At 49.4% G+C, this 131563-nt stretch overlaps 2 protein-coding genes across 4 annotated transcripts; both read left to right on the top strand.

Annotated features, from left to right (window-relative positions):
* The first annotated feature begins 394 nt into the window (after positions 1–394).
* GNG2 (G protein subunit gamma 2) lies at positions 395–109860 on the top strand. Of its 3 annotated transcripts, XM_075926192.2 has the most exons (5): positions 395–551; positions 70026–70089; positions 92137–92202; positions 95964–96079; positions 106197–109860. In XM_075926192.2, the coding sequence occupies exons 4-5, from the start codon at positions 95993–95995 to the stop codon at positions 106323–106325; spliced, it is 216 nt and encodes a 71-aa protein (XP_075782307.1). In that variant the 5' UTR covers positions 395–551; positions 70026–70089; positions 92137–92202; positions 95964–95992; the 3' UTR covers positions 106326–109860. The 3 variants fall into 3 exon arrangements, with proteins under 3 accessions (XP_075782307.1, XP_075782309.1, XP_075782310.1); XM_075926194.2 differs by lacking the exon at positions 70026–70089 and having other exon boundaries at positions 401–551; XM_075926195.2 differs by lacking the exons at positions 395–551; positions 70026–70089 and adding an exon at positions 87999–88068.
* Positions 98091–101977, top strand: LOC149524285 (uncharacterized). The gene is made up of 2 exons (XM_089778278.1): positions 98091–99229; positions 101484–101977. Exons 1-2 carry the CDS (start codon positions 98252–98254, stop codon positions 101514–101516), a joined length of 1011 nt encoding a protein of 336 aa, XP_089634404.1. The 5' UTR covers positions 98091–98251; the 3' UTR covers positions 101517–101977.
* Positions 109861–131563: the final 21703 nt, after the last annotated feature.

A 131563-nucleotide genomic window follows, 5' to 3' on the forward strand; every position in this document is an offset into this window, starting at 1 on the left:
GTTGTGGGGGGGGCCCGGGGGCGGGGGGGCTGTCGGGGCGGGGGGGTTGTGGGGGGGGCCCGGGGGCGGGCGGGGCGGGCGCTGTGGGGGGGGGCCCGGGGGCGGGGCGGGGGGGCTGTCGGGGCCCGGGGGCGGGGCGGGGGGGGCTGTGGGGGGGGCCCGGGGGCGGGCCGGTGGGGGCTGTGGGGGGGGGGCCCGGGGGCGGGGCGGGGGGAGCTGACGGGGCCCGGGGGCTGTCGGGGCCCGGGGGCGGGCGGGGCGGGGGGCTGTGGGGGGGGCCCGGGGGCGGGGCGGGGGGCGCTGTGGGGGGGCCCGGGGGCGGGGCGGGGGGGGCTGTGGGGGGCGGGGGCAGGGGGGGCTGTCGGGGCCCGGGGGCGGGGCGGGGGGGCTGTGGGGGGGGCCCGGGGGCGGGCCGGCGAGCGGCGCGGAGCCGGGGCGGAGGAAGTCGGAGCCGCGCCGCTTCCTGTGCCCGGAGGATGAGCGCAGACAAAGCGGGGTGGGGACGCCGCTCCCAGGGCTGCCGCTGAGCCCGCCGCGCCCCGAGCGAGCAGGTAACAGCCCCGGCCGGAGCCCCGGGCGCGCCCAGGCGGGCTGCTCCGTGCAAGCGCCGCTCACCAGCGCGGTTCACCAGCGGGTTCACAAGCGCGGCTCACCAGCGTGCCCGGGGGCCAGCGCTGCGCGTGAGAGCCGGGCTGCACGGGGCTGGGGTCGGGGCCGCCGGGGAAGGAGTCGCTGGCCGTGCCCGCCCGGCTGCGATGGCCACGGAGCCGGCAGACTGGCCGGGGGTTGCCGGTGGTTTGCGAGCCAAGGCGGAGCACGGATTCGGTGGAAGCGGGGCGCGCGTGGCTCTCCGTGCAAATGCTCCGCTGGTGCACGGATTTCCGTGTTGTGCCTCCTCGCCCTCGAGGCGACCCGGGTGGCACCCAGCCTGGCGGAGGAAAGGTGGGGCAGCCCGAGGAGAAGTGCCCGTGGGCTCTGAGCAGAAAGGCGGCCAGGATGCAAAAGGCGTCTCCCTAATTCCTTTCCTAGAGCACTTGCAGGGGAGCGGGTCCGTTTTAATGTGTCTTTTGCTCCCCTTCCCAGTGCCATTCACAACCCGGAATACAGGGAAGGGATTGTCTTGAGAATTCAGATTGTGAAAACAAATAGATGGGGGTGGGGGGTTAAAGATTGTCAGTAAAATGGGATCTTTCCAAAGAGGGCCCTCTCCTCCACAAAGGTTTGATTTAGAATTGCTGATCCTCCCTGAATCAACTCATTTGCCATGGTAGGAAAAGCTTTTTCTTGCATGAATGAGGTCTAGTGTTCCTTTTATTTATTTATTTTGGAAATGGATGGAATTTTCATTTAACTGAAATTAATCCCCCCCCCCCCCAGTCATGATTGTATAGACCTTTATCATATCGCCCCTTAGTCCTCTTTTTTTCAAGTTGAAAAGTCCCAGTCTTATTAATTCATCTCATATGGCAGCTGCTCCATATCCCTAATCATTACATTTATCAAGGTAATGTTGGTAAATGTAAAGTAATTGCATATTGGAAAACATAATCCCAACTATACATATACATATTGCATTTGCTTAGCCATTCCATACTCCCTAATCATTGCATTTATCATCCATCAATGGCTATTAGCCAGGATGGGTAGGAACGGTGTCCCTAGCCGCTGTTTGTCAGAAGCTGGGAATGGGTGATGGGACAGATCTCTTGATGATTCCCTGTTCTGTTCATTCCCTTTAGAGTACCTGGCATTTGCCACTGTTGGGAAACAGGATAACTCAGTAGATGGACCTTTGGTCTGACTCAGTATGGCCAGTCTTACGTTCTCTCCAAAATAGCATAAAATCAAACTCAAGAATTTCAGTCGTACGTAAATGTCTAATTCCCAAGCTCTTTGGTTTAGTATCTTTTGACCCCTTAGTTAAAGTTACCATTGTATACCAAAGATGGACTACCAAAGTATTATCCACACCCTTTCTCCACCTCCTCATGTAGTAGCAGTTGGACAAAGCAAAAAAGAGCATCTGTATAAAAGCTGTGAGTTCAGACTGTTATTTTTCAAAACACATTTTTTTAAACGGGATTTTACAGGAAGTACTGGTGATCTGTAACCATTTAATGAGGGCTAACATGGCAAAGGAGTATTTTTTTGTACATTGCTGTTAGAAGTAAATGCAAAATTATAAATGATATGCAGGTGGAAAAAATGAACTTGGGGAAACTTAATTTTCTGTATTTGTTTTTCAAAGAGTCAAATTGATGAAGCAAAATCCCTTGAAACATGAGCCTTTTTAGCTACATTGATTGAAAATGGATTTATAGGTAAACAAAAATCCCCATCTCTTCCTCCTTTTACTCCCAAGGTATGATTAAAGTTAGAGAATGATAAACTAAAAGGTAATGATCCTTAACATGCATGACAAAAGTAATTGTCATACTGTGATACCTATTGTCTGTAGTTGTTTAAAATTCAGTTTATTGTTCCCATATTTTATTGAAGGATCCAGAGACCGGCATAAAGCTGTATTTTGTTTTGTTTTTTTCCTGGCCAACTCCCAGTCAGGACCCTCCCACTGCTATCCCGAAGACAACACAGAACCACAGCTTGTAGTTCTGCTCAGTAAACAAACCTCTTAGTTGTCAGATAGCTTGGGCCAAAAGATGAACCTGTATTTTGGTGCAGTATAAGGAAAAAGGTTGCTATGTGTACTGGCAGCATCATGTGTGCAGTGCAATAATGGGGCTTCTGTTTATAGTTTGACTGTATTTAACTGGATTTCACTGACTACATTTTGAGACTGAAATTTTAATCCTCTTTTCTGCCATATGGCCAGTGGATGAAATGAAATATAACTCAATTAATTATCCCATAGAAAGCACTCGGGTGAAGTGTGTGTGTGTGTGTGTGTGTGTGTGTGAATTGCCTTCCACTCATGGAATATGTGGCGTGTTAGAAGCATTTGGAGCAAAAGCCTGTCTCTAATAGTGTCAAAGAGCCACGCGGATAGTCGTGATCAGTTTAATTTTAAGGCAGTGCTCTGAATGCAGGCCCATGTGCTGTTGAAGCACATTCACAAGGATTATAATAGGCCTTTTCTAATACACCGCCAATCTTTTGCTGAACTGAGTAATGCTATCATCACAGCGTTGCAGTGGGTACCGTCCGTTCCTTACCCCATTGTTCCCCATGAATATCGACATACATCAGTACCACCAGCCTGCTGAACAGTTCTGTAAATGCCCCCGTCGTGGTACTGTTTGGACGAGATCCCTCCCCACCCCCCTGTAACTGAGAAGGGATAAAATGTTAGTTATTTTATTTTCTTTTGTTACGTTTCCAACTTCAACTCCCCCTTTTTCAAAAGATGGACTTAAAGAGTTCTGTGTCGGCTCGAAAGCTTCTCTCTTTCAGCAACAAAAGTTGGTCCAATAAGAGAGATTCTCTCACCTTGTTGTGCTAATCTCCTGGGACAGATATGGCCACACAACACTGCAGACTACATAAGGCGTCCTGTCTACATACTAAATATACTTTTTCCGCTCATTGCAGTATTTAGTTACTGTACCATGAGCCTATCAGAAACAAGTGTGGAACCAATGAGTATTTCTGGAATGGGGGATCAGGTCACATAACATCCTCCCCCCGTGTCCTGTTGGTTCTTTAATATATCTTTTACCCTTGCACAAATGCATTTTTCTGCTGTGTCGCAGGACGGAAGAAAGAGCAGGCCTGATTTAGAGAGGGCATTCTGGGTATCAGGGCCATTGGGGAATATAGTGCAGGATTGGAAGAAGGACACAAATGCAATGCCTGGGTGCAGGATAGTGCAAAACAAGGCTGGAGAGCTAGGGAGAAGCTAGGCTGTGCAGAGCCTTGGTGAGGAATTTGAATTTGATGCGGAATGATCTCTTTTCTCAACTGGGGCTGCTAAATGCTTTTAAATGCTGCATTAGGAAGGTTTCTAAGCAGCATCCAGCAAGGACTTGGCTGGCCCTGTGAGTTTCTTGCTGGGCTGTTTCTCTCCAAAGCACGCTTCGTGCCGCGGTGCTTTTCCATCCCAGTTATTCCCGTGGCTGAACGTTTAGGCTGCTTTACCTGTGGGAATTGCAGTGTGTAGCTTCTGCTGATGTTGGCCAATGGGGCGCTTCATTTCCACTCTCCTGCAACCTTGCCCCTGTCCGTGATGGGGAGGTGTCGTCGGGCAGTGCACAGGAGGGGGAGAAATATTTTTGGCCATGTCTCTTTCAGTTTGAGAAGAGTTCCCCTACCTCCTTTGGGGCAGTAGGTGTGCTGTAGCACCCTCAGTTGTACATGACAATCATACAGAAGGTGGTATGGTATAAGTCAGTGTTTCTCAACTTTTTTTTTATAATAAAGTACCCCTTTTTCAAAACAAAAAAGTACCCCCAGTACCTACAGTTTTCAGACACAATTTTTTTTCTACAATTGCAACACGTTTGTTGGAACAACTTAATTGTAGCTGGGTGGGCGATGAAATTTTTGGGTGTAAAAAGTACAAAAATAATAAAACTTAAAACAAAAATTCAGTTTTCTCCAAATTTCAGTTGTTGACATACCCCCCCCCCCCAGACTTCTCTCAAGTACCCCTGAGGGTACTCGTCCCACTGGTTGAGAAACACTGGCATAAGAAGGTCTCTTGAGAAGAAGTGATGAACAGAGCTACTATCACCAGAAAACATGGAACTGTAAGCTGTACAGAATCGGGCAAAAAAAGGGTCTTGGATTTTGCTGCCCACAACTTGGGAACTCCTCTTGGAATGCGGGCGAGCTGGTGTAGGCGTGTGTGTCTGGACTGGTCCCTCTAGGGAATCTCAGCAGCACTGTGCTTACCCTCTGCTCCCCCCGGGGCTGGCAATTTATTCAGAGCATATTGAGACTGGCTCTCCAGACGCAGAATCAACTCACCTGAGATCTTGGCGTGAGCAAACGTTGCCCTAGTGGGCTCCCGTTCAGCGAGTCGGGGCGCCTCTTCCCCGTGCCAGCTGGAAGCTCTGGGGAGGGCAGGGCTTGTTAATGAAAACCTAGACAGTGCCTGTAAAATACAGGTCGGATCAGACGGGGTCGCACGTAAAGTGCTGCTCTGTCTGAGGCTGTCTGCAGAGACGTACGTTGACGGGAACCTTGGGAGCTCCTTTGGCTGCCCATTCCAGCTGTGCGGCTCGCCGCAGCTGGGCTCAGCCTGCCCCCGCGCATCCGTCTGGGTGCCTTCACCGACAGGTTTGCCAGACGTTTCTTGGACCGCACGAGGAGGCGTTGGCTCGAAATTGGATTCCGCTTTCAGGGAAAGTTCTAACCCTAGTTTCCTCCCTGCTGTTCAGTGTGTCTGCACTTCCTGGTGGCACAGCGCTGCGTCGGAGGGGGGGAGTGACGATGCAAGGCGCCCGTACAATCTCGCCGTTTTGTGGAGGACGAGTCAGGTTCTGCGCTCGTTTACACGTCCATGCTACCTGATTGAAGTGACCCCGAGCCATGCTCTGTGCGTGGCTTCATCGCCGCACAGTGGCCAAAACCTGGCAAATCTCTCCCCTAGAGGGGAATCCTGGGGTCTAGAATGACTGTAGCTACTTTTATGCTGATGACTGTGCACACCCAGCGGCCAGCCTCGGATGTGTCCCAAAATAAAGGGGGAACGGACAGGCCTCCCCTTCCCTCCAGTGATCGCCAGTTGTCGTAATGGCTCCTTGGGTCCTGCCCACTGGGACGGGTTAGAGTAGCCTAACCCGTAGTAAGAGAGACTGACCTCGTGAAGAGCAGCCCATGTTTCCGCAAGTCCCCTTTGCAGGCTTCGGACAAGCCCAGGCAAGATGGGACATGGGGGGCCAGATCCTACCCGCCTAACGCTTTGATCCAGCCTGCACACGGCATCTGGCTGTTTTCTCATTATATCCTGCAGCTGGTGTCACCGAATTTCCAGGAGGAGGCTCAGAGCAGGATCCTATATAAATGGCTCACAGGCGTGGTGCTACCCTGGCAGGAGACAGAGCTGCGAGCCCTTTAAATAGCCGTAGTAACCCTGGGTGGCTTCCAGGCAATGAGATAGTCCTGGGCCTGGGGCAGGGAGCCCTTTGTTGTGTTATTAATTCAAAGCCTCCAGCCCCAGACAAGTCTGGGGGAAGATTAGTCCCTTGGCCCCGCCCCTTCCATCCCAGGCCCCGCCCATTCTGGAATGTGGCGGGTAGAGCCAGTCCATGACCAGGTACCAAAATTCATTGTGGCCCTTCTGCAAAAATTATTGCCCACCCCTAGCTTAGGGTCTAGCTCGGTGCCTTTATCTGCTTGGTCTTTGGTCATTAAGATGGTTTACCAGGATGTGTAAGCAGAATTCATAGACTCACAGAATACTAGGACTGGAAGGGACCTCGAGAGGTCATCGAGTCCAGTCCCCTGCCCTCATGGCAGGACCAAATACTGTCTAGACCATCCCTGCTAGACATTTATCTAACCTACTCTTAAATATCTCCAGAGATGGAGATTCCACAATCTCCCTGGGCAATTTATTCCAGTGTTTGACTAAATGCACCTGGGCTTTTGTTTGCGAATGGTTTGTCTAGAACGAGCCACCTAGTTTGCTGCCAAAACAAGACTGATGTCAAAGATGTGGAAGATGTAATGCAGAGGGTGGATAGCAAGAAGCATTCGCCATTTCAGCTGGATTTAGGCTAGGGTGACGTTCTGGTCCTGTTTTGGAAGGTGATGGGGCTAGGCCATGGGCGATGAAAGGTCTGTCTGTTTTTCTGGTGAGCTCTACATCATACGTGGATGTGAAGTCACTTAAGACCAGCGTGCCTTTCCATAGCGTGTATCTAGGTGAATGAGTCATGATTTTTACTCCGTATTTCCTTATTTGCCAAGAAAATCTGCTTTCTGTAGATGACAGCTGCTGACTGGCCTTGAGTCTTGTTAGCTAGGACAATAATTGGCAGGTGCATAGGAGAACAGCTGACTCCAGCCTTGGGGAAGATAGACTCAGAAGCGAGTGAAATAGACTAAGTGCTGGGTGCACAGAGCTGTGAGCTTCCACCAAGCAGTGCTGCAGAGAGGCTGGTGAGAGCCAGAGTGGGCATAAGGAGAGCCAAGAGGCCTGGAGGATGCTCCTTTGCTTGCTGTGAGGGGTTGTTAGGGCTACTGAGGCCATAAGCAGTAGAAAGTGGCCTTTAAGCAACCAGAGATGGCCCATGGAAGATTTGCTCTGCATAGGGGATCTCTGCTTGCCAAGAGCTGGAGTCAGTGCGGCTGGGTTTGAGGGGGGGGGGGAGATGTTTGCATCCCCTTCATTCCTCATGCTTGGGGGAACAAGGGGATTGTTTTGGGAGTAGGGAGGAAAACTCTTCTACGCCTGGTCCTCCACTGGCGTAAGTTAGAGCTGCTGCCTTGCAATTTTCATTAGTGCCTAGGCCAGGATTAGAGAACTGTAATTGGTTCCTTCTGGGTTCCTCCTCTCCATAGCTGAGTTTGGGCAGAGCGATGAATCTTCCCCCTCCCGTTAGGATCCCCTGCATTGTATTCTCTAATCTAGTAGCAAGCATAATGCTCGTGCTTCTCTTCATTGTTTAGGCCTTTCTTTTAAAATATGACCATGAAATCACAAATGCTTCCCAACCGAAGCAAATATGTTCCCTCTCTCCAATTGAGGAAGCCGCAGGAATCGGATTATAGAGCTGGGATTTGCCTCGATTTATCCCAGATGGCTGAAGTGTCCGAGGATGGCTAAAGCATCCAAGGGGCTGTGTTCGCTCTGCTCACACCCAGAGGGAGGCAGGCCCGGATGCTGTCTCCAGAGAGCACACCAGCAGCGTTTGATGCGTGTGAGGATGATAATTGAGGGAGCAGTCGTCTTGCCAGGCGTGTGTGTGTGTGTTTGTGTGTGTGTGGTTTTCAACACGGCGGCCAAAAAACCGGCAGGGCGAGGGACCCACTTCTTCTTTTGAAAAATCTGTGAGTCATTTTAAGAGAGAACCAACCTCCAGTACATGTGGTTACCATAGTAATGAGGCCTGGCAAGATGGCTGCTGGTGCCGTGTTGCATCCCTGTTGAAATCTCTCGCTGGGAGACGTGTTGTGTGGACTCTAGGAGGGGGCCCTCGAGGGTTGGGGCCCGATCCTGTATGCCGCACCCAGATTAAAGTCCCCAAGGGAGGCAGTGGGAATTTTGCCTTTGTGAAGAGCATGAAATGACCTGAATGGGTTGTACATTTTGCCCTCAGCTGTTGCAAAAGCCACCCTTGCCTGAGATCTACTAGCACACAGGGCCGGGCTGGTGGCCGGGGGACCGTTCATCCCCTGCTTCTCAAGAGAGGGTCAGTTACTGACGGAGTTGAAGTGCTGAAGCAAGGAGATGGGCTGAGGGAGCAGGACGAGGGGCAGTCCTGCGTGCTGTACAGAGGCTCTTCCCTCCTCCGTTCAGAACAGCATATTGGCCAGCGCCCAGCCTAACCTGCCCCTCTGTTTCCAAGCCCCGGAGCTGGGAAATCTGGCGGTCCAAAGAGCCTGCTTGATGCCCGTGGGACAGGATCGCGGAACGTCCAGGGCCGGAAAGGGATGTGGTTCCCCCGTCTTCGTCCCCCTCCACTCCCGAGCAACAGCTCCATGGCTCGTGCAGGCCATTTCCCCTCAGAAACGGCTGCTGTCTCCCACCCTCACTCGGAGCGTTTTTCCAGGACTGTTCCCTGAGAGACCGAACGGCGCGGGGGCCCCGACTGCTGTTCTCTGACCGTGGCTAAGGCTTCGTTCCGACTTCTCCTTCCCTCCCTTCATCCGCACGGGGTCTCTTTTGCTTTTTGCTGATTGGGGCATCAGTTTGGCAAATCTGGTGCCGGTGTGTTTCCTCTCGCCGCCCTTCCTAAAATCTCATCAGCTGGTTTCTCAGGTCTCACTTCTGCATCAGTGTGTTGCTTTGCTAAACTGCTGGATGGGGGGAGGGTTACACTGCTCTCCTAAGGTAGGAAAGATCGTGCATGGTAGTGATGGAAGGACACCGGCTTAATGCTTTAAATGTGAATGTAGGCAAATGCATCTTTCATTTACTTTCCCCCGCCCCCGCCCCCCCCCCCCCCCACACACACACATGAAAAGAGAAGATTGAGGGGGGGACATGATAGCCGTTTTCAGCTATCTAAAAGGGTGTCACAAGGAGGAGAGAGAGAACTTGTTCTTCCTGGCCTCTGGGGATAGAACAAGAAGCAATGGGCTTAAACTGCAGCAAGGGAGGTTTAGGTTGGACATTAGGAAAAAGTTCCTAACTGTCAGGATGGTCAAACACTGGAATAAATTGCCCAGGGAGGTTGTGGGATCCCCATCTCTGGAGATGTTTAAGAGCAGGTTAGATAAATGTCTGTCAGGGACGGTCTAGACAGTATTTGGTCCTGCCATGAGGGCAGGGGACTGGACTCAATGACCTCTCGAGATCCATTCCGGTCCTAGTATTCTATGTTTAATCGTCAGCATTGTGACGAAAGTTCCTGTTTGAATGTCACCAGAAGGGACGTCAGCATGTGGACAACTATACAATTCACAATGAGACTTGGCTTATCGGTTAATTTTGTTGACTACATGCACTCCCCATCCCCCTCAGCCCCCTTACTGCCTTACGGTCTCTGTAACAGGGGGTGGGCAGGCGGGAGCTATTAAGCCAGCTCCCCATGAGCACCGGATCCCGTGGGCTGCCTGTCTGTCCCCACCCTCGCGCTGCTGCCTCTGAGAGGCAGGAGCTGATATGCATGGGGAGCTGTCTCCGCAGAACTCCCCCCGTCCCGCTGTCTCCTACAGAGGCAGTTGGTGGTGCGGGGGGAAGGCTGCCACAGATTAGCCTCTGTCCATGGCAGGCTCAGGCTCGCTGTGGACAGAGGCTGCTCCGGGAATTACTGAATAGTCGTGTAACCTTTAAAATGTGATGAGGTTACACGATTGTTCAATGACACGCTATCTACCAGCTCCAATCACTAGGACTGTGCTCTCTGCCAGATTTGGACGATAGCCTGAAACAGTAGCTTTGGGAGGTGTGAGCGCTTTACTCCCACTAATCCCATGAATTCGAAAAACTAATTCCAAGTGATGAAGACTAAAATTTCAGTTGCCGTAGGAAGGCCAGGATCCCTGGGCAAGCCTCTCATTGGCATCCGTGGGAGACCTGCAGGTGATTTAGGGTGTAGTAGTCCTAAGTCGATACCCCCTGCTCACGGGCCACAGTTAACATGGAATTTGGCTCTTGCCTCTGAATAAATTTTATGCCATTCCTGTAAATGTCACTGTTTCAGACTGTTACGGACACAGGCGCCAACTCGTGTACTGCCATGGGGGCGTGTGACTGTGGAGGGGGGAACAGTTCCACGTCATTTGCATCTGGTACTCTGCCTCCAGCCAGAGTTTTGCAATCGCCTAAGCAAACATTCCAGCACTTACAAAAAGCTGGCCAGCTTTCAGCTCCTCACCTAACTTATAGCAGGAAGTCAGGTAAAAGCTTATGCTCCCATGAGCTTGCACCGAGCAGGAGTGGCAAACAGGCAAACAGGTGCTTGGGAATTATTTATATTGTTCAGACCTTTCCTCTTTTCTAGCTGCTGCTGTTGCACTGCTTCTTTTTTTTTTTTTTGGTTTCTTATTCAAGTCAGTTTCTTCTTATCGCAGTTTACAGTCATGACGGCTGGGAAGTCCTAACGAAATGAGGCAATGCCTCTGTAGAATGCTGAGGCCGGATTGGATAAGCCTGCAACACTTTGCTAAGGAAAGGGGTGTCTCATGAGAATCTGGCTGTTTAAAATAAAGCCCTGTTGCCTTTGTGGAGAGTAGAGATGTAAAATTTCGATTAATTGGCTAATCGAATAGTCGATGCAGTTTGCATCGATTAGTCAATAAGGGCACCTCCACCTTTGGAGTGTAGCAGCAGCCCCAGAACTGTTGCTACACTTCAAAGGCGGAAGCGCTGTGGGGCGCACGGGCCCAGTGGGGGAGTCAAGCAGTCCCCGCTGGCCCTGTGCTCCCCACGGCGTTTCAAAGGAGCAGCGCTGCATGGATCCTGGGGTCAGCTGGGGACTCCCAGCTGACCCCAGGCTGCATGTGGCATTTCAAAGCGGCAGTGCCGCTCCACACGCTGCTGCTTTGAAATACCCCTTCCTTTCTTTTTGATAGAGGCAGCAAGAGAGGGAGTGACTAGTTGACTAGTGTGTCAATTGCATTTGCTGATCGGATAGTCAACTAGTCATCCACATCCCTAGTGGAGAGCCAGGCCTGACCACTCAAATGCATGATTGCATTCTCCCAGAGTGTAATGCATGGGGCAGGGGTGCCCCTTCATGTAGGCATCTTGCAGCAGCACCTCTACGTACAAATCTAATCAGCAGAAGTCAGAGGTAGAACTGCTGCTTCTCAAGCAAGTGCTCTGTGGCTGTGCTAAAGTACCGGCTGTTGGGGTTTGAGTTGGTCAAGACAACTCCAGCCAGAATTCATGCTCTGCCAGTGAAAATGTGCTTTTATTTAAGACCGAGAAACAGAATACCCATCATGGGCAGGAGCGGGAGGGGGGGTTACATTAGTGCAACTTTGTGGTGAGCAAAGCATCAGTAAATACAGCATAACGGAGCCCACACCAGGCATAACCTGGGTCTTTTGTTGTTTCTTACTCTGTAAACTTGCCTGGCTCTAAATAAAATATGAATATTAATGCAAATACTATGTATACCCCAGGGAGGCGGGTGATGGTTGCTGTGGGAACCAAGACCTTGAATTTCCTGACCGATGTGTAGAAAACCTCACTCATCACTTTGTATTAGCAGGTTTTGGTGCTTTCCTTTTCTGACGGCCAATCAGCGACGAGAGAGGAGACCTTCCAAGGCTCGCATCAAACACCTATTGCAACTCTGATTGCAGCTAGGGTCTCACCCATTAAAGTCCTTGGGAGTATTTCCTGGACTTGGGATCAAGCTCATAATTAGTAGATTACGGTTGTTTGGAAGTGGAGCTCGCTCCAAAGCTTTGCGGGTTTGGAGAGTGCAGGAGCCAGAGGCAAACCATTCCCAGCGTTGGGTTTCGAGGCCAGAGCCCAATTGACGAAGTCTGAAAAACCCCAAACCACTTTGGTTTTGCTCACTGTTCCATCTAGAGCTTCCCAGCGTGTTGTGCTGTTAAACAGCTAGTGTCCCACAGGGCACAGCGTCGTCTGAATTTTGGACAGCCCCATCGCTTGTGTTTTCTTTCCGGGCACATCCAGGTCGTGTGTCCTCATGGAGGGCCTAGGTCACGGCGCATTTAAAAATACATACTTGGAGATGTCTCCGCTCAAAGGCAGTCTCTTTAGATTGAGATTAGCCATGGAAAACACATTCTGCCTGCCTGCTCACTTCCCACAGTGAATGAGCAAATGGAGTTGTACCAGGCTTTACAAACAGATATCATCTGCCTGCTGAACGCTTCCCGCTGACGGAGCAATGGGCGTACTGTGGCTGCTGCTGCTTATGCCCAGTCAAATTAGTTTTCCCCCTTATCTTGTCCTCCCCCCCTTCCTGGTTCCCCTCACCCATTCACGTTCTTCCATTGTTATCGCGCCTCCTCATTGTCGCTCAGTCTAGTTAGTTTGTTGGAGAAAGGATCAGAAGCTGAGGTTGTCTCTGGCCTGGGTGATGCAGATTAGACGCGATGATCGTAACGATTCCGTCTTTTCCTCAGCATCCCGGAGTCCTGTGTTAAGGTGGTTTGCTCTTTGTGGGAGAGTTCATCTGTTACCCATGCACAATGGGACTCTCATTCCTGCTTGAGGCCCGGAGGCGCTGCAGCAATATAAATCCATACTCATTATAATTAATAATCAACTAGACAAGTACAAGCCCAAGAGATTTTTTTTTACGAGCACTTGGAAATGGGGTTCTTAAATTGAAGTGTCCTCTCAGTCGTAATTAGCATTCAGACTTGCCAAACTATAATAGTATCTATGTTTTGAATGTGGGTCTATTAACATGGATGACAGCATCTTCCTGGTGCCAGGAGCAAGCCACTGACTATCCAACGATTTTTAAAACGACTCGTCCTTGGCACCTTAGAAACTAACAATATGATCCTATGGAGTGGAGAGCCTCTAAGGTGCCACAGGACTACCCATTGTTTTTAAAGTTACAGACTAATACGGCGACCCCTCCAACCCTGATTAGAATACTCCGAGAGGTTGAAAGTGAAAGTCGTCCTGGAGCAAGTCATGATGAAAGTGACACCCTGCACCCTCTTGCAGGAAGTTACAGCAAACTAACTACTCTGATCACCTTAATTGATTTAAGAGTCTAGCTTTAAACGAATTATTGTGATCCACTTAGTCCCTGTGAGAGTAACATTGGCTTGGAAGCAGACAGATGAGAGAGATGCTGTGTTAACTGTTTATACTTCGTACATAAGCTCTTTGGGCTGATGGGTGTGTGTGTGTCAGTCAGTCAAACTACTCTGTAGTCCTATCACCACAGGTTTAGGCAGTAGTTTTTCTTTACAGAAAAACTGCTGGTCCCAGCTAGGCTCTGCTAGAGTAGTTTATGAACTACTAGAAGGATGCAAATCAACCCTCCCATTAAAATTGCATGTCTGAATAGTTATTAAGGGAGTGTTATTTTTAGGGCTGTCAATTAACATGCGTTAACGCCTGCAGTTAACGAAGGGCAGAATTAACGCATTAAAAAAATTAGCGCGCGTTAAACTAAGGTTACCATACGCCCGGTTTTTCCCAGACGTCGCCTCGTTTTTACTTGTTAAATCTCCAGCTGGCTTTTTTTAAATGGCAAAAAAATATCCGGGATTTGGCCCTGCCAAGAGGAGAGGGGGGCAGTGGCGGCACGTGCCTGTCAAATGGAATATTCGGAGCCACGTGCCTGGACTGTTCACGGTCGCTCTGTGCACCCACCCCAGTGCCTAGAGGGAAAAGCGCGTGGCCGTGGCGGCTCCGATGACACCCAGGGCAAGTCTGATGTGGGGGGGAGGAAGGGTTGGCTCCTCCCATGGAGTCACCGCGTTACCCTCCGTCCTGCTACGTTTTGTTCCTGGTTCTGAGGGGGTGGCGTTGGGTTGGAGCGGTGGGGTGGGATTGAGGGGGTGGCTGGTTCTGGGGGAAGGTAGGGGCACTGGGTTAGAGGAGTGGAGTAGGGGGGGAACGTAGATGTAGAAAACATCCAAAAATATTTAAATAGTGTTCTTATTGTTTAACAGCGCAATTAATCGCGATTAATTTTTTTCATTGCTTGACAGCCCTAGTTATTTTACCTCCATTGCTGGTTGGTCTTGTCCTCGTGGAGCGAAACATTTGATTTCCTGCCGAGTCCTGTGGTTCCTTAAAGACTAACGGATTGATTTGGGCACAAGCTTTTGTGGGCTCGCGCCCACTTGACTTCATGCATCTGCCGAAGTGGGCTTTTTACCTGCGAGAGCTGATGCCCAAATAAATCCGTTTATCTTTAAGGGGCCGCAGGACTCCTTGCTGTTTTTGCTGAAACAGACTAACACGGTGACCCTTCTGAAACTAAGTAGTAATGCACACTTAGGGTGTGTCTAGACGACACCTCTCTGTCGACAGAGATATGTAGATTAGGCACATCGAAATTGCTAATGAAGCCAGGATTTAAATATATAAATATTAGCATAAACATGGCCGCCGCTTTTTTCAAAATGGCGTTTTTTCAGGGGAAAAACCCGGCAGTCTAGACACGGATCTGTTGAAAATACAGCCTTTTTCGACAGATCCGCGTCTATCCTACCGTTTTTTTTTTAAAAAAACTGTTTTGAAAAAGTGGCAGCCATGTTTATGCTAATGAGATACGGGATATTTAAATCCCGGCTTCATTAGCAATTTCAATGTGCTTGATTTGCATCCCTCTGTCAACAGAGGGATACAATCTAGACGTAGCCTTTGGCAGGGCTGGTGCGAGGCATGTGAGGTTCCCCCACACATAACACCACAATTTATTATTGGCCTCCACATCAGGCTCTGTTCTCGTGTACTGGAGATCTAGACAACTAATTTTATTACATATTAAAACAATAATGATTAAGAGTTCAATTGATATTAAAAATACTTATGTCCAGACATTTCTTTTGTAGAAGTAAAATATTCCTGATGACATATGCAGATAAGGTTTAGATGATGGCATAGAGAGTACAGATAAGTTTGCAGGTGATACCAAGCTGGGAGCCATTGAAAGTGCTTTGGAGGATAGGGTCATAATTCAAAGTGATCTGGACAAACTGGAGAAATGGTCTGAGGTAAATAGGATGAAGTTCAGTAAGGACAAATTCAAAGTACTCCACTTAGGAAGGAACAATCAGTTTCACACATATAGAATGGAAAGCCACTGCCTAGGAAGGAGTATGGCAGAAAGGAATCTAGGGGTCATAGTGGAGCACAAGTTAAATATGAGTCAACAGTATGATGCTGTTGTAAAAAAAGCAAACCTGATTCTTCAATGCATTAGCAGGAGTGTTGTGAGCAAGACACGAGAAGTCATTCTTCCGCTCTCCTCTGCACTGATTAGGCCTCAATTGGAGTACTGTGTCCAGTTCCTGAAACCACATTTCAAGAAAGATGTAGAGAAACTGGAGAGGGTCCAGAGAAGAGCAACAAAAATGATGAAAGGTCTAGAAAATGTGAGATATGAGGCAAGGCTGAAGGAATTGGGCTTGTTTAGTTTGGAAAAGAGAGAGACTGAGAGAGGACATGATAGCGGTTTTCAGGTATCTAAAAGGGTGTCATGGAAAGGAAGGGGGAAAATTGTTCTGCTTGGCCTCTGATGATACAACAAGAAGCAATGGGCTTAAACTGCAGCAAGGGAGGTTTAGGTTTGAACATTAGGAAAAACTTCCTAACTGTCAGGGTGATTAAACACTGGAATAAATTGCTTAGGGAGGTTGTGGAATCTCCATCTCTGGGGATATTTAAGAGCTAGTTAGACAGACACCTGTCAGGGTTGATCTAGACGGTGCTTGGTCCTGCCATGAGGGCAGGGACTGGACTTGATGACCTCTCGAGGTCCCTTCCAGTTCTAGTGGTCTATGATTCTATGAAGGCCATAATACAGATGTCCATTTTAAACCAACCACCATAACGAAAAGAGAGAGACATGCTCATGCCATTTTGAGAGTGAACGTGGTGGAAAGTGGTGGTTGTTAAAAGTTATATAGCAAATTTGGATAATAGGCCCTGCTCCATATATTTGAAGTAGGCCCCGCAAATAGTCACACCGGCCCGGCACTTAGGCCTCAATCCTTCAATGCGATGGGTGTGGATTAGGGATGTGAGGGCACATCTACGCAGCGGGGTTAAAGCCGAAATAAGCTACGCAACTTCAGCAACATTAATTGCGTAGCTTAAGTCAAAATAGCTTATTTCAACTTTTGGCACTGTCTATGCCGCAGGAGGTCCGAGTTGGAGCACTCTGCCCCCAATTTCCCTTATTCCTCGTAAAACGAGGGTCACAGGAGTCAGAGTAAGAAGTCCTCCAGCTCGACATTATTTCGACATTATATCGAAATAACTGCTTGTAGTGTAGAGGCAGAATATATTTTTGGAATAACATAAGTTATTCCGAAATAACACTGCTGTTATAAGCCTAAGAGTTTAACCGATAAACATTAGCTTATCGATTAATCTTGCCAGTTAAACTCCTGGTAGCCTGCGGAGCCTTTAACTGTGTAACTGATTGAATTTCAGTTGGTTACACGGTTAAGTGTTTTTTAAAAACGTTTTACGTCCCTTGGGTGGTTGTCTCTGTGTGCCCATGCTGAGTCCTATAGGAGTCTGTGCTCACCCAAGGTGCCTGAACGAGGTCGTGCAAGGCCAGACACGAGATTTTGGTGGGAGATTTTCATGTGGTGTTGAAGCGGAGCAGAGACTGGGCTAGCAGAGCATTGTTGTGCATTAGCCGTTGTGATAAAACACCCAGTGCGCGAAGTCTAGTGGATCAGTGAACGCACAGAGGAATATGCTGATGTGACATCGACTTTGTGGGTAAGATTTTCACAGCTGTCTGTGGGATGTGGAGGACGTCAGTTCCCATACGGACTTCCCACACTAGGTTAAACTGAATGGAAATGCATGTCCAGGCCTCCTAGTGCGACGCTGAAGTCAAAGAAGCTGAGGGTTTTTTTTTCCGACGGTACTTTGGAGCAAAGTCTACATGACCGACAAAGGAGGAGTGAATCTCCCAGGTTCTCCCTGTGTAGAGCGTTTGGACAGGGACGCTCATTGCTGTCCCGTTGGAATGACAGGGTGCTTTCCGGACTCTCTGGAAACTGCTGTGCTGTTGGGGTCACGTCAGGCATGGAAAGTGTGCTTCAGCCTCTCTCAAAGGCCAAGATTATTCAGCAGCACCTAAGGAATGTGAGTTTTAATCACTGCGGTAGGCCTGTCAGCTGCAGGGTGTTGGGAGGGGCCAAGAAATGGGACTCACAGTAGCTTTCGGGGTCATGGTGAAATGGGGAGCTGACCCTTTAAGGGGACCTGGGGCCCCACCTGTGACTAGCTGTGCTCACCTCCTCAGGCCAGGTCTGGAGAAAACAGGGAGGCAGGGACAGACTCCTGTGCTGGTCCTTGGGGCCGGGGGTTTAACTCCCCTGCCTGCCTGTGCCGAACCAGGGAGCAGCTGCTGGAGAAGCTGGGAGTTTCAGAGCTCCTGCAGGAACCCAGGAGGGGGGGGGGGAAACCCAGGACGAAGAGCAGGGAGGCCTGGCTTGCCGACCGTGGGGAGCCAGGCAGCTGGGAAAGGTAGGTGGAGGCTGAAGAAGAATGCCAGCTAGATCGTGCTGGGTGTCACTTATTTTGAGCCTGGACTTTGCAGGCTGTGTTACACTGTTCTGTTGTTCAACCCAGCCCCGCCTCAGGACGGGTGTCATTGGACAGGAAAGCCCTTGAGGATTATTCCTGGGAACTGAACAGAAGGCAACCAAAGCAGAGCTACCCCGGCCATAAGAGCAGGTCTCAGGAGGCAGCTGTCTCTGGGTTTTTTTTTTTTCTTCCCAAACTGACTACATTTCCAGCTGATGACTGTAACAAACAAACCCCACCCCATAGTAAGTAGTGGTTTCAGACGGTGCTGCCTGCCCCAGGTTTGTGGCTGACCATCACTTTTTCCGATCTTAAAATGCTTCTGTTTAGTCAGTTGCTTTGTGAAAGATCTGCAGAGACCCCAGGTTGCACGGAGAGTGCTGTCAACGGCACAGAATGAGCATGCTGGTCGGGAGGGCGAATTTGTTGTTTTCTCGTTTCTTTTCGGTACAGTCATTCTGGGTGTTAAAAACGCCTGGAGCGAAGGAGGAGTTCATAGCTCCTCCGTGCCCCTTACGTTTCAGATGCAGGGCAACCAACAGACTTGCCAGGCCGCTGGGCGGGATTGGGGGCCCTTCTCTGTGCCCCCGGAAAGGGCGGGGCCTCAGGAAGAAGGGGCGGGACTAGCCTTCCCCCACCAGGCCTTCGCACTGCCCAGAGCACGCCGCTTGGAGCTTCGGCAGCAATTTAAAGGGCCGGGGACTCCAACCATCAACCTTGCTGCTCCTGTAGCAGTGCAGCCATGAGCCGTGGGCTATTTTAAAATCATTGGAACCGGGGGGGGCAGCTGCCCCTCTTCCCCCTCCATCGGCAGGCCTGTTCGGGTGGCCGGTGTGGCGTGTCTGTCTGTCTTTTTGAACACATGTTTTTTATTTGAGGTCTTTTTCCAATCACTGTTTGGGAATTTTGGAATAAAGGAAAAATCCCCGGTATGTGGAGCTGCTGCATAGACTCCGTGTTAGGGGAGATTGGAAAATGAGCCACTGACCCTGTCCTCCTCCCATTCGATAGCCGACACACAACTCTTCCTGACTTGAGTGGCGACCGGGTGAGTCCATCGTTAAGGGTATAAAGCAGGGGTGGGCGACCTTTATTGGGCCGGGAGCCACTGACCCACAGGAAAATCAGTCGGGGGCTGCACACAAGGGAGAAGCAAAAAGCCTCTCATTGTGGCTCCCAGCTATGAAGGAGAAAGACACTCCCCACATTTCCCTCCCACACCAGAGCTTTACCGTGAGGCAAACTGAGGCGGCCGCCTCAGGTGCCAGACTGTGGGGAGGGCGCCACTGGGACCCAGAGTGTAGAAGTTTGGGCCCAAGCGAGAGGGGCATCATTTGAGCTCCCTGCCTCAGGTGCCAAAATGTTGTGGGCCGGCTCTGGGGGCCAGCCTAGCAGACTTTCATAGAATCATAGAATCATAGGACTGGAAGGGACCTCGAGAGGTCATCGAGTCCAGCCCCCCGCCCTCAAGGCAGGATCAAGCTCCGTCTACACCATCCCTGACAGATGTCTATCTAACCTGTTCTTAAATATCTCCAGAGAGGGAGATTCCACCACCTCCCTTGGCAATTTATTCCAATATTTGACCACCCTGACAGTTAGGAATTTTTTCCTAATGTCCAATCTAAACCTCCCCTGCTGCACTTTAAGCCCATTACTCCTTGTCCTGTCCTCAGAAACCAAGAGGAACAAATTTTCTCCTTCCTCCTTGTGACACCCTTTTAGATATTTGAAAGCCGCTATCATGTCCCCCCTTAATCTTCTTTTTTCCAAACTAAACAAGCCCAGTTCATGAAGCCTGGCTTCATAGGTCATGTTCTCTAAACCTTTAATCATTCTTGTCGCTCTTCTCTGTACCCTTTCCAATTTCTCCACATCTTTCTTGAAATGTGGCGCCCAGAACTGGACACAGTACTCCAGCTGAGGCCTAACTAGTGCAGAGTAGAGCGGCAGAATGACTTCACGAGTTTTGCTTACAACACACCTGTTGATACAACCTAGAATCATATTTGCTTTTTTTGCAACAGCATCACACTGTTGACTCATATTCAACTTGTGGTCCACTATGACCCCTAGATCCCTTTCCGCCATGCTCCTTCCTAGACAGTCGCTTCCCATCTTGTATGTATGGAACTGATTGTTCCTTCCTAAGTGGAGCACTTTGCATTTCTCTTTATTAAACCTCATCCTGTTTACCTCCGACCATTTCTCTAACTTGCTAAGGTCATTCTGAATTATGTCCCTATCCTCCAAAGAAGTCGCAACCCCACCCAGTTTGGTATCATCTGCAAACTTAATAAGCGTACTGTCTATCCCAATATCTACATCATTGATGAAGATATTGAACAGTATGGGTCCCAAAACAGACCCTTGAGGAACTCCACTTGTTATCCCTTTCCAGCAGGATTTAGAACCGTTAACAACCACTCTCTGACTACGGTTATCCAGCCAATTATGCACCCACCTTATCGTGGCCCTATCTAAGTTATATTTGCCTAGTTTATCAATAAGAATATCATGCGAGACCGTATCAAATGCCTTACTAAAGTCTAGGTATATGACATCCACCGCTTCTCCCTTATCCACAAGGCTTGTTATCTTATCAAAGAAAGCTATCAGATTAGTTTGGCATGACTTGTGTGCTTCAGCCCCACAGTGGGTCAATGGGGGGAGCTGGAGCAACAGCGTGGGCTCCCCACTGCTGGGGGAGGGACTGTCTCGGGGGCCGGATCCAGGCAAGCTGAGGGCCACATCCGGCCCCAGGCCTGACGTTCCCCCACCCTTGGTATAAAGGCTCTGGTTCAAGAGCTAAGCAGGAAAGCGCCGTAGCATGTGCTTCAGTCCCAGAGGAGTCGATGGGACTTGGACCTAAGCTTAAGCACGGGCTTAAAGTGCTTTTCTGAATCGGCCAAACCGTGTGCTTTAAAGGGGTTTTCTCGAGGTCCTACATGCTGTTCTTGATGAAACCTGCCATGGGGTGTGAGAGGAATGAAAGATGCTGTCAGTGGCGGCCCATCAATACAGGCGATCTAGGCGGTCGCGTAGGACGTCAGGAAAAACGGTCGTTGAGGGCTTTGGAGACAGGGCGCCGATCGCGCATTTCGCCTAGGGTGCCAGTTGCCGGCAGCTCGTCTAGGGCCGCTCCTGGACGCTGTGATACCCAGTGGTGACCTCTGAGTGATTTAGCAAGGAAGAGCGGATGTCCCCTTCCAAGTCAAGGGGACAGTCAGCATGGACTTCAGCGGGAACAGCTTCTCACCCTGTGTCTGTGCTGCTGTGTTCCTCCCTCCCACCTCTGCAGGAGCTGTTAGCAATTAACCCCATCCTCAGCCCCGCGCTTCTCGCATCAAAGAGGATCGTGCTGTGCGAGGAAATAAACCAACGTTGACTGGTGAGAGGCACAGGAAAAAACAAACTCGGCACTAACCAGGAAACTGTTCTCATTGCTTCACTGCGTGTCTTGTTCCACCTTTAGCTCCTGTGGTTACACTACCGGTCTCTGATCATTCCTGGGGCCTACGGAGACTGACGAATACAAGCTGGGTAAAGTGTTGGGGACGCTTGTTTCTCTTTGAAGCGGCTCATCTGACACTCCAGGAGAATCTTCCTTCTGGCTGTTAAAGGCTGTGGGGGGAGAGAGAGCTCAGTGGTTTGAGCATTGGCTTGCTAAACCCAAGGTTGCGAGTCAATCCTTGAGGGGGCCATTTAGGGACCTGGGGCAAATCTGTCAGGGGTGGTACTTGGTCTAGCCATGAGGGCAGGGGACTGGACTCAACTCAATGACCTGTCAAGGTCCCTTCCAGTTTGGAGATGGTCTATCTCCATCTATTTATTAAGGCTCTAGATGTTGCAAGCAGTAGACAAGCTGAAATCCTTTCCTCCATGGAAAAACTCCCATGGGCCTAACATTTCACCCACTGCACTCACGAGTGAACAGAACTAAAATCCTTCTCCTTAAGCCCTGTTAATGTAGGTGCCTGCCTGCTGAGCTAAGGGGGGTATTTCTGCAGCTACTCGCAGTAAATAATACCACCTCGCTTTTACATAACCGCTCTTCGTCCGATCTCAAAGTGCTTGGCAAAGGAGGTCAGTGTCTCCATTTTACACATGGGGAAACTGAAGCTCTGGGCCGTGGCCTGACTTTCCCAGCGTCACCCAGCAGGTTGGTGGAGGAGCGAGGAATAGAAGCAAGGTCTCCTAGGTGCCAGGCCGGTGCTCTGTCCGCTAGACAGCTCTGCCTCCTGGTAATCGTAAGGCCCTCGTCCTCTCAGTGGTCCAGCCACTAGATAGCAATGTCACTCACTAGGAATGTAAGGGAGTAGTCGACTATGCTTTACAGGAGGGGGGGAGCAGGAGCCGGTGCTGTGGGGCAGGGGGAGCTGGTTTAAAAGCCGGTTCCCCCCCAGCACCATTTCTTTGGGGGGTAGGGGAGACAGAGCCGCGATGGTCCCGGAGCCCGCGTGAGCTGAGACTGTTCAGTCCCAGCTCGTGCTGTCCATGGGAGCTAACTCCGCTGCGGCTCTGCAGTTTAAATGTGCTAAGAGCCCGCTGGCGTGTCACAATGCACCAGTACTGAAAAACGACTGACTTTCTCCTTGTTACCACGTAACTATAAAATAACTCAATTGGGTTAGAAATCTTGTCCATCCATTGCAGTGTTGCTAGAGCAGTATAAGCAAGGCATTGGCATGTGATATTTTAGTTTGTACTGACTTTGCTCGTGCTTGTTATATAGCCAGTTGCAAAACTAGGCCGATCTCTAGAAGCGTTAATGTGACCTTTGTACCGCCAAGCTGAGCACTTGGGCAGCCACCCAGGAGAGAGACCAATGCGGCCCAGCTGATTGGCAGTGTGCCTGCAGCCGGCAGCAGCACGTGTGTCTGCTGGTGGTGCACATCTGCACATGCCTCGGTGCACATAACAAAATTTATTCTACACATGGATGGAAAAACATTAGAGGGAACAGTGCCCCAGGTGTACATGTACCCTTGGTTGAGAACCACTGGTGCAGATTTTCCAGATCAGGCTAGAGCTTGGGGTCTAGGATGCTATGAGGAAGGAGAGTCCCAGAGTTTGTGCCGGAGCCCATGCCTGAATGTCTACACTGCAGTAAGATGGTCTCAGGCTAAGGGTCTAAGTTAGCTGGCATAGGCCAGCCAGTGTAGCCATACTCCAAGTGGACTGAGTGCAGGTTAGAGAAATCAACAGTTCACTGTAAATTGCAATTTATTACCCACAGAGATCATCCCCACGTGCCGGCAGCGGTTAGTGCTCACTGCAGGAGCAGCTGTTAGGACACAGCACCTCTGCAAATAGGCACAGATGTTTAATTATGGAACCTCTGGTGTTTACAACGCTGCTGGAGCTCAGGAAGAGACAAGAGCTGCTCTTCTTACCCTCCCAGCGCAGATGGGGATGGGCAACACGGAGCGCTGTTCTGATAACTGTCTCCCCCAGAAAAATCGTGGCGTGATTAAGAGTAATGTTTGCGCTAATTATAGCACGGCCCTTTCAGCTCTGTCATACATTTCTATGTAACCATTTGCTTCTTGCAAAATAGACACTCCTCCAGCAGTAGCAGAGCCCTGTTCTTCGGAATCTAGCGCTTTATCGTGTTTTTAAACAAAACAGACGCTCGTATAAGGAGGACAGTGATAAAGGAGAAATATAATAATTGAGAATTAGGAGAGTATTGTGTCCTCGTTCCCTATTGCAGATTGCTTGTGTGTATGACTCCCATTCTCTACCCTTCTGCAGAAAGTCTGCAAAATCGGATGCACCTTAAGGCTTAAATGATGCCGACTCTTGCAATTTTTATCACACGTCTTGTGATACTTGGTGGCTCTCTTTAAGCCCTAACTCCTGGAGGCCTGTAATTAGGAAAGAGTTTACAGTTCTGCGGGTTTAAAGTAAGAATTGGCCACCTGGTTTGGGGTGAAAAGCTTGACAATGTGACCCCGCTGCACCCCAAATGCTCCAAAACAAGGGGCAAATGAAATAGCCCCCCAATCGCTCAGATTTTAAGCCAGTCTCCTGGTTTTTGGCGAGCCTGACGCATGATTTTTGAACATGTGGGTGGCCATGCTAAGTCCCTTGGTCATAGACCCTTATACTGACAATGCTGAGGCCCTGCCCTGGTTGAGGTCGGTAGATGCAATATCCTAGAAATCGCAGAAACAGAAGAATGGAGGGGACCTCGAGGTCTTCTAGTCCAGTCTTCTGCACCAGGGCAGGGCTAAGTGTTCTCTCTAGACCGTGCCTGAGAAGGTGTCATTAACCTGTTCTTGAAAACCTTCATCGATGGTATTCTACAACCTGCCTTGGCAATTTGGTCCCATGTTTAACCATCCTGATAGTCAGAAAGTCTTTCTCAACGTCCTAACCTCTCTCGCTGCAATTTAAGCCCATTGTTTCTTAGAACAATTCCCCCCGCTACTCTCTGTGACACCCTTTTAGACACCTGAAAACAGCTATCCTGTCCCTTCTCAGTCTTCTCCTTTCCAAACTAAAGAAGCCCAATTCTTTCAGCCGTGCCTCATAGCTCATGTTCTCTAGACCTTTAATCATTTGTGTTGCTCTTCTCTGGACCCTCTCCAATTTCTCCATATCTTTCTTGAAATGTGGTGCCCAGAATTGGACACAATACTCCAGTTGAGGCCTAATCCACACAAAGTAGAGCAGAAGAATGACTTCTCGTGTCTTGCTCACAACATTCCTGTTCATGCTTCCCAGGATCATGTTTGCTTTTTTGCAACAGTGTCACACTGTTGACTCGTATTTAGTTTGTGGTCCTCTATGACCCCCTAGATTCCTTTCTGCAGTACTCCTTCCTAGACAATCACTTCCCATTCTGTATGTATGGAACAGATTGTTCCTTCCTAAGTGGAGCACTTTACATTTGTACTAATTAAACTACATCCTGTTTGCCTCAGACCATTTCTCCAATTTGTCCAGATCATTTTGAATTTTGACTCTATCCTCCAAAGCAGTTGCAACCCCTCCCAACTTGGTATCATCTGCAAACTTAATAAGCATACTCTCTACGCCAATATCTAAATCGTTGATGAAGGTATTGAACAGAGCTGGTCCCAAAACAGACCCCTCAAAACTCTACTTGTTATGCCTTTCCAGCAGGATTGTGAACCATTAAGAACTACTCTCTGAGAATGGTTATCCAGCCAGTTAGGCACCCACTTTATAGTAGCCCCATCTAAGTTGAATTACTTGTCTTTCTTACAACACTCCTGCTAATACAACTCAAAATGATGTTTGCTTTTTTTTCACCGTGTGACATTGTTGACTCATTTTTAGTTTGATCCACTATAAACCCCAGATATTGTTCTGTGGTTCTCTTTCCTCATCAGTCGTTTTCTGTTTTGTGTTTGTGCGGTTGATGATTCCATCGTAAGTACTGAATAATACTTTGCCATTTGTCCGCGTTGTATTTCATCCTCTTCACTTCAGACTTTCTTCAGTTTGTCATGATCAGTTTGAAGTTTTAATCTTGCTAAGTGCTTGCTACCCCTCTCAGTTTGGTATTCTCTGCATAAGCAAACTCTGTAGTTATCCAAAGCATGTTATGGAGAAATTGAATAGAATTGGACCTAGCATGGATCCATGAGAGACTCAACTTTGTCCTCTTCCATCTCAACTGTGAATCATTGAAAACTATAACCCCAGAAGCATGTTTTTAAGTGGTATTTAGTGAGGCATAGGCCTTATGCATCGGGATTAGTACGAACTATGCTTATACGTAGAAAGGAAGCGGAACAGAACAATTAGGCTGCGCTGGGTGTAGGGGGGAATCACTAAAAATAGTGATTTTTCCCCCCCCTTCCACCACCTACTCCAAAGTTCTCCTACCCCAATTTCAAAATTTTAAAATTTTCTTCACATTTTTACTTTCTCTCTATTGTGTCTGTTATAATCTAGCTTTTTTTTTTTAAAGTGCAGGTGCACATTTATCTATCCCTTAAGAATGCCCTCACTGGGGATAGATTTGTTGCCAGATCCCAAGGTCAAAAAAAGAATTGGAATTTTTTTTTGTAAGTGCCTGCTGTCCTCTATGAAAGTTGGACCGTAGCACTTTAAAATGTGGCACTGTCTGTCCCCTCCATGGCACTTAGCCCAGCTACGGATTGTTGAGCCTGCTACAGCCTTGACCAAGAGGCCCCTCCCTGGCTTTTAGCTCATATAGCAGAGGCTCATACATGAAGCTTCAGAGGTTGTAGGTTCAATCCTGCCTGCTGACCATTGGGCTTGTGTGGACAAGGCAAAATGCCCAAGGCACCTGAAAACCAGCATTTATAGGGCAGCAAATAGCAACTGATCCTGGATGAGAGTCATGGTCAAACTAAACGACTGGAGGAAGATGATTTTGCACTTTTAACCCAAGTAGTAGTGAGGCATTCAGTTCTCTTGCGCCCTGGTGGAAATAAGTTGTCAACCGAGAGAGGTCCATGGTCTGTTTCACCAGGTTGAGCTATTGATGCTCGGAAACAAATGGAGGTGGCATCAGAGCCTAGTGCCGTAGGTACCCGTTCCCTGGGTGCTCCAGGAACAGAAAAGGGGTGTTTTGCACCCACCAGCAGTGTTCCCTCTAAGCTGGGTGCTTGGGCGGCCACCCAGGTGAGATTCAAAGGCGGCCACATTGATTAGCAGAGCGCCCACAGCCAGCAGCCTGTTTCTATGGGTGGTGCACATCTGCTCATGCCTTGGTGCACAGAACGTTTATTCTGAACACAGATGGAAAACATTAAAGGGAATGTTGCCCCCCAGCCACAATTGTTGGGCAGCTCGGGAAGAGGCTTAGGGAGGGGGAAGAGTAGGGGTGGGAAGAAGCAAAGCAAGGGTGGAGCACTAGGGGAGGGGGCAGAAGAGGCAGAGCGAGGACAGGGCCTTGGGGAAAGGGGCGGAGTGGGTCCTCCCCGCTCCGCCCTGGGAAAACGAAAAGTTGTCATCTATGCTTGGTGCCATTGCAGCAACGTAATTTGAGGTCGTAGCTGGGATAGTTTGGCCATGTTGTTTGGCTCTTGCATGAAGCGTGCCGGGAAGTTGCGGAGGTGTTGCTAGTTCAGCTGGCGCATCTCCTCCCGTCGCTCCAGTTTTGTCACTGCCATGTGCGAATTGCGTCCTGGATGCTAAATCCATGTGTGGTGCCATCTCGTGCGTGCGTCCTGGCTCCCTAGCCAGGACTGAATAACAATGCGCCGCTGCTCACATGTGCAGAGCAGCTGCTGTTCCAGTTTTGGGCCAGCGCTGTTAACGGTTTGGTGGGAGGTGGGATTAAGTGCCTGGCTCAGACAAGTCAACCGTGGATTGTACTAGGAAAAGAGCGGCAGGGGAGCGGTGAGAGAGCCAAGATGTGGGAAAGGGCAATATCCCCTGCACTTACTGCAACAGCTTGGGAGAAAACGGGTGAATAATGCAGCCAGATTTGCCACTTTCTTCTCTAAAAGCAGGGGTAGCTATTGAAAACTGTAAGGCGGGGGTGATAAATTTCCGGGGTACCGACTGCATGCAGTTTGTCAGGGTTAGCCACTGGTGGGTCGCCAGACGCTTTGCTTACCTGAGCGTCCTCAGGCACAGAGCCCCGCAGCTCCCATTGGCTGCGGTTTGCGGCTCCCGACCAATGGGAGCTGCGGACGCTCACCTAAACAAAGCATCTGGTGGCCTACTAGCAGCTAACCCTGACAAAACGCATGCAGCCGTGCGCCAGAGGCTCCCCATGCCTGCCGGAAGGACAGACTCAGCCAGGTTCTCGTGCATCTCAGGGGCTAGATTGCTTGGTGATGGAGGGGATAAGGGGGACTAGTAATGAAATAGAAACCTTTTGTCTCCAGGTAATTGACTTATTCTGGCCCAGGTCTCTTGTCACGAGGCTTCGTCATGTCACTTGATTATTCATAACCCTGGAAGCTGCTCCGATAACATGGTGGTGATGTGCAAAATAGAAGAGCCTGAATAGAACAGCCACCGCTGCTGTGGGGCTGGCATTAAAATGAGCGTCACTGGTTCTTCTTGGAAAGTGGAGGGGGGTGAGGGCGGAGGAGGTCTTCTCCCACATGAGAACCTTGCTGGGAATCTCAGAGAAGGTAAGAATAAGATGGGAGGTTTAGGTTGGACATTTGGGGGGAAAACTTCCTACCTGTCCGGGTGGTTAAACACTGGAATAAATTGCCCAGGGAGGTTGTGGAATCTCCATCACTGGAGATATTTAAGAGCCAGTTGGACAGACATCTATCAGGGATGATCTAGACGGTGCTTGGTCCTTCCGTGAGGAGGGTAGGGGACTGGACTTGATGACCTCTCGAGGTCCCTTTCAGTTCTAGTGTTCTATGGGCACGGAAGCTAGCTCACACTATCGCTTCTACCACTGCTCCCTTAACACTGGCACTGTGGGCCTTGTTTGAAAGGATGGCCCCCCACAGTAGGAGCTTCTGGAGCAATCATAATTTCACAAGTTTCACATGTGCCGATGCCAGGGTGCGATTTGGTGCCACACATTAAATTTCATGAGTTGCTGTTCCTGTAAAAATACACTTTGTCTGTACAGTCTTCCTCTGTGTCTTTGAAATCGATGTGGTCGCCATACAGAGTCCAGCTAGACAACTGTGGCTGGAAATGAGGCAAGTTTTAACAGTGAGGATAATTAACCATTGGAACAACTTGCCTAGGGATGGAGTAGATTCTATGTTCCAGGAAGTCTTTAAATAAAGACTGGGTGTATTTCTAAGGACAAGCTCTAGCTTCGACAGGAGTTATGGACTTGGCGCTAGGGATGTAAGTGACTAGTCGAGTAGTGACTTGACTAGTTGCTCCCCCCAATGTGGGGCAAGCTGGAGCCGGTGTGGGGGGAACCAGCTTAAAAGCTGGTTTCCCCCCAGCACTGTCTCCGTGGCGGGCAGGGGAGGCAGAGACATATAGCCGGGGAACCGGGCACGGGCTGCGAATCAGCTATCCCGGCTCGCGCCTGGTTCCGTCCCCACACACACACTGCACTTCTGCCTTTAAATGATTGAGCCTGGCGGCTCTTAATATGTTTAAAAGGCAGAGCCTCAGTGGGGTTAGCTCCTGGGGCCAATAGCTAACCCTGCTGTGGCTCTACAGTTTCCCCCCTTAGCTACTAATCGACTAGTCGATGGAAATCCCATCGACTAGCTGATTAAACGCAATTAACATCCCTGCTTGGCACATGAACTACATGGTGAAAATTTGTGACCTATGCAGAGCAGATGATCCAAGCGTCCCTTCTGGCCTTAAAAATCTATGCATCTCCGAGTTAGTTTTTCCAGGCTGTCAGGCTGATGCATTTTGCCAGCACAAAGGGGTTTGGGTTCGGTTGCTTGCTTTGCTCTTGTTAAGTGTGTCAGCCGTAGCCCAGTGTAAGATGTTCAGTATCAAATTTAATTCCTTTCTGGTCCAGATTCTTTGACTTTACCTTGTATTAGACTAGGGAAGAGGATTGTGGTAACCAAGCGTGTGAGACTTTTTTTTTTTCTGGCACAGAACAGATTGTACATGTGTCAGAGGCCAAAAGAAATATGTTTTCTGATTCATACTGTCAGCAGGCTGCTCTGCAGCCTTTACACAAAGTGCACTGTATGTAATGTAGAGCTGCAGTGCTGTTTTAGGTTGCATCAGGGTTGGACTGGGCCCCGCTGGTGATCCAGTCCTTTTCCCTGGTAAAAGTGCTCTTGAAGTAAGTGTGTGTGTGTGTGTGTGTGTGTGTGTGTGTGTGTGTGTGTGTGCGAAATGTCTAGCCCTTAGATTATTTCAGCAAATATGTGTTATATAATCCCAGGCAGCAATGTTTTCCTGAGCCGTCCAAAAAACTTGCTTCAAAAGACATGACTGCTTCATTGAGCTCAACGGGCGTTGACTCTGAAGCCTAATGATCGCAGTGCAAATCTCAACATTGTCTCTTTCGTTGCTAACCAAGGTACACAAGCAAAAAAGGGATGCTCTTAGTGTGAAGATTTGCATGGCCTAGTATAAGAGGCAACGCCTTATGGCATCATTTAGTGGTGCTTTGGTGTTGGACAGAGTCTGGGAGAATAACACTGATTTCCCTCCTCCTCCCTCAAGTCCGATGCCTGACTGAAGTGGAACCAATTCCTGCCTGAAGTCGAGAACTCAGTCCCTGCTTGTGGATGTAGCTAATCTCTCCTCGACCTGATTGTCTGCCTCTGACAACCCCAGATGAAGAGTGTGATCCTGGTGTGGGGAGTTTTCCCCAAGCAAGGCCTCACTCTGGCGGGGCCCCAGTGGCATTTTCCTTTTTAAGAACAGCACTGAAGACTGAACAGTCAGGAATTCACTGGCATTTTGAAAGAACAGGAAGGCCGGGCAGGGGGAGGATCCAGCTGACTGCTGCACCAGGACCGGCCGTGAATACTGGCCTCTCCGTTGAAAACCTGAGCACCGCGGGGAGCGGCTTTGCTGCGATTGAAGCCTGGCCCTGCACCAGTTTGGAAAATGAAATGGTGCATCTCGGAGAGGAAGGGGGAAAAACTGCTGGAGAAAGCTAGGGGAAGGGAAGCAGCCAATGGCGTGCAGGGCGGATCCATTTTCAGGGCAGCCTTTGAATGCAAGCATGGGGGAGGGAAACGCTTCTTGAATTTTTACATAGAGCCACCTCCTGGGGTGTAACTTTCCACCTTAGGGATGTAAATATCTGCTAAAATAGTTAACCAGTTAAACTATTACAATTCTATTGTTTAACTGGTTAACTGTTTGCAGGCCAGCAGACGACACCTGGGGCCGGGATCTTGTCTGCTGGCCCAGGATGCTTCAACATGGTCGGGGATGGATTTCCGCCCGCCCGGGCCACTCTGCTGTGGCTAGGGATGGGGTCCCGATGCAGACACAATCCTGCCTGCCAGTGTGACATTGCCGGGGTCCAGCCACGACTGCTCCGGCCTGGCACCGTTGGCCATCCAACCATTTATCCAGTAAATATTCCAGTGAGCATCAGGCTTATCAGAATATTTAACCTATTGCATCCTGAACTCTGTTACAGCTATTGAGAGCTGGAGCAAATACCAGTTTCAAAGTCAAAGGGGTTCCTGTCTTATGTAGTTGCCTCTTCTTCCCAATGTTACGGACTGATTTCTTCCACTGTGCTCTGGTTGAGTTTTGGACACTCCCTCCCTAAGGGGCTCATGGGAAATTGCCTCACTGTGGTATTTTCATGGCAATGTGAATTCAGATTTCCATTTCAAACCTGCAAATGAGAAGACCAGTGTTTGAGAAGAGGCAATTCACACAAAACATGCGATGGTCACGATGAGTCCAACCCGTGTTACAAAAACTTTCCGGCTGGAGCAGGAGAAACATTGCGAGAACTCCGGGTCCTTTGTAGCAGCTCAGGTTCTCAGCACGGCCTCGGCGTCCTCTTGTCTCTTTCCCAGGATTGAGCTTTCCGTTTGTATCCCAGAATCCCACAGTCAGGTGCAAAGTGGTTCCTTAATCCGAGCCCCTACAGTGAGGTGCATCCCGTAGGGAGGAAGGAAGTGCCTACTGAAGGAGAATGGGTGAATATGCTCAGACTGGCAGTGTGTATGAGTGTGCAGAGCAACACTGGTTTAGCAGGAGGGCTGGTAGAATTCGGTTTTAATGTTGTTATCGTTTCAATGTTTATAGTTTTTCCCCTATTTTTCTCTCTTTCAACTTTCGCAGTTGCAGGAGATTCTGGGTGGAGAGCAACATGACAGCTGATGTTCAAGTTAGGAAACCACAAATTGTCAACCTCAATATTTACAGAGTAAAAACCCTTAAATCAAACTCCAGTCGACTCTTAAGCAGCATTTTTCTTACTTCCATCCTCTGTACATTTTTATCATCTTCTCATAGGGAGAGCTTCTTGTATGGTGTTGATGTATCATTGTGGGCTTGGGATTGTGTGTAATTTGGGGGCGTCTCCATCGTCCCTGCAGGGATGAAGAACAGTGGGGTGTAATTAGGCAAATTCAGTCAGGCTGTTACCCCCCCAGGGGGTACTGACCCCAGAGAAACTTGCATAGAGTGGTACAAAGAATGTAATAATGGCCCTATTGGGTCAGACCAACGGTCCATCTAGCCCACTATCCTGTCTGCCAACAGTGGCCAACGCCTGGTGCCCCAGAGGGAGTGAACACAACAGTAATCCTCACGCGATCCCTCTCCTGTCACCCATTTCCAGACAAACAGAGGCTAAGGACACTGTTCCTACTCATCCTGGCTAATGGCCATGGATGGACCTCTCCTCCATAAATACATCTAGCTATTATTTTAGCTCTGTTAGGATACGTTATTTGGGAAGAACTGACGTGATTCCAAAATAACAAAGAGCACGTCTACACTGCGAGCCGTTATTTCGACATAACGGCAAGCTGGAGGACTTCTTACTCCGACTCCTGTAACCCTCGTTTCACAAGCAATAAGGGAAGTCGGAGGAGGAGTGCTCTTCCTTCGACTTCCTGCAGTGTAGACAGCACCAAAAGCCAAATTAAGCTATTTTGTCTTCAGCTGCACAATTCACGTAGCTGAAGTTGCGTTGCTTAATTCAATTTTAGCCCTTCTGTGTAGACGTACCCTTAAAGTCCTGGCCTTCGCTACATCTTTTGGCACAAACTGGATACTCCAGAGACAAAGACAAAGAAAGGATAGGGTCATAATTCAAAATGACCTTGGCAAATTGGAGAAATGGTCTGAGGTAAATAGGATGAAGTTTAATAAAGACAAATGCAAAGTGCTCCACTTAGGAAGGAACAATCAGTTTCACGCATACAGAATGGGAAGCGACGGTCTGGGAAGGAGTACTGCAGAAAGGGATCTAGGGGTTATAGTGGACCACAAGTTAAATATGAGTCAGCAGTGTGATGTTGATGCAAAGAAAGCAAACCTGATTCTGGGATGTATTAACAGGTGTGTTGTGAGCATGACACGAGAAGTCATTCTTCCGCTCTATTCTGCCCTGGTTAGGCCTCAATTGGAGTATTGTGTTCAGTTCTGGGCACCACATTTCAAGAAAGATGTGGAGAAATTGGAGAGGGTTGAAGAGCAACGAGAATGATGAAAGGTCTAGAGAACATGACCTATGAGAGAAGGCTGAAGGAATTGGCTTTGTTTAGTTTAGAAAAGAGAAGACTGAGAGGGGACATGATAGCAGTTTTCAGGTATCTAAAAGCGTGTCACAAGGAGGAGGGAGAAAACTTGTTCATCTTGGCCTCTGGGGATAGAACAAGAAGCAATGGGCTTAAACTGCAGCAAGGGAGGTTTAGGTTGGACATTAGGAAAAAGATCCTAACTGTCAGGGTACTTAAACACTGGAATAAATTGCCCAGGGAGGTTGTGGAATCCCCATCTCTGGAGATGTTTAAGAGCAGGTTAGATAAATGTCTGTCAGGGATGGTCTAGACAGTATTTGGTCCTGCCATGAGGGCAGGGGACTGGACTCGATGACCTCTCGAGGTCCCTTCCAGTCCTAGTATTCTATGATTCTGAGAAGGACTTCTGGCTAAATAGGCTTATGTTTCAAGTGACTTAGGGCCTGCTGTCTGATCCAGTAAATGGGCAGGACCCTTGGTCCATTGGGGGGGGAGGGGAGGTACCAATCTTTGGGGGAAGTCTGGAAGGAGTCGAGCCCTTTTGAGAGATTGGGGAGGTATGTGTGTGTGGGGGGGCGGGGGTGATCTCTGGTAAGCTCAGTAGCATGTGTGTAGGTTCTTTTAGTGTGTGTAATGTTTTCCTGTAGTGATTTTTTTACTTGTAAGGCCGAGTGCGCTTGCTTAGAAAGAGCTATGTGATAACTAGAAACCCTGGGCCATGGCAGCTGTGTCTCGTCTCTGAAGAGAAAGCAAAGCGCAGAGGCAGGCCCGTTCAGGCGGTCTGGCCTGCTTGGAATATCACCATGTAGGCAGGGATCTGTGCAGCCTGGGAAAAACCCCGTCAGGAGGGGGAGAGACACAAGTCTCTACCCAAGCGCGGTGACCGTTGAGGAAGCAGAAGCTCAGAGTGGGTCCCCTTGCTGGACTGCGGAGGAGGAGATACAGATAGTCCCTGACTTATGAACGAGTTACGTACCAAACACTTGGTCATAACTCGATCTGTTCATAAGTCGGACTCCATTCAATTCAATGTGACCGCGCTGTTCGTAAGCGCGGCTCGCGCGTTTGTAACTCAGGGACCGGCTGCAAATGTGCTTAATGGGAGGTTGGTCGTAAGTACGAATGGTCATAAGTCGATGTGTTCGTAACTCGCGGACCACCTGTACCTGTGTAGATGGCCTCGAATTGCTGTGTCCACACTGGTGTCACCCTCGTGTGTCTGTGTGTGTGTGTGGTGCTAAGTCTTATGGGAGTGCCGCTCACGGTTCTTAGCACGGCGGTGTGCAGAGCCCCTCTAGGAATTCTTTCCCATGGAATAAGGAGAGACTTGTCTGTCCTTCTAGGGCACATGGGAAGGCATTGGAGGACTCGCAGCAGGAGAGTGGTGCTCGCTTGTGTCCGCGCTACAGGGCGGTTGTGTTAGCCCCTGACAAGTTGTGCTAACTCAAGGTTTAGTCTGCAGCTTCCCTTGGGTCCACAATGAGAGTTAAAAGCACCACCGCACATAGGGCCTTTGTGCATGGACAGGACTTGGGGTCAGTGACATCCAAATGAACTCGGCAGTGAAGACAAGCCCATGAGTGGCAAACTCAAGTACAGCCCAAAGCCAAGCAAGTCCATGTTGAGGACTATAACTGAGTTTAAAGAGAAGCTAGATAATTTCATGGAGGTTAGGTCCATAAAAGGCTATTAGCCAGGGGATAGAATTGGTGTCCCTGGCCTCTGTTTGTCAGAGGCTGGAGAGGGATGGCAGGAGACAAATCCACCCTCTCTGGGGCACCTGGTGCTGGCCACTGTCGGCAGACAGGATACTGGGCTAGATGGACCTTTGGTCTGACCCAGTACGGCCGTTCTTATGTTCTTATGTAGGTAGGGAGTAGGATTGTGAATGGGTCATTGGTTAACTGGTAAGTATCCGGAGAGCAGCCCTCTGCCCGCGGGCTGCTGGCCCTGGTGGGTGGGGGGCTGCTCCTGCCCAGCAGGCTGGAATGCCCCTCCTCCCGTTTAATCATTAATTAAACAGGATTTTACTTACCTAGTAGGGAGTCATCCCAGACTAAACTGAAGCCATGGACTTCTCCAAGCACCAAGCTTTGGGGTCCGCGTTCTTGGACAGAGTTACTGATCGGCTTGTCAAGGACATGGCGCAGGTGACAGCTACAGTAGGACAAGAAGAGAGCCCTTTCACCCCGGGAAAAAGGGGTTTGATTCTTTCTCCTACCCACAGGCAGGCTGGACTTGGGGGATCCCATTGGCTTACTGAGCCTGTAAGCTCTTCGGGGCAGGGACTGTTTCTTTACTCTATACTTGTACAGCATGTGGCACGGCAGACGCAGCCTCGGGGAGTTACTGTGTGGCAGATAATCACCTTGGCTGTGTCTACACTGGGCCACTTATTCCGGAAAATCAGCCGGCCCTTGAATTTCCGGAAAAGCAACAATGCTCTACTGTACAAAATCAGCTGCTATTCCGGAAAAGCTACGCTGCTCCCGCTCGGGCATAAGTCCTTATTCCGGAACACTGTTCCCGAAAAGGGCCAGTGTAGACAGCCCAGTATTCTTTTCCGGAAAAGTGCATCTACGTTGGCCACAGATGCTTTTCCGGAAAAAGGGCTTTTCCGGAAAAGCAGCCTGCCAATGTAGACGCTCTTTTTCCGGAAATACTTATAACGAAAACTATTCTGTTTTAAGCATTTCCGGAAATTCATGCCAGTGTAGACACAGCCCTTGTTTGCTCGTAGGTGGGATACACTGGCCAGAGGAGTGACTGAGGCCCTGTTCCTAGGTGGGTGTCCCTTCCGATGTCCCCCTCCAAAGTGAATCTTGCCTGTTACGAAGGTGGCACCAGACACTCATCCTCTTCACGCTCGCTCATTGCTGCATCCTTAGCTAGCGCTCTAGTGTCCCTTTGTCTTGGTGCCCTGGGAGGCGTGTGTCATAGCTCGGCAAGATGTCACGATGCCAATTAAACGTCCTCAGAGTTGCTATTTCCCTGAGCAGGCTCCGTCTATTCCCAGAATAAACCCTCATGCTACCAAGGTAGAGCTAACTGCAAGTTTCAGGCCGATGTGTATCCCTTTGAACCAGACAGGCGCGGTAGGGCCATCGGCCACTTTCAGTGGCAGGGCAGCCCCTGTATCGATCTGGAGTCCTTTCCTTTCCAGAGCTTCCCATGTGACCCTTAATCTGGCGTGGTTTTAAAAAAAGTGATGCAACCGCCCCCACTCCTGAAGTTTCTCAGCGACAATTGAGTTCTATATTTAGTGCCAAGCGACACGTCTGTGAAACAAACTCACGTTCAACAGAACATGAGCCTTCCATTGTGAATTGCTCCTCCCAACTGTGTGAGGGGGGGAAGAGGGGGGAAATAGCAGACTCCTAATTGTCAAACAGGCCAGGAACGAGAACGGATGGAAGGAAAAGGCTGCTCTTCGCTTGGCTCCGGTGCTAACGAGTTTCAGGAAGACAGCTTCCACAGTCTGATTAGCAGTTGCGGGGCGTTTCACACATGCATCCGCAATGGGGTAGCATTTGTGAATGCAGCTGACGAGCTGAAAAAGCTGCGATACCTTCTGAATCTCACATTCTTGGTTGCCCTTTCGAGAGGTGGCAGAAAGCAAACCCAGGAATGCTAGATTCCGAAGAAGGCTGTGTGACAGATGGGAGACTTTGGGAGCCAGGAAACATCAAAGACTGTTATGTGCCAGACGCTGTGTGTGCATGGAACTTTTGGAGTCACTTGTACCGAGGAGCCGTGCATGTATCTGCCTGTTCCTGGCTGAATGGGTTTCCTGTGAATCCGGACTCGCTGGAGGGTGATCAGTGCAGCATCCTGACCCCAGTTTAGCCAGTACCTCTCCCTTCAAAACTTTTCCCCTGGGGGGAGGTGACCGTTACTGGTGTTACTTGTTCAGGAGTTCTGGGATATCAAGGCCCCAAACCCATCTGACTCCGGGCTCTCCCGAGTCTGTGAACTAATAGCAAAACTCCACTGGAAGGGTTTGAAGCTATCCAGGGTGGAAGACCGGGATTATCGGGCACGAGGGACATGCAGAAAAGCACCTGATTGTTTTCACGAGATGTTTTCTCGGTGATGCTTTTCTTATGAGTTAATACGGAGCTTTATGAGCACTGACTGGCGCCTCTCTCCTTGCTCCGCAGAGACAGTGGGAAGGCTGGGGTCTCACAGGTACCTGTGGGAGGTTGGAGCCTAGCTCCCTAGTCCGGAGGTAGAGGAGTGTGTGAGGTCCCTTCCTCCCCGAGCAAGGTGACAGCCTGAACCTAGGCAAGGGAAGGAGAGCAGAAATGCAGTTAACGCCATTAGCATGGGACTTGAAAGTCTTGAGTTCGAGTCCCTGTTTTGCCTGTGTAACCGGGATGGGGAAGGGACATCAAATTGCTTATTCTCCAGGATTATGTTCCCCCAGCTGTAAATGGCACCTCCAGAGGAATTGTGGGAGTAAACCCCTCAAAGACTGTCAGGCACTCGGGCGCAGTGTCAGATACTCAGCACGTATAACCATTGGCAGTTACTTTTTGGGTGCCTGACTTCCACATGAGCCGGACCCCAAGTCAGATCCAGCAAAGAAGGATGAGGGGAAAAGCCAAATCCCCCTCAGGTGTCGCATTGTGGCCCATTATGTGGAATTGCACCCCCTGAGCAATTTATCTTGAAACGAGCTGTCGTCTTGGCTCAGTCTTGTGATTAAACAAGTTTATTTGGGTTTTGAAGGCGCCGGCAGTTGTCAAGGTTACAGGAAGGGAGGTGCACACCGTCACAGTGGCTGTTCATTGTGGTTGTGTGGGCAGTGTCGTTCGCTAACCTGTCAGGTAGTCTGGTGTTATTCTAATATAAAGGAAACTGAGGCTGGCTAGTGGCTCAGGAGACAGACATTGCGACTTGGTAGACAGGCATTCAGTGTACAGTAGTGTCTGGTGGTAGGTAACAGGCCAGACATGTTTTGGTCCATCATTCAGGCCAATTTGTGTCCACAGAAGTAATTCAGAAGAGGATTATTGATTCTACACCTCCGACGATGAATAATTATTCAAATTGCCGTGCATATAATCCAACCACTGGGTGTGATTTAACGATGCATTCAGTGTATCAAAAACTATGGGCATTGGGGTGAATTTCACTGGTGTAAACTATTGGCAAACAAATCAAATTTAGCTTGTGGGTACATGAGATGGAACAATGATAGTTCTGGAAAAACAGCATCTTGGACTGTAGTTCAAACAGGAGTTCTAAGCTTGATACATAAGAACGGCCACTCTGGGTCATCGAGTCCAGTGTCCTGTCTTCCGACAGTGGCCAGTGCCAGGTGTCCCAGGGAGATTGAACAGAACAGGGAATCTGGCGATCCACCCCGTGTCGCCCATTTCCAGCTTCTGGCAAACAGCTACATAAATTGCTAGGAGAGGTTCGGACCCTGCATGAAGCTGGAGACCCAGCTAAAGAATTATAATCTGGGCATAGTAAATCTGGCCACGGGTTTCCCGCCGGCCCACGCTGCACTGCTCCGTTCTCGTCCGTGGCGTTCCGTCTGGGATGCATTTCCATCAAGCTTACCTCAACAACGCTGAGCAATGGGGAAACCTGGAAGCTCTGGGACGTGGTTCTGTTAATTTGTCCCAGGGACTTCCCCGAGGGGTTCCAGCTGCTTCTGCCAGTCTGCTGTGCAGGGGCAAACTCAGAAGGTGGAAGAGGCGGTGAGAAAGGTAGGGCAGCGGGTTGGGGTAGTTTCTACCCCATTTAGGACCTCACTTTAGCAGCCAGAGGGGTGCAGAAGGGCCAAGTCTTGTCCTAGCTAAGAATCAGGCCCAATTTACCTTCTAGTACTTAAAAACTGAGAACCCAAAAAAGGGAAATTGTTGAAACTCATCCCCCAGGGAAAGCCCTGTAGGACTTAGGCAAGAGGGTCGCTTCTTCCACAGGAGCCGACTTCCTCTCTAGCTGGGGGTGCTTGACCCCCCCCCCAATAAAAACTCTGCCCCAGGGTCTGCCCCCACTCCACCTCTTCCCCGAAGCCCCCGCTTTGCTCTGTCCCCGCTCCACCCCCGTTCCGTCCCTTCCCCCAGCCTCCCACCTCTTTCCTGCCTCTGTCTCCCGCCCCCCGGGTGCACCCCATTCCCCGCTTCTCCCCCTTCCTTCTGGAGCTTGAATCAGCTGTTCCCAGCACTCCGGAAGCACTGGGATGGCAGGGGAGGAATTGGTAAGCGGGGTCTCCTGCAGGCAAGAGGTGCTGGGGGGAGAAAGCTCGATTGCAGGCGGGGGTTCAGCACCCGCTGATTTTTTTTTTCACCCTAGAGCACCCATGGGGTCAGCCAGCCCCTCTGGTCACTTCACTGCAAGACAGCTGATTTGGGTGCTTGACCCTCTGGCTGGCCTTGCGTACCTGGGACACGCTCCTGCTGTGGCGCTTGCGGGCAGAAGGCACAAACCGAGGGTGCAGCTGCACTTGAGGCGTGACCCACGTAGTGCTAATTGGAGAAGTGTGACCGCCGAGACATTAACAGCTGCTTGGCAGCGGTCGGTTTATTTCCCCAACTAGAACGCACGTGCAGGTTTTGAACTGTAGTAGTGTCATTCCTACAGCGTGCCAGGCACCAGCCTAACAGGCCACAGGCGAGATCCGTCACTCGGAAAGGTGGCTGTGTGCAGAGCCCCATCCTGGAAATCCTTAGGTGTGTAAAGTTCTTGGCGCGCGTGTTCCCCACGATTACTAGTACAGGCAGTCCCCGGGTTACGTACAAGATAGGGACTGTAGGTTTGTTCTTAAGTTGAATTTGTATGTAAGTCGGAACTGGTCCATATTGTAGGGGAAACTCTAGCCAAACATTTCTCCAGAGCTCAGTTTTATTCTCCCACACCTCACTTCCCTCAGTCCTTTATTCTCAAGCTGAGGTGTCTGCTGAGAAAAGCTGCTCCGAGTCTCCCTGGTCTGCTGGGGGGGGGGGGCACTAGCTTCGTGTCTCCCTGGTCTGGGGGGGGGGGGCACTAGCTTCGCGTCTCCCTGGTCTGCTGGGGGGAAGCAGCTAGTGCGGGGTTGCCTCACCCCGTTCGTAAGTAGGGATCCGATGTAAGTCGGATCCTTGTAACCCGGGGACTGCCTGTACAGGTTGGACCCCTCTCGTCCGGCATCGTCAAGACCTGAGCTGTCCCAAGCTAGAGAATTTGCCGGACCTGGGGAAAGGCTCCTGCCACTGGCCCCAGGCCCGTCACCTGCTGCTGGCAGGCTGCCCCAGCAGGCAACCCTGGGGGTTGCCGCGGGGACTCGAGCCCGCATTGCCACGGGGCTCTGACCTCAGCCCCATGCTCCTGGGGGCTGCTGCAGGACTCCGACCCCAGTCTTGCGCTGCCCCAGCCGGGCTGTGAACTTAGATGCCCTGCCTGGCCTTAGGCTCCCAGACTCTCTGGTCCAGGAGCATCCGTGGTCCTGCCAGACCACGGATGTTGCTGGACCAGAGTGTGCTGCAATTTAGAGGTACCACCTGTAGTTCCATGCCACTAGCACTTAAAGCCCCAACCAGGTCTGAGGCCCTGTTGTACAAGGTGCTATGCAGAACACTGTCCCTGCTCCAAAGAGCATAGCATCTAAAGGTGTGTCCGCCCTGCAGTCTGAGGCGTGACTGTGGCATGAGTGAAAGTAGCAGTGTAAACACAGTAGCTATGTCTACAGTACAGGGTGTTTGCGCAATAACAGTCATTTTTGTGCAAAAACCCACGGAGCGTCTACACCTCAAGTGTGTGTTTGCACAAGAAAATCGACAGTCAGTCGACAGAACAGGGTTTTTTTCAGTGTAGCTATACCTCCTCCTATGAGGCATAATGAGAGCTCTTGCGCAAAAAGGCGTGTGTGGACGCTCAACAGGGGTTTCATGTGCAAAAAGCACAGGTGCTCTGCTGGCCATTCTGTGATAGCCATTAGAACTTTCTTGCACAAGAGCGTCCATGCAGTGTGGACACTCTTGCGCAAAAGCACATTGCTTTTGCGATGCACTTTAAGGTGTGGACACGCTTTTGCGCAAGAAGTTTTTGCGGAAGATCTCTTCCTCCAAAATCTTCTCGCGCTAAAACCCTGCCGTGTAGACACAGCCAATGAGACCAGCTGCTATTTGTAGCTGAGTTAGTGCCGGTAAATCTAACTCAGGAGTGTCTTCCTGCGCTACCGTCACACCTTGGCTTTGACGACAGCTGAAAGACAAGACCATGAACCAGAAAGCAGCTTGCACAAAGCACTTGCCTAATCGTCTCACGCTTTGGGGGAGGTGCCTCGAGTAGACCATTTATTGGTGGTGAATGAACGATGGGAGGTAAGCGGAATAATATGCTTGGCAAATTAAATGTATCCTACACCTCGTTAATTCCAGAGCTGTTAGATGTAGGGGAAAGGAATCTGAGTCTTTGAAGGGAGAGCTGAGATTTTGGGGCATCTGAGAGGAAGTGTGTTTTGAAGAAGAACGTGGAAGAGAAGACCACGGAGACTGGTGAGCCTGTCTGGGAAGTAGACTTCAGGATGTTAGGGGAGGGCTGTGAAAGGCAAACACAATGGCAAAATCCATGGTACCATAAAGGTGAAGCTGGGTAAAGGGAGACACACAAAGGTACTGGGGTAGTGCAGAAAGCCTGCTGTAGTGTGTAGCTTCTGCACTGGTGTTTGCCCGGTGGGGTCCGCAAAATTCCCATCCGCTCAAGCTCAGCAGTTTGAAATAAAACCTTGCAGAACTAAGGAGTACATAAGAACGGCCGTACTAGGTCGGACCAAAGGTCCATCTAGCCCAGTAGCCTGTCTGCCAACAGTGGCCAGCACCAGGTGCCCCAGAGAGGGTGGACCAAAGACAATGATCAAGCGATTTGTCTCCTGCCATCCCTCTCCAGCCTCTGACAAACAGAGGCCAAGGACACCATTTCTATCCCCTGCCTAATAGCCTTTTATGGACCTAACCTCCATGAAATTATCTAGCTTCTCTTTAAACTCTGTTATAGTCCTAGCCTTCACAGCCTCCTCTGGCAAGGAGTTCCACAGGTTGACTACACGCTGTGTGAAGAAGAACTTTCTTTTATTCGTTTTAAACCTGCTACCCATTAAGCTGCGTGTTTCCGAAACGATGCCCTTTGCAAGCCTGCAGAACCTAAGTGTCTGGATCGGATGCGCGTCTGCCTTGTGTCCTTTGTGCTCATTTGTACAAACGACTCCCCTCTGTCGGGTGTGCGGGGTTCAGCGCCGGCTGCCTGTGTGGGAGCAGATTGAGCATTAGGGTTTTGTTACAATTCACAAAACCTTTACACAGGCTGAGTCCTGAGAATCCAGCCGCGGTTCTAATATCCTGCGTCCCTCCCGCCATGAGAGGTGGTCATGCCGACTCATGGGGCGGAAGACCAGGCACAGCTCTCCTCTGTCTCGGCAGCCAGGGTCTGTGCAGTCCCTTCCACCAGGAGCTGGGAACTTCCACAGGTTTCAGACCTGCCATTGGACCCGTTTGATTTCAGCTGGCCACCATGCTGGGGCCGGGGTCTACCTAGTGGGATCCAGTAGAAGAAGAGCAAAGATCCGCCTTTTTGCCAGGCTTTCATATCCGATATCTGAATGCTTTTTATTTTGTGGGGTTTCAGCCATTGGTTAGTCTTGTAGAGACACAGCCGGGCAGGTGATGGTGAGATGCTCGGCCCATGAAAAATGAAATGCAATATATAATTGTCTCATGTTTTATTCTCAAGTGTGCCAGTTTATAATTGACGTCAAGTATTTCCCTCCTTCGCTGGCTAATGCTTAAAGATAAAGGCCTATCAGGAGAATCATTCCTTCCTCCTTGGATCCTTTCCTCTGTAGGTATGCTGACTGTTGCTGTGAATGCATCCCAGCGCGGTGAAAAGACTAATCTCTCTCAAGATAGTGGTAGAGAGAAAGAATTTCTCTTAAAGCAGGACTAGAGAGAGGGAAAATAGCAACACGGATGTTTTGTCTTTTTGGGGGTGGGGGAAGGATCCAGGAGGATTTGTTTTCTAAAAACGCCACTAGACTGTGGTATTTAAACCCTCCCCTTGCACCCAAAAGTACAGCTGACTTGAGTGATTTTCTTAGCTGTTGTTCAGAAGAGTGCAGTTAGCAAACAGCATCAATATGCTTTTGGCTTTAATCATGTGTAGTAGTGATTAACTGTCTAGGTAAAGAAATGTCTGCAACAGCTGTTTACGATGTTCCGTTTCAGTACAATTAGAAGGGAAAAATTGTGATGTAAAAAGACTGAAGATAGGGGGAGAACAGAGTCAGCAACGTGGGGTGGAGGGGTGGGCAGGCCACAGACAGTTCTCATGGGGAGCTGATCTTTTAAGCCGGCTCCCTGCGAGCATCAGCTCTCTCCTGTGTGTAAATGTGTAACCGCTGAAATTGACACACATACGCATTTTAACGTCCCTACGCCGTTCGTTTCAACCTTGGCTGGTGGAAAGCACTCCTGCGTTGCCCCAAGAGCATCAGAGCTGTGTATTAATGGGTCACTGAGCCCCGGCCTGCAATCCCTTGATGCTGTGTGAAAGCCATGATCCTAGAATGAACTCACTGTGCATGTTCAGAATGTTAGAAAATAGCAAGTGATATATTGCTTATTAACAAGATACGAAACTTTTTATCTTGATTTGTGTCAAGCTGCAGTAATATGGTAGATGGAATTAAAATACACACAACTGCATATAGTCTTTGTTAAGCAAACCTGTACCATGGTGCAGCCCCTAAGTTTCCCAGGATCGAGCTCTTAATGCAGCATCTGACCTTTTTTTTTTAACCATATTTATAAAGCTTGACCCCAAAACTTGATGTTTTCCCCCGATTCTTTCTTTATATAGAAAAGCAACAATTATTTTTTATTTTTTCATTATTTTTAAAAAGAGAAAGTTGTTACAATTTAGATAGTAAAAAAAAATCCAATTTAAATAAGCATCCAATTTTAATATTTTTCCAAAAAGTAATTGACTTTTTAAACCCCCCCTTGGAACTACCATAGGCTTTTATGTACTTCCACTGGGTTATTTTAAATTACTGTGTGTGGGCTTGGAAGAAATTGTTGTTGTTAAATGTGTGGGGGAAAAAAATACTTTGCGCTTAGTTACCTAAGGTATGGTTGGTTGGTTTTTATCATTAGATAAAGAAAGTATCTTTGAATGCACAAGATACATGTAACGAAATGGTTAACATACTCATGTTTAGATTATTGTATAGATTTTAGTTTTCTATTTAAATTCTTGTTTAAGATCTCATCAGTCTGTAACGAGGACTGTGACAGCATGTAGACCTACCTACATTTTGTATGAAATGGAGCTGGGCATTTGACTGGTTCAAAAATAATTAGCCAGCTGATGGGTCAAATATTGGACAAATAATGTTGATGGTGGTTAAATATTTGTAAAGCATTATTGATTAAATCAGTAACAACCGTAATAAAAAAGACCTGACGTCTTCAACAGGCTTAGCCTAAGGATAAATACTTGCACTTAATTACAAAAAAAACAAGTAACTGATTTATTTTAACACAGCAAATTTCAAAACACAATGAAAATGAAAGCACTAAAAATGACAGGATGACGATTATTGCCTTTTTCCTCAATGTTAGGTTAGCAATTAAACGTAAGCGTTATAGTCCAGATGAAAAATGAAATGAAATAGGAATAAAACACATTGCAATTCTAGAAGAAAAAAGTCATTTCTAAATGAACGGATGCCAGGGAGAGTGCTTGCACAAGCAGCTAAATGGCTGTGCGTCTAGTCTTTTTGTGTCTGAGGTGTACTGACTGTGAACCCTTTTCTCCTTCGCTTACTCTCTTCTGCATTTAATTTCTGTGTGTTTGGCCAGTCCGTTTAGGTTCTATACTCTACAGAACAGTGCCTTTCAGCTTGTTTTAGCCTTGGAAACCACCGTGTGTGTTGCTGGCCCTGGTGTCTAAATACTGATGTATAGACAACATGGGTTCTGGAAGGTGTCAGCCAATCGTTTTGCTCAACTTTCAGTTAGCTCACCTTTCCCCCACTTTCCATGAAGTGAAGTGATTGATGGAGATAGTTCAGTAGACTTGCTGACAGCACCATGATGCAGTCAAAAAAGCGAGGCCAACACCTACACTGAGGCATTCTTCCTGGAGTATCTGGGAATATTGACCATGGACAACGAATAGGCAGACAATTGACCGGTCAGTGAAGAGACTTGATAAGATGGTGCAGCAGGGCTGAAATCTCTCTGGGGACCTGGGTTGGTGTCGGAAGCAAAAGAACTTGCCCTTCAGGGGCATTTCACCCCATTCTCAACCAGCAGCACCGGTCAGCACAGGCGAGGTTGTGCCTGAGGAAAGGGTCCAGGAGAGGCTTAGCCAGGGTTGCAGTTTACCATTCAGGGTGCTGATGGAGCTGTCTAAGGGTGTCTGGACAATCGAACAGTGCTGCCAAACTCACTTCTTAGGAATTATGAGAGTCACACAATCTTGTATGGGGGGGGGGGGGATCTTGGCTGAATGAAAACTCAAAATAACTGATTTGAAAGCGCAAATGTTGAGCGAAGACTTGTTAGTGGATTGGAAAGCCTTGAAACCTTCTCTGCTTCCTTTCCCCCCACCCCCCAGTCCCCACATGGGTTTCATGCTCCTGTTTGATGAACAGTCAGTGGAACGGAAATGTGTCAGAGGAGCTCATGGTATGGTCCTGAATGTGGCCCGATGGTATGTCGTCCGACCTCTGTTGCCTGCAGGGGCGAATGAATGGCTATTCCATGAATAGGCTTTGAGTACGAGAGTAGAGTTTTGGGTGCTATTCCATGGCCGACCTAAGACTGGGTTGGAAGGGCACCTTTCCCTACAAAGGAAACCGAAGAATGGTCATCAAAACCTGGGTCCGCACAACCCCCGCGCTACACTAGCTTAGGTGTCCAAGAGCAGGCAGGGCCTGATGTGCATAAGGTACCTACTCTACACAAGGATGCCCAGGGACCATGTTAAGGGATACTGTTCTTACAGGCTTGCACCATAATCCCTGAGGGTTTCTACACAGCAACGTAATTTTGGAGTAATGGCCGTTATTCCAACATAACTACGCGAGCGTCTACACAGCAATTGCGTTATTTTGACATTTCGGCTTATTCCGACTTCCGTAAACCTTATTCTACGAAGAATAATGCCTATTCCAAAATAGCTATTTCGAAATAAGGCGCGTGTAGACGCTCCACTGCTGCTATTTCGAAACAGCCCCTCACCAGGGCCATTCTAAGTTATTCCTCTGGGAGCTCTAAATCAAGATAGCACGTCTACATTAGGGAAGCCTGCCTTGGACTAATTTTGAGGTTTTCCTGCAGTGTAGACATGCAATTTCGAAATAAGCTATTTCAGAATCGCTATTCCGGATTGGCTTATTCCAAAATAACTGTGCAGTGTCGACATAGCCCTGTGGGCATAGGATGGGGCAAGAGGCTGGCCAGCAGGGTAGATGGTCCCTCTGGCACCGTTCCAGTGATGAGTCGTGGGAGAAAGAAATGGGGTGTCATCCGGCCAGCTGGCAAGAATATTCTCTTGTGACCAAGCCTGTTTCTGTTGAGAGAGCAGAATTCCATGATGGTCTGGTGCCAGTCTGGGTGTCAGAGCCGGGGCAGATTCAGTGTTGCCCGAGAGGCTGTGCTGCTCAGTTAACTCAACGGCCTGGCAGCTTGGCCAGCATGGGTTTGTGAAGAACAAGTCATGCCAAACTAATCTGATAGCTTTCTTTGATAGGATAACGAGCCTTGTGGATAAGGGAGAAGCGGTGGATGTCATATACCTAGACTTTAGTAAGGCATCTGATACGGTCTCGCATGATATTCTTATTGATAAACTAGGCAAATATAACTTAGATAGGGCCACAATAAGGTGGGTGCATAATTGGCTGGATAACCGTAGTCAGAGAGTTGTTGTTAACGGTTCTAAATCCTGCTGGAAAGGGATAACAAGTGGAGTTCCTCAAGGGTCTGTTTTGGGACCCGTACTGTTCAATATCTTCATCAATGATGTAGATATTGGGATAGAGAGTACGCTTATTAAGTTTGCAGATGATACCAAACTGGGTGGGGTTGCAACTTCTTTGGAGGACAGGGACATAATTCAAAATGACCTTAGCAAGTTAGAGAAATGGTCAGAGGTAAACAGGATGAAGTTTAATAAAGAGAAATGCAAAGTGCTCCACTTAGGAAGGAACAATCAGTTCCATACATACAAGATGGGAAGCGACTGTCTAGGAAGGAGCATGGCAGAAAGGGATCTAGGGATCATAGGGGACTACAAGTTGAATATGAGTCAACAGTGTGATGCTGTTGCAAAAAAAAGCAAATATGATTCTAGGTTGTATCAACAGGTGTGTTGTAAGCAAAACTCGTGAAGTCATTCTGCCGCTCTACTCTGCACTAGTTAGGCCTCAGCTGGAGTACTGTGTCCAGTTCTGGGCGCCACATTTCAAGAAAGATGTGGAGAAATTGGAAAGGGTACAGAGAAGAGCGACAAGAATGATTAAAGGTTTAGAGAACATGACCTATGAAGCCAGGCTTCATGAACTGGGCTTGTTTAGTTTGGAAAAAAGAAGATTAAGGGGGGACATGAAAGCGGTTTTCAAATATCTAAAAGGGTGTCACAAGGAGGAAGGCGAAAATTTGTTCCTCTTGGTTTCTGAGGACAGGACAAGGAGTAATGGGCTTAAAGTGCAGCAGGGGAGGTTTAGATTGGACATTAGGAAAAAATTCCTAACTGTCAGGGTGGTAAATATTGGAATAAATTGCCAAGGGAGGTGGTGGAATCCCCTCTCTGGAGATATTTAAGAACAGGTTAGATAGACATCTGTCAGGGATGGTGTAGATGGAGCTTGGTCCTGCCTTGAGGGCGGGGGGCTGGACTCGATGGTCCCTTCCAGTCCTATTATTCTATGATTCTATGATTCTGTGACTGCCCCTCCATTGCATGAGCTCCAAATTGTACGGGAGGGTCAGTGATTCCTTGGGCCCGGCAGCTCGTCACCCCGGCACTGCTATGGTTACAAACGAAACTCTGCGTTGTGTTGGGCGAGGAGTCGCCGAGAGTCTCGCTGTCCGTGAGTCACAGGAAGCTGCAAACCATGGGCCCCACTATCTGTGTGTCGCCTGCCTCTTCAATCGCTCCACTCCCGATAAATCGAGCCTGAGAGGTGGCCCCCGGGGCGGTTGTAAAACTCGTCCGTCTCCCGAGGATGCAGGCGCCGCGTTATGAGCGTGGCATGGAAAAGGGCTGCGTCGCGGCAGGGCGGGGAAAGACTGGGTGACCAGGGAAGGAGGCTGCACCTGTCTGCGACACGAGAGGCCACGCTGAGAGAGGGCTCTGTGGCGTTGCCGTGGCAGCATCACGCAGGCCCCTGGAATCTCGTCCAGAGCGCTGCACCTACCCTTCGGAAAGCGGCTCTGCCGTTTTCTGAGCCGCCCCAGGTGCGTACCTAGCTCGGCAGCTGAGGCCCGGTGTCTAGGGGCAGCAGGGTTAGGAAGGGGGGTGGGGAGTCAGGGTAGCTCAGTCCATCATTGCCCGTCCACCCCAAAGTCGTGACCCACCTAAATTGCCACTCCTAGCTACTCCGCTGGTGGGGAATCCTGGGAGAGGGTCATGAGCACAGCCTGGGCCGGCCGGGATGGGCAAAGAGTCCATAAGGGAGTGCACATGGCTGACTGGGCAGTCCAGTCTGGATCTGTGCTTCAGCCTGCGATGGCCAGCGGCTGCACCGTCGCGAGCCCCGGGCCGAGGCAAAGAGCGCGGTCGTATTGCACCGCCTGAGCGGAGGCCTGTTTGACACTCGCATTAGTGTCCCCGCCCCCATGCACATCCTGGTTTTCTGTGCCTGTGCTTGGACTTAGCACCGGGGCAACGACGCTGGTTGCTGCCCACTGGCGGCTGAATTGGGGCCAATGCTAACTACAGGCGCTTCGCGTGGCTGAAAGTGACGCGGCCTCATTTGTGGCCCAGGCCTGAGAGATTTGCCGCACCAGGCAGTGCCCCGTCCTTCTAATTGCATTAGGAAAGGCCCAGGGTGCACCGCCTGCCGCCTTAACCTGTTTCTGCTGTCAACGAGGAAGAACACCGCCGGGGGGCCCAGAAGTGAATTTAATTGACATAATATGGGTCACCCCACCTACCGAGAATTCACAGGGAGGCATGTGTGAGCAACCTACTTCTCTTCTCCGAGCCCTCCCCAGATCAGCTTGCTGCACCAGGACTTTACAAAGGGAGGTAACTACTTTAAGAAATAGAGAAGGTAGATCTGGGAGTAGCGTGAGACAAACGAGCCCTGTTCTGGGCCTTCTAACTCTTCTGGCATCTGAAGCCCCAGGGTGTAAGGAAAATCCAGAAGTCAGCGCCCCTTTTAACCGTGTTTTAGGAAAGCCTAAGTGTGAACTTCACGTGGCATTAATAGTGCCTCTTGGGTCTCCTAGAACACCGCAGCAGACGTGACCTTAGGGGATGTCTACGTTGCAGAGAGAGTCCGGCCTCAAGGCTAATTCCCTTTGGTTCTGCACTGCAGCTGTGCTCACCCAGGTCTCAGGATCCTGCTGAGCTAGAATCAAGCCAGGACCCGGAGTCTGAGCCCTATTGCTGCTTGGTGTGTGCGCAGCCTAAGTCCAGTCCTGGGAGACATCTGGGGGTTCTGTGGGACACTTCCTTAGTCTCCATCGGCAATCCACTCTATTGAAAACCGTAGCCGCCCTGTGCCCCCTTGGCAAACAGCAGAAGGTCAGGTCAGTGCTCACCCCGCAGTCTCCTCTGGTCTCTGATGAGCAAGCAGGCGCTCTGGGTTTGCAATGGACGGAACTGGTCAAGCCTTTTGCAAAGCCTGGGAAGGGGCCGGGAGTAGGGATGTCACGTGTATTCGACTACACGAATAACCAATTGGCCTAAGGTGATCGGATAATTTTATCAACCACGCGCACTCTTCCACCACCCCTTGTTGCCTCTGTATCAGAGGCAGCAAGAGGGGGGAGGTGGGAGCTGGTGTCCGTGAGGAGCCAGATTTTAAGCCGGTTCCCCATGAGCACCGGATCCCACGGAGCTAGCTGCCTGCCCCCTGCTTCTGATGGCGGCCACATTCTGGCAGGGGGAGGCTCTGTGCGTTCAGCTTTGAGCCTGGATTAGAAAGTTCTTACCCATTGGTTACAATACAGTGTGGACGCTTGAGCCTAGGTTCCCTAACAGGGATGAGCTGCCTCAAGTCTCCCTAGCCCTGGACTTATAAATTAAATTAACAGAGATTGCCTATCTCCTAGAACTAGAAGGGACCTTGAAAGGTCATTAAGTCCAGTCCCCTACCTTCACAGCAGGACCAAGTACCATCCCTGACAAATTTTTGCCCCCAATCCCTAAATGGCCTCCACAAGGATTGAAACTCACAACCCTGGGTTTAGCAGGCCAATGCTCAAACCACTGAGCTATCCCTCCCCCCCGAAGGATGTTAAGGACTAGTCGACTATCCAATAAGCAAATGCTTATCGGTCTGTTGACTAGTCGGCTCCCCCCTGGGGGGAAGGGGCGCTTCAAAGTGGCAGCGCCGCACAGCTGAACCAAGGATCAGCCGTGCGGAGCTGCCCTTTTAAAACACCACCTCAGCATTTCAAATGCACAAGAGCCCCAGCAGAAAATCCGTTGACTACTTGACTAGTCAATTAACCGCAATTCAACATCCTTAAGTCACTCCTTTCCCCCCTGCTAGCTTCTCTCTCGTCTCTTCCTCTCTGAGTCCCCCGCTGCATTCACCTCCCCAGACCTTCCCTCCCCCCCGGGCTGGCTGCCCTCCAGCAGTGAGGGTTCCTGGTGAATACAACAGGAAGTGAGTTCACTTGGCTCCCACACTTCAGTTCACTTCTGCATTGGGTTCAATAGCTCTTTCCTTCCTGGCTCTGACGGCTGGCTGGACAACTGCCCTGGCAAAGAGGATGATGTGCGGTGTCTTTTGAAATCTGTGCAGGATCTTCTTGTGCATCACCTGGGTTGCGGACTGCTTTCTTTGCTTTGTCTGGGCAGCACCTACCACAATGGGCCCCTGATTTTAGGTTGGGTTTAGGCACTTCTGTAATATCAGCAAGTAGTAATAAAGGCAGGTCAGGGTAGTATGAGATCTAGCTGCTCTATAGCCTTGACTGACTATCCTGATTGGAATTTTTATTTGCATCCCCCCTCACAAATTTCCATCCATCATAGAAGCAGAGAAATTTAGGACTAGAAGAACCTCAGTGGGTCATCAAGTCCAGTCTCCTGCCCTCACGGCAGTACCAAGCACCGTCTAGATCCTCTCTGACAGGTGTCTGTCTAATCCGCTCTTAAATATCCCCAGTGGTGGAGATTCCACACCTCCCTGGGCAATTTTTTCCAGTGCTTAACCACCTGTCAGGAAGTTTTTCCTAACACCTAACCTAAATGCTTGTTGCAATTTAAGCCCATTGCTTCTAGTCCTGTCCTCAGTGGATACAACTCATTTATCGTTCTCCTCTTTATAACAATCCTTTATGTACTTGAAAACTGTCCTGTTCCCTCTCAGTCTTCTATGCTCCAGATTAAACAAACCCAATATTTTCAGTCTTTCTTTGTAGGTCATATTTTCTAGGCTTCATCATTTTTGTTGTTCGCCTCTGGATTTACTTCTGTTTGTCCTTGCGTTGCCTGAAATGTGGCACCCAGAACTGGACACAGCATTTTCGCTGGGGTTTTATCAGCGCTGAGTGGGAAAAGAATGACTGTAAAGCCTGAATCCTTTACTGCAGTACTCCTTCCTAAAGAGAAAAGGTGGGAGTGTCAATATCTTTTACTGCACCAACTTCTGTTAGCGAGAGACACATGCTTTCAAGCCATACAGAAGATATTTTCTCATCCAACGTGTTTTTCTAATCATGGGATTCATATGGCCACAACTACACAGTGTACTCCTTCCTAGGCAGCAATTTCCTGTTTGAAAAGTCTCATGGGGGTTGCCTGTAACTTTAAAAACTCACTTCATCAAATGAGCTGGAGTGGAAATTACAGAATCCAGGGTAAAAATAACAGCAAAAGCAGTTTCCTGTCAATTGTAGGACCAGTGTTAATGAGGCTAATTCAAGCAGGCAGGATGTGTCCCATTCATAGCATTTGGTGTGGAAATGAATATCAAAGGCGGGAGAGATTGCCTTTGTAGTGTGTTAACCAGTTAATAGCTTTATTCAAGCCCAAACGGATTCTGTAATTTCCACTCCAAATCATTTGATGAAGTGGGGTTTACCCGTGAAAGGTCATGACCTAATGTGTCTGTTAGTCTGCAACATGCCACAGAACTGCTTGGTATAATATAGTTCATTTTGTGTCAATAGTGGCAGTGACCTTGAAGTGCTAATAACTGGCTGTAAAATTAGTCCCTGGAATATATAGAACGCTTTGGTTATTGACACCTTGCCCTACCAGTCAAATGCAGGATGATTCATAGAATACTAGGACCGGAAGGGACCTCAAGAGGTCATCGAGTCCAGTCCCCTACCCCCATGGCAGGACCAAATACTGTCTAGACCGTCCCTGACAGACATTTATCTAACCTACTCTTAAATATCTCCAGAGATGGAGATTCCACGACCTCCCTGGACAATTTATTCCAGTGTTTGACCACCCTGACAGTTAGGAACTTTTTCCTAATGTCCAACCTAAACCTCCCTTTCTGCAGTTTAAGCCCATTGCTTCTTGTTCTGTCCTCAGAGGCCAAGAAGCAAGCATGAGAAGGATCCTGTCTGAAAATTGTTAGCTAGAAAATGGGGGGAAAGAACAGCATGCATCTGCTGTTTGCATGGCAAACAGACCGAGGTTTGACTGGGAGTGCGGGTTTTGGTTCGCTCTAGAACTGTGGCGAAAGTTGGAAGACACTTTTTGTCTGAAATCTTTTAATCAAAAAATGCAGATTTGAGTCAATGGGAATATTTCATGAACTTCCGTTGAATTCACCCAATTGTTTCTGTTGGAGGCCAGGACAAAAAAAACCCAAACAAACAAAAAAACAACGCCACTTTAAAATCAGCAAAATTAAAACAGTTGGCGGGGTGCGGGTGTGTGTGTGTGTGGGTGTGTGTGTGTGTTAAATTCTAAATGTTTTGAAATGTATGTAATTTTTTTTTAATGTTAGAAAACTAAATACCTGTAGTTGGATTCAAAATGATTTTTTTTCTTTTTTTGTTCATTGAAATTTATTTAAAAAAAAACCTCTTCACAACCTGAAATGAATTGTATTTATTGTATGACCGATGACATGGTGTCAGGGCTGTTCACCACTCTGGCACTCCGAGTGCAGAAGATGGGGAGGGAAGCCACAGGAGACCTTAAATACTTTGCCTGTACAGTAATTACTCATTTAGCACGTGCCCGCTTAACACGTTTTCGCAACAGCACGATTTTTTTAGGGAACATTTTTCGAATAACATGACCGTCCCTGAAATAACACAAAAATAATCAAGTGGCGGACTACTTGGCGTGGTGGTATAAGTTGGTGAAAACAGTGGTAATACACATGAGCGGATGAATACACATGGCCACAGCGCTCCTCTGCTCACTCACATGTTTATCTTTGTATTTTAACAAACCACAGTGACTTGTGCTGCAAGATATCTTGTGTTGATGTTGATGACCCAGCTCCAACAAAAGATTGACTTTGCCACCACCACCTGAAATGTAACCCCCACCTTTTACATTATTTTTAATGGGAAAATTGACCCCGCCTAGCACGTTTTCGCTAACACGAACATTTTCAGAAACGCATCTATAGTGTTAAATGAGGAATTACTGTATAGGCCCTGCTTACAAAAACTCCCCCGAATCACAGATTCACTGATTTTCGGTAGGGGGTAGAGGTAGCTGCCATCCCCAAGTGAAACAAAAAGAAAGCCCCTTTTTTCTTGATCCCAGGAAGAAAGCACTTGGACCTCTTCCAGAGGGGTACCCCAAGCTCCTAGCCATCAAACCTGGAATATCGTTTATCTGTGCAGCTCTGATGGTAACATTACCGGCCTCTTGCAGAAGATGCAGTCTTGCTGCTGTTGGCATGGCTGTGTGGTTCAGAGGTGTTTACTGAGATGGTACTGTTCAGTAGAGATCTTCCTCTAGATCCCAGTGATAATACCATCAGGTCGAAGCCATTTAATTCTCCGAGGCATTAACAGATGCCGCCTCGTGCGTTTGGTTGTTTCTTTACCACCAGACTGAGGAGGAAACTGGATTATTTTTCAGCGTCAAATTTTATTAAATTTTTTGTTAGCAGGGGGCTGCCTGTATTTGTGCTTTCCACAGGCAGCGACTCTGTGGATGTTCCGGGGCTGAAACACCAGCTGGCGGAAGGGGGAAATTATGTTTAACACCCACCAGCCTTCCCATTTCGCAGAGGGCTACAGTAGAAGCTCCCATTGTGGCCCATAAGGATCGCTCTCCAGTCAGGCGCTGGGAGTCTGTGTGAGGCTTAGCAGAATTTGCTGCCGGGAAGAGAGGTTAAACAGATGGGGAATTGCCCCTTCTGCCTTTGGTGGAGCCCTTTCCTTGTCTGTTCTCACCATACAGCTCTGCTTTCGGAATCCAAGGCCAACGCCAGATCAGGGAAAAGTTGCTTTCCCTCTCCCCGCATTCGTTCTTCACAGCCATCCCGCCGAATGGGAGGCAGCGAATGTGTGTAGCTCCCAGGTCTTGGACTCTGCGCAAGAGGGCCGGGAGCTTGGGCAGTGTGGATGGAGATGGCTTGGTAAGAGTGGCAGATTGTCACAGCGACTGACTCGTTTGAGGAAGGGCCTTTGGACGCTGGTCTGCCGACGGATGTGCCCCTCGATGGTTGGAAAAAACCTTGGTGCCGCTCTGTGCTCTGTTCCACTTGTCTCTGCTTTTTCCCTCTCTGGAGACGGTGTTACGCTCCACAGTGCTCTGACAGGACACTCTGATAGGGGAGTGAGTGAAAATTAAAGCACAGGACACTTGGTCTCCTGCTTGCATCCGGCATTTTAACCTCAAGGTACTGATGAAATGATGTGGTAATTCTAGGAAGCGTGCTCTTCTAACGTACGTGGCCAGAAGTCCCGTGGCTTCATAAACTCACGGATTTTATGGCCACCTCCAGGACCACGATGATCCTCCGACACAGGATCAGAAAACGAACGTGCTGCACATGACCAGTGTTAGTCACGTCCGTGCACTTCTGGAAGGTGCGTGGATGCTCTTGTGATGGGGGCCTGTGGAGAATGAAATAGAAGAGCTGTGTTTGCAGCCCTCCTAAGGCAAGAAGGGGCCCTTAATTCGTGGCCCTTCCTGTATTCCCCAGGCAGTTACGTTGGCCCAGCTACTGCAGATTGAACGTAGTGTTTGATTAAAGCATGTTTTCCAGCCAGGCCTGATATGAAGACATCGAGAGATGGAGAATCCACCACTTCCCTTGCTCGTTTGTTCTCAGGGTTAATCGCCTGCCCCATTCAATATATGGGCCTTATTTCTGATTGGACTTTGGCTTCCACTTCTTGCCTAGTGTTCTTTGTCTGCCCTTCCCTGCTAACCCATATTTTCTCCCCAGGAAGGTGTGTGTGCATTGGAAACCAGTTATAGGAGTTTGTCTTTCGAGCTGTTGATTGTCGGATGCAGCTCTGAGGGTCAGGAAGTTTAGCCACCCTGGTAGGGAATATTTCAGCATTGCTCTCACCAAGGCTGTATCAATGGTAACGTGACCTCTCTGCTCTTACTTCTCCCGTTTGTACTAGGGATGTGAATGAGACGTCGACTAGACGATAAGACTAGGCTTATCAGTTAATCTAGTCGATTACTCGTGTCATGATTATGAGGGTTAGCCAGCAGCCTGGGGATTAAGGGGTTAACTACACCTAGCCAGGTGGAGTGACCAGTAGGAATGTAGGTGGGACTTCCAAACAGCGACAAAGGAATTTGGGTTTTTTCCTTTCTCCTTTTTGTCTCCCTGTGTGTCTTCTCTACAGCTACAGAGAGGGACAAGCATGTCTCTCTCTCTCCAAGACACCATTCTTCACTTTCTGTAAGTAGGGTAAAGTTTAGGTAGTTTCGTTAGGCTTTATTGTTTTAAGGGTTGGGTATGGGATCTGAGATCTGGCACTGTTTAAAAGATGTTTTGGCTTTTCTTTGTAACTAAGTTCTAGGCCCATGGAGTTTCTCCATGAGTATATTTTGTTACCTTCCCATCTAGTCATTATGTTTGCAACAGGAATATTGTTGTAATAATAAAAGTTCTTTCTTTTCTTGTTATTAACCTGGAGCTGGTTAATTGTGTGCCCTGATTTTTATTTTAGGGGTGAAATTTCCCAAATGATCTTTCCCCTGATTTCTTTATCAACATTTGGGTGGTGGCAGTGGAAGTTTTATTCCCAAGATCTAGGTTTTTAAGATTTTGGGGGAAGTTTTATACCAAAGCCTGGTAGATAAGGCTTTAGGGTACACCTGCTGGCCCCCACTTCTGCATTTATCATGCCAGAGTGGGGAAGGAGCCATGACAACTTGCATTTCCCGCCCCCCCCCCCTTTGCTGCCTCGGTATCAGAGACAGTAAGGAGGGGGAAACAGGAGCCAACTTAAAAGCTGGTCTGCCCCCCACACACACTAGCTCTGTGGTGCTGCCTGTCCCACACCAGTGCTGCTGCCTTTATCAGAGACTGCAGTGCAGGGCAGGGGGATACAGGAGAAGCTGACACGAAGCAGCCTCTGTCCATGGCAGTGCCGGTCCCCCATGGACAGGGACTGCTGCCACCCCATGCTGCTGCTGCTCCCATGAGGGGAGCTGGGTTTTAAAATGGCTCCCCTGGTGGACCAGCTCGTGCCTGCCACCCCCCGCTGCTGCCTCTGATAGAGAGGCAGCAATGCGGGGTGGCACGGGGCTTCCTGGGAGTGAGGCCGGAGTGTACTGGCTGCCAGCCCTGCCCCTGGGGGCTATAGAATAGTCAATTAATGGCTAAGAATTCATGAGGTTAGTCGACTATTCAACTAACCGACAGCTAGCATCCCTAGCTGGTACCTCCAAGGATCCTGAGCCCTTTTGGCCACAGCCAAAAGTCTGAGCCTATGTTGACTTGCATGTCCACTTTGACCCCAAAATCCTTTCTGCCGTCACTGCTTTCTGGGATTCAGGGCCCCATTTTGTAGCTACGGCCTGCGTTCTTTTTATGAACTTGTGTTGTGAAGTCAGAGGGGCAGCCGTATTAGTCTGGAACTTAAAAAATTGACAGGTAGTCCTGGGGCACCTTAGAGAGAGAGAGAGAGTGCGTGTGTGCGTGCGCGCATGCATGCGTGCGCGCACACAAAACATATGATGAGGTTATATATATATAGTATCATGAGCTTTTGTGGGTACCTCTTCATCAGGTAATGAGCCAGAGTGGATGTAACAGAGCTCATCATCTGCATTGGGTTTACCCACAGACGCTCATGATCCTATATATATTTGTTAGTCTCGAAACTGCCACAAGACTTCTCATTGACTTTTGCTTGTGTTGTGACACCTTTTTGTTTGACCAACCCTGGTTTACCCAGCGATCCAGATCGCTCTTCAGTGCTCTGCCAATGGTGCGTCGTCCGTACATTTTGTCAGCAGTGATTTTACGGTTCCACCTCATTGAGAGAAATGTTGGAATAACGTCACGCCTACTCCCAGCCCCATCGGCCCCCCCCCAGAAACACTCCCATTTGGTGACTATTCACCACTGGCAGCTACTTTTTAAGATTGGTCAGTTCTTAACCCATTCGTGTGTGCTTTTATTGATGTAGAGAGCTCGCTGATCAGAGTGCCGCGTGGCAAGTGCGTGACGCAAGCTGTAGGATTTCATGCCTGCTTCGTGCCCCGTTACTTTAGCTGACCCAGAGTACGTCTTTGTGCAAGATAGATCTGATCCTGATGGAAAGACCTTTTACCATCTGAACTGAGGATGGAAAGGTCTCTCGGAGACGTTTCCTGCTCTGACAGCAGAAACCAGTTAAAGGTGGTGTTCTCAGCTGCCTGTCTGTGACGTACAGGGCCTGTGGAGCTGAAGGAAAATAAAGCTCTAATTTGCCTCTCGCTCCAAGTCTTGCCTACTCTTGAAGGAATACAGCAACACTGCTGTAGCATAGATCAGTGGTGCGCAACCCTTTTTTCATCCACGACCCCCATGTTTTATTGTGTTGTGATCCCCATGGTAATTTGAGTGGCGAGGCGCTTAGATCCGGCCGTTGGCAGCCCCGCCATGAGGTTGGCATGGTGCTTAGATCCAGGCAGCCAGGGTTTGTGCCCATTGCTATGGTGACTCCCCTCCCCCCCCCCCCGGAAGACATCTGCAATCCCTTGGGGGTCACGACCCGTGGGTTGCGCACCACTGGCATAGACATTCCCAATGCTGGCAAGAGGGGTTCTCCTATCAGTGTGGGTAACCCGACTCCCCAAAAGATGGGAGTTAGAATTCCTCCCTCTGCCTAGTGCATGGGTTCCCAAACTGGGGGGGTGTGAATAAATTCCGAGGGGGGGCGTCTTTCCCCCTCTCGCCTCCAAGTTGTGTTGCTATTTTTATTTTTATTTTTAGCTCAACAAGTTTTGCTGCTATGGGGAGGGGGCGTGAGTGTCTCTCAAAAATCAAAAAGGGAGCGTGATGCCGAAAAGTTTGGGAACCACTGGCCCAGTGCTACCTGTTGTGAGGTGTGGTTAGCTTAACTGCGGTACTTGGAGGGTGTTGATTTTTCACACCCCTGAGCGGTGTAGTTAAACTGACTTAATTTTCTACTGTAAACCAGGCCTGAGACACCGACGCTGTGTTCGGCTTGGATGTGGTAATGGGTGTGACCTCTTTGGTGTATTTGAAGCTTAAAATAGATTCTTATGAGTAATGTGCTTCAGGTGCTTATCGCTAATTAATTAATTCATTTGTGTGGTGGATACCTAATTAAAACAGTCTAAGAGAACTCCTCTGAGGCCTTCAGCTAATGGGACTGCCCCCAGAGTTGTGTGGTTGCTGATGTAACTTGTTGGATTGATCCCCACGGTCCAGGCTGGTTTATTAGGCTTTGTTTGAATGTTACTTAAAATAAGGTCCACGTGAAGGTATAAGTTTGGTGGTACCATTTGAAAGGCAAAACTCAGTAGGGAGGAAAAATCGGGCTGCAGATCTAAATACCACACAAGCTGTAAAAGGGGTCCCTTGCTGTAAAAGGGCCATGCAAACAGCCTCACCTGTATGCGGAAAGGGAACGTTTCTGATTGTAATTGATCTGGAAGGAAAAGGGGCTCACAAAAGCATCAGAAAGGAGTCCAGCCGTGGGTGATTGTGCAGGGAATTGTTGACAACCCTTTCAAAGAACACGTGCCGGGGATCAATTGGCGGATCAATTTGTTGATAAGCGAGGTTAATGATCCAGCAGCCACTACTCCGTCCGTTATGCAAAGTAACCTTTGCTCACTAGAGAAAGGAGCCGAGGCCTCTGTATGTGTGGTGTAAGTGTGTGTGCTTAGCAACTGTGCTTTCAGCACAATTCAGGATATTTATATTAGGGGTTTCTACTTTGCTTGAAGCATCACTTACAGCAGGTAAGAGAAGAAAAACAAATGAATTTGAGAGAAAATTTGACTTCAGGGCAAACAATTCTGATTTGTGCCCTTTCAGCGCCCACAATGAGAGACAACTCTTAGGTTTCCACACAGAACTGCGCCATTTTAACTCGGGCCAGCTTCACACAACAGACTTGCTGATAGAATTGTGTTGCCCAGGGTTGTGATGGGTTGTGCCAGCAAAACCCCCTGGGGTTGACTTGGTTATACTGGTTATACCTTTGCTGGTATCGCTGATTTTTGCTGTAGGGGTAGGTGAAGAATATGCCAGACCAGGAAAGCACAGAGCTCTGCCAATACAATGCAGCTGGTTTGAGCTGCGTCCGCACAAGGAGAGCTGTGCCGGCATTGATACAGGCAAAGCCTTGCACCTCTAGGGCTGGCCTGAAGGGCTATGTCTAGACTGCAGGCTTCTTTCGAAAGAGGCTCTTTCGAAAGCATCTTTCAAAAGAGCCTCTTTCGAAAGATCGCGTCTAGACTGCAGGTGGATCTTTCGAAAGAGAAATCCGCTTTTTCGAAAGAGAGCACCCAGTGAGTCTGGATGCTCTCTTTCGAAGACGGCCTCTTTACATTGAAGAACGCCTTCTTTCGAAAGAGGAACTTTCGAAAGAAGGCGTTCTTCCTCGTGAAATGAGGTTTACCGCCATCAAAAGAAAAGCCGCGTTCTTTCGAAATAATTTCGAAAGAACGCGGCTTGAGTCTGGATGCAGGGGAAGTTTTTTCGGGAAAAGGCTACTTTTCCCGAAAAAACCCCTGAGTCTGGACACAGCCAAGGTGTGGTGTTGCACCGATTTAGTTCAAACCAGTGCAACGTTGCACGTAGACTTGCCTGAGCTAGTTACATTGGGAAGCAGAGTCAGTGTCACATGGACCTGTCATAACCAAGAACTCCCGCTTCCTTTCGCCTGCTTCCACTCCTGACAAAGCGTCTCTTTTCATAAAACACATTCATTTTTATTTTTTCTTCATTAACACCTTTCCCAAACGTCTCTACTTTGAGACGAGCAAGTATCTCAGGGCAAGATTTTGTAAACAAAACCCACAAAAGGATCAGCTAATTACCATGAAACCGGCGCGGTGGCCTGCTCCCGGTAATTAAGTGTCAGCGGTTCAGAGTTGTAGAAGAGATGCTGTAATAATGTTACTATTATAGGAACTTGTTGCTTCCAGTGTAGCCAGTGAAGACTTGTCTGTACCCGGGGGATGGATGCTGGGGGAGGGAAAAACGGGATTGCTGATGAAGCCGTGCATTGAATTTATTGTGCAGTAAATTGTATTTGTTCTTTCTGTGACAGCATTAGGTGTATCGTGAAAGCTGCAACTAAATCTTTTTCAAGGGCTCTATTCAGGTATTCATCCACAAAAGTAAACCTCTTGCTAGCGACTGTCTACAATTAGATACCTTTGGAAGTTGGGCACTTCCTCGAACAAGACCCAGGATGTTAATGCAGACAGCTAGTCTTCACAATGGTCGTACAGACCGACCTCGTGTTAAGGCTTCTTTGTGCTACACAGCTGTGTCTGTTCCTTGGGAGCTTTGACTATCTCAGGTCAGAGACTTGGCGTCTCTCATATTGCATACTAGAAGGCCACATGGTCGTTGATAAGGAGCTCCCCAAGCGCTGCATGTTGTTCGGCCAATATTTTATGTAGCTACAGCTGGCGTTTTGGCAGATGTTTTCTCTATGTAACTGGGATGGGGAAACTTTTTTGGGCCGGGGGCCGCTGACCCACAGAAAAAATCAGTTGGAGGCTGCACACAAGTGAGAAACAGACAAACCCCTCGCTCTGGCCTCCAACTGAGGAGAAACACACTCCCTGCATTTCCCTCACACACTAGAGCCTAGGGGAACCCAGGCTAGTAGATTTAGTGTGCTCCAGGGGCCAGATTCAGCCAAGCTGGGGGCTGCATCTAGCCCCCGGGCCTTACGTTCCCCACCCCTGCGCTATAACACACCCGGGGTTGGATGTCCATATTGAAAGAATTGGGGTGCCCAGAGCATGCTGCTTTGAACCTCCCTTGTAATGGATGGTAGGTGCAGGGAAGAAAAGGAAAAAGATCTCTCTGCTCCCCTGAAAATGGCGATTTGATGAGCAATAAGATGCACCGCTCTGCCCATCTGGGAGACAAACACATGACCCAGAATCTGGACGGAAATGGCTCTTCCAGGATTTGGGAGGGCAGGACTTTCCCGTGCCATGCAGCAGAAGTAATTCTTGTGCTCCTCAAAGCACAGGTAATGCGACTTGTGATTTAGGAAAGCACGCTAGCCTGAACCTCGCTTTGGGTTTCCCACCACAGACAGGAATTTCAGGGGATCTGCAAGCCGGCTGACGTTCCCATTGGAATGCATCTGTGTCCGTCTTTGCCCAAAGAAAGGACACTCTCAGGTGTGCACAGAGGCGTGGTCCTGTTGTGCGAGACGTGGGAACAGGTGGAGCAGTGGCCGAGAGATCACATGCTCCAGCGGCCCACCCGTGTGTTGGTGGGGGGATCTAGGGGTGTAAAACGTCATTTAAAAAGAACCGTGCAAAAGCTAAAAATCTGAGCGATTACACATGCTGCCGGCCCTGCTCCCAGCTGGGAGTGGAACCCTGCGATGGGTGGGGCTGGGGAGGCCTGGCTGCCACGGACAAGGCCTGCTCTGTTGGGCTGGCTGGAGCAGCCTCCCCACCTGCTCTGGGGCCCCGCAGGGCTGGACCAGCCCCTGGCCCAGGGCAGGTGGGGAGCTGCTCCAACCTCTACCCGTTAACCAGAACCAGGAAGCCTGGCCTGCCTGCAATCTGGACATCATAATGGCCACACGGGGTGAGAGCAAAGGTCCCTCTAGCTCCGTATCAGGTGACCATCAAGTGATCCCTCCCCTGTCATCCATTCCCAGCTTTTGGCAAACAGAAGCTAGGGACACCTTTATTTGCAACTGACCCCTAGGTGCTGGTATGTAGCAGGAAGCACCACCGGCATGCATTGTGCTATAGCTAAATGTGATCATCAGGGCAGGCTAGTCCAGTGGGTAGAGCACGCCTCTAGGACTTTGGAAGAGCAAGACTGTTCTCTGCTACAGACTTCCCGTGTAACCTTGGGCATGCCTCTGGGCCTCAGTACTTCCCTGTTGCACTTTGTGAGAATAAATGCATAAAGACGGTGGGCTGCTAGGGTCTCACTATATAGCTAAGATAGGCCAAACCCTGGAGCTACTAGGCACGAATATTACCAGTCCTGGGGGGGGGGGGGGGGGGGGGAGTTTACGTCCATCATTCTGATACTCAGAAGATAGGAGCCCAGTAGGCTGAATTTAAACTGAAAAATTCCCTCTTCAGTGTGGTTTAATGCAGTGAAACTTTCCCTTCTGCCGTGTGGGCATTTCTTTCCCTTTCGTTGGTCTCAGGCGCTGTCCCACAGACATAGCTGTTGTCCCAGGGATCTGGGGTGATTAAACATGTTCGCATTTATGTTCTTACTCGCCGGCGTCTCTCGCCCTCCGTTTTCTCAGCTGCTATCAATAGAACGTCACCGATCCCAGTTTGATGGGACGAGAGTTGCCGTTGGGGTTTGAGTTCCGTGTCCGAAACTGCCAGTGGGGCAGGGATCGGAGGTTCCCTTTGGCTCTAGATTCCCAAGCTCTTCTCCCGGTGCCTTCCTGGTCTGTTACCATGCCAACAGCTGTTCATTCTGCCGAAAGATTCCAGTGTGTGACGTTCGTTGTGAGAAACCTGGCTTCCACAGGGGGCCTGGATGCTCCCCTCCTCTTCCAGAATTCCAGCCGAAGTGGCCAGAAGAGCAGGAATTCTCCGCACACCCTCTGCGAGACACCTGTATCGTGCCAATTGACAAATGGTGCATGATCTCACAGGAACCATAGCCAGTGGCAAAAGCTGGAGCAGCCCCTAAATTGCTCTAATGTACAGATATAGGCCCCAGCAGGCACAAATACACCATGAGAATCAGGGAGATATAATTGGCTCTTGATCCACTCTTCCTTCCCCTCCCCCCCACACACACAGCTGATCTTGAGATTTGAACACATGTTTTTTTACTGGGTACTGAATTTTCCATATTCGTCATGCGACATCCACTGACTTTCAAAAACATCCCCATGGATGGAGAAAGCAGGAGCATCAGGAGACATTTGAGCTGCAGTGCAGAAGTGAATGCATTTTTCCTCCTCCTCCCCGTGAGAAAGGAGGCTGGGAGGCAGAAACTTTAGGAAACGGGGTTCTGACACTCTGCCTTGGTAGTAATGCTCCTCTTTGTACACACTGGAGTGACTCGTTTTTAATCAGCATTTTCCAAACCCTCTGCAGGAAAAATGAAACCAATTGTGTCCTCCTGTCCTCCAATGTTCCCTCTAGTTTTTTTTCCATCTGCATGTGGAATAAATTTTATGTGCACTGCAGTATGTACTTATGTGCACCACCAGTAGGAAGACAGATTTGTAAATAGTGCTGCCTAAGAATAAGCAAAGGAGAGACCCTGCGAATGAGTATGGTAGGTCAGATCTTCCCCCCCCCCCCACACACAGTAAGGGCCATGGACTGTTTGGGATGTGACCCTCTGTGTGTGTTTGTCGGCGTTATCCACTCCTGAGCCAGTGCAAGGATGCTATTATGTAGCTTCTCTTACCTGTCTCCTAAGATCGGGCATGACTTTCTCTAATTGCTTTTTGATGCCAAGTCTTTCCTGATCGTGTGAGGGAATTTCTTCCCTCTGTTTAGGACACTGGAGTACTAATGTTAGGGCCGCCAGTTAATGGTAACGGGTAAGCATCACCCAGTAGGGTTAACCAGTTAACTGGGGATCTCCCTAACATCTGTTTATAATCATTCATTAGTCATCTGTTTTCTAAGCTGGATATTCCCAGTCTTTTAAATCTCTCCTCACAGTGAAGCTATTCCAGACCCCTAAGTCACTTTTGTTGCCCTTGCTAGTACCTTTTCCCATTCTAATATCAGCGTGACCAGGGCTGCAGGCCATATTCAAGGGTTGGTGTGCTATGGATTTATATACAGTAAAACAGTAGAGTTATTAATGCATCAGCAATGGAGGTTGTCGGTAACTGAGATGATCGCTCATTATGATGGTTCTTTCAAAAGTTTACACCTCAGCATTGACTTGATACAGCTTTACTAGCAGAAAAAAAATGCTTGTTGTTGTTTAATTTAGCCATATGTTCCAGAATCTTCTCTATTGACACCTGACAGTTCCTCAGATTTGTCCCTTAAAAAGAACGCCTCAGGGGTGGGAATCTCCCATGCCTCCTCTGCGGTGAAGACCAACGCAAAGACTTCATTTAGGTTCTCCGCGATGACCTTGTGTTCCTTGGACGCGCCTTCAGCACCTTCGTTGTCCAGTGTGTCTCCCCCCCCCCGCCCCCCGCTGTTTGTTTGGCAGGCTTCCTGCTTCCGATGCAATTGTGCGCTATTCATGTTTGAGTCTTGGGCTAGTTGCTCTTCAGAGTCTTTCATTGACCTGCCTCATGGCCAGAGGATGGGTTTTTTGTATTTTTCTACTGAAGAAAATAGAGGCAATAGACTTGCCCAAAGTCGCCCAGCTGGTCAGAACTGGGACTAGAACCAGTCCAATACTCTATATATTACCCAACACTCGCTCTGTCTGCATTTCTCTCTCCCGTTGACTGCCCAGGAGTGCTCCTCTCAGGGTACGAGGTGTGCTTTGGGCCCTCCGTTTCCCTTTCTAGGTTCTCATGTTTCCATACAGAGCGGGGTTGTGTAATACCATTCATACATGGTTGCAATTCCACACTAGAAGAAGGTTTCATGTCAAAGACTCATAGACTTTAAGGTCAGAAGGGACCATTGTGATCATCTAGTCTGACCCCCTGTACAATGCAGGCCACAGAATCTCACCCACCCGCTCCTAGAATAATCCTCTCACCTATATCTCAGATCCACTTTATCAGTCCTTGACTAATAGCTCCGTTGTCTTGGTCTGCCATGTCTCCGGCGGTCACTGAACCATCTGGGGCCAGCATTTTTAAAATCCAGGTTATTTCAAACGTATGGTACGCATGAGTGGGATTGATTCATATCCTGTAAGGAAGAGTCAGACCATGGCAGACCCTCATTGCTTCGAGCCGGCCCTGCAGTTGTTGAGGGCGGTCACAGAAATCGAGATTGCAGGATGACGAGAAGGATCGTGCTTTTCCTGAGAACAACTGGGAGATGCCCATTGACACGGCCTCACCTGTTGAGCCTGGCAAAGCCCATACAGCCCTTGTGAGTTTGTACCAACACACAAACCCTGGCTATAAAGTTGCACTAATACAAAAAATCAAGGCTGGAGTTTCTAGGGCAGGGGTGAGCTAAAGGGCCTCTGTGGGCCAGATCAAGCCCCCCCAAGCAGGTTCTGGCCTGCGGAGACCCTGCTGCTCTCCTGCCCCCAAGCCAATCAGGGCCTAGGGACCAGGGAGTGCGCAACCCTGGTGGTTGACTCTAAGACCCGCGTGCCAAGGGCTGGGAGCAAGAGACTTCACACGCTCCCCCAGGCCAATCAGGGCTTGGCGGCGGAGGGAGTGCGCAGAGTCTCCTCTAGCCCTGCTCCCGTCCTGCAGGGAGCACGTGGTGCTTAGAAGTACCGTGCACTCCTTGCAGGAACTGGGCAGGGCAGGAGGAGACTTTGCATCCTTCCCCTGGCTCTGATTGGCTGGGGGGTGGAGGGGTGGGTGTGAAGTCTCCTCCCACCATCAGAGGCATGGGAACCTAGAGGGAGCTGCCAGCTGTTCAGAACAGCTGGTGGCTCTCTGGGGAGGGACAGTGGGGGCAAAGACTTCACCTGCTCCCCCACCCCCAGGCCAATCAGAGCCTGTGGCTGGGGAAGCATGGAAGTGCCTGGCCCCGCCCCTTCCACCCGAGGCCCCACCCCTTCTAGGGCAGCCCGGGGCCACATCAAAAATTTCTGAAGTGTCCCCCAGTCAAAAATTATTGCCCACCCCTGGTCTAGGGGAATGGTCATTGGGAAGCAGAGTTTCTCGCTGCTCAGCTGCCCGGTCGGGTCCATTCCAGATTGGAAGTGCCTCACAAATATGATCACTTGGTAACTCTTGGGTAACCAGTTAAAAACATGCTGGTGGCCTCAGCCCGGGGCAGAGAGGGGGAAATGGGCTCTGTACAGAAGCATTGCCACAATCAGAAATCTGATGAGGTTCAACAAGGACAAGTGCAGAGTCCTGCACGTGGGACGGAAGAATCCCAAGTATTGTTACAGGCTGGGGACCAACCAGCTAAGTAGTAGTTCTGCAGAACGGGACCTGGGGGTTACAGTGGATGAGAAGCTGGATAGGAGTCAACAGGGAGCCCTTGTAGCCAAGAAGGCTAATGGCATATTAGGCTGCATTAGGAGGAGCATTGCCAACAGATCCAGAGATGTCATTGTTCCCCTTTATTCGGCTCTGGTGAGGCCACATCTGGAGTATTGTGTCCAGTTCTGGGCCCCCCACTACAAAAAGGAAGTGGACGTATTGGAGAGGGTCAAGCGGAGGGCAACCAAAATGCTTAGGGGGCTGGAGCATATGACTTATGAGGAGAGGCTGAGGGAGTTGGGTCTGTTTAGTCTGCAGAAGCGAAGAGTGAGGGGGGATTTGATAGCAGCCTTCAGCTTCCTGAAGGGAGGTTCCAAAGAGGATGGAGAGAGGCTGTTCTCAGTAGTGACAGATGGCAGAACAAGGAGCAATGGTCTCAGGTTCTGGTGGGAGAGGTTCAGGTTGGATATTAGGAAAAACTCTTTCCCTAGGAGGGTGGTGAAGCACTGGGATGGGTTCCCTAGGGAGGGGGTGGAGTCTCCATCCCTAGAGGTGTTTAAGTCTCGGCTTGACAAAGCCCTGGCTGTGTTGATTTAGTTGGGATTGGTCCTGCCTAGAGCAGGGGGCTGGACTTGATGACCTTCTGAGGTCTCTTCCAGCTCTATGGTTCTAATTGGCACTTTGGGCTGGTTCCAGCATGGATCCTAGAACACTAGGTCTGGAAGGGACCTCGAGAGGTCATGGAGTCCAGTCCCCTGCCCTCATGGCAGGACCCAGTACTGTCTAGACCAGTGGTCCCCAACCTTTTGGGGCTGCCGGGGGTGTGGTCGCACATGCGCTGCGTGCCCGGGGCACAAGAATGGCTCGGACCCGCCCTGGTCACTAGGTGGGTGCACATAAATGCCCCAGCGGGTGCCATGGTGCCCACAGGCACCGCGTTGGGGACCACTGGTCTAGACCATCCCTGATAGACATTTCTCTAACCGACTCTTAAATATCTCCAGAGATGCAGATTCCACAACCTCCCTGGGCAATTTATTCTAGTGTTTGACCACTCTGACAGTTGGGAACTTTTTCCTAATGTCCAACCTAAACCTCCCTTGCTGCAGGTTAAGCCCATTGCTTCTTGTTCTAGCCTCAGAGGCCAGGAAGAACAAGTTTTTTTTTCTCCCTCCTCCTTGTGACACCCTTTTAGATACCTGCTGCGTACGAGCTTGAGAACTGACTAGTTATTTCACTTACAGCATTAGCGCCACAGAGTAGGGCTCATGCACCTTGGCTGGGGGGGTGGAAGGGGGGGTCGCACTGCCACGTTTATTATCATGGTTGTGGTTTGACGTCTCGGTCTAGTGTAGCATCCCGTCATAGATCACGCTCCCTTTGTGCGAGATGCTGCACATACCTCACAAAGACCCTCCCTGCCCCAAATTACTTACGCTATAATAGACAACGGTGAGTCTGACTGAGGCAGGACACAGCCTATGATGGCCTTTCCTAGATAAATAGACCCCCCCCCGTCTCCAGGTGTGTCCGGCACGCACCTTTCGTGCGTTCCGCAAGTTCCATGAGAACAGTGGAACGGTGTTTCTTAAAGGGTGTTCTGCAGCACACCAGTGAGACAGTCGGAGGTGTGCCGCGGAGAATAACAGAGTTCAAAATGGCCACCCTTAAAGGGCCCTTTTTCCCCTCAATAATTCCTCCCCCTCCCTTTTTTCCCCCCTCTCTCCCCCCTCAACAAAAAAATCCTTGGTGTTCCTCATTTTAAAAAAAAATCGTTTGGTTTCCTCGGTCTTAAAAAGTTTAAGAAACACTGCTCTAGAAGAAATGGCAGGGAACAACCAGGGAAAGAAATCCGGGAAAGGATACCAGCGTGGTACATGCCGGTAGCCTTCTGTCCCCCAGGGGGCCGGCTCACTGAGGTGGTGTTGCTGTTTGGCATTTTCATAGCATCCCAGATAGCTGTTTCACACACAGGAATATCCCACCACAGATCAGGAGAGGAAGGGAAGATGCATTTGGTTGCTACCACCTGTTTTGTCTCCTCTTTTATACACAGACTAGAAGCACTTTGGGGCAGGGAGAGAGCTCTGTTCCTGAGCCATGACGGGGGCCGGTCGGAGCTACCACAATACACATCATAAACAATATGAAGTAAACAGCCTCCTGGGCTGAAATCCCTCTGCACTAGCAGCACCGTGGCAATGCAGGCAGGCTTCCTGCTCACTGTAGGATTTTGTGGTGTGGAATATTTGCAGACGTAGCCCTGGCCAGTTTTGCTGTGATAACGGCGCTGCTCGTGCAGGTCACCAGCGCGTGGGCTGAAATAGAATTTCCCCCAGCGTGTGGATATTAAAGATCAGTCAGGAAGACTTGGCTTGCTCTCCAGCACTGGAAAACAAGGTCCCTTCTCCGCAATGCGCAGAGGGCAGCAAATCTGGGTGTATTGGTTGGGTTTTTTTAACTTGTGAAGGAAAGCAGCCCCTACAGGCTATTCCTTAACCTAGAGCCCGGCACAGCAAGATGGAAAAGTCGTCAGGACAGTAAGAGAAACAGCAGCTGTTTGGTAATAAGCCAGGGGAGATGTGGGAGAAATGTCCCGGAAACACTTTGGTTTTTGATACGCAACATTCCAGAGTGAACTCTGCTGTCCCGGCATGAGCGTTTGTTGGCGGAGTTGCCCCGGCTGTTGACTGCCAGTGTTTGTTTGCCAACGGGGGCAGAGGGGAAGCCCGACTTTGCAATCCGACCGACCCGTGACCAACAGGCCTAAGAGGAAATGCACTTCTTTTGTGAACCAACTTTAACATTTTATTAAGTAAAGGTTCTACTGAATTTCATGGTGTGACCACAGGAGGGAAATACAATAAGGTCCGTGTACCCCATCTCTGGGGAAGGCTATTCCAACAGCAATGACAATGGACTGTTTGAGGGGTGTTTGAGTGTGGTATTTGTGTTTGGGGAGGGTGTTTGTTGGATCCCAGGATTCCCAATACAACCTTTACTTTGTCCGGGACTTAGCATCCCTTGTCCCTGCCCACAGAATTTTTCTATCAAGGTTTAATAAAATAATGTGAATATTTATCTAACCATCTACTGCATATTATGTAGCAAAAGAAGGGAGAGCATTGAAACTAATATTGGCCTGGATACCTTTTGGATATGAAAATAGAGCCGGGGAGACCAGGAAAATGACTACAGGTGACCCCCAACTTACAACCGCCCAACTTACGACCCCCTGCATTTACGACTTTTTTTTTTCATGCAAGAGAACTTCTAACATCCCCCAATTTATGTCCGCAGGTCGCATTCACAACAGCGTACGACGCAGACTCCACGCATCATCCCAAAACAGGACACGCACAAGGTCAGTCATATTCGCCAGTCTGCAGCTGCTACTTGAACTGCATGCATCTCCGCCACATCGGTCTTCACTTTTTAGTTATTTTTGTGCTTTATTGGAACTATTTAGTTTAGTTTTTCTCCATTTCCATAGTCAATGTTGGTATTTTTAGGGTATGAAATGGGTTTCTAGGGACGGAACCGCCATTTATAACATGGCGCCTATGGGAAATAAGGGTTCGACTTACGACTGGCTTGACTTAAGACGGTTCTCCAGGAAACAATTAGGTCGTAAGTGCAGGGGTCGCCTGTACTTCATCATAAGTAGGCACATGCCTAGATTTGCATGCTCATCACGTTACATCCACTCTGTTACGCAGAGTTCTACGTCAGCGGACGTGCTGTGCGGGGATTGTAAGGGTAACAGGAAAGTTCCAAAGCCCGGTGTTGATTTCAGGGCCTGATTTTGCGTTTGGAAAATCTGGAGATCCTTCCACCAGCGTTGTGGGCTGGTATGGGGGCGGAGCGTAGCGTCCCCAGTCAGGTGATTTTGTGCGAAGTGCTGAACACACCACGTACATTCCCATACTTTGAGTATTCTTAAGGTTGTTTGCACAAGCATTCCAATCATCGCTAACCACTTTAATGGGCTTTCACTTTTTAAAATGGCTGGATATCGAAAATGGATTGGTGGTGGTTGTTTTTTTAATCAGACACCGTACACACCAGACCTTGTGCACGGCATTTTCTTTGTAATATCCTCACCATGCAGTGCGGCTGCCTGCTCTGTGGCAGGACCCACCAATGGAATAATAGCTTAGGAAAGGAGGGTTTTAGCTGCATGACCTAAAATCAGAACTCTTGTTTATTTCACAAGAGAAAGGAGCTGGAGGAATGGAAGTACTGGTTGGACCTCTCTGGTCCGGCCCCCTCGGGACCTGGCCGGTCCCGAACAAGAGAATTTGCTGGACCAGAGGAGGTCTCCTGCTGGCCCCAACCCCTCCCTGCTGGGCTGTCATGCTCCTGTGGCCCTGGCAGCCTGGACTACCTGGCCCTAACCCCGCTATCGGGGCTACCACATCTCCGGCCCCGCTACTGGGGCTGCCAAGGCCCCTGCTGTGCTACCAGGGCTCTGGCGCCGGTCCCAGCCCCTCCAGGCTCCGAGCCTCCAGCCTTCTTGCCACTGGGTCTCCCAGCCACGACGCCCTGGTGTGGGAACACCCATGGTCCTGCCAGACCGCAGATGTTGCTGGATGAGGATGTCCCAGTTTTGGGAGGTCCAACCTGTACTTACCAGCGAACCCCAAACTCAGAGGAGAGTTTAATCTTAGCCCAGTAAGCCCTGCAGATATCCCTTAACGGGAGTTTTCGGCCACCAGAGAGCTAGATACCGTCTTACTCAGGAAGTGTTCTCTTGAGATAATCACTGCTCTACTGCACTGTAGCGCACACACAGTAACTGCTTCAAGAGCACGGAGTCACAACGGAAAGCTTATGGCAAGCAGATAACATGAACAGGAGACTCATGCTTGCTTTTTCCTTTTGTTTTGCAACAAGCTGACTTTCAGAAGTACGCACCACTTTTATTTAAACATGGGAGCTGGGGGCGAGGCTTAATTCTTTCTACCCTTTGTTCCATGCAGAATTAAGTGTTTGTTTCAGCACTTCAGTTACTGGTTTGCCTCTGGCTAAGGATTAACATTTGGTTACGTGTAAACCAATCCCTCGTGTTGCTTTCATTAAGAAAGGGATTGTGGAGACTTCGTTTCCTCTCCTAAATCACTGGTGTCCTCCGTGGAACAATTCACAGGAGCATGTAGTAAAGTATTGACTTGCGTAACTGATGTGCTGCAGCACAGAAATCCAGGTCCTTCAACTTCACCTGTTGCCGCTGGTGCGCACACACAAGGAAGGGGGCAGTAAATTTAGGAATAGTGCAACAGGACGCAATGTGAGATTCCCCCGCCCCCTACCCCCCATGGGATGTGTTTAATTTTTGGTGACAGAATGGTGGGCTGTTCCCCTGTTTGTTGCATGGTGGGTAGGTATTTAGGCTTTTGGGCACCTTGCCCCCAGGTCTGACAGCTTTGGAAGTAGGTTAGCTTTTGTGCCTAATGGGTTTGCTTAGCACCTCGTTAACTGTTGCTGGGAAATTGTCACAAAGACCTTGTGGTTCATGGGATATTGTAGAGCAGGGCTACTCAACAGGCGGCCCGCGGACCGCCCGTGGCCTGTTTGTTTGTGGCCTGAGGTGCAGTTTAGGTTTACACGGGGCTCAACACATGGCCCACAGGTGGGATCCTTTGAACATGGCCTCCCCTGGGAGCACGCTTCACAACGACGAGGTGTCTCTCAGACGGGCTGAGCACTGAAAGACGCAAGCAAATGGGCTGACTGGAACAGACGGGTACAGGGTGTCGGCATTTCCAGCCCCCAGGGAGGAGGTGCTGGGAGCACCAGGGCATTGTGGGAAGTGCTGGCTGCTTAGCTTTGTGGGCAGAGCCTGAGAGGGGCTGACTGGCTCGCACTGGCCACATTTGGGTCCGGCGCCGCAACTTAAAGCTTAAACTTTGTATTCATGCCCGTCAGTGTGAAAGAAGCTATTTGCATATATATTTTTGCACGTATATACAACCACACTTAAGTTGTGGCCCTCGCCATGTGCTGTGAGTATCATTGTGGCCCCTGGGGCTTCCAAAGTTGAGTAGCCTTGTTGTAGAAGGAGGCTTCCTTTGCCTGCAGAGTGGTAACCAGAGGACAGAGGCACGAAGGGAGAGTGAGATGAAGAAATTCTGGTTATTTTAATTCTCTGACCATCCCATCCAAACCAAACGGAGACTAGAATCCGCTTTGGCTTAGGCCAGATCCTTTCACAAATGGGGTGTTTGGGTTGACACCACTTTGGGGGAGGTGTCTAGCCTGCCCCATGCGTGTTTAGCACTGAGAGCATCACACGTGTCTCAGCAAGGATAAGTCCTCTGCAACTCGGGCACCTCAGTATCTCCGCCGATGCGTAGCTCCAATGATCGGCGGCTCCCCACCGTAGGCAGAGCAGCTGATTCTGCTCTGTACAGACCGCGTCAGAGACGGGGCACGAGTGGAGCATGACTGGCGCTACCCCGCGAAGCCAGGCTTGTGGAGCTGAGGTTCCCTAAAATCCAGCATGTTTAGAAAAATTGTGCTTCAGTCCTTTGCTGCATCCGATGCCTATAGATGAGGAGAGCAAATAAAATGACACCTTAGCTACTCCGCATGTGTGATCTTCCCACCCGGTTTAGTCTTTAATGTGAGAGCTAGGGAAAGGGAGGGTGTCCTTTACCATTGCTAATATTTGTTTTTCTCTGTGCAACACCTTCCCACCCCCCATATATATTGCGTAAAAGGGTCATTTAGAAAGCAGCATGGACTCTGGAGGGTTCTAGAACTCGCCTAAACAGCTGGAGAATTCTGGCCTCAGGGTGCTGATGGCAGCTTGCCTGTGAAGACTGAACCCTTGACTCCAGACTTAGTACAAACCCCCCCAGGTGTTGTGTGTCCGTTGTGGCTGGAGGTTGCGCTGGCCTTGTCTGCAGGCACCCCTCTAATCTGCGAGGTTGCACGTCATTGAGAGTCAGACTGCAGGCAGCTGTGTCAGCCCCGCTCCATCCGAGTGTAATCACGGTTGACGTCTCTGCTGGGTCCATCTTAAGGAGCGTGTTTTTTTATAACCTTACGCTCGGAGAAGGCAAACGGATTCTAGCAGCATTGGCACATCTGCTGCGCTGTTGATTCTCCTAGCCACTCAAATCTCCATGAGCCTAATGATGGTGGCGTTGTAGGTATTTGCTTGCCTGGCCAGGTCTATCTGCCGTACTTATGGCCCCGTTTCCATAGTATCTGAGCATCTCCCATCCTCACGGAGTAGCACACCTGCAGCAGGGGAACTGAGGCACAGAGAGACTAAGAGGCTTGCCTGAGGTCGCAGTGGAAGTTTGGGGAGTGGGTAGGGATTGAACTCTGCACTCCCAAATCCTAGGTAAGTGCCTTAGTCATGCCTCCTCTCCACTCCCTGCTTTTGGATCACCCTTTTATCCCCCATCTCATGAGTGGCTTTTCCTGCTACACTCCTCTTGTGGCCCCACGGTGAATCTGGAGGCACCGAAGAGGTCCAGGGACTTGTTTAGTTGTGACTCTGCGCGGGTTTCACCAAGGTGCACGTTAAAATGGAAGGAGTGAAACTGGTGCAAAAGGCAACATGGACACGTTGATCTCCATCCACATTACACGCCACTGGCAGCGACGTGTGGGGCCCACATCGCTACACACGCTGCCTCCTCCCTGCGGTGCGCAGCTACACGGGTCTGTGAATGGCTTGAACTGGGGATGCAGTGGGGAAAGTGGAGTCTTTTTACCAAGGAGAGGGAAGGCTCCGGTAGCAGAGAGACTAGAGATGCTACGCTGCTACTTTTAGCACTGTAGATGGGGAGGTGCGGCTTGGGTGGGAGAAACCATGCCTCACCCACCCTCTCTGCTTCTATTTATACCCGGGCTCGGGGATTGTTCATGCTGAGCCGAAAGAAGCTTGCAGTGCACACGTCTTTACAGTGATATCAACCTGATCTATATTTATTTAGCTTAGCTCCGTTTGAGCTAAACTGAAATAAGAGTATGCAAACTAGCCACATCATACCGAAGTTTCGCCCGTTTAATGTGTAGACAAAGGCATGTGAATCCCATTTATGGTCAATGAGGCTTAGGCCACATCTAGGCTACGGAGATCGACTCTGTGGCCGTTAATCTTCTGGCGTTCCATTTAGCAGGTCTAGTAAAGGCTCACTAAATCAAGTGACCCCGTCGATGCTGGAAATCCTACTCCTCGTGAAGAGTAAGAGAAGTCGATGGGAGCGTTTCTCCCGTTGACCTCCCATTGCGAGGACCTCGCCAAAGCTTGGCTTGAGGTACGTTAACTCCAGCTACGTTTTTTAATGTAGCTGGAATTGAGTCCCTTAAGCTGTCCTTTGGCTGTAAAGTAGACTTGGCCTTGCACTTGTAAGGGCCTAAATCAGTTTTTAAAATGGAATACAGGGGCTCCTAAATCACTTAGGCGCTTCTGTTAATTTTGGCAGTTTGAGTGTAACTAACTTCCATGCCTCAGTCACTGTGGGTCTGTATATCTCCAAGAGCTAACTGTATCCTCTGAGTCTAAGGTTTTTACTTTCACAGGCTGCAATTCCCTGTATGTTTTCTCCATTTATTTTTTTGTCTTTGGTGTAGCTTGAGCTGGGACTATGGCCAACCATAAGTGTTTTAAAAAAACGTGTTATGCCTGCCCCAGAGTCTTGAGACTGAGAAATCAGATTTTAAAAATTAAATGATGGGTCTGTTTGCATTTGGAAGGATTCGGGTCACACAAGGTTTTCTCTGCAACTAAGGTAGCTAGACACATTTTTGCACCATGGAGTATGGATGCCCTCTACCTCTGAGGCCATCTTTCTGCTAGTCCCATGGCACCATATAACTACATGAGAATGATTGTTGTTGTTTTGTGCTAGCTGTGTGCCTCGTTTTCTGTCTTGGCTTGATTGTCTTTGTCGACTTGATTCCTCGGACCTGATCTGTTCCAGTGGGGTCACCGTGTTAGTTTGCATCTGCAAAAACAACGAGGAATCCTGCCGCACCCTAAAGACGAACAGATTTATTTGGGCATCAGCTTTCGTGGGTAAAAACCAATTCATCAGATGTTTAACGAACTCCCCATTTTTGCTCATCTGTTTGTTTCATACTGCAACGGGTCTCTCCCTGCAGCCGTGTTCCTTATATTCTGCCTTGAGAGAGCTTTCAACACTCCTAAATTTCCTCGGAATTTTTCCACTCTGCCTCTCAGCACCATATAGCTTCATAGATTTTTTCAGCCAAAAGGGACAACACTGATCCTCTAGTCTGACCTCTGCATAACCCTAGTTATAGAATTTCATCCAGCCATCATTGTAGGGGAGGTAATTATTTATTCCTCCCCATGACATAAAGGGACAATGGGAAGGCAAATAAATTGGAGCATATCTATACCTTGAAACATATTTACCCCATCTGGATGTTTTTTAAAGACTCCAAATGAACCTTTTACTTTGCCCCCAACATTACTGATCTTCACTGTTTTAAACCCCATTTCTTTAATTCTCGTTAGAAATTTTCTAACTTCAACTTCTAACCATTAGATCTTGTTCTGCCTTTGCCTGCTAGATTAAAAACCTCCTAAAATCAGGTATCTTCTGCTCAGGAAGACCCATTCAGAGGTGGAAAGATAGAGGAGTATTCTATAGACTTGTAGATATTGCAGCTCAGTGAATTTAGGTCTGGGATTGTCTTTTGATCAAAGCCTTGCAAAGTGGAGTCCTGATTGGTGCTCCTTGAGTATAAATAATAAAACCACAGCGTTACCTTGATGATTTTAATACCATTGCCATTTCTGTGCCTTTGGCCATGTGATTACAGGAAGGATGTTGTTACTGTTTGCTGAAATCTTTGTTGCTTGCCAACTCTTCAGGGAAAACATCCTTAAAATAAAAATAACTATTTCATTGGTAGTTTGTTCCAACACTGGGCGCCTACATGTGACTAGGCTTGGAAGGATTAGATTATTATTGGTAGACTACCGTAAATGTCAATTTCACTGTACCCATCCAAACCAGCACAAAAAATACTTCCATCAATAATAATCAAAAGGTGCAGCAAGGCAGCATAACAGAAATGCAGCTCGAGAACTTAATAGAGCTTGATTTAAGGATGTTTACTTTGAACGTGTGGACACGTGAAGTTGTTGACAATTTCATGTGTTAACTGTTACGGCGCTTTAATCTCACCATCTACTGCCATTAAATCATTACTGTGTGACCCTCCTCCCATAATTTTCCACAACCATGAAAATGTAAATCAGCAGGAAAAAAAATTAAAAGCTTAAAACCCATAATTGTGTGCAACTGTGAAAATTTAAATGGATAAAAATTGGGTTGGGAGGGGGGAATGCTTGGGCATCAGAGATCTGTCTACACTGCAATATAAAACCTGCAGCCCGAACCCCGCAAGTCCAAGACAGCTGATCTAAGCCAGCCTTGGCTGTTTTCATCTCAGTGTAGAGAATATTCATGCCCAGTTCTATTAACTTTTAATGGGATTTGGGGGCTTCACTGCTTTAGACTCTTAAAAATGCCAGCATTAGTCTCTTATGTGCTGGCCGTCCTCCCTCCGAACTGGACTGCCGGCAGCAGCAGCCCAGCACCTGGGTGGAGGGAGCAGGATCCCGTTTAATTAGCTAACCGGTTAACTGATTAACTGGGATTTTATATCCCTACTGGGAAAAAGTATCAAATTATCATTGGTAATTTCCGCTCCCAGCTGCCTGTCGTTTCTAGAATACCCCTTCGAAACTCTGTCTGCCACTCCTATCTTCTAACAGCCCCACTACATGATCAACACACAATTTTTGTACCAAGAGGACTGGCGGGGTGTGATTATTTTTTGTATCAAACTAGCTATACCCGTCTGATCTCAAGTATGCATCCAGCCATACCAGTGTGAAGGTGGCATATACGGGAAGGGGAATAAGCTATCCCAGGTAACCGTGGAGGCGCTACAGCGATTGTGTTGCTTTATCTCAGTCAAGGGGGGTGCAATTTTTTGTGCACCAACAGAGACATGCTAACTCAGGCAGTACACGTGGAAGTCTTGCAAACAGGAACATCGTCCGAGGACATGGGCATCTGTCCGGCATAAGTGGGAATCGTGGATGCAAAAAAGGGCATTGCCAGGGTGGAAGAAACTTCCAGTGCTGTCCCCGTGAAGGCATTTCTCTGCCAGTGGCCCTCCCTCGTGGCCCCAGTGTAAAAGGAGAGCTGCTGCACCTGCCTGATTCTCACAGCACATCCCTACCTTGGAATGGAGATAGGCGCGTCCTCTGCTTGCCTTAGAGATGCGTTTCTCCTTGGGTACCCTGGGCTGCATGAATGCATCAGCATTGCTGAAGTTAACCCAGCTGTCCGAGGCCTTGTCTACACAACCCCTCACTCCCTGATGAAGGGGAACAACCAGCAATGTCCCCGTACGAATCCAGAGGAGGGAACATCAGCCCCAACTGCCCTTCTTAAAGGGTGCCTGGGAGTGGGGGGTTGGTTTGGGGATGGGGCATTTTTCACCTGCCTGGTGATTCTCTCTTTTCTTTGCTTTTCTGAGAGGCAATCCCATTCGAGGCACATCCCATTGTCCTGGCGCAACCAAACCCTGACCTTGCTTTCAGTTATGATAAGAGGAAGCTGCCCACCGAGTTTGGTGGTCTTAGCTCTTACCGTTTCGGAGGAGTTTTTGAACAGGCAGATTAAACCTCCCCATAGGGTGAATCCCAAAATGCTTATTTAACAGTTTAAAAACAATCCAACTAGACTGGCTTTGATCACTTGCCTTTGCGGTGTCATTCGCTGAGAACCTGGGAGCGCTTACCAAGCTGTGCCAGATCCTGGATTGCTCTGAAAGAGCTGCACACCCTTATTCACAGGGGCCAAAAGGTCCCATCGGATCCCTGCTTCAAGCAGTTGTTCGCCAGAGTCTAAACCTACGGATTTTCTTTTCAACCTTCCCTCTTCATGCCATAAACCCAGCTCAAGAGGGAGACCTGTCCAGGAACAAGGCTCAGCAACAAATCAACAGTATTGTTCTTAAAGACCAATATATGAGCAGACAGACTTTTCCCGGGAGCAGCTGAATTTGCAGTCTAGCCGACCTTCCACCCAGCTGTCAGAAGACATCAGATCCTAGCATGATAATGAACCCATTTCTATGGAAACCCTCTGATTGCCACTCTTTTGCTGGCTCGCCTCGATTTGTGAACTGCTTTTCAAAACTGAAACACCGCCTCATCCATCCCACAGAAATATTCATTACAAAGAAACCAGCCTACACCCGCGTCTGTGAACGAGAACCGCAATTTATGAATCAAAACCTTTGTTCTAGTTAAGGAAACCCCTAGGCACAATTTTAACTTGTTTCGTTTTATTTTCCTTTGTTAAGAAAAGAATGATGTGTAACTTGGATGTCATCAAATCTTTCATACCTAAGGCCGGATCCTCAGCAGTGCTGAATTCCTTCTGCTGGCGATTTGGCTCCTTGCTTTGTTTTTTATTTTTTGGTCAGTGTAGATTTTTTTTGGAGTAGGGAGGGGGTCACTTGTAAACAATCAAAATTGTTTTCAAACTATGAGCTTCTTATTTTAGAGGGAACCCTTTTCAGACGCAACAATATTATTGGGGAAGGTGGGGGGGTAAAACCAATCAGCTGTCATTGAGCTTAGCATGAGGGATTCCCACAGCTGAGGGAGATAATAGTGGGGGGGAAACTGTGTAGGTGGAGAAAAAACTAGTTAGTTAATTATAGCTTCCTATCAGATCTGTCTGGCGCTGTTCTAACACTACACCTGTCACCATGGTTACCATGGTCCCCATAAAATCTGGCTGGGTACCTGGCCTGGTATCTTTATCTCTCTTGCCTATAGGTGGCAGGGACAGGACTTTGTACCGTATCGATCATGGGCTCCTGGGAGGGCTTGGAAACTGTGATTTGCTGCTTGGCTTGAGGTAGCTGTGTTTTGTGGTCACACTTGATCCCTTGGGGTGTGGGGGCAGTGTCTAAGAAATCTCTCTGAGCAACGCCATTATTTCCGTGGAACAGGGCTGTCCTAGGATAGCTGTTGAGGTAGCTCACAATCTTACAATGATTGTAGCCTTCAGACCGCCCTGCAAGGCAGACAGACTTCACTATCCCCAGTTTAGTGAGGGGGAGCCACAAAGACCAGGGCCTGGCCTATCCTCACGGTATTGCCATGTCACTATTCCAGCGAGGAGGGTGAATTTTCTTCTGTTTACTGAAATGGCTCTACCCTGTATCACCGTGAGGGTGGAGGACCTCTCCTAGCAGGAATAAGCTATGCTGCTGCAAGCCCCTACCATGTATAGAAAACTCGCATGTGTAGAAAAGTCTGGGGGCCAGATTTGTCAAGGTATTTAGGCGCTGAAAGATGCAGATAGGGATCTAGCGGGATTTTTAGAAGCTTCTAGGCTACTTGCTCCCATTGAAGTCTGTCTGCCCCTAATATAATAGGGTATGTCTACACTACCCTCCTATTTTGAAATAGGAGGGTAATGTAGGCATACCGCAATTGCAAATGAAGCCCGGGATTTGAATTTCCCGGGCTTCATTTGCATAAGCCGGGCGCCGCCATTTTTAAATCCCGGCTGGTTCGAACCCCGTGCCGCGCGGCTACACGCGGCACGAACTAGGTAGTTCGAACTACCGTTACTCCTCGTGGAATGAGGAACTACCTAGTTCGTGCCCCGTGTAGCCGCGATTTAAAAATGGCGGCGCCCGGCTTATGCAAATGAAGCCCGGGAAATTCAAATCCCGGGCTTCATTTGCAATTGCGGTATGCCTACATTACCCCGCTAGTTCGAACTAGCGGGGTAGTGTAGACATACCCATAGAGATTGTCTATCTCCTAGAGCTGGAAGGGACCTTGAAAAGTCATCAAGTCCAGCCCCCTGCCTTCACAGCACAACCAAGTACCATACCTGATGAATTTTTGCCCCAAATCCTTAAATGGCCTCCACAAGGATTGCACTCACAACTCTGGGTTTAACAGGCCAATGCTAAAACCACTGAGCTATCCCTCCCCCATCTCCTTGCCAGAATCACAGGAGCAGGAAATTGTACTCTGCCAGTGTCCTAGCCATTGAACTGTCCTTCCATTCTTGACCTGATCACAACAGGTGAGGGGGCTTCTGGGTAAGCTGAGCCAGTCCTGAGAAGATGGGGGCTGGACCCTGGAATTCTACAGTGTCTACACTAGGGGGAAGCCTCAAAATGAGTCCGAGGCAGGCTCCGTTAATGTGGACGTGCTGCCTCGGACGTAGAGCCCCAGGAAACACTGGGGAGTAATTTGTTCAAATTACTCTGGGAAGGAGCTATTTCGAGAGAGCAGCACCAGCGCGTCCCCACTACCGCTATTTCGGAATGAGCATTACTCCTGCTGAAAAGCAGGAGTCCAGATTTCGAATTCCGTGGCCCGTGATTTCGAAATCACGAGCTTGGTCACGTGGAGGCTCTGTTGATAAATTCGACCTGAGGGGGGGTTATTTCGAAATAAAGCCCTAGTGTAGACCATGGCTGAGTAGGGAGCGCAAAGGGCATTGTGGGGTGACTATCCCTTGGTGGGCGAGACCAAATGACATGTCCTTACAGGGCTACTATACCCCGACAATGATGCGGTCTGAACCCCACTGGTCCCTAGACACTTTAAAGTTCCATGGATCGATGTTATCCCACTCATTAACAAAGCGTGTGGAGAAAGGAGTTGTGTGATCGCATTTCCTCTGGTCGCTGCCTTTCCCTTCCCTCGTCTGGGGCACATCTGCTCTACAGGGCCAGGTAAAAGGGGCAGGACTCAAAGGAATTAGAGGCTGTGTGTGGCACAGTCTCCTCTTGGCACAGCAGGGTTTGCTCTGTAAAATCACCATGAAGTTGCCTTGTGGCAGGTCTGAGACTGGTGGAGTGATGGATGGGAGGGGACAGAGCAGGAGGCAGGTTTAATGGCGCTGCTAGCCATGTCCCCGTTGCTACAGGCGGACTGGAGGGAGTACTGGGTGTGACTGGGGGGGAGGGGAAGCTGCCTTCCGCCTGTATTCCGTGGGTCTCTGCCTAGCGTAGGCTGTGGGGTGTCGAACTCCACCCTTGGAGGTGGGGGAGTTGGTGAAAGTGGATTGCAGCCTTGGTAGACTCATATGGGCCTGATCCTCCACTGATGTGAATCAGCCTAGCTCCATTGACTTCATGACCTATTTACACTTCCCCCTTGCCATCTCTGTGTTCTTCTAACGGAGAGGCTGTGGGTAAGATACTGTTCTTATTAGCGTAGCAGAGTGACTCTTCACCCCCTACAGACTTGTATTGGATAGGGAGTAGCCGGCAACTTTGTAAATTAATCTACTGCTGATTTTAAAAAGTCTCTGGTGGTTTGGGATCAAAATGAAATTAGACTTTCAATTCTGCGCCGGCCGCATGTGCCCATTAGTGGGTGCCATCGTGGGCCACTCTAGAAAAAGGCATTTTCCAAATTTAGCACAAATGAAATAACTACTGCGGGCCTGGGAAGAAGCAGCGTGACCGTGACGTAATGGAGCACGGATTAACGGTTAAGAAAAGACACATTAGGCTACAAACACCATTCACCTGTGGGAACATGCTGGCTGTCAGTGCAATGTGATACAAAACAAAGACGGAAACACACCGGTCCCAGTAATTGTGGGAAAATAGGTTTTCTGCTGTAGTCCAAAAATGAACGGAGAACAAAGGTCGTATGAGGAAGGGGGCACTTTCAGCTAGATCTGCTGAATGTTCAAAGAGGAAAGACTGATAAACGGAGTAAGTCAAGTGTTTAATGCTCCTTTTGAGAGCTACACGAATTCTCATGACCCCTAGGTAAAAGGCTATCCAATTTCTCAGCACTTGCTGAATCAGAGTCTAAGTGTAAGTACGTGTGTAATTCTATGCGAGTAGTGCTGCTGAAGTTATGGGCTTTAATACCTTGATGAATTGGAGCACTGGGTCATGATCCTGCAATGGGATCTGTTTATTTCATGCCCTTAATCTAGGCAAAGGCCCAGTGACTCCTCCATTTGGTTCATTTACAGGATACTGGCCTTCGAGAGCAATGACGACATGCTAATGTCATTTTTAAATGTGAAGGCCACAAGTGTAAATGGCCAAATAGCGGTATTACCCTAGGATAATGAATGACATGACAGATGTTGGTAGAGAGCACCATTTTAAGTATCCTGTGTTTTGTAACTCTAAAGTGTGGCATGAAATACATTCAGAAATGTGGGATTCAAATCCATAAGGCCTGGCTTAGCATTGCCAGCTACCATGGTTCGGGGAGGGGGGAAACCATGCAAATGCAAGTATTTTTCTTCTGAACACAAGGGGCCAGTCCGTAGTTCTGAAGCCAAAAAAGCATTGAAGAGGAAACTGTTGCTCAAGTATACAAAGCGCTCATATTTATTTTTTAAACGTTGGAAAATTCAGATGAGTTGGTTAGCTCTTCTACATCTAGGCACTGGCTAGGCTAACCTAGCTGGAAAGTTTTAGGGCCTGGAGAAGTGTCTGAGTTTCTTTGTGTTTTTGTTCATCAGCTGAATCCAGCCTATTACAAAATGCCATAAATAATCCACAATCCTTGTGCATGTGGGAGAAGGAACAAAACAATCCTGAGAAATACACAGTTGTAATTACAGTGTAATACCCTAAGGAGATAGTACCTATATACTCTACTTTATAAACATCATTATCATGGAAATAAACAGTATCCAAACTCATTAACCTGCAGTCTCCAAGGCAAAGAACCCCAATATCCAAAACATGTATGCATCATTAAGCTGCAGGTCTATGGGTTTGGCTGTATTCCGTTGTGAATTTCACTACAAGGTTTCTTTTCCCTGCAAAGAGGAAAAAAATCCTTTCTTTAAAATAGAGTAATAACTATTCTATAACAATATAGTTTTATAATTTATATTTCATCAAAAAAGTTGATTCTACATTGTGATTCAGGAACGACTGTAAAATTAAATTGCTTCTTAGTATATTGTATTAAGATTCAGATAAAGTATTGGTCTTGGGTTTTCTCTCCACTTCCCTTGGTCTCTGATTAAATTGGTCCCAGTTAACCAATGGAAAATGCTATCCTTCATAATCACTCCATTTGTGCTATGAGAATCTCATTAGACATAGGGTTTATTGTCTAACAACAAAGAGGGATGTTATATGGGTAACGGATCCCCCCTCTGATGGTAACGGATATGCCTCTGTGTTTGGACAATTGTGGATCTAACCAATGGTCTAGCTAGTTCAACATCCTGTCTCTGAAATGGCCATCACCAGATGTTTTTGAAGAAGGTGCCAAAAATCTTAAGTGGATAATGATGAAATAATCTGATAAGAGAAGTTTCTTCCAAACGCTCATGAGTGGTTGACATATTTTTTGGAACCTGAGAGTTTATAGTCCATACATTTTTCCTTTATCTAATGTGACTGTAGATGCTCTTGGTAGCCATATAAAAGTCTACCATGTTTTAATTAACCAAGCTGTTGCTCTCAGTATATAGCAATAATGAGTTTCACGGGGCAACTATGCATTGTGTAAAAATGTATTTTTCTTCAGCTGTACTTTTGTTTTTTAATTTCACTGCACACACTTTTGTATCTGAGCTTAAGCAAAGAGAGTCCACTGATTCCTGAAGGTGTGTGCTCATGCATATTTGTATGGTTGGTTGGTTCTGAATGTAAGTTTAAAAATTATGTACAAACTTACATTCATAAAAGCTCCAAATTCAAATTGAATTGATGAGAATTTAAATCTTTGCAAAAACGTAATTGGTATGTTCAAAATAGCGATTTAAATCAAAGCCCAGTGGTATGAAACGTAAGTGTACATTTCAAATTGTAGCTGAAAAGATGGGTATTTAAACATGCTGGATGGTATATGGTTAGCACTTAAACTTATCTCAAAAGTTTGCTGTGAAGATGAATTACTGAGGACAAATACCCAGACCCTGTGCACAGCTGTAGTAAGTGTGCTGTGTTTGGTGGAGCTCTATGCTGGGAAGTAATTGGCACTCACGTTCGGCGCTGCACTATCTCCCTTAGCTGCTGCACCACCTTAATGTCCTCTTGGCAAGATATATGGAATCCTACTCCATCCTCAACAAGATGTATTGAGCAAAGCAACTGCAAATTACAGCCATAGACAGGAGCTTCCTCAGACCTTGGGCTCCAGTTGTGTCTCCTGGGTTTACCATGGACTATGCCATGTCTGAATCCCCATGCAACATAAGAAACATCTAGTGGCCAAAATGACAATATTACAAGTAATTAGTTTATAGCTTACTTGCTACTTTGGGTAGCACCTTCCCAGCAGAAAAAGCCCCTGATACATAGCTCATGAAGACTGTGGACCTTCTGAGGGTAAAAGCCACATCATTTCAGCTCTCTTCAGAATCTTCCATAGCCAAGGATTGTTTCAAACTGTAAATCTCTGTCTAAGCATGAAGGAACCTTTGAGGATAAAACCACAGACGGATTTTGCATTATAACACCCGGCTTTCCCACGCTCATGCATGATAAGAAACAAGTGAATGAAAGCATCGCTTACTGCAACATTTGTAAATTCCTTGTGGAGGAATGAGGGGCCCTGCTAGTTCGGGGTGATCTTGTGAATGTAGACAGTAGGTTTTTCGTGTTCACTTTTAATTCAGATTAGTTTCACTCCTGGCAGCAGGACGCTCTTTCGTGTAACTTATTTGCAGTTCTCTGTTTCTGTCCCAGTCTCGGAGTCGTAGCCTCGGTGCAGAAATACATTTCTACCAACTGCTACGTTTTTAATTTTCTCAGGTGCATCAGTAATGGCCTCACTTCATGAAAGTGTCCGTGCTTCATGGAAATCATTGCTGTGGGGTGGAGATGAGGGATTCAGTATGCAGGCTCCACCGGAAAGAGGACTGTTCTAGCCCTCTCTCACCACAGCAGTGTGGGGTCAGGTGAGAAGCACCTCTCTATGGCCGCTGCAGCTCCAGGGGGCACTGCCAGGGGCAGGGTGCATGTTCCCCAGCCAGGGCAGGTCCAAGCCTCCTGCACTGCCCAGACAGAGTGAGGAATGCAGCACTTCCCCCTTGCTTCCTGCTGAAGGGGAACAGCCAGCAATGATCCCATATGAATCGAAGGTAGGAGCTTCAAACCTCCTCCTCCTCCACCACCACAGAAGTGCACCTGGGGGTCGGAGGCTCTGGGTTGGGGAGGGAAAGAGTGTGTCCTCCGCCAGCCCCTTTAACCTGACTGTTGATGGTTGGTTTTCTGAGAAACAATCCCATTCCAGGCATGTCCCGTTTTCCTGGCACAACCAAACCTTGTGAAACTTTGTTATCAAAAAGCTGCATGCTGAATGTGGTGGTCCTAGTTCTTACCATTTAGGAGGAGTTCTTGAACAAACAAACACACACACACATACACACACACACACACTCTCTCTCTCTCTCTCTCTCTCTCTCTCTCTCTCTCTCTCTCTCTCTCTCTCTCAGATATACAGTAGCGCTATATAAATTCATCCATTCTGTTCTTGAATAATTTCCATCTGGCAATATCAAATATCAATAGGAGAAGGTAAATGTTCATGTTAGTGTCCTATGTGACGCCCCAATCCTGCAATTTACAACTGGAGCTGGCAGAAAAATTTCACACTAAACATTTTCCCATGGGGGGGGTTGTTGAAATTGAAGTTTTCCTTGGGAAAAACTTGATGTCTGTGGGATTTTCAGCCAGGAAGATCAAAATGAAATGCATCATGTCAAGTCTACTTTCAGCCGTTTCTCTTTGTGAGGTCACAGTCCCTTACACCAGTTGTAGTTCTGGGTATCTCCTACTCCTATTCGCCTGATCCCATTCTCTGTGCAGCATGGAGCCAGCTGGCATCTGTCTGCATTTTAAATCCAAGGTTAAGGGTGGAAAGATGGAAGCAGAGATGAGAACTTTAGATCGGGGTGGGGAACTTTTTTGGGGTCGGGAGCTGCTGCCCCACAGAAAAATCAGTTGGGGGTCGCACACAAGGGAGAAGCAAAACCAAACCAACCCCACCCTCACTGACGTGGCCCCCAACTGAGGAGGAGAAAGACCCTCCCCCCATTCCCCTCGCACATCAGAGCCTGGGGGTTCCAGCCCCACAGGGGCCTGCAGGAGGTTGGAGTGCTAGCACAGGCCCCCCCCAATCCTGGTGGAGGAGCCCTGAGGCTCAGGGGCCAGATCCAGGCAAGCCGGGGGCCACATCCAACCTTCTTCTGCAGCAAACCCCACTAACCTTCGCATGGGTAACCTCTCTAGAGCCAATCGGGCTATCTAGGGAGTAGGGCCAGCAGGGTTTGGCCCTGCCTAGAACATTATGGCTGTCAAACTTTTTAGCGCGTGGCTCACTCTGCCCCCCATACACCTTTCCACAGACCACCGGCCAGCCGCCCATGGTGACAGAAAGGGAGCAGGAGTGGGGTGGGGGTGTCTGGGCGGGAAGGAGGGGGCCGGAGGAGGCTGAGAGTGAAGGGTCTTGGTGGGGTGCTTACCTGCTTCTGTGCCTCCTGCTGCTCCCAGGCACCGCCCACCACTGCTCCTATTGGTCATGATCCTGGACAATGGGAGCAGCGGGGAAAGCCTCCAGCTCTGTGGTTTCCTGTGCTATCTGGAGGAAAGGGAGCAGCAGTGTATGGAGCCGCTTCCTGCCCCCCCCGTCAAATCTGACCCACAAGGCTTGCTCACACACAGAGCGGAAAGCCAGTCTCACGGGGGGGAGGGGCACAGGGCTGGAGCAGACCGCTGGCGGTCCTCGGACCACGCTTTGAGAACCACGGCCTTCAGGAAACCAGTCAAAACATTGAAAATCAGGCTCCTCCCACAGCACCATCACAGATCCTGCAGGCTTAATCACCACACTTAATTACTAAACATGCTCATCTGCCTTTTTTGGCAGGGGGAATAAAAATGCACCATGGCTAAATGAGCACTGCTGTGGAAAACTGGACTCACCTGGACCCTTCATATTTTTTTTTTCTGATTGACTTGGCAACCGCAGCCCCCAATCCCGCAATCACAAAGGCGCTTTCCCTTCACTGGCATGCACTTCTGCACCTGCGGGGCTCCACTCCCAGGAGCAGCCCCAAAAGTGCTGGGGTCAGGGCGCCAGGGGGTTAATGAGCTGGCCTGGAGACAAGGAGTTAAATCAGGAACACCTGCCAGAAGCATCAGCCCTGGACGGAGGGTCCTCCAGCTGCAGTTAATAATCAGAGGGACCCGAGATATAAGGGAGGAGGCTGGCCTGGTAGGGGGAAGGTGCATTTCTGGTGGGGATTGACTTGGGAACGGCGCACCCTGTGAGTAGGAGAGACTCTGGAGGAAGGTAATTTCCCTCTAATTCTGTCCCCCGCCTGTAGATGGTGCCGGCCGGGGCGCTTTGCTGCTTGTTTTACTTTCCTGATTCAACAAACCTGCCCACCTTCCATGACATCTGCCGGTGGGCTTGCTTCTCCATGAGGACTATTTACATGCCAAGTTCCAAGTCTCCTTTCCCCTCCTTATATGGTACTGCGGGGCGGGGGGAGGGGTGAGTGTTGAGTTGTTCATGGCTCGGAGAGTATTGTACATCCTGTCTCAGAAATGGGGAGAGAGTCTTTCTCAAGGAACTCCTGTGACCCAAGACTAGGTGCCATGAAGCAGGCCTTCAACGGCCGGGTCAGGGAGGGCGGATGGTCCACTCCAAAGCTGGACACCTGAATCCCACTCCCTTTCTCAAACCTCTTTCTGGAACCCTCCCCCTATCCCATCCTGACCAGCCCCCCACACCTCCCCATCCTTTTGTACCCTTTGCAGCTCTCCTCCACCCATCCTCTCCACTTGCCAGCGCCACCATCCCACGTCCCTTGCACCCCATTCACCGCCATACATTGCTGCACTCCCATTATGTCCTAAACACCCCATGTCCCCCCCCCCACATCCTCATGCGCCTGTAGCTTTCTGCCTCCCCATCACCTCACATACTCCCACACTCCTTTCTCCTTCACTGCTCCCTTTCACCCCCATCCTGCTTGTGTCCTTGGCCTCTGTCACACTCCATCCTCACCCAGCTGGCAGCCCCTAAGAAAAGTGTATAAAGAAATGTCTGTGCAGGCAAGCGTATGCCTACATCCTTGTGCAGGAGGTGTGTGTATTGATGCTTGTGTATTTATCTGTGTCAATGAAGTTTGTAGCCTGAATCTTTGGCTCTTACGCTTTCTTCAGGCTTGTGCACAAGAAACAGAGGACCTAAAATGTGTGTGTGTCTGTTTCACAATGAGTGTTGAAAAGGGAGCTCTAAAAGAAATGTTATTTCTTAAAGTGAATGTTGTTAGAGTTAACTGGCTGTTGTCAACTGGTTTGCAGAAGAGCCAATTTATCATACGTTTCTCCCCACCTGTGCCTAGCTATATTATGAACTTCTTGTTGCAGACTCTTTTGTTTTTACTCTTGTCCACACTACAAGCCCATTCTTGTGCAAGAAAGTTTACAGTAGATCGTCAGAAGAAAGGGCTTTTTGCGCAAGAGTTATTCCTCTCCCCGTGAGGAATAAGCCTTTTTGTGCAAGAGCTCTTGTGCAAAAAGGGCAATGTGGACGAGAACAGGGGTTTCTTATGCAAGGAACCCCTATGGCTAAAATGGTCATCGGAGCTTTCTTGCGCAAGAGAGCATCCACACTGCCATGGACGCTCTTGCACAAAAGCACATCTCTTGTGCAAAAGCACATGGCAGTGTGAACACCCTTTTGCGCAAGAGTTCTTGCACAAGAAGCCTGCAGTGTAGACATAGCCATGGAACTGCGGCAAAAAATGGGCAGGGGGAGGGGAATAATCCTGAAAACCTTTGTAAAATGTGTTTTGGTTTTGTTTTGTTTTTATGACCCTTTTTGATTATTTTACTGCCAGCTCTACTGCCCTGTAACCAATCAAACCTAAGCTTAGGATAATACAAGAGATCGGCATGTTTGGGCTTTTCAATGTAAGTGAGCAACGCAGGGGGAGAGCCTGTGATGGGGGGCGGGGGGGCGGAGTGAATAGAGGCGGAGCCTCAATAGTGGGCGGGGAAAGGGTGTTCGGTTTTCGGAATTAGAATGTTGGCAACTCCACAGGCAGCTCTGTGATGGGGAGAGCTGGAGCATTGTGGGGGGAGGCTGCCAGGCTCTTCTGATCAGCTCTCTCTGGAGTTGAGTGGGAGAAGCAGTGAGTGAAGGGGCAGCGGAGTGAGCAGCCGTGGGGCCTCATGGGACGAGAAAGCACAGGAGTGGGGGTTAGGAAGTTGGTCACCCTACTCTTGCTGTGTGCTTGGACAGGACCTGTAACTGTGAGAACCTGGGCTTGGCTGAGGCCTCTACCTGCAACTGCCGGACAAAAGGCCTAGTCTGCCCTGTGGGATAGAGAGACTTGCCAGATGCTTTCACCAAAAATCCCAAATATGGCAAGGGGGAAAAAAATCGGGAGACCAAACTTGGTTGAGGAAGGGAAGGGGGCGGGGGAAACAAAACAGGAGACAAAAGTTGTTGAGCCGAAAAAAAGGTCGCTGTGCCTTTAAGAATCCCCTTGCTCCCCCCACCAGCCTTCTGTCCCTATTCCATGTCTGTTGTTTTTTTTTAACCGACTGTCCAGGCGAAAACCTGACACCTGGCAACCCTAGGGATAGACGGCTCACTCTGCCCACCACTATCATGCAGGCTTCACTGTTAGCAGCTGCTCACAATGAAACCGGGCAAATTAACCCCAAGTGTTTGTTGGCTTGAAGCCTGCATGGAACAGTTCATCACGCTGTGCGGAATGGCACTTTGAAGTGCACCGTAACCACTTCGTTTTAGCAGCCACTTCTCTTTCTTGGCCAAACATTTTCTTCTCGGGTCTAACGCGGGGTGTGTAAGCAGAGGCAAGTCTAAAGCTGAGATGCACTTACCCAGTACACTGTGAACCGCCCAAAGAGCTTCACAGGAAAGCTATCTCGTTTCCTCCCAGCTCGTGTGTGTGTGTGTGTGTGTGTGTGTTTCTCTGTCACAGCCATTCACTGCTAACCACAAAGCAGCAGCGTTTGTCAGTGTTTACAGATTAGCCAGTGTAAATTTCAGTATGGTGGGCAGACTCTGTAATGCAGAGAACTCTTTCCAGTCACTCTGATCTTACCGCCTCTGTTGATTTAGGAGCGAAACTATAACCAGGGAGCAGCGACTAGTGAAACTGCAGGTGCTGTACTCCCTAAAGGGCTCGCTTCCGAAGCGTTTCTACAACCGACAGTGTTTCAGCTAGAAATCGAATAAAACGTGATGTACTCTGTCATTCCGTGAGGGATGCTTCCACCTGCTATTGTAATGACTTTAAGCCTCTCTAGACAACACTTCATACGCCTTATATTCGATCTGAGCTCTAATTTGCTTCTTACAATGTCCTTAGACACGTGTGTGTGCGCACATATCTATGAATGTGTCTGTGTTCCATGTGTGCACATCTCTCAATACACACAAAATGGAATACAGCGTGGGGTGTTTGTCACATGCTGTGACAGTTGTAATAGCTGGAGTGTGGAGTGGTTGCATTATGATCATTGAGGTCTGTAGGCTTGATTAACCATCAGCTGGGAAGTGTTTATACTCTACCACTCTCATGCTTTCAGTATAAATTGACTGGAATGTAACGGCAGATCCCCTTCATTTTAAAATGGGGTGTTTCCTCTTGCCACATTTCTCAATCAGCCAAGTGAATTCACAGCTCTTGTACATGTAGTGCAACTCTCCTGCTGGACTAGTGAATTGGAATCCCTGTTGGTTTGGTCCGTACACCTGTCAATCATCCCCTGCTGTTCATGACTAGACGGGGCATGTTTATGTGAGGAAGGAAATGAGTAGAAGCCATTTCTGTCAGAAATCCTGGAACTCAGCCCTCCCGGACACACCTCTGCTGCGGTTCGGAAAAGTGACTAGACTGAAAATACAGCCTCCTCCAGGCCTGCCGACATGGGGGGCAAAAGGGAGCAGTTGCCCCAGAGTCCAGAGAGTCAAAGGGGTCTGAGGTTCCCAAAAGCTGCAGCTACTGTGGCAGCTAGAGACTCAGACCCCTCTGAACCACTGCTCTGAGGGCTAGGGATGGGGGGGCGTGCGGCACTGATGGCTGGCTGCCCCCTTCTGCCTGAGGCCCCGCCCCCTCCATTAGCATAGAGCTTCCCCCCCGCCCCACACACACACGGACTTGGGATAGCTATCGGCCCCACCGCATCTTAGAATAACCCCACCCTTTCTGACTTTTTTTTTTTCGGTCTTGCTCACCTGAGTCCCTGAAGGATCTTTTGACACGTCTCCATGGCCATGTCATGTCTGTCCCATGACCCTAATAATTCAATAACATCGACTAAAATGTCACGTGTCCGTCTGATAAATGGCTTCTCCCTCTGTTTCCACTTACAGGTGTTGCCGTCTGAAGAGCGACTGAAGTTCTGCTAGAGAAGCAAATCGCTGAGAAGACCCGTTTCGGTAAAGCCCTTTCTCTTGCGTCACTCGAAGTGCACAGGGTACTGTGAGCGCGGCGAAGGCTTGGTGACCAGGAGGTGTTCTGGGAAGGGACCTCTTCCTCGCAGTGCAAGGTCTCCTGGAAACAGGCAGCCATCCTACCTCCCAGCCAGCTTTATTTGCCACTTGTTGCTGCCCCGGCATATCCTAGCCTGACGGGCCAGGATGGGAACTGCCTTGCGATGGCTTCTGGTCAGGCTCTGAGCAAGGGGAGTGCCTGAGTCAAAGGATTTACCTCAAGCGCTCTAGAGTGAGCAGCCTTTAAGCCGGCTCTGGCTAAAATACTCGAAACTAGACGTGCCGGTGGTGGGTTGAGGCCGCTCAGGACGGGTGTTTTGAAGAAATGCTTCTTCCTCCCCGCCCCCCCCCCCCCCGCCCCATTATCTGACCAAAGAAAATGATGGGCCGTAGAGAATACAGCACTGTCTCTAGGTTGGTCCTTCTGGTGCAGGGGTGGGCAACTTTTTTTCTATTGGGAGGGACCACTGACACCCAACAAAAATCACTTGTGGGCCACACATAGCCCCGTAGGGGAGTGTGGAGGCTCAGGGCTTCCCTTAAGCTGCAGCGTGGGGCCAGAAATGAGGGGTTCAGGGTGTGTCAGGGGGCTCCAGATTGGGGCTAAGGGGTCTGGAAGCAGGGGCATAGAGGCATGAGGTCTGAGAGGGAGTTAGGGGGTGGGAAGAGGGTTGGACCTGGGGTGGGGGTGCAGGCTATGAGGGAGGGTTCAGGACTGGGGGGTTAGGTGGGGGGGAAATTAGGGGTGCTGGCTGCAGCCAGGTGCTTCTTTCCTCAGGCAGCTCCCCCTGCCCTGATCCTGCTCCACTCCTGGCAGCTGCCACAGTGGAACTGCGCATGTCCTGCATGCACTGCCCCGCCCTCTGCATGCCACCCTGTTCCCAGCCAATGGAAGCTGCAGGGGCAGAGCGCCATACATGGGTTCGGAGCTTCCCTGTTCCCACACTGATCACTTATCCAACCTAGCTTCATCCTGCAGGGGGCGCAAATGCTCAGGGCTTCGAGTCCACGGCAAGTCTCCACGCCCCCTCCCAGATCAAATTAAGTCAGAGGTTGGAGGTTCCCCACTCTTGTTCTAGAGAGAGCCCAGAAATTCATGAGAGCTTTCCATCTAGAGCATGGGTTCCCAAACTGGGGGGCATGCTCTCCTGGGGAGGGGCGTGAAGAAATTCCAGGGAGGACCCAGCCCCCCCCCCCATCAATCCCCTGCCCCCACCTTTCTCCCCCCCAACTCCTCCAAAGTGTTGCTGCTATTTTTGTTTTTCGGTCCCGGTCAGTTCCTTTTTTTTTTTTTTTTTCCTTTGCTCAAGTTTTTTTGCTGCTATTGGGGGGGGGGGGGGGGAGGAGGCATGAGGGTTTCTCAGAAATCAAAAAGGAGGCAAGATGCCGAGAGGATGAAATAGCTGGGTGGACGTTGGGCCAGGGAAAGAGACTCCCCCACTGGGCAGGGAGGCATCTAGGTTCCAGTCCTGATCCAGTTTACACAATGTGGAGTATCCTCAGCCTGTGAGATGGGCTGTCAATAGCCTGGTGTTTGGGGCTAGGTGGGGATTTGAACCTGGCTTTCTCGCATCCAAGGTCAGTGCGCTCCCCACTGGGCAAAAGACTTGAGCAGAGCAGCCTTCACAGCTGGTGTGAATCGAGCCCTTCACTTAAATCGGTCAGGTCTCCCAAAATTTCCGTTTCACTTGGACGCTAAATGGTTTGGGGGGAAGAAGGGCTTGGATCTGCCAGAAATCTGAAAAGTCCGTTCTCCTAGCTCCGCCTGGAATAGCGTAATGTGCTTCAGCCGTGTCTCCTCTCCTATTGATCATGTTTGCCCCTGAAAAGTACTACTCCCCCTCAAATGGGACCCTTGCTGGAAAGAGGCAGACAGTGTATTTCTGACCACCGTGGGCACAGCCAGCTTAGGAAAAGCATGCTTCATGGGGACAGTGGCGACTCGGCACCATAATGAATGATCGCAGTTATCCTTGGGTAGGAAACTCTGAAGAAAGAGGAAGTGCCAATATCCTGTTTTGCAGTGAACTGCTTGCTTGCTGTGAGAACGGCGCAGGGGTAGACCAATGCGTCGTGTCTGTCTCTAGACATCGGGGTGATAGTCAGCCGCTTAGCGGCACCGATGGATATTTCCGAATGACTTGATCGCAAAGCGCGGTGCTTCAGTACGGTATAACGAACCTACAGCGACTGCTGTTCGGCTACAGGCAGTCTGAAAGACACCTCAAGCTGTCGAGTAGAGAACGCGTACAAAACATCCGTGTGCTCTCCTGTGACGTTCAAGCTGTAAGGGGCGTGTAGAGTAGGCGCTGGGCTGTGCGGGGACAGGAGGACACGCTTGCTCGCGTAATTGGAGCATTGTTCTTTTGATTGGGAAGGTAACAGAGAAATGCTCGTCTCTGTTAGTGAGGATAATGCTTTCGCCTTCTCACCTGGAAGTGGAAAACCCCTAATTAAATGAGGTGCTGGCTAGAAAGCTTGCTGCTTTAGGCCAGCTATAAACAGAGGCGACTGGTGAAGGGAACCCAAGGGGTCACTGGCCTTGACACCCTCTCCTACCCAGGGAAGGGTCAGGACAACCCCCCTCTAGCGGCGCTGGCAGCAGGTGTCCGGCCCCTCCCCTTGCACTCACTGTCAGTGAGCCGTGCGGGGGAGTGAAGCAAGGGGCCCCCCATCCACTCGATTCCCTCCCCTGCCCCCTCCTGGTGAGTGGCACCGTTCTGCCCCCTTTCCCCAGGGCAGCCTCACTCTGCTTCTCCCCCACTGCTCCTGGTGAGTGCACGAGGCCAGACCCCTTCAGCCGGTGCCAGGCCCCCCTCTGCTAATCTTGCTGGGGGGGGGGGGGCAGGTGATTGATGGCTCTACCCCGTCACCCTACCTTAAGGGTGCCCTTTATCCTGCCTTTCCCCCTGCTGGAGCCTGCTCCAATTCTGTCCATCTGCTCCCAGGGGTTGGGGGACTAGAACCCACCACCCTGCACTCCCCCTATCTGCTAAGCCACTCCGGGACCCACCCCACCACCCTTCCTTCAGGGTGCCCTTTATCCTGAAGACACAGCACCATCAGAGCTAAAAAACTCAAGTGCATTCCCACCTGCCTCCAACCCCAGCTCTCCTTCCCTTCCGATTCACGCTCCGAGCAGGGGTCTAAACCCTGTGTCTGGTTCTCCTCTCGCTCAAGGCCTGCTGGCAAATCAAGATTTAACGTCGCAGGTGTCCTAGCGGTGGGATGAGAGAACAGTGCCCAACGCGGGAATGATACTTCTGGCTCTAGAACCCTTATAACGTTAGACTCCTAACCAATGGTCCCTCTAACTTTTTTCCATCCATGTGCGGAATAAATGTTCTTGTGCGCATGGAGGCCTGTGTGGATGTGCACCACCAGTAGAAATACACACCCTACTGGCTGTGGATGCTCTGCTAATCATCTGGGCAGCTTCAGCCTACAGGGAACACGGCTCCTAACCACTGTAGACACAGCAAACAAGAGGAATATTGTCTTACCTCTAGCAGTGTTGCTACAGTCACCCTTTTACATGTGTAGAGGCTAGTTACCTGTATACAAATGGATTAGAACCACTTTAAACTTACCGCGCACCGCCACATCTTAGTTAATCAGGACACTTGTGACTAGATTCTGCAGTGCATGCAGGAATTCCAGTGCTTTAACTCCCTGATGGATTGCCTTAGTTCTCTTTGTTTCCACAGCATCTCTGAAAAGCGCATCCGGCACTCAGATGGCCAGCAACAACACCGCCAGCATAGCTCAAGCCAGGAAGCTGGTGGAACAGCTGAAAATGGAGGCCAACATCGACCGAATAAAGGTAAAGCAAGGTTGAAACCAACTGGGTAACTCGCATGCTCTTTGTGGGTCCACAATGAGTCTTCTGCCGCTAAGACTCAGTCATCCCTTTTTTTTAAAATTATGGCCAGATAGGTCTATTGGGGCCACGTAGTCTAATTTTTTACAAATCACAAGCCACAGACTTGAGGTCTGAAGTATGGGTAATCAACAGGTAGACCATGGACCACATCCAGACTGCCAGATGCTTTTGAATGGACCACCACATCTTTTTATTTACTTACTGTGATTATTATGGTTTTTGTATGATTTTTTTTTTCCTCTGGAGTCTGAACCTGGACTGAGAGATTTGGACCATGACACACAATAATTCATTACTCCTCGTGGAATGAGGTTTACAGGGATGTCGGAATAGCAAGCTCATTATATTTCAAAATAACAGGTGCGCTCAAAAGATGCGTGTGACGGACCCGGCAGGGTCCGCACTAGGGGCGGGGGAGGCCCCCCCGCTCCGACAGGAAGCGGCGGCCAAGGACGGCCAGAAGCCGCTCGGCGTGGCGCCGCCGGCCCCGCAGCGGCTAAAGGCGGGGGCGGGCGCGCGCCGGAGGGGACGGGGGAAGCACCGGGGGCCCGGGAGACGTCCGGCGCGGGCGCCCCGGTTCGCGCCCCGGGCAGGAGCCGCAGGCACGCTCCGGCCGGAGCCGCGCGGGGATCCGCCGGAGGGGGCGGGGCTGACGGCTCCGACGTCACCCGGCTGCGCCCATAACAAGGGCACCGGGACGCCCAAGACAGGGGAAGCGAGCGGGCAGCCACCCTGGCTTCCCGGCACCCCAAGCACCCGGCCTTCCGGGCGACCAAGGGAGACGACCCCGGCAGCTGGAGGCTCGCTTTGGGACGAACCCGGCGGCTACGACGGGGTAAGTGACCCGACTCTGCCCCGGCCCAGTGGGCCGGAGCATCGGGGGTGGAAGGAGTCCGAGGCGGGGCCGTTTTGGCGCCCGTGGGCAGGCGAGTTTCGGGCGGCTGCCCCGCCTGCCGTGAGGGGAGCGCCTTAAAGCACCCATCTCACTTAGGGCCTCGGGCTGGGACCCGGTGGTGAGGGCGGGCCCGGGTCCCCCACTCCCCCCCACACCCCGACCGCGGCGCAAGCCCAAAAAGGCAGCGACGGTCGAACGCTACCCCCCTCCCCTCCCCTGCGGAGAGGGGCAACAGAGCAAGGGGACAAAGAGTAGAGGGACGGCTCAAGAGCCCCGGTCGGGCCCCCGGCCGGGGGCCGCTCGGGACGTTACAGGTCCGGGTCCGCTGAACCCCCTCGGCCCTACTTGGGGCGAGGGGTGATCGCACCCGGGGCCGGACTGGCCCGCGAACCCCCGGGGGCGGGACAACTGGGCATTTGGAAGGCGGTGGGTTCGCGGAGCCCCACCCCAGCCCGCCGGCTCAGTCCGGGGGGATTCGGGGGTGCGAGGCTCGCACCCTTAAAACCCGCCACACTGGTGGAGAATGTGGGCATCGAGGTAGTTCCCTCCCCATAGACGAACGTGAACAGGCCAACCGGCCGACAGAGCCCGCGTGGGGCGAAGAAGGAACGGGCGACCCGATGGAGCCTCGACCGTTCCTCGAATGGTTCAGTGAGAACCAGCAGCAGCAACGCCAGGCCCAGCAAGAACAACAGGCCCAACTAGTCCAACAGCTGACCACGCAGTTCCAGGAACATCAGAGGCTGCTGATCCAAGAATTAGCAGCCCAACAGGAGCGGTGGCGGCAGACAGTGGAGAGGCGATGGGGAACTCCGGCCGGAGCCCCGGGGACATCGGGCGAAGGACCCAACTTGCCCCTGCGCCTGACGAAGTTGGGACCTCAGGACGACCCAGAAGCATTCTTAACGACTTTTGAAAGGGTGGCGACGGCCGCTCGGTGGCCGCCGGACCAATGGGCGACGCTGTTGGCCCCCTACTTAAGCGGGCCCGCCCAACTCGCCTACCGCAGCTTGGCCGTAGCGGACGCCTTGAACTATCCGAAGGTCCGCGAGGCGATTCTAGATCAGGTGGGGCACTCCCCCGAGACTTGCAGGCAGAAGTTTCGGCAGGAGGTGTTTAGAGGTGGCGACCGGCCTCGGGCGGTAGCCCAGCGACTAAAAGAATGGGCCAACCGGTGGCTAGAGCCCGAGCACAAGACGGGCAGCCAGGTCTCAGAAATGGTGGTGATGGAGCAATTCATCCACATTTTACCGAGGGACGGACAAAGGTGGGTCCGCCGGAACCAGCCCGCAACGCTCAATGAGGCCGTCACGCTGATGGAAGCCCATCTCCTCGCGGAGAGGGAAGAGGGCGGCGCCGGACGGGCCAACCCGCCCACCCCGAAGGTAGGGGGGTCCCGGCCCCAGGGGAAGCCTCCAGGGGGAGAACCCTCATCAGGGGGGCGCAGGGGACGCGATACCCCCCCCCGGTTGGCCCCGGTCTGGCCCCGGCCCCCACCCGAGAGAACAGATGCGGAGCGGCGACCCGAAGGGGGGCCACGGGAGGTCCGTCCAGGAGGAAGAGGGCCCTGCTTCCAGTGCGGGCAGGAGGGGCATTTTAAGCGGGAATGTCCCCTAATGGACTGCACCCTAAGCCAGGGGACGGCGGCCGAGCCCCGAGGGGACGGGGGAACCAGAGGGGGTCCCTTGGTCCATCGAGTGTGGCTCGAGGGCCGCCCCGTTCAGGCATTGGTGGATTCGGGCTCCACCGTCACACTCGTGAGGGCTGACCTCGTCCCCCCTGGACACCCAGAAGGCGAGCCCGTGTGGATGAGGTGCGTCCACGGGGACGTGAAGGCGTACCCCACGGTCCAACTCCGCCTGACCGGGGGGGGACAGGACCGGGTTTGGCCGATAGGGAAGGCCAAAACCTTGCCGTACCCCGTCCTCATCGGCCGCGACTGGCCCGGGTTCGAGCTGTTCCTAAAAGGACAGGACCCTCCGGCGGAGGAAGGAGGCCGAGAGGGGGCGGCTGGCGACTTGACGCCGGCAGCAGCCGAGAAGGAGAGAGCGATCTGCCTGGAGCTCGAGACAGCGCCGGACTTCCTGACCGAGCAACGGATGGACCCCACCCTCCAACATGCCTGGGACCAAGCGGGCACCCCCGACGAGCAAAGGCAGGGCGAAGAGAGGGCACCGCAGGGACCACAGTTCCAGGTATGGGGTGACCGCCTATACCGGGTCACGAGGGAGGCCGCAGGGGGGGTACGGAAACAACTCGTGGTCCCCACCCGCTTCCGTCGGGAAGTCCTGGAATTGGGGCACGCCGTCCCATGGGCCGGGCATCTCGGCCGGGAGAAAACCTTAGACCGGGTCCTGCAGCGGTTTTTCTGGCCCGGCATTTTCAGGGCTGTGCGAGACTTTTGTGACTCCTGCCCGGAATGCCAGAGGACGGCCCCAGCCAGAGTACCAAAAGCCCCCCTTGTCCCCATGCCAATAGTGGCGGTACCGTTTGAACGGATTGCCATGGACCTGGTAGGGCCACTGGAACCCTCGGGGCGGGGGCACCGTTACATTATGGTAGTTGTCGATTACGCCACCCGGTACCCCGAGGCGATCCCGTTAAGAAACACAAAAGCCCCGACGTTAGCGCGGGAACTGCTCCGGATCTTCTCTAGGGTAGGGCTACCCCAGGCCATCCTTACGGACCAGGGCCCGAATGTAACCTCCAGGGTCATTAAGGAGTTGTGCAAGATGTTAAAAATCCACCGGCTGCGGACCTCAGTCTACCACCCCCAAACCGATGGATTAGTTGAGCGGTTCAACAAAACGCTCAAGGAAATGCTACGCCGATTCGTGCTGGAAGACCCCCGGGGGTGGGATTTGATGTTACCTAGCCTGATGTTTGCAGTGCGGGAGGTCCCGCAAGCCTCCACGGGTTTCTCCCCCTTTGAGCTGCTGTACGGCCGCCGGTGCCGCGGGATTCTGGACCTCCTGAAGGAAGGATGGGAGAACCAAGCTTCTACCGGACGAGGGACAGTGCAGTACATTACGCAGCTCCGGGAGAAGCTGAGCCGGCTGGGGGAGTACGCCCGACGGAACCTGGAAGACGCCCAACATCGCCAAGCCAGGTACTACGACGCTAACGCGCGACGTCGGGAGTTCCAACCGGGGGACCGGGTTATGCTACTCTTACCCACAAAAGAGTCGAAGCTCCTGGCGCAATGGCAAGGCCCCTTTGAGGTTATCAAGAAAGTGGGGGAGGTCGATTACGAGATCAGACTGTCGGGCCGACGCCAGGGGACCCAACTCTTTCACGTTAATCTATTGAAGAAATGGGTACCCCGGGACACCCTACTGATCGCACCCCCGTCCGAGGAGGAGGACCTAGGACCATGGGGAGGAGCCGAGACGGGGCCCGTAGAGGCTAGTCTGAACCCCGAACTGACTCCTGCCCAGCAGGGGCAACTGCGGAGCCTCCTCCACCAGTACCAGGAGACGCTCACGTCGCGCCCGGGCCGAACCATGATGGGGGTCCATCAGATCGTCACAGAGGTAGGCCGAACCGTGCGGGAACCTCTGCGCCCTCTCCCCCGAAAGGCGTGGGACACCGTAAGGCGGGAAATTCAGTTGATGCGGCAATGGGGGGTTATAGAGGAATCGGTGAGCGAGTGGCGCAGTCCCATCGTATTAGTCCCCAAGGCGGACGGCTCCACACGCTTCTGCATAGACTTCCGGAAGGTCAACGCTATATCCCGGTTCGACGCGTACCCCATGCCAAGGGTGGACGAACTGTTAGAACGGCTGGGACAAGCGGTCTACATATCAACACTGGACTTGTCTAAGGGATATTGGCAAATTCCGTTAGACCCCCAGGCCCAAGAGAAGACCGCCTTTTCGACTCCGTTCGGCTTGTTCCAGTTCCGGACGATGCCGTTCGGACTCCACGGGGCAGCGGCGACCTTCCAAAGAGTGATGGACCGGGTGTTGGCCCCCTACGCCGAGTTCACCGCCGCCTACATCGACGATATCGTCATCTATAGTCGGACATGGGAAGAGCACCTGGGACATTTACGAACGGTATTGTCAGCCTTACAGAAGGCCGGCCTCACTGCCAACCCAAAAAAATGCCGCTTCGCGCAGCATGAGGTTTCTTACCTGGGGTACACGGTGGGGAGGGGGAGGCTAAAACCTATCTTCAGCAAAGTGCAGGCACTGAGGGAATACCCCATCCCGGCGACCAAGAAACAGGTCCGCCAGTTCTTGGGACTCGCGGGGTATTACAGAAAGTTCGTACCTCAGTTCGCGTCGGTGGCGACCCCCCTAACTGAACTGATACGAAATTCAGAGCCCACCAAAGTACGTTGGAACCCGCAGGCGGAGCGGGCTTTTTATACGCTAAAAGAAAAACTAGCCGCCGCCCCCGTGTTAAGGCAGCCAGACTTTGATGAACCCTTCATTCTCTATACAGATGCCTCCGAGGTGGGACTTGGCGCCGTACTGACGCAGGAGGGACCAGATGGGGACCACCCCATCTTATACCTTAGCCGCAAGTTGCTGCCCCGGGAGCGAGCTTACGCAACCATTGAGAAGGAGGCATTGGCGGTAAAATGGGCGGTGGACTCCTTGCGATACTATTTGTGGGGGAATAAATTCAAATTGGTGACGGACCACGCTCCACTGGTCTGGCTTAACTCCATGAAAGAGACCAATGCGCGGATTATGCGGTGGTACCTGGCCCTGCAGCCCTATTGCTTTGAAATAGTGCACCGACCCGGGGCCACCCACCTTAACGCAGACTTCTTTTCCCGGATAGGAGGACCCCCCCCGGACGGCGACCCTTCCAAAGGGGGGAGGTGTGTGACGGACCCGGCAGGGTCCGCACTAGGGGCGGGGGAGGCCCCCCCGCTCCGACAGGAAGCGGCGGCCAAGGACGGCCAGAAGCCGCTCGGCGTGGCGCCGCCGGCCCCGCAGCGGCTAAAGGCGGGGGCGGGCGCGCGCCGGAGGGGACGGGGGAAGCACCGGGGGCCCGGGAGACGTCCGGCGCGGGCGCCCCGGTTCGCGCCCCGGGCAGGAGCCGCAGGCACGCTCCGGCCGGAGCCGCGCGGGGATCCGCCGGAGGGGGCGGGGCTGACGGCTCCGACGTCACCCGGCTGCGCCCATAACAAGGGCACCGGGACGCCCAAGACAGGGGAAGCGAGCGGGCAGCCACCCTGGCTTCCCGGCACCCCAAGCACCCGGCCTTCCGGGCGACCAAGGGAGACGACCCCGGCAGCTGGAGGCTCGCTTTGGGACGAACCCGGCGGCTACGACGGGGTAAGTGACCCGACTCTGCCCCGGCCCAGTGGGCCGGAGCATCGGGGGTGGAAGGAGTCCGAGGCGGGGCCGTTTTGGCGCCCGTGGGCAGGCGAGTTTCGGGCGGCTGCCCCGCCTGCCGTGAGGGGAGCGCCTTAAAGCACCCATCTCACTTAGGGCCTCGGGCTGGGACCCGGTGGTGAGGGCGGGCCCGGGTCCCCCACTCCCCCCCACACCCCGACCGCGGCGCAAGCCCAAAAAGGCAGCGACGGTCGAACGCTACCCCCCTCCCCTCCCCTGCGGAGAGGGGCAACAGAGCAAGGGGACAAAGAGTAGAGGGACGGCTCAAGAGCCCCGGTCGGGCCCCCGGCCGGGGGCCGCTCGGGACGTTACAGGTCCGGGTCCGCTGAACCCCCTCGGCCCTACTTGGGGCGAGGGGTGATCGCACCCGGGGCCGGACTGGCCCGCGAACCCCCGGGGGCGGGACAACTGGGCATTTGGAAGGCGGTGGGTTCGCGGAGCCCCACCCCAGCCCGCCGGCTCAGTCCGGGGGGATTCGGGGGTGCGAGGCTCGCACCCTTAAAACCCGCCACAATGCGGAATAGCTATTTAGCGGTACCTCCGGTATCCCAAAATAGTGCTGCAGTGTAGACTACAGCCGATGAATCCTACCATAAACAATCAATACAGTTGTGATCATAGACCGATTCAGTTTTTCAAGGCCAACATTTCAGAGTGGGTGCCTGTGTTTGAAAGTGCGGGTACAGACCCATAATGGAGCATGTCAAATTAATAGCCACCTGGATAAAAGGGAAACTTTGCAGCTATGGCCTTTTTTGCTGCTTGCGTCCCATTCTAATGCATGCTTTTTCATGCTCCACTCAGGTGTATGTTAAGAATTTTGTCCCACAAATATGTGCAGATTTGCTGGAAGGTATCTCGTATGCTTAAACTGTGTTCGAGTTGGCACAGAAAACCTGAACCTTTTGGGAGCAGCATCTTGCAGCAATTCCGTTTTGCCAAAGGCAAATGTCGCTGGTTCGGAAGCGTGAAATATCAGTAGCTGAACTTCACATTTGGTAATGCCTCCTCCTCGCTCAAGAGCTTCCACCGAGCCCCTGTCATATTCTGAATAGATAACCATGTACAGCCGGTGACTTTGCTAATGCTTGTTACCGTAGCAACCACAACCCTCCACTGGAAGGATTCAACATGGCACAAAGATGATGTGGCAAATCCCTCTTTACAATTGTAAATAAATAGTGTAGCATCTATTATTGCGGGCTCTTTGCTGTCTAGCGGGAGTGTGAATTTTTGGTAAGATCAAACTGGGGGGAAAAGGTGTTGATGGAACATCAAAACCTGCCTGTAATCAAGTGGCGATAAAAATAGACTTGCAGACGGCATCGGTTTTCTCCAAGTCTGCGCTAAGAGATTTGTGATAGCTGTTAAATGCCCTGAAGGGAGAAGCTGTTTGGTTGGAGGTGGGGGGGGGGGGGGGGGGACTAGAAGGCTGGATTGCCTTGAAGACATGCAAATGAAAACTCTCTTAGCAGCAAAAGAAATCAACACCACGTTTGATATAGCTGATGTGTAAATGCCTTTTTATTGTGTGGAAGTAGTTTCTGATTTGGACACCTGGCACATCAAAGATGCTACAGCAAAAATGTACATCCCCTCTAAAGCTGAAGAATAAAACTGATGCCTGCAAGTTACCATTTGATAGGGTGATCTTCTTCACTGTGTCCAGCCTCCCAGCTGGCCCCCCGTGTCCTCTTTGGGTACGTCTATACAGCATGGCCAAAGTTGAATTAAGCTATGCAACTTCAGCTACCTCAATTGTGTAGCTTAATTCAGCTTGTGGAGCTGTCTGCACAGTAGGCAGTTGAAGGAAGAACGGTCTTCCTTCAACTTCACTTACTGAGGTTTGAAACAAAAGGAAGCTTTTCTTCACGCAGCACACAGTCAACCTGTGGAACTCCTTGCCAGAGGATATTGCAAAGGCTAGGACTTTAACAGGGTTCAAGAAAGAGCTAGATAGCCATTGATGGACCTAACCTCCATGAATCGATTAGCCAGGATGGGTAGGAACAGTGTCCTTAGCCTCTGTCTGGAAATGGATGACAGGAGAGGGATCACGTGAGGATTCCCTGTTCTGTTCACTCCCTCTGGGGCACCTGGCATTGGCCACTGTGGGCAGACAGGACACTGGGCTGGGTGGACCTTTGGTCTGACCCAGTCTGGCCATTCTTGTGTTCCTCATGAAATGAGGGTTACCAGGAATCGGAGTAAGAAGTCCTCCAGCTCGACATTATTTCGAAATAAAAGCTTGTCATGTAGACGCGCACTGTGTTATTTTGGAATAATGTCAGTTATTCAGAAATAACGCTGCTGTGTAGACGTACCCTTATCGACATCATCTGGCTCCTAAAACACACAAACCAGGCTTCAAAATTGATTATACGTGCAAAAACCTGTCTGCTCCCAGTAGCAGTGGAGGTGGAGGTGAAGGGATAGTGGCCCTGCAGTAGATGTTTCAGGTCCTAGGAGTCTGCCTACTCAGCTGGCAGTCAGATCAGGTGGAGGGAAGCTCATGGGTGGGATTAAGAGCTAGGAGACAGGTGGTCTTGCAGGATTAAATAACCATCGAAACAACCCGCCTGCAAGGATGGACAGTGCTTTGTTCTTAAGTTTAGGCTAACTTGGGAAGTCTCCAGGGAGTGGATGAGAGTTTGGGACACCAGACCTGTGTCGGTACGGAGCTGAGAGGCTGTCCAGCCCATTTCTGAGTCCAGGAGAGGACTTTCCACATGCAGAGCGGACCACGGACTTGTCACCCTACCGCAGACGTTTAACACAGTCATTGCGTGCCTTCATCTGGGCGGGGATGGTGAATCGGGGCTTTCTTGTGCAAAACCGCATCTAGATTGGCACGGACGTTTTTCCACAAAATGTGCTTTTGCGCAAAAGCGTCCGTGCCAATCTAGACGCTCTTTTCCGCAAATGCTTTAACAGAAAAACTTTTCTGTTAAAAGCATTTGTGGAAAATCATGCCAGTCTAGACATAGCGCATGTGAGGTCTGCATTCAGAAAATAGAGAGCCCTTGCTGTAAAAATCCCGCTTCTTTGCCCTCCAAGTAATAGTCTGCTTTGCACTTGGAATAGAGTCGCACCCTTCTAATCACTGGGTACAGAGGGTAAATGCAAATACTCCATCCTAGGAAGGAAAACAATGGAAGGTTCCCATCACTGCAGCGTTGGCAATCCAGGGAGGGTGACAGTTCAACTCGTGTTACGTTTCCTGTTAATGCTGTGGTTCTCAACTGGTGGTCCATGGCGACTTTTTCGGTGGTCCACAGGAACATTGTCCAAGGTGCCACTGTTAGACTGCTTTACGCCGTGTTCACAAGCGCGTGGCGCGTCATCCATAGTGTCGAAGGCAATAATTTGGTTCAATTTCCATATGTAGATGCCATGCTCGGGGGAGAAGGAAGCCATTCAAACCAAAATGTTCATTGTCTGCTCTCTTTTATCATGTCTCAAAAAGGAGGTGGTCCCCGAACATTTTTTATTGGCCTGGTGGTCCGTGGACTGAAACGAGTTGAGAACCACTGCCTTAAGGGAGGCTATGATTGCAAAGCCGTGAATAAGGACAGTGCTGTGATGAGTGGGTTGTCTAGTTAAAAAGCCCCTCAATGGGTAGCGAGTACAGTGGAGGAGCCCATGGGAACTTGAGGCAACTTGTTCATCCTCCATTCATCAAAATTAGATGCTTTCATTCAGTGCTGCCCATGCAGTCCCGGCGCTCTGACGTGGAGAAGCGCTTGGCCAGTCATTTCAGACAGCATTGCTCACTCAACACTTATCCAATGTGTGGATTTATTTTCAGGTGTCCAAAGCAGCAGCGGACTTGATGGCGTATTGCGAAGCCCACGCCAAGGAAGACCCTCTACTGACCCCGGTTCCAGCTTCAGAAAACCCCTTTAGAGAGAAGAAGTTCTTCTGTGCAATTCTGTAAGCCCCCCACGAGTCTGGCACGCACTCGGGCCACTCCGAACACTGATGTAGCGTTTTTAGCAATGTGGACCACTTTCTAGTCCACAGAATTAAAATAATAATAATAATAATAATTGAAAAGGCCTGGAAGCTCCAGAGATGTGCATGTTTAAATCGACTGGTCACCTTTTGGGGGAATAAGATAATCTACATCGTGAGGCTGAAGATCTGAGGTCTGCAGAGTTGCCGAGAGAGAGAAAAATGTCATGATTCCATTTGTGTCGCGTTTCTGCTCACAACCCTCCCCCCACCCCCCAATAAACACACACCCTTGTTTGGCTGTTTCCTATTTACAAAAAGACCCTTGTGCTGAGCAAGGTAAAGGCTGAAGTTGTGTCTAACCTTACTGGAATGATTAGCATTGGAGTTTTCCAAATAATACCCTTATTTAAGTTGAATTGTCAAATATCACCCTTACAGCCTAGATTACGATTCTGTTAATGGCCAGTCTTGTGCTTCTTTTGTTTTGGTTTTGCATTAGAGTAGCTCAGACATGGATGGGATTGCTCACCAAGATAACAAATTAAATGGTTTAGCAAGGGCTTGGTCAATGATACTTCACATCTGCAGTACAAACACTGTCTGTGTGTTTCTAGCAACCTATTACCACGATTTCTAACACTTGTGTATGGTAGCTTCAATTCTGCAAGTAAATCAGGTGTTGTGATTGGTGCTTCATATTTTTGTGACGATTTTTTAAGTAATAGCGCATGGAAAATGTCCCTACCTTCAATCCATTTAGAAACTTCTGTTCTTTGAAGCCACATGTTGGTGGAAGAAGCTGTAGAGAGAAAACAAAGGATGTTCTGACAGCAAAGAGAAACTCCTCTAATGCCTTAGATGTGCCTGAAATACCTCTCCTAGGGTTGCCAGCTATGCCGAAGCCTATTCCTGAAATCAGAACAGTTTGTACTGGGACTTTAGATTCAAACAGATCCTTGGAAGTCCTGGGGAAAAACTAGTAAGAAATACAGTATACATTTATTTTGATCAAGTTTTCTCTGGTCTTCCCCTACACTTGTGCCTCTTCTCTTTACCCCTATTTCTCAACATTCATGTCAATCGATATTTACTTTTTTCATAGCAGCATGTCTGCTCTGAACCATGTCCCTTAAGCAGTGTGACTGAACCGGCTGCCCAGCTGCTGAGCCAAGCACAGCATCATTCAGAAGGGGCCTCGGGCCGCAAGCTTATACTAGCCCCCTCTTCCGCTTCCCCCTCCCCACTCCTCTGCTTTCACTGTGTGGCCCTCGGTGGGGATCTTTTCCCAGATCTCTTGGCCCTTCACCCAATGTTTATAAAATTCCCTGTGCCACTGAATCTGTGCGCTGTTTTCAATCTCCCCTTTCCCAACCGATTCTTCAGAAAATGCTTTTCATAACAGAAGGGCCGGAGCTCTCTCGACCCAAACAATGGCATCAGGCAGAGGGCTTGTGATTATAATAGTGAGAGGACTCCTTACCGAAGAACAAAGGGTGATGGATCAACCACTGACGTGTTGGCAACAATGGGGGGACTCCTATTATCTAGGCACTAACTATCCAGCCCTTTGAGCTCCTGCCACGTATTGCTCGCTGCTTTCGCATCCCGTCGTGAAACAAAACAGGTGGGAAGAAAATAGGGTGAGGCTTTAAATAGAGCAGCAAACCAGCAGGGGTATATGGAAACAACATGCATCTAACAGCTTAAGGTGGAAGCTTGCACCTCACTCGTGCTGTGAATGTTAAGGGTTTGGCATGTCTCCGTTAAAGCCTCCTGGGTGGATAAGGCAATCAGAAAGATGTAGAGGTGGTTCCCTATCCAATCACCTGAGCCCTGCTGATCAGAGCAAAGCCAAACCTCTGGTGTCCTGATAGGAAAGTCCAAGGCCATGTGAAACTGATGAATTTGTTTCATCGGCTTCAGGAAACTTGCCAGAACCAGATGGAGAGAGGGCAGAGAAACCCACAGGCTACAAAGGTATCCATCTGAACACTATAAAAACCTACTATGTCAGGTGGAGGCTAAGAACATCTGAAATTGACCCATAAGGAGCTTTTAGATCTGGGTTACAGGATCAGGTGCAGTATGTGATACAAAACAGGAAAGGCAAAGCCTATCTTGAGGAGATGGAGTGCTGTTAAAATGTCGTTATGGCCTTTGTGGGACTGTTGTGATAAGCAGCATTAAGGAAGGAGATGTCCATAAGGTTATCCGCTGCTGGCAGGAGGGTGAATGCAGCTTTCATGCTCTTCCGAACCCCTAGAACGCTCTCACTTTTTGGATCAAAAACCCAGCCGATATAATTTGGGATCATTCCGGGATCCATATGACGACCCTGTTAATATGAAGTTCCAAATCAGGTGTGGCTTCAAATTTTTGTATTTAAAAGGACAACTGAGTCTAAAGGTATCTGTCAGAAAATCTTTATCACCCATAACAAAGTGGAAAACATTTTCGACTAACTTTTTGTACTCTTGCATCCTTGTGTATAGGCAGAATGTTTTTCTGTAGAGAAAACCACTTATTGTAACAGTGGGTTCTCTCTTACTCTGTGATTCTTGGCATCTGGGAACATGTATACAATACAGCCAGTAGTTAAATGGTGTACAACTTGCCTTGCTAGCTTTCAAATACAAGATCCCGTATTTCAACCTTTATACTGTAGGTTTTAGTAGCTTAGATTTCTTTAGAAACATTTGGCCAATGAGTAACTCTACAGCTGTTTTCACTTGTATTGGTAAAAACTGTGTAAATATATTGCAACTGTTCTTTTTTTAATAACATCTACTAAAACTGACAATGAAGCATAATCCCTGAACAGAACTCAAATCCTGTCATGAAGTTTTGTCATAACTTTTTAATGACTTAGGTATTTTACAACTAAAATTCTTTTTAAAAGTTGCATGAAAAGAATATAAGGAGATTTTTTTTTTTAATTAAACCAAAACTTTAATTGAAGATTTTTTTTTTTTTTTTTTTTTTACTATTTTGGATTTTTTAAAAAAAAACAATTTGCAATTAGGGACACAACCAGAAAATCTCACTCTAGTATTTATATTTACATAAACCTGCCTAGCATAGTAGAAATTTCCCCCATAAACTAAAATTAATATTTCAATATTGAAAATATATTCTGTATATTCAACATGGTATGAAATTTTGATCTACTGAAGGTTTCTTCAATAAAAATATCTTGAGTATTGGCATGTGATTCCCCCCCCTCCCCACACACACACACACACACACACACACACACACACACACACACAAACTTTGTTCATGGCAATAGTGAGTTGCCACGTGTACATTATATCAGCCAGAGAGAGGTGGATGCATCTTCCGACACAAGAAGTGATTTTTTTTTTTCAGGGAGAGGGTCAGTGTAAATGTCAGTGGACTTGTTTTGTTTTTGTTTGTTTTTTAAACAGGGAAACTTGAAGTTGTGATGTAGTGCACAAGCTCATTCCATGTGATCAATGTACTTGTATGAAATAAAATTTTGGATGCATTTCAAATCTTGTCTGAGTTTTAAAGTAGCAGTCGGCTTTAGCGGTTGGTTTTCTTCTTTTTTGGCAAGTTAACTCTCCTGCTTCTAATGACAGGACCAAAGGTGCAGGATAGGTTGTTGGTTCAGGGAGCCTTCCAAACCTAACACAGTCAACCACAGATCTCTCCGTCGTCTTAAACGCGGCCGCTGCTTTGAATAGCAGCTTTTGTGGTGATGTGAAAGGCAAAGAGGCCTTAAAGAACCTCTGCTTTCCCAGGACCCTCCCTGAGACCTTCTCTGCTTTATGGAAATTTCCGCTGATGTAGTTATGTTGCTGCTACACTATGCCACTCAAAGGCAGCACGGCTACGTCTAGACTGGCATGATTTTCCGCAAATGCTTTTAACAGAAAAGTTTTTCCTTTAAAAGCATTTGCGGAAAAGAGTGTCTAGATTGGCACGGATGCTTTTCCGCAAAAGCACTTTGTGCGGAAAAGCGTCCGTGCCAATCTAGACGCAGTTTTGCGCAAGAAAGCCCCAATCACCATTTTCGCCATCGGGGCTTTTTTGCGCAAAACAATACCACGTTGTCTACACTGGCCCTCTTGTGCAAAAGCATTTGCACAAGAGGGCTTTTGCCCGAACGGGAGCAGCATAGCATTTCCGCAAGAACACTGACACTCTTACATGAGATCGTCAGTGTTCTTGCGGAAATTTAAGCGGCTAATGTAGACACCTGGCAAGTTTTTCCGCAAAAGCAGCTGCTTTTGCGGAAAAACTTGCCAGTCTAGACACCACCCACGTGTGGTGGTTGATGAAAAGATTTGATGTTAAATAAGAACAGATTCACGGAGAGAGGTGGCTGCAGTTTGAATGTCAGTCTCCACCTTCTACGTTCATAGAAAACCTAACCGCTTTAAGTGCTTTCCTGCTATTCCTTTCCCACCCCCCAATGTCGATCTGCTGCCCCAGAGTTTATGCTTGATACAGTTTATTTTGGGGTATTGCCAGTTGATGCTGCACTAATGTAAACCCATCTTTTTGCCAGTGCCGCACGTCTGTAGGGGTGTGACTGCACGAATGTAAGTACACCAGTGCGAATCACCAGTACACGGCACAGTGAGTTGTAAATGTCGAGAACCTCCCTCCTACAGAGCATGGCGATTCTATTCCTCTGTAGGGAAGCTGACGGTTCAGACTACGGAAGGGAAGGCCTGTCATCATCCTCGTTTTTCCCCAACCCCACCAAAAGTAAAATCGAAGTCCGGCAGGAGAAACAGCAGCTGCTGCATCCTAGAAGTGAGAGGGTCATCCTAGCACCTGCCTCTGGAAGAAGCCAATGAGGGTTGTCTAGGGCTTTGGAAACTCGGGATGTGGGTAAGGACTGAGAGGAGGGTAGAATCCGTCTTCCCCGGTCCCAAATTCCTGAGCCTGGCATAAGTAAAAGGGCCGGGAAGCTGAGGGTCCAAGCTCACCTCCCCATTTCAGGCGGATGCTTTTGTTTTCCAGAAAAAGACGGAGATCCTGTCTAATGGGTGCAGGAAGAGACTCCCTCTTCCCAGCTGCTGGCTGGGAGCTGTGGGAAACACCAGCTCAGTTTCACTCCCCTACGTTCACTTACATGGGTCCAGGCCCCTGTGGGAAGAGCCAGATTCTGCTCTTTTTCACTAATAAACTGCCTCCCCCCTTCCATGCGTGCCTACATCCACCCTGGGTGTGCACCCTCCTTTCTCCTGGGGAAGCTGGTGCACTTGGTTTTTCACACCCTCTTCTCCCAAGGGCTTCACCGCTTCCCCTGTGGATAACAGAAGGGCGTTGGCTCCCAGGCCAAAGGAAATGTCTTGAGCCACCTTGGCCACTCAGCAGGAGGGAAGGAAAGCCCCTCTTCATGCCGCCCTCTCTCCCCCCACCATCTTCCCCCCATTGCAATAATCTCCCAGTGTACATAAGAACGGCTGTGCTGGGTCAGACCAAAGGTCCATCTAGCCCAGTAGCCTGTCTGCCGACAGTGGCCAGCACCAGGTGCCCCAGAGGGGGTGGGCTGAAGACAATGATCAAGCGATTTGTCTCCTGCCATCCCTCTCCAGCCTCTGACAAACAGAGGCCAAGGACACCATTTTATCCCCTGGCTAATAGCCTTTGATGGACCTAACCTCCATGAAATTATCTAGCTTCTCTTCAAACTCTGTTATCTAGACAGTGTAAACTCCTGGTACTGTCTTTGGGCCCTGTGCAGTGCACAGCCTGCTGGCACTTCACTAATATCCTCTCTGTTTAACAAGAGGAATTAAATCAACGTATCTTGGAGGGGTCTGAATTTTCCCCCTCCCCCTGCCTGGTTCTCTGTTGAAGCGCTAACTAAATTAAATGCTTGCTCTGCAGATCAGTAATGGCCCAGGATAGTTTCACCTCTTGGTCATAGGTTTAAATGCAGGACGGTGCAACAGCAACCAACAGTCTTTACAGTACAGATGATGTATGTGAAATTTAGTAAGTCTCAGCTCGGGTTCCTTGGGGATCAGCCTATATAGCCCAATAGCCTGTCTTCTGGCCATGCCAGATGCTTCAGAGGGAATGCATGGAACAGGGCAAATATCAAGTGATTTCTCCCCCTGTCATCCAATCTCAGCTTCCAGCAATCAGAGGGTTAGAGACACCCCGAGCACTGGGTTGTGTCGCTGACCATCATGGCTCACCACCACCTGTCCTCCATGGACGCATCTAGTCCTTTTGTGCACCCTGTTATGCTTTTGTCCCTCGCAGCATCCCCTGGCAACAAGTTCCACAGGTCAGCTGTATTGTGTCAAGAAAATGCTTCCTTTTGTTGGTTTTAACCCTGCTGCCTAAATTAATTTCATTGGGTAACCCTTGGTGCTTGCGTTACGTAAAGGGGGAGAGAATAACTTTCTTTCTACACACCATTCAGGATTTTAGCACCCACAATCAAATCCCTTGTTTAGTCATCTCCTTTCTAAGCTAAGCAGCCCCAGCCTTTTTAATTTCTCCTCATACAGAAGCTGTTAATCATTTTGGTTGCTCTTCTCTGCACCTTTTCAAAAGATTATATATATATCTTTCATGGGGCAAACGGACTTGCATGCAGTGTTCAAGGTGTGGGCATGCCATGGATTTATATAATGGCATTAGGATATTCACTGTTTTATTATCTATCCCTTTCCTAGTGATTTGTGATAGAAATGTAGCAGTGTTAGTCTGGGCTAGCTGAAACAAAAAACAGGACTATGTAGCACTTTAAAGACTACAGGATCACAAAGAAAAAACAGTTTCTTGCCATTTCAACCAGAAAGGGCATTGTCTCAACAACTTGATTACCTGCTGTGACGGTGCGTTGGGGGTCCCCTGTCTCCTGCACCCCGAAATGGCACAGACAGACTCCACCAGCCAGTGGAATTGAGGGTGGTTTATTGCTCCTCCAGGATACAGCATAGCACAGATGTAATCTGGTTACAGGAACTGGGGCTAAGAGGCCTCAGTGCTCCCCTTGAGATAGGGGAGTCCCAGCCCCCCTCCCCAGCTCCTTCTCCCCTGCTTTCCAGACAGGAACTAACTCTACCTCTCCCAGCCCTGCCCCCCAGCCAGGGCAGCATTCCATCTCCCTTTGTTTCTCCCCATGAGGATAGGCTGGTTCAACCGGTATGGTACCTTCGCATAATAAGGTTTTCCCTGATGGGTCTTGCTCCAGACAGCAGAGGTCACCACAGCCCAGCAAGTACCACCACTACGTCACACCTGCATCCTGCTTCAAAGACATTTTTTAACACCAGACTTGAAAGAGAATCCTCTGAACTATCATTCATGCTTAAATTTGACACTTTACACCTAGGTCTTAACAAAGACACTGATTACCTTACCCATTACAAAGATAGCTTCCCCAATTATCACCTTTAATATCATTAGCTCATAGACATTTACCTCCCCCACTCATCCCCCTTCTGTTCTGAAATTTGATTTGTCCTTTTCATACGTGTTCATTTTTTTGATTGTGTATACATGGTCATGCCAATTTTCTTCCACTATTTGATCTGAGGAAGTGGGTCTGGCCCACGAAAGTTCATCATCTAATAAACCATCTTGTTAGTCTTTAAAGTGCTACATAGTCTAGCAATTTGTGTTCCCTTTCTAGACTGCTGCTGCACATTGAGAGGATGTTTTCAGGGAACTATTCGGGGGTCTGTAATTGGGTTTTATATAAGGCACTTTAAAAATCTATGGCATTCATTAAAGAAGGATACCCTTTCAGTGGGTGCTTCGAACCTTCCTAGAGAGCTACAGTAGGGATATAATACTCTTTCAAATTCTATGCCAGTTCCAAAAACCTCTAGAAAAGCAATCGGGGTAAAAAAGACTCCAGAATTGCTGCTGCATTTAATAATGAGACATGAATTTTCACTAGTTTATTGAATACATTTATTAGAAATGACTTGGTGAATGATTTTATGAAGAATGCTTACGAGTGATCCAGGGAGGTCTTCGGCTGCAGTTTGTAGCTACCGTTTGAAATACAAGGTGGGTACATTTATTTTGATGGGATGTGCAATATAGTTCAGTTTCCTGAGTGGATGAGCGCTAAGAATGGGGTTCCAGCTTCAAAATGGCTTGTTTACAAAGTGCACTGGAACCATTCCGAGAACTCCGCCACTGGCATTTGGGACTCCTGCTAACAGAGCGGCATGGAAGGCAATCACAGCCGTAATATTTATGCCATCATGTAAAATGCACAGTAGGATCGGTTATCTTCAGTAGTCATCAGGCAGCAAATAGAGGCATTGCCGAAAAACCACAAGGACCAATTCTGAACATCATGCTCTCTGGAGACTTCATTATGAGTCAGAAGCAATATGAGCGACACCATTTTTATAATACAATTGGGGCAAAGAGACGTTAATTCAGTTGGAGTCACGGTACGTTTACACTGGCCTGTATGCACTATTCAAGGGGAGTGTGCACCGTGGACTGATATAGCAACATTACGGTAGTCACTGCGTTATTATCTATTCCAATGGCCAAATAAGGCAATTTTTGCTCACAGTGAAAATTTGGAGCCACAAGTTGTCACAGCATTTTCATTTCCTGGTAGCTTAATACCTGACATCTAGCTTCCATGTGTCTTCATCTGCTCTGCTGGAAAAAATAGGGCCTCCCTGAAAAGTGGATGTTGAACTGCCTTAGGAAAACAAATGTAAAAGAAAAGACGGTCAAGGCTAAAGCTAAGAAAAGGAAAATTCTTATTCCAGATCCATGGGCCTTGAGAGTTTATTATAGAAACAAACCTGCAGTTGGTGTGAGTCTTAACAGAGATAAGCAATAGCCATAGTTCTCCTCAAAGTTAGGGACTGTGAGAGCAGGAAGCAGGTTGTAGCCATAACAGGAATGAGATGAAAAGAAAAAGGCGTGCAAAATCAGTCTGTGTGTGGCCCTTTTAAGACTTATTTTTTAAATTCCTGATTGGAATCGAATTTTCATCCCCATCCGCCTTCCTTTCGTTCTGGCCATAAAACGCCTTATTCCGCTGAAAGCAGTGTTTCAGTTCAGCTTTATGAATGGGTGTTTGCGTTTGCTCCTAACAGATGCAGAGAGTATCTAATTAAAATGCTATGGGAAATGTTAGACTACATGTATCATACTTCTCTTATAAATGCGCTGTAAAAGAATCATCATAGAGCGGTAGCCGTGTTAGTCTGATCTTGCTAAAACAAAAGGAAAAACTATGTAGCATTTTAAAGACTAACAAGATGGTTTAATAGGTGATGAGCTTTCGTGGGCCAGACCCACTTTGGTCTGGCCCACGAAAACACATCACCTATTAAACCATCTTGTTAGTTTTTAACGTGCTACATAGTTTTTCCTTTTGTAAAAGAATCAGGCATTGTTACATTTCTCATAGGCCCTCTGCTGGCCAGTTTGGACTTCTGCAGGCAAAATCTAACCATGCACCTAAAGCGCGCAGGTAAAGGAAACAATTCTTCCTCCTCTTCCCTGACACAGTAGCCTCATGGCCACCAACTAATCTACGACCTCCACTGTACACGGCCTAGCGGCAGCAGTACCCACCTGGAGTGAAGAATGCGGTAGCTTTTGAAATATGGACAACAACAAGTGGTCTATTCTTATTGGAACTCAAATTCAAAAGGCGATGAGAGCCAGAGATCCATGACTATAACTATCTTTTCTTATTTATCACCCCCTGCCCTGCCCAACCTGTCCTTAGTACTGTTCCTTATAACTAACTTACCCTGGAAGGGTCAAGTCTAAATAGCCAGTGACTTAACAAAAAAACCCGATGAATGAGTAGGGATGTTTAGCAAGCAACTTGTTCCACCCAGGACTTATTAAAATGTTTATAATGTATAAGTGCTTTGAGAGGAGAATTTGGGCATGTGTAACTCTCAGAAGAAAGTGTTTTCAAGGAGCATGTGTAGGCAGATCAGCTTGCGGGAGAGCTCTAAACTAGCAACTCTCAACCTTTCCAGCCCATGCCACCTTTTTCAGGGGTCTGATTTGTCAGCTCATTTAAAAACGACTTGCTTACAAATCAGACCTAAAAATACAAAAGTGTCACAGCCCGCTAGTACGGAAAAATTGCTGATGTGCTCAGGTTGACTATAGAAATAGAAAATCAATTGGAATATAAATATTGCACTGACATATTGGTGTATAGCAGTGGTCCCCAACCTTTCGGGGCTGCCGGGCACCCAGGAGGGGGGCCATTCATGCGCCGGGCACCTGGGGGCAGGGCCACACACATGCCCGGGGGTGGGGCTGCGCACATGCCCGGGGACAGGGCCACCCATACGCCACGTGCTGGCGCCACCCATGCGCCACACTCCCAGGGCTGGCACTGCTCCTGTGCCGCCCACCCAGGGGTGGGTCTGCCCATATGCCACATGCCCGGGGCCAGCACTGCTCCTGTGCCACCCACCCAGGGGCAGGGCCACCCATACACCGTGCGCCCGGAGCCGGAACAGCCCATGCACTGCATGCCCAGGGCTGCCACTGCTCCCTGGAGCTGACAGCACTCATATGCCACGTGCCACTGCTCCTGTGCTGTGTGCCCAGGGGCGGGGATGCCCATACGCCACACGCCCGGGGCCGGTACAGCCCATGCACCACGCGTCTGGGGGTGGGGCCACCCGTGTGCCATGCACCCGAGGCAGGGCCGGCTTTGATCACTCGGCGGGCACCATGGTGCCCGCGGGCACCGCACTGGGGATCACTGGCATATAGTATATACAGCAACACAAACAAGTCACTGTATGAAATTGTAGTTGATACTGACTTCGCTAGCACTTTTTATATAGTGTGTTGTAAAACCAGGCAAATATCTGAATGAGCTGATGTACCTCCTGGAAGATTTATGCTTTGTCCCGGGCTCCACGTCTCCTTGGTTGAGATCCCTGCTCTAAACCTATAGGAGCACAGGGAAGAAAGTAGGGAAGAGAGAATAAGGACACAAGGTGGGCAGTTAGACATGCAGTTTGGGCAGAGCAAAATGGCATCAGCCAAACTAAGAGAACAGAACTATAGGCAGGAGCTGTAAAGCAGGACCTGGAAGGCAAAGAGAAAGACCTTGATGGCAATGGATTTGGGGACATCAGGAAGGGAAGCTGAATATGAATCGGGAAGCTGGGCGAGATGTGTGCTGCAGCAGAATTTGAATGGTTCATGGAGAGATCAAGGATGAGAACCATGCGCCTGGGGTGGCCAGAGAGGAGGAGGTGATAGGGTTCAAGTTGAGAGACTCCGATGGCTTGAAGCGGGGTGTCATAGCAGGAGGAGGCAGGAGTCCTCTTTAAGATGAGCCTGGGAAGTTCTTTAACTAATTTCCCACCTTGTCAATTGCACATTAGAATTTTGCCTTCCACGCCCCACGGTTCCTGTGAGTCCTAAGCCACCACACATTAGAGTTCCCCTCCTTCTCATGCTTGAGTCCTTACACTCCACCACCACGCTGCTAATGGTGAGTACTAGGAGGCCACTCTAGAAAGGACCAAAGAAAGGCAATACGGAGCACAACAAGGCGTTTACCGGGCTGAGTGCATTTCTCTCTGTGCCTTTTCCTTCCCGCCTGATCAGTTCCTCCCTTGCTAAATTTGGGGCCATGCATGACGGCATGTAAGCTGTCTGCAGGCTTCTGGGTTGATCCATTCATGTGTTTTTCCTCTATGTTCTGTTTATTCTCTGACAAGGATAGTGTTATTTGTTGCTGATCATGCACCTAACTTCTGGTTTGGTTCTACTCTTCAGAGCTCATAAACATTCACATTACGTTCATATTGATTTTTTTGTAAGTGCCCGTTTAACTATTTCTAAACAGCTCTATTGTTTGTATTGTGGTTGTGTTTAGTGACTCCAGCCCCACCATACTGGGCATGGCAGAATCATGTCAAAAAGACACAGGCCCTCTGGTGGCTCACTACACCGTCAGCTGCTGTTGTCAGGACAGACATACTGGCTACACCTAACACTCTTGATATAATCTGCAACCAAAAGGTGACATGTAATATCGTTGGGAAACTCATCTCTCTAATGATTATTTTTGCATGATGCATGTATCGTAAACCCACAGCGAGCTTTATAGCTGGAAATAGGTGCCTACACTGTGTTTAAACCAGGCATGACAGGGGGAGTTGATAAACAGGTTTTCTCCAAAGATGCCAACATCTGAAACTAGTGTGGCCAAATTCAATGGGCTGTTCCTTTTTATTGGAGGTTGCAGTAAGAGATCATTTGCATTGTGAAAATCACCAGGGTGGAGAAGACGGCATGGTTGTCCACACCCATCAGGGGAAAAGAACTGTATCTGGGGATACATTTCAAAGAGTGACTGGACTACAAAGAGGGGGAGCGAACCCCTACATTAGCCTTCACCTGAGGAGACAAGGAAAACTCATACTTTGGACTCCATGGGGATCCTACCTAACAGCTGGTCAACCCCTGCTGGAAAAGGAAGATTGGTGAGGAAACTACCATGAACAAAGACAACAGCTTGTTAAGTTAGGGTATGTCTACACTACAAAGTTAGTTCGAACTAACGGATGTTAGTTCGAACTAACTTTCATAGGCGCTACACTAGCGCTCCGCTAGTTCAAATTTAATTCGAACTAACGGAGCGCTTAGTTCGAACTAGGTAAACCTCATTCCACGAGGATTAAGCCTAGTTTGAACTTACTAGTTCGAATTAAGGGCTGTGTAGCCCCTTAATTCGAACTAGTGGGAGGCTAGCCCTCCCCAGGTTTCCCTGGTGGCCAGTCTGGCCAACACCAGGGAAACTCGTATGCCCCCCTCCCGGCCCCGGACCCCTTAAAGGGGCACGGGCTGGCTACGGTGCCCGTGCCAGGTGCAAGCCTGCCAGCAACCAGACAGCAGACCCTGCACCTGGCACGGATCGGGCCACCCACCCGATGCCCCCCAGCCCTCCCCCTCTTCCCGGGACCAGGCTGGTGGCTCCCGGGAGCTTGCCCGAGACCACAAGAGGCAGGCACCCGCCTGGGCTAGTGCAGACATCGTGGACCTTGTCCACGATCTCCGCACTAGGCACAGGAAAGTGGCCATCTACGGCAGGAGAGCTGCCAGCCTGGCCACCCAGGAGCAGGTGTGCATGAAAATCAAGGGGGTCCACTGAGACCCCCGACCCTGAGCCCTGAGCTTACAATGGCTGTCCTGGGTCAGACCAAAGGTCCATCTAGCCCAGTAGCCTGTCTGCCGACAGCGGCCAACCCTAGGGACCATGGAGGGGATGGACCAAAGACAGTGACCAAGCCATTTGTCTCGTGCCATCCCTCTCCAGCCTTCCACAAACCTTGGCAGGGACACCACTCCTACCCCCTTGCTAATACCACTCCATGGACCCAACCTCCATCACTTGATCTCACTTCCCTTTAAACTCTGTTCTAGTTCTAGCCTTCACAGCCTCCTGAAGCAAGGAGTTCCACAGGTTGACTCTTAGCTTTGTGAAGAACAACTTTCTGTTACTAGTTTGAAGCCTGCTACCCATTCCTTTCCTTTGGTGTCCTCTAGTCCTTCTATTATGGGAACTAATGAAGAACTTTTCTGTATGCACCCTCTCCACCCAACTCCTGCTTTTATAGACCTCTACCCTATCCCCCCTCCGTCTCCTCTTTTCTAAGCTGAAAAGTCCCAGTCTCTTTAGCCTCTCTTCATATGGGACCTGTTCCAAACCTCTGATCATTTTAGTTGCCCTCCCCTCTCCCAGCCTCTCTCTTCCTCTCTCCCACCTGCTTTTCTCAGTCTACCCCAGTTTTGTTCAATAAAGACAGATTCCATTTTTGAACACAATTGTCCTTTATTTTGTACATCAAGAAGAGGGGCTAGGGAAGGGTAAGTGGAAGGAGGTGAGGGAGGAATGGGGTACGCGCCCCCGATGGGGAGGACTGGGCTGGCTCTGCGGGCTTTTGGGGTGGAAGCTCTCCTGCAGCCCCCCAATTGCCCCCTCTCCCCAGATGGCAGCCTGTGGCAAGTGCAGCCGGTCTGATGGCCGAGTGCTGTGATGTGCCTAGTGTGGGTACTCCGGGCACTCGAAGCCAGGACTGCTTTGCAAGCGGGGCACCCCTGAATTGTCTGTCCGGGGTGGGGGTCGGGACCCTTTAAGCACAGCCCTCGGCTAGCCTGAGACGGCAGCTCCACGCTCTAAGTCCTCCTCTGATGCCCTGCTGGCACTGCTTCCGGCCATCCTTAAGCCCGGTTCGGGTCCACTTAATGTGGACATGCTAGTTTGAATTAGCAAAACGCTAATTCGAACTAGTTTTTTAGTCTGGATCCGTTAGTTCGAATTAGCTTAGTTCGAATTAACTAATTCGAACTAAGTTAGTTCGAATTAACGTTGTAGTGTAGACATACCCTCAGGTCATAGTCATTATCAAGAGTAGTTTTACTTTTGTCACTTTGTAACTGTTTCTATCTTTATCACTTACACCTGAACACCCTTAATAGCTCGCCGACTGAACAAACCTTTTAAACTTTTTCCCTGAACCAACCCAGTGCTTTGACTGAATCGAATTCATTGTTAGTCCCAGTCAAAATAACAAGTTGTTTGTCTCTTTAAAGGAGCAGGGAATTTACTTCCGTGAGGGTATGTCTACACAACAGAGAAGATCGAAGCTGCCGCTATCAATCGTCCAGGGTTCGACTTAGCGGGTCTAGTGAAGACATGCTAATTTGAAAGGAGAGGGGCATTCAGGTCGATGCTGGTAATCCTGCTTCCACAAGGAGTAAGGAAAGTCAAAGGGAGAGTGTTCACCCTTCGACTTCCTGCAGTGTGGACAACGCCAAAAGTCGAGTTAAGGTACTTTGACTTCAGCTATGCATTAATGTAGCTGAAGTTGCTTATCGTAATTCAACCTTAACCCGTAGTGTAGATGTACCTTGAGTGTCCAAAGGCTGGATGCTGCAGTGAGACAGGTTTTGGGGAAAATCAGGACTTGGTGGTGTCAGGTGTCACTCTAAAAACAGTACCTGAGTGGTGGAAGCCAGTACATCTGTATGTCAGCAGTTGGTGTCTGGACTGTGAGCACCTAGATTTCCCAGGCATGCAGTGACACGACTCCTCACTAGTCTGGGATGAACCCCAAAACATCTCAGATCGTAGCCCAAATAGTGTGCAATCCAAGTGCAAGATGATAAACAACAGGTGATGGGGGACCACAAGGAAAGTGTAGTAGTTCAGGACAGCGATACAGTAAATTCAGGATTCACTGGTATGGTGTCCTAACAGGTCTCCTGCTCCGTCAGTGATAATAAACGTTCGTCTGCGTGCGTTTTGGTATGCTCCCTCAGTCTCAGTCTCTCTCTCTCACTCTCTCTCAGCAGTCACTCGATAACAAGTAGGACATCTTTCTGTCACTTTCCTATTTGTGAATCCATTGATGGCTGACCAGCCCTATTCTGGAGCCGCAGGTCTTATCGCAGAAGGGGCTGATGCTGGTGGCTATTGGTGGGAATTGGGGCAGTTTTTGCTGCTCTTTTCTCCTTCTCCACCTCTCCTCGTCTGCTCTGCAGTGGGACCTCTCAAATTGCTCCACCTCCTCCCAGACTAGCATTCTCCACTGGAGACGGTCATGAGCAAGGTGCTCCCAAGTGTCGACACCGATGCAGCACTTTTTCATGTTTGACTTCAAGATGTCTTTGAATCGCTTCCTTGGGTCGCCAGCGCTCCTCCATCCTTCCTTCAGCTCAGAAAACAGAATCTGTTTTGGGAGGCACCGATCAGGCATCCGGACCATGTGACCAATCCAGCGAAGTTGTTGGTAGATGATGATGGCTTCAATGCTGGTCGTGTTCAACTCTTTCAGGATGCTAGTGTTCATATGCCTGTCCTCCCAAGGGATATTTAGGAATCTCCTGAGGCAGCATTGATGATATTGTTCAAGTGCCTTCAGGGGATGCTTATATGTTGTCCAGGTTTCCCATGCGGACAGCAGTGTTGGAACAACCACTGCGTGGTACACAAGGAGCTTTGTCTTGGCACCAATGTCCCGGTTCTCAAAGACCCTTCGTCTCAGGTGGGCAAACACAGAGCTTGTGCAGCTCAGACGATGCTGGATTTCTACATCAATGTTGACTTTGGCAGAGAGATGACTTCCAAGATACGGGAAATGCTCCATGTTTTCCAGCAGTTCTCCGTTGATTTCAATAGCTGGTACATGAGATTGCTTCATGGGCGAGGGTTGATGAAGCACCTTGGTCTTTTTTGATGTTCAGGGTGAAACTGAGATTCTCCCCCAGTATATCATGCTAGCTCTGCTCCGGTAGCTAGCATAATAGACTTCACCAGAGCCCCTAAAGACCACAGACTCGGAGCGGATACGAAGGCAATCAAATCAGGTTTATTGTCGAACGAAGTACATTTATAGGTGTTGGTAGCCAGATGGCCTCCAAGCCCCCACATATTTGTACTTAGAACAATGGACACTGCTCAATTGATAGTATGGATTTCACTATCCCCCCCTAAACCGACCAAAGAATTGAACAATCGAAATGAACAAGCTATGATACGCACCATACGTATTATCTTACACACTGATTACACGTTTGGTACCTCCTGTTGTACCTTCCTCCAAAGCATTCACTACCCATCGTTATGCTTACACTCTTGTTGTTTCAAACTATTTTATCGTGTACTAAGTTGGGGTGTCCTTGTCCTGTCCTAGTGGCATGTATTTACATACTTCATGTGTTTCTATCCAGGCCAGCAGCTCTAGTGCTGAGAGACATTGACTTGAAGGCAAACATTTGCTTTTGACATGGCCTGTCTATTATCATAGAATCACAGAATAGTAGGACTGGAAGGGACCTTGAGAGGTCATCGAGTCCAGTCCCCTGCCCTCGTGGCAGGACCAAATACTGTCTAGACCATCCCTGATAGACATACAAAAATTTTAAATATATATGGACATATACCTATCTCATTGAGCTGGAAGGGACCTTGAGAGGTCATTGAGTCCAGTCCCATACCCTCATGGAAGGGCCAAGTACCATCCCTGATAGATTTGCCCCATATCCCTAAATGGGCTCCTCAAGGATTGAGCTCACAAGCCTGGGTTTGGCAGGCTAATGCTCAAACCACCGAGCTATGCCTCCCCCCAGAGCACAACTCTTACTTACTTTGGTTCAAGCACCAGTCCCATGCTTCAGGTTCTTTCTCCTACAGAAACAATAAGAACAAACCGCACAGTTACTTGGCTTCTGTGCTCTACAGGCAGCAGGAGAAGTGCAAATGTAACCCACACACCTAGGCTGTGTCTAGACTGGCCAGTTTTTCAGGAAAATCAGCCACTTTTCCGGAAAAACTTGCCAGCTGTCTACACTGGCCGCTTGAATTTCCGCAAAAGCACTGACGATCTCATGTAAGATTGTCAGTGTTCTTGCAGAAATACTATGCTGCTCCCGTTCGGGCAAAAGTCCTTTTGCGCAAAAGTTTTGCGCAAAAGGGCCAGTGTAGACAGCCCAGATTTGTTTTCCGCAAAAAAGCCCCGATCGCGAAAATGGCGATCGGACTTTTTTGTGGAAAAGCGCGTCTAGATTGGCACGGATGCTTTTTCGCAAAAAGTGCTTTTGCGGAAAAGCGTCTCTGCCAATCTAGACGTTCTATTCTGAAAATGCTTTTAACGGAAAACTTTTCCGTTAAAAGCATTTCCGGAAAATCATGCCAGTCTAGACGTAGCCCTTGTGTGGTTACTGAGTACTGCAAGTGGCACCTAGACCACTGCAACAGTTAAGATCAAGAGACTTCTACAGCATGGGCTGGGAGCCAGCTGGCTTTTAGCTCAGAGGGGAGAGGCTCCTAGAGTCATCTCAGACACTTCGCCAAAGGATTAATGCCCACAAAACAGATATCAGACAAGATCACAAAGAGAAAACAGTTTCTTGCCACTTTAACCAGAAAGGACACTCTCTAAATGACTTAGCCACCTGCATTCTGCTACAAAGACCTTTTACATCTGCACTTGAAAGGGAATCCTCTGAACTGTCATTCATGTTAAAATTCGACACTTACCAACAAGGACTTAACAAGTCTTTGAACTTTCTCACCCATTACCAAGACAGTTTCCCCAATTATCACCTGTAATACCATTAACTCACTAACATCCCACTCTCCCTACCTTTAATATCAGCAATTCACAGACACTTACCTTCCTTCCTCCCCCTTCCCACCCCCCCGCATCCCCCTTCTGTTCTGCAATGTGATTTGTCCTTTTCATATTTGTTCACTTTTTTTTTTTAATTGTATCCTTTGGTATATATGGTTGTGACTACTTTCTTCCACTATTTGATCTGAGGAAGTGGGTCTGGCCCAGAAAGCTCATCATCTAATAAACCATTGTTAGTCTTTAAAGTGCTACATTGTCCTGCATTTTGCTTCAAATCCACCTTGGTGATGGTTACACAAATCTTTCCTAAATATGAGCTGGTTGGGGAAGGAAGATCTAAAGTCATTATCTGTACGTGAAAATTTTAATAACGCCAGCTACATACACGGTGTGCTTACAGAAGTGAGTTTCCCCCAGGGGACCTTGGACACTTTAAGTTATCTTCCAATCATAAATATAGTTTTAATTTAAATCCAAAGTGTGACTATTGCTATCGGACTAGGCAATTTTCTTAATGTTAAATGAGTGATAATTTGACCCTGACACAGTTGCTACCGTCTTGAATGTTAAATTACTGTAACGTAAGTTTCATCCATCAGTCTCTGACAGAAGCAATTCCCTTAAAATCAATATTTAGAATGAGGTTAAATCTTGTCTTAAAGAGAATGTGCAAAATATGGCTTCCGTATTGCCGTGGAAGATGCTTCTATAAACCTTGCTCTGTGCCACTAATTTCACTAATTTCAGTAGCACAAAGGTCATCCCAAGAAACCTAAACCAGGAAGTGAAACCGGACGTTATCACAATGATAAACTCTTTATGTGGCATGGGGCTTGGCTACTTAGTTGCCATCTATTGGAAAGCTCCGGCATTACCTTCTAGTTCACGATATGGATTTTTCAACATCCCTGTAGAAACAATGGCTTTGATTGTCTCTGTTCTCAAAGGAGTCTTTTAATTTTGCCTCTTTTACTTGTCAGTCATAGTTCATCGATTGCATGTGCATGGCTAGCAGTCTACCAGCCTCCCACCACATTAGAAGCATACTCACCGGTGTAAAGAAGTTGCTGGCAGATGAAGTGGAAGACAAAAGTAATAGAAATTACACAAGATCTACAGAGGCTGTAAGAGGAGCAGCTCTGCTTACAGACCCAGTTGTAGCAGTGGTGCAAAATACAAGCTAAAGGCAGAAGATATCAAAAGATGCTGTCAACGTATCAGATGACATGACAGCTGCAAGGAATGACTCCAGTAGTCGAAGAAGGAAGCAATATACCTTCATAAAAGAGGAGGCCTTGGCCCACTCCTCGCTCTGCTTTTAATAGAGTGTACAAAAGGCACTGATCATAGGGGAAAAGGCTCCAGGAGCCAAATTAATTCCTGGTGTAACTGCAATGAGATGAATGGTGTCCCCGACTCCTGAAATTTACCCCAGTGTGCAGAGTCCAAACACAGCCCTGTAACTCAATTAAAATGTGCATTAAGGGCATTCTGAATATTTCTAAGGAAATGGGCTGTAGCAGGAAAGGCTAGGTTATAAGGAAATACCAATGGGAGCATTATATCCAAGTGACATTTTGTGGTTTGTATTGAAATGGTCAAAGAGAATTCTGCTTTAACTAACCCAGGGAGGGATACTTCTCCTAGAAAGATAACACTTACATGCAAGTGCTCTGGAAAAAGTCAGTTTTCAGCCATACCCCAAGAGGGAATATTGGTACATGTGCTGCTGAAAGTAAGTTTAATGCACTTTTCATAGGCAGTATGTTTACATAACGTTGACTAACTTGATAGCCAAAACTTAAGGAAATTCAAAGTGACTGCTATAGTTAATGTATTGTGGGGAGAGGTACTGCCTCCAGTAAATCTAAATTCAGTCTGGGAGGGTTTAAGTAAAACTAGAGAAGGGGGAAAATTGGGGCTGGAGTTCTCCACTAAGTGCAATGAGTTCTCACAACTTGAGTGAAAGAACTGAAGAAAGGTTTGAATCTTTAGATATGTATTAGGCATGGAGTAGATGTTAATAAGAAGACACGGGGTGAAATAATAGTCCCATTGCAGTTGATATTGAAATCAACAAGAGTTCTACTAGGGCAACTATGTCATCCGTAGTTTAAAACTTTGACTGTAAAACTCTTCTCCCTCTCAGTTGCTCATCATTCATTCTCTCGTAGCCAAATGATCCCCCCTGTTCTCCACTTTTACATGGGGTTCTAGGCTAGAGAGAACTTTCATTTCAAATTATAAAAAATCTTCCTGGCATCCTTCATATGAGATAAAGAATTAAACAAAAGGCCTTTTCCTCTCCTGTAATGGGGTGAATAGACTCCAGACAGGGAATAAGGGAGCTAGACTCCACCTTGGCAATGCGAAGGCTAAGGAGATCTTTTTGACAGGGGTGCCATTTATGAAGGACTTGGGGGGGGGGAGCAGTAGCTCCCCTCCTGAGTTTGAACCCCCTGGATTTCATACTTGAGGTCTATTTAAAGCTACATGTCCTGTCTCCAGTGGCAGTTCTTAGATGCAACAGAGTTTGAGCTGCTTGCAGCTTTGCCTTTGGGACACGGAGTTTGTTATAAAAAGAGGAAGGCATGGTGATTAAGAATAACACAAGCCGGGGCATTTAGGCAATTGAAGGATCCTTAGATAATCATGAAAACATTGCCTGGTACGCCACTTGAACGATGCGGGGGAGGGAGAATGAGTAAGAATGAGTATTGTGCTGCTGGGATTTGCATTTGGATTACTGAGTAAAACTTATAAATATTTTTGAAAAGGGGGTGAACAGGGGCTAATTCACAGCTGACTGCAAATTGCTACAAAGGGATTTCACAAAATTGGATGATTGGGCAACACAAAGGCAGCAGGAATTCAGGTTTGGTAAGTGCAAAGTAATGCACATGGAAAAATATAACCCTAGATACTAGAGATACAAAAATAGCTGTTACCATTCAAGAAAGAGATCTTGGAATCCTTGTGGCTAGTTCCCTGAAAACATCTGTTCAATGTGCAGTGACAGTCTAAAAACTAAACAGTTAACCGAATATTGGGAATCATTAGGAAAAGAATAGATAAGACAAAATACCATATTACCTCGACTTAAAGTCATTATATGCCCACATCTTGATTACTGTATGCAGAGCTGGTCAACCCATATTGGGACCGGCTCTGTTCAATATCTTCATTAACTATATAGATATCGGCATAGAGAGTACGCTTATTAAGTTTGCAGATGATACCAAGCTGGGAGGGGTTGCGGCTGCTCTGGAGGATGGGGTCCTAATTCAAAATGATCTGGACAAATTGGAGAAATGGTCTGAGGTAACCAGGATGAAGTTTAATAAAGACAAATGTAAAGTGCTCCACTTCGGAAGGAACAATCAGTTTCACACATACAGAATGGGAAGCGACTGTCTAGGAAGGAGTACGGCAGAAAGGGATCTAGGGGTTACAGTGGACTACAAGCTAAATCTGAGTCAACAGTGTGATGCTGTTGCAAAAAAAGCAAATGATTCTGGGATACATTAACAGGTGTGTTGTGAGCAAGACACAAGAAGTCATTCTTCTGCTCTACTCTGCGCTGGTTAGGCCTCAGTTGGAGTATTGTGTCCAGTTCTGGGCATTGCATTTCAAGAAAGATGTGGAGAAATTGGAGAGGGTCCAGAGAAGAGCAACAAGAATGATGAAAGGTCTAGAGAACATGGGTCTAAAAGAATTGGGTTTGTTTAGTTTGGAAAAGAGAAGGTTGAGGGGGATGTGATAGCCGTTTTCAGGTATCTAAAAGGGTGTCATAAGGAGGAGGGAGAAAACTTGTTCATCTTGGCCTCTGAGGATAGAACAAGAAGCAATGGGCTTAAATTGCAGCAAGGGAGGTTTAGGTTGGACATTAGGAAAAGTTCCTAACTGTCAGGGTGGTTAAACATTGGAATAAATTGCCCAAGGAAGTTGTGGAATCTCCATCTCTGGAGATATTTAAGAGTAGGTTAGATAAATGTCTATCAGGGATGGTCTAGACAGTATTTGGTCCTGCCCTGCGGGCAGGGGATTGGACTTGATGACCTCTCAAGGTCCCTTCCAGTCCTAGTATTCTATTATTCTAACCCATCTAAAGAATGATATATTGTTTTTGGAAAAGGTACAGAAAGAGCAACAGAAATGTTTAGGGGCAAGGAACAGCTTCCATATGAGGAGAGATTAACAAGACTGGGACTTTTTAGCTTGGAAAAGAAATGACTAAAGGGTGGGGCGGATATGTAAGATGTATAGAAAATCATGAATAGTGTAGAAAAAACAGAATACAGAAATGTTATTCATTCCTTCATTAACATAACACAAGAAGTTAGCCCAATTAAATGTATAGGCAGCAGATTTAAAACAAACAAAATAAATAATTGTTTTCCACAATCAACTTGTGGAACTCTTTGCCAGGAGATGATGGAACAGCCCAAACCATAACAGGGCTGCAATAAGAACAATATAAGTTTGAGGAGGACAGGTCCGTTAATGGCTACTATCCAGAATGGGCAGGGATGGTGTCCCTAGCTTTTGTTTGCCAGAAGCTGGGAATGGATGACAGGGGATGGATCATGATGATCAGGGCTCGCCAAGCGGTGGTGAGCCCTGCTCACCAGCCGTGCGGTTCTGTGAGCTGCGCATGCGCAGATCGTGCTGCACATGCGCAGATCGTGCAGCGCCAGCTGTGCCGGCTTGTAATCCACTCCATGATTTGTCGGCCCCTGATGATATTTGTCTCTTCTGTTAATTCCTTCTGAAGCACTTGCCATTGGCCACTGTCGGCAGACAGGACTCTGGGCTAGAAGGACCTTTGATCTGACCCAGTACGGCCATTCTGATGTTCTTATATAGAGCTCAAATGTATCTGCCTTCTTGCTGTAACCAGCTAAACCCCACTCCCCTTCCAGAGCCGAGATAGAGCCCAGGAGTCCTGACAGGGTCTCTCTCTCTCTCTCTCTCTCTCTCTCAACAGAGTTAGTAACAAAGTAAGAATATATTTTTAAATGTTAAGGTTAAACACTGTCCCTTAAGTGACTTGCCACAAGACGTCAGAATATGTTAGTGTTCGAGCTGAGTGGATCTAATATTTCATTTTCTTTCTTTTCTATAGGAATTAGAGACAGTGCTCCTGTCAGCTAACTGCTAAGTTGCCTGCCAAAGACGTAGAGTTTTCCAGTGCCTTGATAGCCCCTGGAAAGAGATTATGTGTGGGGGTGGGCAGATGGGGTTGGTTCCCCCCTCTCCATTTGGTGCGTGCTTGTACTGAGCATGCTCAGTAACACTGCTGAAGCTTCTGTCCTTAGTCTGCCCCTCCCCATGCTTTCACTCTTCACCCCCCCCCCTTCACGGCATGCATAGGTTGCCCCCTTCCCCTCATCTGAAATTTACACATGGTTCTAGACCTAGTTGACCTCATCATCCTGATACACTTGCAGCCAGGCTGTGTCTACACTGGCCACTTATTCCGGAAAATCAGCCGCTTTTCTGGAATAACTTGCCAGCTGTCTACACTGGCCCCTTGAATTTCTGGAAAAGCACTGACGATCTAATGTAAAATCGTCAGTGTTTTTCCGGAAAAACTATGCTGCTCCCGTTCGGGCAAAAGTCCTTTTCCGGAAAACTGTTCCAGAAAAGGGCCAGTGTAGACAGCCCAGATTTCTTTTCCGCAAAAAAGCCCCAATCGCGAAAATGGCGATCAGGGCTTTTTTGTGGAAAAGCGCGTCCACATTGGCACGGACACTTTTCCGCAAAAAGTGCTTTTCCGGAAAAGCATCCTGCCAATGTAGACGCGCTTTTTCCAAAAATGTTTATAACAGAAAAGTTTTCCGTTTTAAGCATTTCCGGAAAAGGATGCCAGTGCAGACGTAGCCCCAATGTCAGGTCTGGCGAGGGAAGCTAAAAGGAAGTGGCCTATCCCAATGAGGACTGACTGGCAAGGAGGTGTGACCGTGGTCCCAGAGAAGCCAACTGATGTTCCTTAATTAGGACTTACTGGCGGGTAATTGCCAGGAACTCCTCTAGGGCCCTTTTTCCAAATGGATGTCACATTATCTATCTTCCAGTCATTTGGTACAGAAGCAGGTTCAAAGGGTTGGTTACAAACCACAGTTCGAAGTTCTGCAGTTTCACACAAGTCCTTTCAGAACTCTTGGGTGAATGCCATCTGGTCCCGGTGACTTTCGTCGCTGTTTATTTCCCCCGACGCCCCATTTCAAAAGAAGAGTTGAGGCCAGATGAGAGATGGCAAGGGATTGTTCACGCTGTTGGTGCTGAGGGCATAACCCAGGGCTCCCCCTGTATCGCCCCCCCCATCTCTACCCACTCTCGCCTACTCTGTGTCCCTCACACATCCTCTTTCCCCTCCTTGTACTCCTCCTCCAGCCCCCTCGCTCTGTGGCCCTCCCCTCCCCCATCTGTGTGTCTCACAGACCCCCTTCCCTTCCTGATGCCCCTCCCACAGCCCCCTGCAACCGTGATCCTCCCCCATTTGAGTCTATCCTACAGTCCTCTTCCCTTCCTGATCCCTCTCTCAATGCCCCCCTGCATCCGAACCCTTCCCCCATCAGAATCTCTCACTCAGCAGTCCCAACCATACCCTTCCCCCTCCATCTGTGCCCCTCTCCTCCCCAGCGGTACCTCTCACTGCCCCCTTCCCTTCCTGATGCCCCTCTCACTGCCCCTCCATGTGTGCCCCTCCCTCACCAGAACCTCTCACACAGCCCCCTCCCCAGGCCCTTCCCCGCCATCTTATGGGAGAGGGCTGTGGGAGAGCACAGATGGGGAGGGGAGAGGCACAGATGGAGGGGGAAGGGATGGGGAGGGGCTGGCACAGATGGGGAGGGGAGGGGCACAAATGGAGGGGGAAGGGATGGGGAGGAGGCTGTGGGAGAGCACAGATGGGGAGGGGAGGGGCACAGATGGAGGGGGAAGGGATGGGGAAGGGATGGGGAGGGGCTGTGGGAGAGCACAGATGGGGAGGGGAGGGGCACAGATGGAGGGGGAAGGGATGGGGAGGGGCTGTGGGAGAGCACAGATGGGGAGGGGAGGGGCACAGATGGAGGGGGAAGGGATGGGGAGGGGGCTGTGGGAG

Source organism: Pelodiscus sinensis, chromosome 5 (genome assembly GCF_052426305.1).
Source record: "Pelodiscus sinensis isolate ZL-2025 chromosome 5, ASM5242630v1, whole genome shotgun sequence".
In the NCBI taxonomy this organism is placed as follows: Eukaryota; Metazoa; Chordata; order Testudines; family Trionychidae; genus Pelodiscus; species Pelodiscus sinensis.

Bases quoted from the DNA above. Each gene is read 5' to 3' on its own strand.
- GNG2 (XM_075926192.2), top strand. From the start codon at position 95,993: ATGGCCAGCAACAACACCGCCAGCATAGCTCAAGCCAGGAAGCTGGTG. The intron at 96,080-106,196 runs GTAAAGCAAGGT...ATTTATTTTCAG, and splicing joins CCAACATCGACCGAATAAAG to GTGTCCAAAGCAGCAGCGGA.
- LOC149524285 (XM_089778278.1), top strand. From the start codon at position 98,252: ATGGTGGTGATGGAGCAATTCATCCACATTTTACCGAGGGACGGACAA. The intron at 99,230-101,483 runs GTATGGGGTGAC...TTCTCTATACAG, and splicing joins CGCAGGGACCACAGTTCCAG to ATGCCTCCGAGGTGGGACTT.